This window comes from Planococcus citri, chromosome 2 (assembly GCF_950023065.1).
Source record: "Planococcus citri chromosome 2, ihPlaCitr1.1, whole genome shotgun sequence".
Classification (NCBI taxonomy): Eukaryota; Metazoa; Arthropoda; class Insecta; order Hemiptera; family Pseudococcidae; genus Planococcus; species Planococcus citri.
This window is the reverse complement of record NC_088678.1, coordinates 17,125,672-17,269,850: the sequence shown is the minus strand read 5'-3', so window position 1 is coordinate 17,269,850 and position 144,179 is coordinate 17,125,672. Positions and strand designations below refer to the sequence as shown.

Sequence of the window (144,179 nt, the reverse complement as noted above, 5' to 3'; positions counted from 1 at the left end):
ATTTTTGGGTTCACCTATTTATTTCTGCTATTCATACAATGTAAAATGATTAAAATCACGTCACTTCGAGGGGTCGTAGCGCCACCCCCCTTGAGACTAGGGGGTTGGTCGATTGCTCATTTGATAGGTATTGGAGAGGAGATGAAATGATCACTGAGCTCATTTTACTCAAAATTCAATATTTCAGGAGTTCTTGATGAAAAACTGATTTGGGGGGGGCTAGCTCGTGGGGTAGGGGCGGGGACTTTTAGTATGTTGTTCAGCATACCACCCTAGACAATATTCACCAAAAAAAACTTTTGATCCCAATTACGTTTGAGTCAAATTGCATTTTGACTGGGCTAAAGTACATACAAATGGTTTAAAAAATGTTACCAAAATTCAAAAACTTTGAAAAACCTTTCAAAATTGTACTAAAAAGCCATCTAAAATTAGTTCCAGATCCGGAATTGGTTCAGAATCAGATTGTCCCCAAATAAAAATCAGGTCAACGTCTCATGAATTGGAATGAAAAAAAGTCGATTCCAAAAATAGCCGAATGATAAATTATACAATTTATATTTTTCAATGGAAGTTACAAACCATAAAAAAATTAACTAACTTGATCCAAATTTGGCTTGACAGAGAGAGAGGAAAAAAATGTTCGGCCAAAATTGACCCACCAAGAGGGACAAATCGTTTGAAAAATTAATTTTTTAGCATTTTTGATGGTCCTTTACCTGTACTAAAAATATACGTTGTGTATTTTATCTAAGATGTGATACCTAAACATAGGTAAGGTAGGTATCATTTTATTTACAAATATAATTGCACACATTTGGGGGGAGAAGGGGGGGTCAGAATTTAGTTATTTTAAAAAAGAACTAGAAACAATGAATAAAAAAGGAAATCTAGAGGAAAAATATAGAATTATGAAGATTGATTTCAAAAATGGAAAAAGCAGCACTTTTTGGATAAATGCTGACAAACGTTAGGACTTTTTTGACAATTTATGCAACAGCTGTACTTTCACACTATTTCGTCGGGCAACAACAAGATTTTATTGACCATTTCGGCATAAAACACAATTTTCCGAAAACCTTGAGAAAACAAGCCATTAGCTATGTATTTGCTGATTGCAAGATAGTTTTTGCATTTGTGACGCGACCAGCGATACCATACCATATGTCGGCAAAATTTTTTTTCGTTTTATTGTGGTTTCTGGTAGTGTTTTTCTTCCTCTTTTCAATGGTGCAAACAGATTTTCAAAATATTAAAATCTGACAAATTTGCAAAATTTCAAAGTTGCGTATTTTTTGAAATTCAAAAACCAAAATTCTGAGAAAAACGTTTTTGTAAGTTTGGGTTATTTTTGTAACATTTTTAAAAACCAGTGAACAGTATTTTTTTTTTTTTTTGATTTTCTTCATCTTTTAATGGTTTTACATCATAATATTTTTTTTTTTTGACATTTTTTTATGAAAAGCACTTTTGTAAAACCGGTTTTTCACCACTAAAACGACGTGTTTGAGATCGGTGGGTACACCCATTCCAAAGTATAGGCTTCATAGTATATGAATCGACAAAAAATTTTTTTTTGATATTTTCTGACTTTTTCCATGAAAACGCGATTATCTCAAAAAAAAGTTTTCCGACTTATGGTATGGTATCGCTGGTCGCGTCACATTTGCTTTCATTTCATCATACTTGGTTGATGGTTGCATTGGTTGCCAAGTTTGCTTTTAAATATCAACTGGGAGCTGATTTTTCATTACTTGATTTTTTTTACATGTACCTAATTTATGTACCTAGACTCACTATTTCTATTAAAATGAAGTCAAATTTTCTCATAAATCCACTAAATAAAATCATTCCTACATGAATAAAGAAATATTAAAAATTAAATTCCAAATATCACTCCCAAATTTGATTTTGATGAACAGTACTTGCTGATTACCGTTTTATCAAAATATCTACTGTTTGTTGATTGGCTATAAACTGAAAATTTCTTAAATTTATTGTCATTTTAAAATTGCATAGAAATATCTGATGAATACAGTGCTAAAATTTCTAATCATCCCAAAAGTAAACAGCTGCTGGATGCTTTTTCAAATTTGGCGCCAAAATAATATTGTTAAGCATTTCTATAAACACTTGGTTTATCAAAAATACTATTCGCTGATTGGCTATGTGTTGATCTGAGGGAGAAAAGTGATTACAATAAGAGTTTTTTCAAAAAGCGTATTTGCCTTTGATATTTCGTAAAAAAAAAAAATACAACTTGCTGGCAATAGCAGGAGTTTTTGAAAATTTTGGCTGAAAGCAGAAGCTTTTTTTTTACAATAATTTATTTATTTTGGCAAAAAAGATTTTTTTAAATTTGTTAATGATTTGGCAAAAAAACAGGACTTTTTAGGAGAGTTTTGGCGAAAGGAAGAATTTTTGCCAATTCTGGCAACAAGATTTTTTGAACATTTTTGTCAAATAAAAAAGCAGGAGTTTTTTCTTGGCAAATTTTTACAAAAGTTGGGAGTTTTTTATAATTTTGACAAAAAAAGAACTTTTTTTACAATTTTGACATACACGAGATTTTTTGACAATTTAGGCAAAAAACGTAACAAGGACTTCTCAGGATAATTTTGGCAAAAGCAGGAATTTTCAAAATTTTGTGTTACCAACAAAGTTTTTTGGTCACTTTTGCAAACGATATGAGGAGTTTTTAGAATAACGTCAAAGAAAAGGTATTTTTCGACAATTTTGGTATAACATAGGATTTTTTTGACAATACAGACAAAAGTTGGGATTTTTTGATGATTTTTTCAAAAAAGTAATTTTGGTACAATTTTGGCAAAAATGAGACTTTATTGACAATTATTTTGACATTAAGATTTTTCAAAAATTTTTTCGGAAATTTTTACAAAAAGTTGAGATTTTTTCATTATTTTGAAAAAAATAGGAATTTTTAAAATTTTGGCCAACAACATGGTTTTTGGTCATTTCTGCAAAAAATGATGGGACTTTTTTTATTATACTCAATGTCAAAAAAACGTGCTTTTCAACAATTTTGGCCAAAAACAGGACTTTTTTTTGGCAATTTTTATAAAAGTTGGAATTTCCTAATAATTTTTTCAAAAAAGAAACTTCTGTACAGTTTTTGCAAAAATGAGACATTTTTGACAATTCTCCTGGCGATAAGATTTTTTAAGCATTTTTGGCAAAAAACTGCTGGTGCTTTTTTAGAAACTTTCACAAAGTAAGTTGAGATTTTTTGATAATTTTGGCAAAAATAGGATTTTTGATATTTTAGACAACAACAGGGTTTTTTAGATCATGTTCACAAAAAATATTCGGACTTTTTTGATGACGTCAGAAGAAAACGTATTTTTTGACAATTTTGGCATAAAACAAGATTTTTTATGACAATATCGACAAAAGTTGGGATTTTTTGATAATTTTTTCAAAAATAAACTTTGATAGGTACAATTTTGGCAAAAATGAGACTTTTTCGACAATTATTTTGGCGATAAGACTTTTCAAACATTTCGGCAAAAAACTGCTGATGCTTTTTTGGAAACTTTCACAAAAAGTTGAGATTTTTTGATAATTTTGGCAAAAATAGGAATTTTGAAGTTTTAGCCAACAACAGGGATTTTTGGTGACGTCAGAAGAAAATGTACTCGTATTTCTCGACAATTATGGCAAAAAACAGTACTTTTTGACAATTTCGACAAACATCAGGATTTTTGATAGGCCTAGAAAACGAGACTTGTTCGATTCGAAGGTTCCCTTGTAAGTATATCCGAACTAACGACGACGTTAAAAATGCTATAAAGAACACAGCTCATCTTCTCACAAATATTCGAATCGTAATCGAGTGTAAATTCACTCATTCGACACCTGGTATTCGAATCCTCCTCGCTGAACCCGACGTCCGAAATATTTCGCCACAGCACCCGGCAATGATCGAGTGATACGCTTCAAAGCTTTTTTACACTTTTTTCAAACTAATCGACAGTCGTTGATTAGTAACGGACCAACTAGCGATAATTACCACGAAGGACAATCGTACATAGAATAGATACAATTACCAATCAAACCTTTTAAAAACGTTTGAATATGAAACATTGTTAACTGAGAGATAGGAGCATATCAAATGTTCCAGAATCATAGGCTTATAACCAGTTCATATGTGCACACGTTCGATTACCTGTATATTTACACGACGAGTCCATCATTGATGAGCCAGGTAAGCTTTCGATCATGTATTTATCAATTACACCGCAATTACGTACGTTTCATCTTTAAATCACATAATTTGTTTTACACAAGCAGATGAAACTTTAAGACTCGAACATGCGAGAAATATTCCGGCTGCTTTTCCTGCAACTAATCTCATCGTTCGTATCAAACCGCCATTTCGTACTCTGCGAACGATGGCAAACCTCGGCATCATTTTCCAAGCACAATTCGTTCGATAAAAACACGAAAATGTACAACAAACCATCACCTCCTGTGGCACCTCTACCTTTCCAAAACGCTTACGCAAATTACGACGACTCGGAGAAAAGAATGCGAAACTATTTCGAACCCGATCAACAACCTTACAATCCGTACCCAGATTACTTCTATCCACCGGTCAACATTCCTCACCATCCGGCCAACGACGTCTTGGTCATCGTATTAGAACAGAATATGAAATGTGGTAATGAAACCGAACAAAAACAGCCTCCTCAGTCGACCCCTAGAGTGTTTCCACCACCGTCACGGTGCATTTGGGCTATAGTAGCGTGCTGTGCCCCAACCAGCGTCACTTTTCGATACAGTTGCTTCAATTTTTTGGGATGTTCCGGAACGTTTTGGCAAATTAACCCTTGCCAACTGCCTATAATAATGTTGGCGGCGAACGAAGCGTCCGAATATTACAAACAATTCGAACCTCAGCCAACAGCCAGTCCTCCGGCACCGACTGAAACTCCTGCTAATGCCAATACCACCGAAGTGCCTACGCCAGAGACTACGACTGCTGCAGCCAGTACTGCTGCCACCAATGTTGAGACTACTACTGTCAATGCTACATAGCGAATGTCTCTCGATCAAGATATAGGTACGTCTAGTCGTTAACGTATGTATAAATGGAGGTAATAGATGTTTTAAATAATACCCAATGCAAATAAATGCGATAATTTGATGCGAGAACTGTTTCTTAGCTTGAATATAAGGCAAATCCGTGTACGTCGATGAAAAAAATTAAGGATCTATTTAACCCCCCCCCCCCCTTCGATCCACCGGAACTACTTTCTTCTTCAAGGGGGAGAGGGGAGTCCTAAAGAACATTTCTAGCCCTTGTCCTCAAAAAAAAGTGGCCCTGCTTACAAAATGGCGGCCATTTTTATTGACAGGTTAGCTGAAATCGCAGATTTTGCGTTCCAAAAATTCATCACCCGTCAAAATTTCAAGTGGGTGCCTTTTTCGATTTTCGGTGAATTTTTGAAAATCAAAATAATTTAGGCCAAAAATGAGAGAAAAAAACAAAATTTTACCAAATTGACCAAGAAAGCTGAAATTTAGGATATACCCTATTTTTGATCTGTCAAATCGATTAGAAACTGTTTCAGACCATTTTGAGCAGTTCTGGAGCCTCCAGCAGATTTTTGAAACACGAAATTCCCACTGAATTTCATCAAATGAAGATGGAAAGCCGAAATTTATTCCTCAAACTAATTTCAATACGCTACGAGAAGTCGACTGCAAGTGAATTTCAAGTTGTATTAAAGCCTCCAGCAACTTTTTAAAAGGTTGTATGGCGTTTTTTTGGAAAATTGGAATTTCCACAAAGTAGCTGGAAGCTTCAAAACCATTTGAGACCATCATCGTATTGAAATTAGTTTGCGAAGTAAAATTCAGCTTGCTAACTCCATTTGATGAAATGTTGCGAGAATTTCAAGTTTCAAAAATCTGCTGAAGACTTCAGTAATTTTCAAAAAGTCGCTGAAGGCTCCACAATGACTTGAATCCACCTGAAGTCGCCTTCAGAGGGTGTTAAAATTAGAGTGCTGAGTAAATTTTGGCTTTCCATTTCCGTTTGATAAAATTTTGACGAAATTTCAATTTTCAAAAATCTACTGGAGGCTCCAGTAATTTTTAAAAAGTCACTGGAGTGTCTCCAAAACAACTTAAGTCCACCTGCAAGTTGACTTCGTAGCTCATTGAAATTAGTTTGCAAAGTGAATATCGGCTTTCCATTTTCATTTGATGAAATTTAGTGGGAATTTCGAATTTCAAAAATCTGCTGGAGGCTCCAGAACTTCTCAAAACGGTTTGAAGCAGTTTCCAATCGATTTGGCAGTTCGAAAATAGGCTATCTCCCAAATTTCAGCTTTTTTGGTCAATTTGGTAAAGTTTTTTATTTTTTGCCAACTCCATTTGGTAAAATTTTTTGGGAATTTCAAGTTTCAAAAAGTCGCTGGAAGCTCCAAAATGACTTAAACCCACCTAAAGTCGTCTTCAGAGGGTGTTAAAATTGTAGTGTAGAGTGAATTTCGGCTTACCATCTCCATTTCTGATGAAGTTTTGTAAAAATTCAAAAATTAAAAATCCTAGCTGCTGGAGAGGCTTCAGTAATTTTCAAAAAATCGTTGGAGGCTCCAAAACGACTTGAAATCCCCCTTCAGTTGACTTCGTAGCGTATTGAAATTAGTTTGCAGAATAAATTTCAGATTTTCAACTCCAATTTTGAGTTTTAAAAAATCTGCTGGCGGCTCCAGTAATTTTCAAAAAGTCGCTGGAAGCTCCAAAATGACTTAAACCCACCTGAAGTCGTCTTCAGAGGGTGTTAAAATTGTAGTGTAGAGTGAATTTCGGCTTACCATCTCCATTTCTGATGAAGTTTTGTAAAAATTCAAAAATTAAAAATCCTAGCTGCTGGAGAGGCTTCAGTAATTTTCAAAAAATCGTTGGAGGCTCCAAAACGACTTGAAATCCCCCTTCAGTTGACTTCGTAGCGTATTGAAATTAGTTTGCAGAATAAATTTCAGATTTTCAACTCCAATTTTGAGTTTTAAAAAATCTGCTGGAGGCTGCAGTAATTTTCAAAAAGTCGCTGGAGGCTCCAAAACAACTTGAAATTTTTTACCTGCAGTACTTCATAGCGCATTGAAATTAGTTTGCAGAATAAATTTCAGCTTTCCAACTCTATTTTCGAGCTTCAAAAAATCTGCTGGAGGCTCCAGTAATTTTCAAAGCGTCGTTGGAGGCTCCAAAACGACTTGAAATCCCCCTTCAGTTGACTTCGTAGCGTATTGAAATTAGTTTGCAGAATAAATTTCGGTTATCCAACTCCATTTGATGAAATTTTGTGGGAATTCCGAGTTCTAAAAATCTTCTGGAGACTCCAGAACTGCTCAAAACGGGTTGAAACAGTTTCCAATCGATTTGGCAAAATTTTGATTTTTTCCCTCATTTTTGGCCTGAATTTGATTTTCAAAAATTCGCCAAAAATCGAAAAACGCACTTGAGCACTTAAAATTTTGACAGGTGATAAATTGTTGCTTGATCTTTTGATATACCTTTGTCCGGTTTGAAAAATTTCTCGCAAGTTCTATGTTGGAACGCAAAATCTGCGATTATTCGACCAACCTGTCAATCAAGATGGTCACCATTTTGTGTATAAGGCCACTTTTTTTTGAGCACACGGGCCAGAAATGGTCCTTAAGATCCACCCCCCCTTTGTGGAAAAATTTGTCTAGGAGGTTTGACGGGGTGGGGTGGGGGGCAATGCATCCTTGGGCAGACCCTCCGACTACTGTTCATCGAATTTAAAAGTTTCAAGTTCCACCTGCTCAACCACAGAATTTGATCAACTGATGGCAAAGTAAATTGCTTCACTTAATTTGGGCCAACAATAAAATTTTATATCCATAAAAAATGAAAATAAATTCCAAAAAAATCAAAAATGTGGTCATTTTATTATTTTAAGCAAGCCAGAATTCTAAATATGTCAAGATCATAGGGGGGTGTCAGAACTTCATAAATGACACTGCCAAAAATCGAACAAGTGAGCTTTTTTCAACTTTTCGAGTTTTACTTGAGGCTCAAGAATTCTCAAAAATCTCACCGTTGACATTTTTGGAATGTAATCCTGATTCTGTAATGAGAATAGTGTGGACAGATTTTATGGTATATTTTTTTAGAAACATGGAACTTATAAAAAGTCATTGGAGGCTACTAAAACGACTTGAACAACCTCAAGCTGACTCAGCAACACAAAACTACGCCGTAGTGTTCATTTCCGCGTTCCAAAAATTTGTTTAGGTAAGGCTTTATTCTTGTTAAAATTTTGATTTTTTCCCTCATTTTTGGCCCAGGTATTTTTTTGAATTTATATGTATGTTTTGGTATACTAAAAATCGAAAAATGCACTTTAGCACTTGCCAGTGTGGTAGGTGATACATTTTTGTGTGCTGTTTCGATCTAGGTTTGTTCGGTTCAGCTTTGGTATACTCGCCTTTTCAGAACCCTTTCTTCATTTTCAAAGTAAAACACATCAAACAATTAGTAACTCATTTTGATGGTAAACACAAACTTGAAAAATGTTGATTCCTCTTCGCGTTTTCTTGGATTTCATTTGAGTTTTGCATCACTATCCTCTTGGGACTTTTCTTAATTTTGCTATTAGAGAAAACGTCATAGAATCAGAGTAAATTATTTGTATGCATGATAATGTCAAGTTTTACTTCTCTCCTCGATGGAACTTTTTTTTTAAAGAGTACAATAATCTTGTTTAGACTTTTGTCTGCTCAATTTCGAAATCAGGAATATATAAACTACAATTTTCGATACACTTTCACACATACAAAGAGTCCATCATCTATACATATAACGACGTTTCCTATAACGAGAAGTAAATCAAATAAGTTGGCACGTAGACCGACCTTTACCTATAAAATACGCCACAATTCAACCTCAACCTCGTTTTCTCGTATTTTGGCCAAAAATTCACCCAATTTGTATTATGAATCAGTTAACGATGGACACGATAGAAGGAGCTTGAATGCATTTCCCGTTTCACATCAACAATAGATTCAGACCGGATTCGAGTAATTACGAACAAGCGTCAAATTCGGCGATAATTAAACGTAAATAAATTTACGAATTACGTCCTTCAAAAGATCGTTATGTATTGTGTATTGAAAAATAAATATAATTTCAAGAATTTACCATCGTTCATTATTTTGCCGAGCGGTTCATCGCAATATGTGTTATGTTCGAATCGTATTTTTTGTCTTCGGATGGCTTTCGACCAGTGTGAGTATTCAATGGTTATTTATTATTATCTTTTTTTACGTATTTCCGGGTGTTTAGAAATTAGAAACACGATTGACCCACCAAAGTTTTCTATTTTTTGAACGGTTTTTTCTCATTTGATTTGCAATATGTGCCTACTGAATAACATTATGTTTGAAAAGCACCATTTTGAAAGCACGCTTTTTCAAATTCATCTGTTTGAGTTTTTAGTTGATTGGTTTGTTTGGTTTGTTTTTTCAGCAAAAAAATATATACTTTTTGAAACGATTTTTGTAAAATACCTGCTGTAATGTTGCAGGTGTGCCAAATGGCGCCATTTGGAATTGAAAGTCTTTTATTTGGAGGGCTCGGAGCTTTTCCGCCGCCGCCGCAACCCGCCAGATTTCCTCTAGGTTTAGGTGGTTTATTCGGGGTAATGAATTAGTACGTTAATCATCACATTCATACCTAATTAGTAATTACCTACCTAAGTACATACTTGTGTTTTTGTCTTGAAAAAAAAAATTATTCGTGGTAAAATAATAGCTAAAATTTTACTGATGAATTATATTAAAATACACGCCTGCGATTAAACCACTAGGTACCTTGATTGGTTGAATACCTACACGAAGGGGGGGGGGAATAATTTTTCAATTAAAATTCAATTTCAGTTGGTAGCCTGCTTTGGAAAAATAAGTTGGTTGAATCAATCTAAGATCTAAGTCAATTTTTTCAAATTATTCTACAGCCTCTTAGATAAGTATTTCTTGCGGAGAAAGATTTTCTTGGAGCTCATACACCAATCTCTCAACCCTTAGGTCCGGGGGGGGGGGAGAGGGAGTTACTTCAAACATTGAATTTCCACACTTTCAACTCCATGTGAGCATTTTTTGATCTAGAAAAATCTACGAAATTCTACATTCAAGTGAAGGTTCTAATCACAAATTTCCCATTTTTCAATTCAAATTTAGCATTCTTTTGAAATTTTGGTAATGAACTCCACATCACCAGTTATACATTCACAAAACTTCTACAGGCATTGTTTCGCAAGAATCTCCAAATAATAGATTACTCGTACAAACACACCCACACTTTCATTCCAATTTTCAGAACTTTTACAGCGATGAAATCTATTACATGTTTAAATTATTGAAAACATATGTTTCGGTAGCGATTTTAGCCTCAAGGACAACTTTATTCAGTCGATTGTTTTTTTTCCATTCTCATACTCGAATTCAGGGAATCAGATTACTCCGATTTTCAGTCTTTTTTCAATAATTTAGAAAAATTCAAGTATCTCTTTTTTCATCCTAGAATCCGCAATTTTTCAGAGAAAATCGGTTTAAGAAATCGAATTTTGAAAAATCAACTTTTCCACTCAGAAAGTCGACCTGTAAATTTCGAATTCGTATTTAACGAACTAAACTCTACTAAAATACAATTTCAATTATTCAATTATTTAGCACAATTTTTCAAAATTCAATTTTTCACTATTTTTTTCTGGAACATTGCAGCTTTTAAAACGGGGGAGGGGGGAATTTAAAAGTCTAGCTACAAATTATCGCGAAAAGACTGAAAATTGGGGTAATCTGACTCACAGCTCCGCCAAAAAAATGAAAAAAAAAACAAAAAAGTGACAAGAAATGAGCAAAAAAATTTCAATGCAGAAAAAAATTTCAGAAAAAATCAAAACTATTTGTTTTTAGAAAAAAAGCAAAATTTGTTTCGAAAAATTCAGACCCACCATTATATGTTCTGATAAGGAATTGTTTTGGTTTTTAATTTTGAAAAGCTCAACTATTTTGTGAAAGAATTTGATAGAAAATTGAGACTTCGACGAACAGCAAATACAAACTGCTCTTTGGGAAAAAGTGAGCCTTTTCGAAAATTATCAAGTGCATAGAAAAGGACAATTTTTAGCAATTTTGTTAAAAAGCAATAATTTTTGAAAAAAGCAGACCATTTTGGCAATTACTGGCATAAACGTGATACTTTTTGGCAATTCCTGGTAAAAAAAGGGAGACTTTTAAGCAACTATTTAAAAAAAAAATTAAAGACTCTTCGCAATTTTGCTTAACAGTTAGTCGGGGAGCCCACTTAAGGATAAATTGCAACCCCCCGTCGATCCTCCGGGACAACTTTTTTCTTAAAGGGAGAGTCCTAAGGAACATTTCTAGCCCTTGTACTCAAAAAAAAAAAGTGGCCCTACTTACAAAATGGCGGCAATTTTGATTGACAGGTCAGCTGAAATCGCAGATTTTGCGTTTCAACATAGGACTTGCACAACATTTTTCAAACTGTACAAAGGTAGGTCGAAAGATCAAGCAGAAATGGATCACCTGTCAAAATTTCAAGTGCTAAAGTGCTTTTTTCGATCATTTGGTGAATTTTTGAAAATCAAATTTAGGCTTAAAATGAGGGAAAAAATCAAAATGTTACCAAATTGACCAAGAAAGCTGAAATTTGGGATACACCCAATTTTCGACATGCCAAATCGATTGGAAACTGTTTCAAACCGTTTTGAGCAGTTCTGGAGCCTCCAGCAGATTTTTGAAAATTACTGGAGTCTCTAGTAGATTTTTGAAACTTGAAATTCCTGGAACATTTTACCAAATGGAGTTGGCAAGCTGAAATTTACTTCGCAAACTAATTTCAATTCGATATGAAGCCGACTACATGGTGGTTTCAAATGGTTTCAAATGGTTTTGAAGCTTCCAGCTGCTTCTTGGAAATTTCAATTTTCCAAAAAACACCATACGACCTCTCAAAAAGTGCCTGGAGGCTCCAAAACAACTTGAAATCCCAGCAGACGACTTCGTAGCGTATTAAAATTAGCTTGCAGAATGAATTTTGACTTTTCATCTCCGTTAGATGAAATTTTGTGAAAATTTAAAGGTTCAAAAATCCATTGGAGGCTCCAGTAATTTTCAAAAAATCGCTGGATGCTCCAAAACAACTTGAAATTCCCCTGCAGTTGACTTCGTAGCGTATTGAAATTAGTTTGCAGAATAAACTTCAGCTTTCCAACTCCATTTTGATGAAATTTTGTGGGAATTTCGAATTTCAAAAATCTGCTGGAGGCTCCAGAACTGCTCAAAACGGTTTGAAACAGTTTCCAATCGATTTGGCATGTCTTGGTTTGATGAAATTTTGGGGAAATTTCAAGTTTCAAAAATGTACTGGAGGCTCCAGTAATTTTCAAAAAAGTCGTTGGAGGCTCTAAAATGACTTGAAACCCACCAGAAGTCGTTTTCAGAGGGTGTTAAAATTGGAGTGTAGAGTAAATTTCAGCTTTCCATCTCCATTTGATGAAATTTTGTGAAAATTTAAAGTTTCAAAAATCTGCTGGAGGCATCAGGAATTTTTAAAAAGTCGCTGGAGGCTTCAAAACGACTTGAAATTCACCTGCAGTACTTCGTAGCGTATTGAAATTAGTTTTTAGAATAAATTTTAGCTTTACAGCTTCAATTTGATGGAATTTTATGGGAATTTCGAGTTTCAAAAATCTGCTGGAGGCTCCAGAACTGCTCTAAACGGGTTGAAACCGTTTCCAATCGATTTGGCATGTCGAAAATAGGGTATATCCCAAATTTCAACTTTCTTGGTCAATTTGGTAACATTTTGATTTTTTCCCTCATTTTTGGCCTAAATTCGATTTTCAAAAATTCACCAAAAATCGAAAAACGCACTTCAGCACTTGAAATTTTGACAGGTGATAAATTTTTGCATGATCTTTCGATCTACCTTTGTAAAGTTTGAAAAAGTTCGTGCAAGTCTGTGTTAAAACGCAAAATCTGCGAATTCGGCTGACCTGTCAATCAAAATGGCCGCCGTTTTGTAAGTAGGGCCACTTTTTTTTTTGAGTACAAGGGCTAGAAATGTTCCTTAGGACTCCCCCTTTAAGAAAAAAGTTGTCCAGGAGGATCGACGGGGGGGGGGTGCAATTTATCCTTAAGTGGGCTCCCCGACTAAGTGGAAATTTTTGCAAAAAGACAAAACTTCAACAATTCATAGCAGAAAGCAGGACCATCTTTTGGAAATTATGGGCTGGAACAATACTCATTTTTTTTCAGTTTTTGTAGAAAAAGGGAGACTTTTGAATACTTATTTCAAAATTCAATTTTTTTTCTACTAATATTGTCTGAAAAATCGCTGTTTTTAAAACGGGGGAGGGGGAATTTAAAAGTCTAGCTACGTACAAATTATCGTGAAAACACTGAAAATTTGGGGCGATCTGACTCACAGAATAATTATGGTAATACGATGAAAAAAAAAGAGGAGAACTTTGAAGCCCTACAGCTCCGCCAAAAAAAAAAACAAAAAATTGCCCGGTTTCCGTCATTTGTCATCGTTTGATGAATTCAACACACGTAGAAGAGCTCCTGAGAAAATCGAAGACACACACAATGACGTGTTTTGGTAAGGAACTGTTTTGGTTTTCAATTTTGAAAGAATTTGATAGAAAATTGAGACTACGACGAACATCAAATAGAAACTGCTCTTTGGACATTTCTAGCGAAAACTTTAAAGTGAGACTTTCGTACAATTTTTGGAAAAAAGTGAGTCTTTTCGAAAATTGTTGAAGCATAAAAAGCACAATTTTTAGCAATTATGTTAAAAAGCAAGAATTACTGAAAATTCTTGAATTTTTGACAAAAAGCAGACCATTTTGACAACTATTGGCATAAACGTGATACTTTTTGGCAATTTCTGGTATACAAAAGGGACTTTCAGGCGATTTTTTTTTTTCAAGCAAGACTTTTCGCAATTTATTTTAACAGTGGAAATTTTGGCAAAAAGGCAAAACTTCTACAATCCTAATGAAAAGCAATTTTACTTCGTATAAACTACCAAGGACTTTTTGATTATAAAGTAAGTAGGTATTAACAAGTAATGATACTTTTTCAATTTTTGACGAACAAATTACGTTTTTTGACAGTTTTTTGGAAAATGTATAAGTAAGACCTTTGGACAATTTTTGAAAAAAAGTGAGAATATTTGCAATTTCTAGTAAACAAAAAAAAAACAATTCACGAAGAAGAGGGGATTTCTGCAATTATTTTTTGTCAAAAAGCAACATTGACAATTTTAGCAAAAAGTACAACTTTTTGGGAGCTATTGAAAAAAACAACACTTTTTGGCAATTTCAGGCAAAAAACCCATGCTTTTGCGTAATTCTTGTGGAAAAAGTAAGATTGTCGCGATAAAAAGTGAGACTCCGTCAATTTCAGCAAAAATCTGAACTTTTCGACTCTTAGGTAGGTACTAGGGTAAAAAAATGATACTTTTTCGCAATATTTGTCGATAAAACGAGGCTCGAACAACTTTTGTTTGAAAATTTTGTCAACATCTACCCTATGTTGTTGAGATATAGGTAAACGAAATTTCCTTTTCTACCTCCACTCAACGTGTAGTTGACCAATCAGGGTAGCTGTGGTACGGTTTTCTGTCGTAAATTCTCAAGATACACAAAGATCTATAACTTCGTTCGAATTTTTCTTCGTACCTACATACTTGGCATAATTATCGAGATAGGGATGAATTCGATTTGTAGGCTCACCCCCCCCCCACTTCTGACCCAAGGAGGGAAGGGCGACCACATGGAGTTTTGTTATTCCCTGGCGATCCTACAAAACCCATGTGTCAAATTCCCAATCAACCCGTACTATGTGCCGGGCTAATTCGTAATTAGGCAACCTTTCTCACACGAATGTTTGATAAGTAATTTCGATTTATTTAGTTCCTTGTTTTTCAAAGTGCTCCATCGCGTCGTAGAATAAGAGTATGTACGATTACGACGTATTGTTTTTATTTTAGCAAGGACAATTTGCTCCAGGCGTGATCGGAATGCCTCCAGGCATGGGAGGTTATCCGATGGGTGGTCCGCTTCCATTTCCTTTATTTCCGCCACCATGTGACATGGGCTGTAACCAGAACCAGGGTGGTTTGTTTTTCGCTAATATCAACGTGAATCAAGGAGGATCAAGTATGCCAATGCCTGGAGGAATGCCAGGTGGTGGAATGCCTGGTATGCCGGGTATGCCTCCACCGGGAGGAATGCCCGGTGGTGGTATGCCAACAACTACTCGCCCTCCAACTGCCTCTCCAACAAGACCACCAACAGGATTGCCACCGACAACTAGTAATTGAAAAATGCATACAAAAGCCAATTCTATAATAACTCATTACACCATTATTAATTCCTCGTGTGATTTTCATTTGATTGGCAGTGCCTCCAAGACCTCAGCAGCAACCTAATATGAATGCTCAGTTCTTATACTTCGTACCGAATTGGTAAGGTTATCATTAACAATTTATCGCTTCTAATCTCGCTTCCTTCGATTTTTTCTTCCACGTTTGAAGATTTTTGGAACAAGATTCTTACTTTAGAAAAAAAAACTACCTAATTGAATCATTTCATGATTTTCTTGAAAAAATTATTGTTTTTTTTTACAGGTCTCCTTATCAGTCTATGTCTTCTTGGCCTTCTTTATCTATGCCTTTTTACGGTTGAAGTCTTCTTTAAGGGTAGGTTAATCACCTTAATTTCACACGTACAAAGACACACACACAAAAAGTGCTCTGTTCATACTCTTAAATCATTCACCGAATCTATCTGCTTGTTACAAAAATACAGACAATTTACTTCATGATCTACTTACTAATTTCAAAGTTGAAGTAATCGATCAATGTAAAAAAAAAAGCTATGAAATGAAACTATTGTTCCAAAGATTTTCTATTTTGTCGTATTTTTTCACATTTAGATTTCAATTCTAAATGAACCTTATACTACATATTAACAAACTGTTTTTGTGACTCAACTCGATATTTTTCATTTTTTATGTTTCGATACAGGTGCAGCGGATGGTGTCGATTCCTTTACCGACCTCGGCCATTTTTTCCTCCACCTCCGCCTCCGCCGCCACCTCCTCCCATTTTGCCGATGCCATTACCGCGACCAGGCTTTTTAATATTTTCTTGGTTAGGACTTTGAAAAGGATCAAATGTACCATGTCTATTGCCTGTTATACGAGTGAAAATATGCTGCAACGACGTTACGAGTGAACCATGCATGATGAGAAATGCATGTTAAAAATTGGGTATTTATTGCTAGCTTAAAAAGTAACATGTTTTATAAATGTCATAACATGTGTAATTTTTTTACAAATAAATTTCAATTTCTATAAAATAAATACCCAGTTAATTGATTGATTGGCGAATACTTGACCAATCTTCTTCATTCGTTCAAAACTTTGTAAACACACATCATACCTATGATCCACTTCAAAATTGGTCTTTTTTGAGAGAAGCAGGGGCGAAGCGAAGGGGGGGCTAAGGGGGACAGCCTGCCCCCCCAGTGTTCCGCGAAAGTTGGGAAAAGTTGGGAAATTGTGAGAAATACAAGAAAGTTGGGAAAATACAGAAATTGCGACAGCAAGTATTTCAGTTTTGGAGTTTTCAAATGTTAAAATTTCTTACAATCATCAAAGTTAAAAACTTTCCCAACTTTTGAAACCAAACCAGCTTCTAAATCTATGATTTTCCCAACTAAAATTCACATTTTTTTCAAAAATTTCTGCCCTCGCTTTGCTCGGGCAAAACTGTTGTGCCTTTTCGCATCAACATTTCAACTGTTTTGCTTCTTGAAATTACAAGTAAAATTAGTTGGGAATCTTAGGATCTTTGCCCCCCCAGCAAAACCACTTCGCTACGTCCCTGGAGAGAAGAGGCCCTCTTCAAATTGACAAGGAAAAATTACATGTTGGTAATTCGCTGGTTTGGTCTGGAGTAAGTATTTTTTTTTCATTTTTGATGGTTATTTCTGATTTCTTAATTCGAGGTCGTAGCGCGAGTGTGACCCGGACATCCGTTGAGGGCACTGGTCGCTCCTATGTACAGAAAATTTATTTTATTGCTAAGAAATTGTGAACATTTATCGGAAAAATTCAGCTATTCCTAATTTAGTGCACGATGCCCTCGAATTAGGCCAGAAAAGGTCATGAAAAATGGATTCTCGACGACATTTTAGGGCTCGGCTGTGAGCTCAAAAATTGACCTTTATGCTGGTTCAAATAAAAGTGGGAACTGAAATACAGAAAGAAGTAACGTTTTTTTAGGAGTTTTTTTTAGGTAAAAGCAGATTTTTTAACACTGGCGAGCTGCATCCTGTGGACTGAGCTCCAGAGGACCAACGATTTCAACCTGTGAAGAATACACAAAAATTTTGTAATTCCATCTTATTAAAATAATATGTACATACAAAAATCTGCAAATCTTAGGTAAGTTTTACAAATTTGTAAATTTAATCTTTAGTATCACGTGAGTATGATGGACAATAGGGTGGTCCATAAATACCTACACCAAAAAAAAAATGGCAATAGCTTCTGCTCCCAGCTCTTAAAGCGGTGACCTCTGGCGAGAAAATAATTCCCTATTTTTTATTTTTTCTATTTTCAAAAAACTCTGACTGCAATGGGCCTTTCAATTTTCAAAAAATTTGAAAAAATCCAACTTTGAAGCAAAATTTTAAAAATTTAAAAATTTCACGTTTCAACACTTTTAATAAGTCTCTTTTGAGTAAAATGAACTCTCATTAGGATATTAACCCCATCCTTAGAAAACCAAGTCAATCCCCTAGAATAGCTGAAATTCGTATTTTACATTAAATTTCAGCTATTTAAGTGGGTCAGCTTGGTTTTCAATGGAGGGGACTATAATCGTCATGAGAGTTTATTTTACTCAAAAAAAAAAATTTAGAGATAACAGAAATTGTAATTTTGAAATTCCAAAATTTTACAGCGAATTTGTACTTTACAAAATTTTTGAAAATTGAGGGACCCACTACAGCCTGAGGTTTCCGAAAACGAAAAATAGGGAATTATTTTTCTCACTAGAGGTCACCACTACAAAGGTTGGGAGGAAGAAAAATACCAACTTCGAAAAAAAGGACCACCCTAAAGGACAATCAACAAACACTGTCCATAATTCAATATGAAAGAAGAGTTTCCGATCCTTCGGAGTCAATATAATGTGAATTTGGAATTTCACCGTGGTAGCTAAAATTTCAATGGAGTGGTACTTGGGCCAAGGGCCACCACACTGAAACCACTTTCCATCCAAATCCCTCAGGGACACTTTCATGAGGTTTGCTAGTTAAATGCCAAGAATAGTAGGTAGGTACTTTAACTTTGAAAACAAAATTGAATTTCCACCAGTTTTGTGGTCATAAAAAGCTCATTTTTTCCCCATAATTTCATAAGCTGTTTGCAGTGTTCCTTTTAAAATTTTTTTCTGAATAAGTCTTAAGTTAAATTTTCAGCATTTTTTCCTCTGTCCAACGATATAAAAACCATAATTTTTGATATATAAGTAAGTATTTTTCGTTGATGATCCGCACAAATCAATGAATAAATTTCTAAAATCTGAATTAATACATAAGTCAAGTATTCTAAAATAAAATGAAAATAAATATCTGTCCATGATTCAAGAATATTCAACAATTCCAGCGTGAAGTTGAGGTTAGTACTACTGTGTGATCCAGTGTATGCTCAGAATTCTTTCATGTTCACACCAGTTGGCAACCCGGCAACCTCTGCACAAGAAAGTATACAACCAATGCTCATGAGTACACAAGTAAACATGGAATAAATGGAAACGCCGGATGTTAATTTTATGAAAATACAATAACGGGGGAAAAAACTCGAGTGAGTTAATTTCCAAACAATTCAGCACCAAGTAAGCAATTTTTTTCAATGTAGAACGTCTTTTGGATGAAACAGAAAGCAGGGGAATTTGGAATGTACCTCAAGAACTACTTGAAAGAGACAAGTCATCACTTTTATCGATTAAAATGAATTTCTTGTCAAGGTATAGTCATTACAATGACGTGATGAGTTATTCAATCCGTAGCAGAGTCCAATTATTCAGGATGAAAATAGATTCGTTTCTAACCTCCGCGAGTCTATTCGTAAAGTATCTCTGACTCCTGTTAAATGGAAGGACTCTAGGAAAATTTTCGTCCATCCTGACCTAGATACCTGTGAGAAAGTTTACATTCGTCTCGATCGAGTAAAACTCCCCCTGGAGGCACCCTATGAAGGTTCATTTAAGGTGAAGAAGAGGAAGAGGAAGTATTTTGTCATTGATAGGGATGGTAAATCTGACGTCATATCCATCGATCGTTTGACGCCTGCTTATGAAATGATCAACGATGACAAGCATGGAAGAACTTCAAGCAGCTAAAACTCCCATCTTGAAGAGAAAAGTCAGTTTTTATTCGGAGTTACCAGCTGATGAAACTTTGTCTGCTGCTGAGCCTCATTCGTCAGTTTCGTTTTCAGCTCCTTCCCCTCCGTCACCTCTGGTCGTTTCTAAGCCCCTTTCGTCAACCAAGTCAAAAAAAGCCACTTTTGACTTACCTAAAACAACCTCTTCAGGTAGACAGGTTAAAAAGCCAGCAAGGTATCAGACCGCAAGCTAATTTTGATTCAAAATTTTAATCATTTTTTTTGAAGTTATTTTTGATGTATTTCAAGTGGTATTTTATTGCACTTGGTCATGCATTTCGATTTTTGAAATTATTTTTATTTGCATTTCTTGCCATCATCTACTTAGGTAATTCGTTTTCGATTATTTTCCGCTATTTTTTGCGATGTTTTTATTTATTTTTTACATCATTTTACTTGTGCGTATTTGATTTGTTTGAAAAAAATACGTTTTAGCATTTTTATTATGCCTACTTAGCATTTTTTATTCTATTGATTTTACATTATTATTGACAGGTTTTGCATTTTTTAAATTGTATTCTGCTGAAATTTATTCTGGTGTATGTTTTTTTTTTTAAATAATATTTTATCAACATGTATCTAGGTAAATCGTTTGCCAATTGTTCGATGTAGTATTGGAATGATAGCTCGAACCAGTAGAGAAATCCAAATCCTACATCTCTGTTATCAGCAAGCTGACATTTCCAAAGAATTGGAAGCACTGAAACTGGAATCATTAAACCAAGGCATCCCACCCATAATAGTCAATATCATTGCAAATCTGTATAAAGATACTTATGCTAGAATTATAACCAATCAAGAAGGGGAATACTTCAAAATTAATAATAATGTGAAGCAAGAGGATCCTTTGTCAACAATTTTATTTATTGTACTGCTAGAAGAAGTTTTTAGGTATCTAGGATGGGAAAATAGAGGCTTAAAAGTAGAGGGAGATTTTTTGAGTAACCTTCGCTTTGCAGATGACTTGGTCTTAGTTGCAGAAAACAGGGATGAAGCAATAAAAATGTTGGAGGAACTAAGGAAGGTCCGATGGCAGAAAAAAGACCACCAGGTACACCAAAGAAGCAACTTACCTGGAAGGGATTCGAGATTCCAAAAGTGGAAAACGTATAGTTCCACTTCGTACAGGCCTTCATTCTACTGCAGGTAAACCAAAACGTATAAAAGTCTGTGATCAGATACATTTCAATGCAATATCGTACTGCAGAGACGTGTAAAAAGAGGCTCAATCCAGTAAAGAAGCCAAAAAATTGGCCTCATCGATTACTTTTTGCAACGAAAAAGTACCCAACGATTTGCCAAGAGAAAGGCATTATGGTGGAAAAGGCCGAGGCCTTTGTCCACCCCCACAATGGTAAAGTGGAAAGAATAAATAGGTCCCTGATGGACAAGACTCCAGCATTGCTTTTTGAGGCAAAGATGCCTCACAAGTATTGGTGCTACGCGGTGGAGGCGGCCAATTACTTGCTAAATCACCTTCCAACTCGAGCGCTCGACGATAAGACTCCACATTCGATGTGGCGAAACAAGGTAACGCGGTACGATTACATACACGTCTTCGGAAGTCTGGCCAGGTTGTTTGTTCATCCCGAGCAGAGAAAGAAGCTCGACGAACGCTCTAGAAAGGCTACGTATGTAGTGATAGGGTTTACAGAAACAGGGTACAAGCTCTTGAACATTGAGGATGATTCGACTGGCAAATTCACTCATATCAAGATTGATGAGAGTACCAAGTACGGTGACTTGGTTCAATGGGTCGCTGCCAAAGATGTGTATTTAGAGGATGAGTCGAGCGTACCGAGCGAAACGGTAATGATGGCTTCTGGTGCCATGGAGATGTCGTATGAGGAGGCGGTGAATGGAGAAGACAGTGAGAAGTGGAGAATAGCTTAGCGAAGAACGAAGAGCTAGTAAATTTAGAGAGAATGGGTACCTAAGAAATTGTCGAGGAGCCAGCTGATCAGAAAGTTCTCGGTGTTTGATGGGTATACTGTAAGAAAGATGCCAATAACTTCAAGGCACGACTGGTCGTTCTTGGGTACCAGGAAGGTAAATTACTCGAGAATTTTGATGTCTTTTCGCCAGTAGTTCGAGCCGATACCATCAAGGCGCTTACTGCGTTAGCTGTGAAATATGGATGGAAAATTAGACACATCGTTGTCAAGGGGGCTTTCCTCTATGGTAAGCTGCCCTACATAGTGTATGTACGGTTACCAAAAGGTTTCTATTACCGGGGTAGGTTGAGAAATCCGGTCTGGAAACTTATCCGCGCCTTGTATGGTCTTTGTATTTCACCAGTGACCTGGTACAATGAATTGACTCGCATTTTGGCGAAGATTGGCTTGAAAGGTACCGTGTTCGATTCTACGATCTTTGTGTTCGAGGGTGATTCGTTGCGGTGTGTTTTAGCGATCTACGTAGATGATATTTTTATCACCGGTTAAAGTAATTCTAAAAATATTTTTTCTAAATTTTTATTGTAAAAATTCAACGAATAAAAAATAAATTGTCGTCGCGAACTATCTTACACCACTATTTGGATCTCCGAAAATTTAGAAAAAATTCTACCCCTCCAGCCCATCACTTAAAATTTGAAAAAAACAAAATCAACGAAAGTACACTCGACCATCGATAAATCCTTGTCGATAATTGATAATTAATTAATTATCAACGGTCGATAGGCAAGAAAAACGAAGTCTATCGACTCAATAAAAAAATCCATGACAGATAAGCCCTAAGAACAAAAGTCAAATCAACAAATAACCAAGTACCGGCAAATTCCAGCAGCCAATACGCCGGCAGATCTTCCAAGGGGCAAATTCTCGTACAGACAGTAAAATTCCAACAGTACTTCCGAAAGTGATCTAGGTAAAAAAAATTTCTTACTTCGGTGCTATCTGTCAGGCACAGCGTTGAAAAACACTTACATCAATGTAGTGCTGCTCTGGAAAGGGGGTGTAAGTGTACATATTTTGATGATGTCCCCTGAGGTCACTTTAGAATTACATGCTTCGATAATTATTGAAAAAACTAATGTAAAAATATTTTTTGTCTGCTGTATTGTTTGATCTACTTTGTCTGATGAATGATCAATGATCATGCGTTTACGTATGTACATCATGTATTCGTGTAAGATGGAAAATAAATAATTTATCTAATAAAATTATTATTCCACACTTATCACACATCACCGAACCGAAAGCTTCAATTTCGATCGTATTTGTTTCAAAAGTTAGTACATATAATAAACAAGAGCGAGAGGGTCAGCTTTGTAATCGGAACAACGGTTCCAAAACATACACAAGAAATACATTCCAATAACAATACATGCTTCGAAATAAGATTCGAAAGTTCAAACTTACCAGAATGCTGAATAATAATGTAGAAATATGAAAGTATCTAATGTCCACGAACCAATCGCACTTCATTACAGGACACCGCCAAACATAACTCAAAGTGGTGACCTCTGGTGAGAAATTAATTCCCCATTTTTTACTTTTTACCTTTTCGAAAAACTCTAGCTGCTGCGGTGCCTCTCAATTTTCAAACATTTGAAAAATCCAACTTTGAAGCAAAATTTTAAAAATTCAAAAATTTCACGTTCCAACATTTTTAAAAAGTCTATTTTGAGTAAAATGAACTATCATGAGGATATTGACCCCATCTCTAGAGAACCAAGTCGGTCCTCTAGAATAGCTGAAATTCATATTTTACATTAAATTTCCGCTATTTTAGGGGTTCAGCTTGGTTTTCAATGGAGGGGGCTAAAATCGTCATGAGAGTTTATTTTACTCAAAAAAGACTATTTAGAGATAACAAAAATTGGAATTTTGAAATTTCAAGATTTAACAGTGAATTCGTATTTTTAAAAATTTTTGAAAATTGAGGGGCCCACTGCAGCCTGAGTTTTTCGAAAATGGAAAAAATGAAAAATGGGAAATTATTTTTCTCACCAGAGGTCACCACTTTGATGGTTGGGAGGGAGGGAAAATACCAACTTTGAAAAAAAGGACCACCCTAATGGGCAATTAAACAAACGAAAGAAGAGTTTCCGGTCCTTCGGAGTCAATGGAAATAAGTACCGATATCTTTAGAATGATTCATTTCATTGCCAATTATAGGCAAATTTAATTTAATAAGTTTCATGTATGTATTGTGAAAAAGAATAATTATATTCTGTATTTTTATGTACATTGTACATAGTCAAAATGCAGAGCCAATCTCTTTTGGAACAAAACAAAGAATAGTAAGAAAAAATTTAAAAATTCTCCAAAAAATATTCAGAACGTTGCTTTGGAAAAAAGCATCAGGCGTGTAAGTGGGCCAAGGCCGTCACACTGAAACCACTCCATTCCAATCCCTCAGGGACACTTTCGTGAGGTTCCCTAAGTAAAAGTGTGTGGTTCGGTCAATTTTACTGCAGTCGTGATAAATGAAGTTCAGATTTTTATTTGCGATAAGGATCCAAACTAAATCAAACTAGCAATCTCAAGAGTTTCCAATGAAAACTTTGTACAACGAATTTGCTTTATTCTTAACAGCTAAGATAAACATAGTACCAAAAGATTTAATGGAGAATATCTGTGTGAAATACGAATTCGTAAAAGACCTAAAAAGTGAGTGAAAAGAGAAAAGCATGATTTCATGCCAACATATAAGCAAGCATTCATCAATTTATAATCATGTCATTGTCTTTCTTTTCTTGTAACTAGGCAAGTCTAAGATGGTGTACCAAGTAAAAGACAACAACCGTACGGTCATTTTCAAAACTATAGAATCATCTACGACGACGGTGGTGCCTTCGTCGTTATAATTCAAATAGAAGCAATTATTCTCTCTTCATTTCTCGATTTCGTTCGATTCCTTTTCTTACTATGTAGTTAATATTACTCGCCGCGTAATATAGACTGTTACACTTAAGGGTAAGGTGCCCGAATGTCGACCAGTACCCTAAATCCGACCACAAGCCTATCTCGCCCACTAATGCCTTGAAAATTCGGAAAAAAATATTTTTGTATGTATTTTTCACAGAAAAAACGATTAAGACCAAAATCACAACCCAAAAGCCAAAACTCGCGAAAATATAGCTAAAAAACGAAATTCAAAAAGTCAAAATTAACTTTTCCCGCAACTTCAATCGCCTGTTGCGCAAATGTGTGATTTCTCGTGAAAAAAGTTTTAATTATTTTTTAAAGTACAAAGTTCGACGAATAAAAGCTGATAATTATTTTTTGGATAAATTACAGGCAAGTTTGAAAAGTTTCCCATCAAATTTAATTTTATAGGGTGTCCTAATTCCGACCACCAATGATTTGGCTGTATACTTAAAATTTTTATTTTCCTGGATTTTCGAAAAAAACGTCAAAACGTAATAAATGGTGTGCTGATGCAATGAACAAAGCTGTAAAAGCTGTAAGAAACTGAGAATGTGGGTATCTAAAGGCGTCCAAACAATTTTCAAGTGTTTTAAATGGGGACATGAGATTTGTGATACAACGTCAGAAAAATGTAAAAAAAATTGAATATTTGTTCCCCTTTTGCTTAAATAATTAATTTCCTTTCTATTGGTGTCATTTTAATTCATAATCAACGATGTTGAGGTATTATTTACCTTCTTTTTTTCAATTTTTTTGGGGTGGTCGGAATTAGGACACCATTTTTGCAATTTTCAATTTTCTCACTTTTTGGAAAAAACGCCATGAAAAATCAGCGGGGGGGTTTTAGGTTTAGTGACTTTAGGGCATTAAACTAGAGGCATGTGGCTATCATTTGAGCCATTGTGCGCGAACCTAGGTCAATTACAGGTCTTTTTATTCCAAAAATAAACTAGGTGGTCGACATTCGGGCACCTTACCCTTACCTTTGGGATCCACTTCTCAGTCAGGTAGCTTTTCAGTAAACTGAAAGGTATTATGAAGATAGGAAAAGTGATATACCTATTTATAAGTGAAGCAAGTTAATTGTGCTTGTTGAAGCAATGTTTGGATATAAGACCAAAATAAATCCTATTTGGAGTATTGATATTTCGAGAATAACTGTAAGTACCTTCTCATTAATACCCATTCTACGTAATTGAAAAAATTAGTGTACAGTCTTTTATATTTGCTGTATTTTTTCATGGTACAAAATGTCTGATGAAAGATGAGTTTATAACTCGTGAAAGACATTTTGTATCATTCATTCGTTTCACCAGTATTTCTAGACCAAAACTAACTAAGCAAGTATATTTTGTTCTTTATTGATATTCTTAAGATTTAAGTTAATTTTAATGGTTAATGATCAAACAAATGTTAAAGTATTGTAATTTTTATATATAAGTACTTACAATTTCGCTACTTTGTACATATGCTACTCGATCGTGTATTGCTCGTGTACAACGCGACGACAACATCCTTGTGATAAGATTTATTTATGTGTGATATAATTTGAGTAGATCTACTTTTGAAGTATCTGAGAGGAATTTCAACATGTAGGGATGAATTTCATCCGGTCCTGGGGACGAGTCTTTAATGTTATGATTTAGGCAGTGATTGAGTTCTTCTAGTGAAAACAGAGCATGTTCAAAATTTTCTGATGAGAAATCTAATGGGATAGATTCTGTTTGTGTTTTTACTACTTGAAAAGCTGGACTGTACGAATTAGTTGCAGAAGTTCTGGCAAAAGACAAGAGCTATGGCATTTGATATGTCATGAGCTGAAGATAATTTGGTATTTCCATCAATTAGATAGGAAATTTCGGTTGGAATATAATTTCCTTTGAGTAGGTATTCTCATTTTTTTCCACATTTTCTTAACAGAAGTACTTTGGGTAATATTCAACATGAATTTATTCCAACTTTCTCTCTGTTTATTCAAGTTGATTTGGCGAGCAAAGGCACGTTATTTTTAAGCAAATGAGGTTTTCAAGTGAAGGATTTTTCTTCAACATTTTTAGTGCTTTTTTTTTCGTTCTTGGATTGCTGTTTTTAGTTCTTCACACCACCAGGAAACAGTTTTTTTTTTTTTTTTGAGGATTTTGGAATGCTTTTTTTGTAGCTGCTTGTATGATAGAATTTGTGAAAAATTCAACAATAGTATCAAGATCATCAGATGTAAAATCAATAGGGAGTACTTCACCGTTGAAATAGGATCAATTTGCTCTGTTTAAAATCCATTTAGGACATTTTTCGTGGGTAGGTTTTTGAATATGAGTGCAGAGACTGATGTTAATTGGGAAATGACCTTGATCACTAAAATGTAGGTCATCATGGGGATTCCATTTTAATAAATGAGAAATATTTGAGGAAGTATTGTAATTATTCTTTAATATCTTGTGAATTCATTCAAAATTTTTGCCTGAATTTATTATTATATATAAGTAGGTAATATTAACAATCTGTGATAACCAACTATGGTCGGTTATTTGCCGCGGCCTACGTTTCAAGTTCAATAATTTCGATTTTGATACCATTTTTAATTTTCAATTGAAGGGGCAAAGTTGATTTAAAATTTCTAAAAGAATGCTACAAATTTTGATGATTTTAAATTTTCAAATTGTGTTTGCTGCGCCTTCAATTTTGAAGATGAGCAATTCGTCACAGTAACATTTTTTGTTCGCCCATTCGAGCACTATGGGTTATTAAAGTCATTTTAATGAAGCAAACGTTTTCTTACCATCTGTAAATCGAAGAAGTTACATAATTTTTGGGAAAAAATATACCAATTTTGAAAAATTCGTCGATGATGAGAACATGTTTGGATCGTTTGAGTGACTTCACCAACTCATGGTATTCCAGTGGACGAACAAAAAAATAGGTTATTCATGACAAATTGCCTATCTTCAAAATTAGAAAGACAAAAGCAATTTGAAAAATCAAAATTTATAAAATATGGGGCACCTGGTGTACTTGCTGTACCCCAAATCCGTCATATGCCATGCCCCCCCCCCGGCGAGAAGGCAAATATATTTTAATGGATTATTATTTCATTTTTTCTTATTTAAAAAGAGCGAATTTGAAGTGCGAAATATACCTACAGTTGGATTACGAAGGTATTCGGAAATTTAAGATTTGTCAGTCGAAAGACGTTAAATTCAAAATTTTCAATCTCTCTTAGGTCTTCTTTCGCTATTATGGCAGCTCAGATGAACAAAACGACGACAACTGAAGTGACGGCGACAGATGTTACCGAGTCACGAACGTTCGGGAAAGGTAAGTATGTCAGGAAAATCGACAGGTGCATTCCCAAGAAGCCAAATATACAAGAGAAATATAAGTACCTACCTTAAAAATTACAGATATTTATACACATATTTTATAATGTAGAATAGGAAAAAATGAACCAAGATGCCTGCAAAAAGATGAGTTCATAGTCCAACAAAATGACATCTAGGTTCATATAAAATTCCAAATATTGAGCTTTGGAAAGCACTCAGTTCCCAGTATTTTTTTTTGGCAAACTGGCGAAATAAGTGCTCCACATTTCAAAATAATTTAGCATTTTTGAAAAGCCGAAACGAGAATTAAAAATCTCCAACTTTTAAAAGTGACCAAAAGTAATTTGTCTAAATAAATTTCGAAATAATTTAAATAAAACTCGAAACTGTTTTAAAACTAAAACCCACTAAGCGACATGTGATTTCCAAATTTCATGTCACTATAAAAACATCTCTGTAGATGCGATGCATGATTTATCAGAAGGAGTCTGCCAATACGACTTACCCGAAGATCATGTTGTTGAAGATCTAGACCGTAGTTGCGATTTGGATGACGAAGACGACGAGGAAAACTACGACGATGATGAGGGGGCCGAGAGGTCAGGTGACGAAACACCGATCAAAATTTAACCCATTCCTGGCATCTCCGAATCCGACCATGCACGCAGACATCACACGGACAACGTCGAAATTAGTCAATAAATTAAGTAGGTAATTTCTGTTTTCTTTTCAATTTGAATAAATTTCATTATGAATAAAGTCAATTTTGCAAGCGATTAATTATGTTTATTAAATTAATTTTTTTGAATATGTAAATTGAATAAAATAAGTGAGTTTATGTTGGAAGTGACTGCGGTCTTTTGAGAACATGGAAGCAACGTATGACAGCTAGATTCCAGGCTAGCTTCAAATACTAGAAAACATGTTAATTTTACATAAATCCGAAGTTTCCTACTTAAAAAAAAAAAGATTCAAACTGAAGGCTCTAGCAAAAATTGACTTTAAGTTCTGAAAAAATTTCAAAATCACACCTTCTTTTTTACGAAAAATTCGTCAAAATTTCCTGTACCTACCTATTGCAAAAAAATACTCCTCGTCCCCTCCAAAATCGACTGAATCCATTTTCAAACCCATCTGCAGTCAGCAGCATGCAAATTTGAAAAAAAAAAATACGAAAGTTTCACCACCTCTCTTCTACACGCAAAATCATTTGAATTATACGTCGATGCAATATTACTAGGGGGATCCCTATATCTATCTCAAATCGATAAAACTCTTCAGCTTCAACACTATCTTATCAGGCAGATCCGCTATACCTACTGGTCGAAAAACCATAGCACAACACCAATAAAATTTTTGCAGCCAGTTTTGTGTTTAGCTCCCACAGTAAAACTTTGAATTTCAAAATTTTCAAAAATCGCTACTCCGGCCCTCTCGTTTTTCCCACGATGTTGTCGAGGGAAAATCCCGACCCACGCGCTCTACCGAGGGACTTCTTTAGACTAAATTTTTCATATTACATCTTCAAAGGATTATTCGAATTTTTATCGAAAATAAAAAATCTGACCAATCTTGAAAAAATATTATGAAAAATTTAGAAGAATGGGAAATTGTTGTAATAAGTTCCTTGGTCAATCGTGTGGGTCAAAATTTTCTCATGAAAACGCCGTGCGAGAAACCTGAGCGTCAGGATATACATAGAGGTCTTGAAAATTCAAAATTTTACTGTGGGAGCTAAACTCAAAACCGGCAGCTAAAATTTCAATGGCGTGGTACACTTGAGCCAAGGGTTACCACTGATGGTGAGATCTTTTTCCATCCAAATCTTGGCATAATGGGAGTTCCTTCTCGGAAAAAAAGAGTTGGACTCGGGACTCCCTTCAAATCAATAGAGATAACCAAAAAGAAAATGACATTATACTATCATAATCGAAATCACGAATGTAAATACAAAGCTACGGAGCAGAGGGTGATAAAGCGATCAAACTAATTCGTCATCATTAAGGATGAGATTTTTTTAAAAAAGAAAACTTGTGGAAATATACAATATGTCATGCACTTAACATTCTTACAATACGAGTACCATAAGAGCTCAATTATTACATATACCAACGATTAACCGTCGAATAACCTTCCTTTTATGAAAATGTTTCATTTCAAATTCTTAAATTTTTGAATTTTTCGAGTGGGGTGTCAAAATTTACATATGTTTGCCTTCCAAATTCGTTTTCAACATCATTTTTTATCCTAGCCCCAAATTAAGCCCTCAAAGAGAGATGCTGAGTGGTATATATTTGAATTTTTCGAGTGGGGTGTCAAAAATATACCTATTTTTTGATGATTTAGACTGTATTACGTAAAATCTAAAATGTGTTTTTAATTTTCAGCAACCAAAATCCAACAGAGGAATTAGAAGCTATAAGTATTTCTAGACCAAAACTAACTAAGCAAGTAAATTTTGTTCTTTATTGATATTCTCAAGATTTAAGTTAATTTTAATGGTTAATGATCAAACAAATGTTAAAGTATTGTAATTTTTATATTTAAGTACTTACAATTTCGCTACTTTGTACATATGCTACTCGATCGTGTATTGCTCGTGTACAACGCGACGACAACATCCTTGTGATAAGATTTATTTATGTGTGATATAATTTGAGTAGATCTACTTTTGAAGTATCTGAGAGGAATTTCAACATGTAGGGATGAATTTCATCCGGTCCTGGGGACGAGTCTTTAATGTTATGATTTAGGCAGTGATTGAGTTCTCTAGTGAAAATAGAGCATGTTCTAAATTTTCTGATGAGAAATCTAATGGGATAGATTCTGTTTGTGTTTTTACTACTTGAAAAGCTGGACTCTGTATGAACTAGTTGCAGGAGTTCTGGCAAAAGACAGAGCTATGGCATTTGATATGTCATGAGCTGAAGATAATTTGGTATTTCCATCAATTAGATAGGGAATTTCAGTTGGAACATAATTTCGTTTGAGTAGGTATTCTCATTTTTTTCCACATTTCCTTCAATAGAGATAACCAAAAAGAAAATGACATTATACTATCATAATTGAAATCACGAATGTAAATACAAAGCTACGGAGCAGAGGGTGATAAAGCGATCAAACTAATTCGTCATCATTAAGGATGAGATTTTTTTTAAAAAGAAAACTATGTGGAAATATGCAATATTATGTCATGCACTTAACATTCTTACAATATGAGTACCATAAGAGCTCAATTATTACATTTATACCAACGATTAACCGTCGAATAACCTTCCTTTTATGAAAATGTTTCATTTCAAATTCTTAAATTTTTGAATTTTTCGAGTGGGGTGTCAAAATTTACATATGTTTGCCTTCCAAATTCGTTTTCAACATCATTTTTTATCCTAGCCCCAAATTAAGCCCTCAAAGAGAGATGCTGAGTGGTATATATTTGAATTTTTCGAGTGGGGTGTCAAAAATATACCTATTTTTTGATGATTTAGACTGTATTACGTAAAATCTAAAATGTGTTTTTAATTTTCAGCAACCAAAATCCAACGGAGGAATTAGAAGCTATAACTGCATTTCAATTTTTACCCATACTGATGAATGAAGCAATAGGTATACCATGCAGCTTTCGGCATTCTGTGCCATGATTTAAGGGAAATTGCGGTAAAGGCCAGGCAACAAATATTATCAAATGAAGAGTGATATTCCAAAACTCGCTTTGTCCATTTTCACAACTTTTCAGGAGAGAGGAAAAACAGTTTCCCTTTAAACGGGTAAATTGGCTTTTTAGGCGAGTTTAGCACTTTATTTGGGTGGATTTATGATGTAGGAGTGTAGGTATACATTTCATCCACTAAATACTGCTGAAAAAAATTTCAATAAAAATGGACAAAACGCGTTTTGGAACGTTATTTTTTTTGAAATTTTTAGTGAATTGGCTATTTAGGTGAGTTTAACACCTCATTTTGGTAGGTTGATGATGTAGGAATGTGAGTTGATACTTCATCTACCAGGTACCAATGAAAACCCAACTTTGATAAAAATGGACAAAGCGAGTTTTGGAATATCACTCTTCAAATATAGGTAAGCATATTCAACGATACTTCCACATTTTTATTTGCCTTTCGGCTCTTACGAAATAATTTTTTTTCTATTGTTTAGTGGCGGAACATTCCCTTTTAAGAGAAGCTGAAGAATTTTCACGACTAGAGGCGAGCAGTAAACTCGTGAAGGAGTTTATGCAGAAAACGATGATTGGCAGAGCGTCCATTCGGACCGGTAAGTGAAAAGTCGGTTATCTCACGTTTCTTTCACTTTTTTTTAACCTACTAAAAATATGTTTTATTTTTATTTTAGAGTCAACAGTTGCATCGAATGGTGGGACGACGGACGAGCTATCACAAGTGGAAATGGGGACTCTGGTCATAAACGAAATGACTCAAAAAGAAGAACTACACAATAAGGTAGGTTGGTAAGGAAAAATGATTGATTTTTTTTTTTTAATCTCAATAAATTTTATTATTATTAAAGTTGATCATATACTCGTAGGTACCTAATAAAGTAAGTATGTATATTAGGTCAATTTGAATTTGATAAATTTCCGATCGCGAGGCTACTTTAAAAACGCTGTGCTGATTTACGACTTACGCCGGTGCAAAGGCTCCGAGTGAGTGGATCTCTCAAGGATTTGAAACAAAAAGAATTTAAACAAATTTAAATCAGCGCTTCATTGCCTATGAACCACAATCTACGCGGAACATGGTGGATCGCTAAAAAAAATATTAAAAGGATTTGATCAAATTCACTGGAGACATTCGTATCGAGTTCGAAGTCACTCGGAATTTTTTTCAGCTCAAGAAGTGCCCCTGGAAAAGGATTTGGATCCGAAAAAAGGAGCCATTTCCGAAAAAATTGTGTTTTTTCGCTTCAGCTTCTACTCAAACTGTTTTAGATAAAATGGCCCCATTCCAAAAGATGGCATTTGAGATTCTGCATCGACCTAGGCTATTATTGCAATCAAAATTCAAGGCCACATTCCGCGAGTTCCACACAGCAGTTACCAATTTGCAAATCGTTCATTTTGGGGTAAATTCGTCATTTTAAAATATTTTCTTCTCAAATATTTCGCATCATTAATGCCGAAACATTAATAAATATCGTTTTTGAAACTGAGTTAATTTTTTTGGAACGCAGTGGTTATCAATTTTTCGGCCATTATTTCCAATTTCAAAAAAAAAAAAAATCGAGAAAAATGGTTAAAAACGTATTAAAAATTCTCCATGTTTTCTTGAAATTAGTAATAATGACCAGAAAATTGACACCACAGTATTCCGAAATATTTTTCAAAATTCAGGAATGACAATCTTCCGACGTGTTTGGCATAATCAATGGTACGTAATATTCGAGAAGAAAATATTTTCAAAACACCAATATACCCAAGAACCCAAAAGTAGTTTTGGATTTTGATGGCCAGGCCCCAGATTGACGTAGAATTTCGAATACGACTTTTTGAAACTGGACCATTTTCCTCCAAAATCAGGTCAGATAGGACCAGAGATGAAAAAATCGCGATTTTTTCAAAAATGCGCCTCCTTAATGATTCATATTTCCCCTCCCAAAATTACCTCTGAAGTTTAAATTTATTCTGAGAGGTGCATGCAACTCGAAATAAAGATTTCCACTGAGTTTGGTCAAAATCCTTTGACATTTTTTTTTTTTTTTGCGACCCACCCTAGTTAGCAATTACTTACGACGAATTCCTCAGATTTATCAGATTATGCGTACTCATGGGAAATATTGAATTGGAATATAATGAAGGGCATGTTGGTTACTAGTAAGTACGTCCAGTATAATTCGCAAAAGACCAAAATGATTAATGGAATTCTTCTACGAAAATGTTACATTCGAACCAGCTTAGAAGACCCTTGGACTGCCCAATACTCCCCTGAAATGCGTTCATATTAATGAAATATGATATATCGAAAGTAGTCGACCCTTTGGTGAACAGTTTAAGAAAAGTAAGTAAATCCGGGAAACTTCGTTCTATTTCAAGTGAGTACTCGTATTTGATAAAATCAGAGTTTTGAAAAATTTCAGTTTCAGCCGAAAAGTACGAGAAATAGACCAGAACAGACAGGTCTTCTTCAGTTGATCGACAGTCGAAAAAGTTGATCAAAAGTTCGATTTAGAGACGCGGAAAAATAATGTCTGGCTGTCCGTGAGTTTAGCAACATCTTCCTAGCTGTCCGTGACCCTAGCACTCGCAATGGAGTTAAACAGAGACGAAAAACGGCGCATTTGATTTCAATTATTTAGAATCACTCGCGAAACAGTTAGGGTAAGTGGTTTGCTATTAGGGTGGTGCTTATTTTCAAAGTTGGTACTTTCCTCCCTATCAAACCCCAAAGTGGTGACGACCTCTGGTGAGAAAATAATTCCCCATTTTCGAAAAACTAGCGCTGCGGCGGGCCCCTCAGTTTTCAAAAATTCAAATACTTTAAAATGTCAAAATTTCAAGTTCTATTATCTCTAAAAAGTCTCTTTTGAGTAAAATAAACTCTCATGACGATTTCAGCCCCCTCCATTGAAAACCAAGCTGACCCCCTAAGGTGACTGAAATTTAATGTAAAATACGAATTTCAGCTATTGTAGGCGACAGACTTTCTTTTCTAGGGATGGGGTTAAAATATCCAGGCGAGAAGACATTTTACTCAAAAGAGACTTTTTCAAAGTATTGGAACTTGAAATTTTTCAATTTTGAAAATTTTGCTTTGAAGTTGGTATTTTCTCAAATTTTTAAAAATTGAAAGGCCCACCGAACCCCACTTTATTAAAAATGGGAAAAAATGAAAAATAGGGAATAATTTTCTCACCAGAGGTCACCACTTTGAGGGTTAGGAGGGAGGAAAATACCAACTTTGAAAATAAGGACCACCCTAAATGAGCAATTCAACAAACACCGTCCATAATTCAATATGAAAGAAGAGTTTTCGGTCCTTCGGAGTCAACATAATGTGAATTCAAAATTTCAATGGTGTGGTACTTTGGGCGAAGGTCCACCACACTGAAAAATTTTCAATGTTTTTTTCCATCAAAAAAATAATTTCATTTTGTTTCCGATTGGTAGCCAATAATAAATGAAATCGAAAACTTTACAGGAAAACAATCGAAATGAAAACACTGAGATAGACAAGAAGATTGACATCTTACCTACTAAAGACATCGAGGATAATTTTGGAGCGTTAGTAGGACGTTTGAATAGTAAAATGAGTGAAATAATAAAAATGAGCCCATAGTAGTATTCAGTGATCTTGAAAACATACACTATTCGACGTATTACACGTTTTTTGGTGACTTTACAAAATTTCATCCTATTTAGGGGGCGTAAGGAGATTATAAGGAATCGTAAGTAGAGCAGGAAAAAAATGCATATTCCAGTTCAGTGTTTCAAAAACATACAAATCGATATATATATCACTCGACTTTTCACGATTTTTCAAAATTTTGACCCTCATTTTGGGGCACAGATGGGGGCTTTGAGGGGCTGTATGCAAACAATAAAGTTCATATTCGTACTCAGCGATTTCGAAAACATACCATTCAATATGTCACTCGACTTTTCACATTTTTTCAAAATTTTGGCCTTTTTTGGGGTAGTTGAGAGCTGTGCGGGGTTGGGCCGAAAAAATAAGGCCATATTTGTGGTCAGCGACTTTGAATACATACAATTCGATATATCACTCGACCTTTCACGATGCGACCTCGAAAACGTACTATTCGATATATCACTCGACTTTTCACGATTTTTCAAAATTTTGACCCCCATTTTGGGGCACAGGGGTGCTTTGAGGGGTTGTAGGCAAAAAAAGTTCATATTCGTACTCAGCAATTTCGAAAACATACCGTTCAATATGTCACTCAACTTTTCACATTTTTTCAAAATTTTGGCCTTTTTTGGTGCAGTTGAGAGCTGTGCGGGGTTGGGCCCAAAAAATAAGGCCATATTCGTGCTCAGCGACTTTGAACACATACAATTCGATATATCACTCGACCTTTCACGAGTTTTCAAAATTTTCACCCTCATTTTGGGGCACAGAGGGACATTGGGGGTGGGACCCAAAAAAATAAGTTCATATTCGCACTCGGCGTCCTCGAAAACGTACTATTCGATATATCACTCGACTTTTCACGATTTTTCAAAATTTAAACCCACCTTCATGGGGCACAGAGGGGCTTTGAAGGGTTGTATGCAAAAAATAAGTTCATATGTTCGTATTCAGCGACCTCGAAAACATACTATTCGATATATCGCACGTCCAGATTTGTTTATCAAATATTTATGATTCAGTAGTGTGTTACTTGAAAAATCAAGCAACCCCTACGAACCCCCGAGGAGAGTTGAAGACAACCAATGGTAGTTTGATTAGTAGTTGAGTGAGTAGACTTTGCAAAAAAAATTTGAGCGAAAACGAACGATTTCAAGTGGTAATTTTGATTAATTTATTGGACTGACCTTTTTGGAAACACCTACTCTTTCCACCCCTTTTTTTGGACACCCCCCTTGAGCAATGGGTATCGAGCGTAGTATCAAATTGTCCAGAATTTGAAGGGGAACATTTTTTGTCATGGTAGTTTTTCTCAAAAACCTAATATTTACGGAGTAAAACGCAAAAAACGTGAATCGGAACCGGTTTCAGCCCCCTAAAAAATTTTTCTCCAGGGGTAGGAGAGTCGGTTTTTTTTTGGTGGTTCGGAGGGTCAATCCGAACACATTCCCGAAGAAAAAATTGATGTGCTAATTTTTTCCCTTTTGCCTCTGCTTTTTTATGTTATTTTCCCGCTCTATTGAGTAAAATCTAAAATCCATTTTCAATGGCAGTAGGGACCTTAGTAGATTCTCGTGGATTTTAAATTTGCCAAAATTCAGATTCTCAAAATCAAAAATCTGTGAACCCAAAATCCGTGTAAATTGTAAAAAGAACACATCTACTATCTATCCTCTTTTTGGTGTAATCTCTTTCAGTTTATAGATGTTGGGTAGAGGGTACTTGTGGTGGCCCCGAAGGAGTTGGTTTATTTAGAATAGAAAGTACCTACTTGCTGCGGGTGGTCTGACGGTTGATGCTGACAGTGAGTAAGCTCGTAAGAACTAAGATGTTTTGTATCTTGATTTCTCTTGTGCCGGCATCGGTTCTTGTGTGGTCGCTCTTTTGAATGGCGGTCATGGCTGTTAGTGGAGGGAGAACTGGTTAATGTGAAGGGACCGCCTGTTGTACGTTTTACAGCGTTTCGATGCTACAACTCGGCGCTGTTTTTAGTTGGGTATTCGAACGTTGCTCTTGTGTCTTGTTCGAGGTTACAGTGTTCGTGGTTTGTGGACCGGTGTGTTGTTGGAATCGCGACTGCGAGAATCGAGATTCGCGTTGGCGTTTTTCTTCGCTGGTCGTCGCTTTCGTATTTACGATTTGTTATTGTTTGTAAACATTACACTGTGAAGTTCGCGATACTATTTGCGCAAAGTGAAGTGCGATAATATTATATTTTTCGGTGTTCTAAATGCGGCAAAATACAATTAATAGTGATGCGGTGGCGATATGGTGTTGGATCTTCATCAAACCGACCTCTATGTGAGACCTAGTTGGCTTGATGCGGCCGTTGCTCTTCGTGAGATCAAAAAGGTTTGTTCAAAATGTTATCAGTTATCACTACGTTGTTAGTTTTGACCCTTGGATGATGATAAGAGGGCAGTGGATGGGGCCCAATCACAAATCTGACGTCATATTCGTGTTCAGCGTCACCAAAAACATATTATTCCATGTGTCACACGAACAAAACGCTTTTTTGAACTTTTACCCCCTTTGAAGAGGTGCTGGGGGCCGTGGATGGGGCCCTATCAAAAATCTGATGTCATATTCGTGTTCAGCGTCGCCGAAAACATACAATTCGATATATCACATGCCCCAGATTTCCTTTTGAAATTTTCACCCAAAATTGGGGTTGGGGGTGCTCCCCCTCCGTCAACGAGTGCCATCTCGAAACCTAAATATTTCGAAAAAGTATCAAAATGTACATCTATGAAAATTTTTTCAAAATTTCAAATGGTAGCTCCCACTACAGCACCATTTTGAAATTTGAACTTTCAAATTGAAAGTTCAACTTTAAACTTTTGAAAATTTCAAAATACTTAAAAAGTTCAAAATTCAATGCCCTTTCGAACTGTGAAATCAGTTTTGATCAAAGTATCATAGTTTTGGAGGAATGGACTGCTAAAGTTGAGTACCTCGAGACAATTTGAAAATAATGGAAGCCCCCCACCCGTCCCTGAGGGGGCTGGGACCAAACTGATTGCGGCTTTCTTACTTACTGGGTGGGTATGATATTGTAAAAAAAAATTGAGCAAAATCGAAGGTCATGACCCAAAAACGTTGGTTGAGTTGACATGGAATGACCCAGCAGTAACCTACACTTTATGAGGAATTTGCTCGTTTTCAAGCAGGGGAGACATATGATGAATCCCACAGGAGGAGTCTGGTGAGGGAGAACATTTTGGGTGAGTTTCGTTAAAATTGATTAGGTTCATCGAGATGATTCGCATCGTAAGCACGCCGAAAACAGCGCGAATATTTAGTTCGAACGAGCCATGTGATAATAGTAAACTTACGCGAATGGTTTCTAAACACACTCGTTGATGATAACCGAACGCTGAACTTGTTTGACTGCCAACGAATTTTTTCTACCGTTTGTATTCTCACTTCATGAAACATTACATAATAACCGGAATAGAATACTCGATGTAAGTTCATTTTTTTGGTGTTCAATAACATCAGAGTCGGAGTACTTGCTATTCGAATGCTTTCCTATCGTTGACCTGCACAGTGGGACCTGAGCAGAATTTAGGAGGAAAAAAGTCCCTTTGAATGTAGTAATTTTGGAATATGTCTGGGGGGGAGGGGAGAAATCATAAAAATGGGCTTAAAAACCAATATGGGTATCCTCATGTATGTTTTTTGAGGCGCTGAATCCGAATTCGATGGTAGTTCTTATCTATGGTCATCAAGGAGTGGGGGAGCGGGGGAGGGAGGGGGTAAAATCATGAAAATAGGCTTTAAAACCAATATGGGTATTCTCATGTACGTTTTTTGAGGCGCTGAAACCGAATTCGATGGTAGTTTTTATCTATGGTCATCAGGGGATGGGGGAGGGAGAGGGTAAAATCATGAAAATAAGCTTAAAAACCAATATGGGTATTCTCATATATGTTTTTTGAGGCGCTGAATCCGAATCCAATATTAGTTTTTTGTCTATGGTCATCTGAGGGTGGGAAAGAAAGAGGGGGAGGAAAGGGGTAAAATCATAAAATGGGTTCATAAACCAATACGGGTATCCTCATATACGTTTTTTGAGGCGCTGAATCCGAATCCATTATTAGGTTTTGTCCATAGTAATCGTATGTCCAATGGTTTTATAATTTTTTTTTTTAATTTTGGCTGAAGAAGGGGCAAGGGAGGAGGTGGGACGGATAGAGAAGCCCAGATCGAAAAACTGAGCCCATATTTGGATTCATCGTCCCCAAAAACATAACAAACGATACGTCACATGGTATTATTTTTTTTAAATTTTGGATCATAAAAGGTGGGGGGAGGGGGTGGAAAGGGTAGAGAAGACCAGATCGAAAAACTAAGCGCATATTCGGACTCAGCGTCCCCAAAAACATAACAAACGCTACGTCACATGGTATTTAAATTTTTTTCGATTTTGGATCATGAAGGGTGGGGGGGGGGAGGGAGGAGGTGGCGGTTCACCACCTTAGGAGTACGATGTTTCAAATCGGACATGAAATTTGCATTCACGACATTGAATTGAGTGAAACTTCCCAAGTATGAAACAGGTGCTAACAATTTGGTCAAATTCTTATGTTCTATAGAAAATATGTATGTATTTTAGCTTTCTTATGTATTTTCAGTTGGAGAAAATCTGTATTATATTGATTGGATTGTGTCCATTCTTCACTTATTGTGAAGAGTAAGGTCGCATGTTGGTGCAGGCATGAAATTTGGTCACTTAAAAAGTGACTTAGCCACTATTTCACTTGCAAGTCACTTTTTGTCACTATTTGGACGAAAATGACCGAAAAAAAGTGACTGGTAACTTTTCTTAGAAAAATTGTCGTGTAAAAAAGAAAAAGTGCAAAATTTTAGGTAATTTTATGAAAATCCTTCAGAATCATTACTTTGTAAAAAATTAAAAATCAAAGGTTCAACATTAAAAATGTAACACGATGTGATTTGATAGAGCCGATATTTTCTAAACTGTACAAAGGTAGATCAAAAGATCAGGAAAAAATTCATCAGTTCATCACCTGTCAGAATTTCAAGTGCATTAAAAAGCTATTTTCGATTTTTGGTGAATTTTTGAAAATCAAATTTAGGCCTAAGATGAGGGAAAAAAATCAAAATTTCACCAAATTGACCTTGAAAGTTGAAATTTGAGACGTATCCTATTTTCGACCTACCAAATCGATTGGAAACTGTTTCAACTCGTTTTGAGCAGTTCTGAAGCCTCCAGCAGAGTTTTGAAACTCGAAATTTCCCAAAATTTCATCAAATGGAGATGGAAAGCCGAAATGAATTCTGCGAACTAATCTCAATACGATATGAAGTCGGCTGTAGGTAGATTTCAAGTCGTTTTGGAGCCTCCAGCGCCTTTATGAAAATTACTGGAGTCACAAGATTTTTAAAACTTGAAATTCCCACAACATTTTATCAACTGGAATTAGCAAGCTAAGATTTACTTCGCAAACTAATAATTTCAATACGAGATGAAAGCTTCTTGTTGGGAATTTCAATTTCCCAAAAAACGCCATACAACATTTCAAAAAGGTCGCTGGAGGCTCCAAAACGACTTTAAACCCACCAGCAGTCGACTTCGTAGCGTATTGAAATTAGTTTGCAGAATAAATTTCGGCTTTCCATCTCCATTTGATAAAATGTTGGGAAATTTCGAGTTTCAAAATCTACTGGAGGCTCCAGTAATTTTCAAAAAGTCGCTGGAGGCTCCAAAACAACTTTAAATCCACCTGCAGTCGACTTCGTAGCGTATTGAAATTAGTTTGCAGAATGAATTTTGGCTTTCCATCTTCATTTGATAACTCCAGTAATTTTCAAAAAGTCGCTGGAGGCTCCAAAACGACTTGAAACCCACCAGCAGTCGACTTCGTAGCGTATTGAAATTAGTTTGCAGAATAAATTTCGGCTTTCCATCTCCATTTGATAAAATGTTGGGAAATTTCGAGTTTAAAAAATCTACTGGAGGCTCCAGTAATTTTCAAAAAGTCGCTGGATGCTCCAACACCACTTGAAATCCACCTGCAGTCGACTTCGTAGCGTATTGAAATTAGTTTGCAGAATGAATTTTGGCTTTCCATCTCCCATTTGATAAAATGTTGGGAAATTTCGAGTTTCAAAAATCTGCTGGACGCTCCAGAACTGCTCAAAACGGGTTGAAACAGTTCCCGATCGATTTGGCCTGTTGAAAATAGGGCATATCCCAAATTTCAGCTTTCTTGGTCAATTTGGTAAAATTTTGATTTTTCCCCTCATTTTTGTCCTTTTGATTTTCAAAAATTCACCAAAAATCGAAAAAGGAATTTTAGCTCTTGAAATTTTGACAGGTGTTGAATTTTTGCCTGATCTTTCGATCTACCTTTGTACGGTATAAAAAATTTCGTGCAAGCCCTATGTTGGAACGCAAAATCTGCGATTTTGGCTGACTCGTCAATCAAAATGGCTGCCATTTTGAGAGTAGGGCCACTTTTTTTGAAGACAAGGGCTAGAAATGTTCCTTAGGACTTCGCCCTTGAGAAAAAAGTTGTCCTGGAGGATCGACCGGGAGGGGGGTGCAATAGATCCTTTTGAGGGCTCGCTGACTAACAGAATATATACTTTGCTCTCATTTCTCAAAATTTTGGTCACTTTTTCTTAAATTTTTGGTCACTTTTTGGCTATTTTTCAGTCACTGAAGTCACTAAAAAAAATTAAATAGTGAATTTCATGCCTGTTTGTGTGAAATTAACGGTGAATCATATATCATAGCGTATTGCTCTCCACTCTTGTAATGCGACCATGCAATAGGCATCGAGAGTAGGTATCTCTATCTAAGTTACATAGTACAATATACAGTTCGTTAATTTGAACACAAAATAAAAACGCAAAAAGACACGTGAAAAATAACTAGGTTTACCTCTTTACATCACAATCGCCCAAGAGTCTAACTTAACGTCTCGTCTAACGTAAAACGTATCATTGGTTTACGTAGACGGATGCAGCCTACGTAGAGAAGACGATATGTGGCAACGAAGCTTCTATTTCAACGGCATTGGTTCGTAGTAGACCACCCGCGCAGTTACGTATCTGGACGAGGGGGTAAGAGGAAAGCGCATGTGTCGCGACCGCCGGTTGGCAACCTATTCTATTCTTTTTCACCGTCTCTCTCTATGTATGTAATGTACCATTACCATGTTCTCTTCTCTATTTCTCCTCTTTCGCCGCACCACACCTTCATCTCACTCTGTTTCATTCTTTCCTCATCACTAGATCAGCTATTTCTCTCAGTGTGCGTTCCTCTCCACGCTCGCATCCTGCTCTCCGCATCCTAATCTAATGTCTTAATCATCTGCCTGCCGCCTTTTTCCATACCTTGGCTACGCGCTTCGCTCTTCATCTCCGTGCTGTTTATGTTTGGCGCGAGGTTCGCGGGGAGGTGTTGGTGAATGCGATTGATGGTACCGCTTCCGCCGTTAGTAAAAAATGCATTTTTTTCTTCTCTCTATCATCTCGTGCTAACCAGAATTTTCATCAGTTTGAAAAATTTGTCTTGAAATTATATACAAAATATGGCGTTTTGCGCGACCGCGAATCCTATCACAGATGGAATCCTGGAATGTGTGATGTGTGCTAAGTCGACTAGAACAGAATTTAGATTTGCAACCGAAATATATTGTAACACCTGCTCACGTAGGTACCTCTTACGTAGGTGCGTTAATTTAGAATAGGGAAAAATTCAGGCGATGGATGAAAGGTATTGAAGATGAGATGAATCGTGGAACCCCAAGGAAGAAGTAAAACATCTAACGATAAGATGTGTAGATCTAGTATCTGGACTCTTCATTGAGGGTAAACAATGATTGGATTTGGGCAGGTCTGAACAGATCTAATCCGATATGTAGAGATCATAATTGCATCCGGGGAGTATCCTTTTGCTCAGGTCTGATCAGATGCAATCAGGTCTTCAAGCTCCACTATTGGATCAGATCAGGTCTGCTAATCCAATCAAAATTTTGATTCGACCAGTTCAGGTTAAATTAGATCCATCGAATTTCAGATTTGATCGGACTTGATTGAATCCAATCATTTTCCCTTGAAAACTAAGAAATCAAGAGGGAAGCCAAAGTAATTGAAACCAGATACCAATAAATAATATGTAACACTGTAACAGTATCAATAGGTAATAACTGAAATTTTGAAAACAACAGTCTTCAGTGAAAACACAGGCGAAAATTATTAGATCCACAGATCTGGTCTAGTCAAAGGTTTGATCGGAGTATATTTTTTTGAAAATCCTCACAAGGAGCGTTAGGAGCTGATCAGATCTAACACAGATGACCTGATCGGATTAAACCAGTTTTGATTTGAACAGATCTGATCTGACCTGATTGGCTTGGCCAGGCTAGATCAGGCCCATTAAGGGAGACCTAAATGAATTTCATCAAATGTAACCTGAACCGGGTATTTCCTGTACACAAATATTTGACCTGTATGAATAATGGATCAAACATACTGATACATAGGTTACATTTGCTGGAAGTTTCTGCAAAAAATTTTCACAAAATGAGTTTACTTAATTAAGGTAAAGTACCAGTTGCGGATCCCGTACCCAATTATGGATCTTCCTTTTGATGGCGTTCCAAATTGTGAAAAATGAAAATACAAAGTGATATCTTTTTCTTTGACATCCGTACAGCACAAAAAGAATAAGTTCAACAAAAAAATTATTTAGGCGTGGAAAAAATAATAAATGGTAAAATGCTGCGGGAATTTCAAGTTTCAAAAATCTGCTGGAGGCTCCAGTAATTTTCAAAAAGTCGATGGAGGCTCCAAAATGATTTGAACCCACCTGAAGTCGTATTCAGAGGGTGTTAAAATTGGAGTGTAGAGTAAATTTCAGCTTTCCATCTCCATTTGATGAAATTTTGTAAAAATTTAATGTTTCAAAAATCTGATGGAGGCTCCAGTAATTTTCAAAAAGTCGATGGATGCTCCAAAACGACTTGAAATCCCTCTGATGTTGACTTAATCTGCTGGAGGCTCCAGTAATTTTCAAAAAGTCGATGGAGTCTCCAAAACGACTTGAAATCCACCAGCAGACGATTTCGTGGCGTATTAAAATTAGTTTGCAGAATGAATTTTGACTTTCCATCTCTGTTTGATGAAATTTTTAGGAAATTTAAGTGTCAAAAATCTACTGGAGGCTCCAGTAATTTTCAAAAAGTCGATGGAGTCTCCAAAACGACTTGAAATCCCCCTGATGTTGACTTCGTAGCGTATTGAAATTAGGGTGCAGAATTATTTGCGGCTTTCCAACTCCATTTGATGAAATTTTTATGTGGGAATTTCGAGTTTCAAAAATCTGCTGGAGGCTCCAGAACTGCTCAAAATGGTTTGAAACAGTTTCCAATCGATTTGGCATGTCGAAAATAGGGTATATCTCAAATTTCAGCTTTCTTGGTCAATTTGGTAAAATTTTGATTTTTTCCCTCATTTTTGGCCTGAATTTGATTTTCAAAAATTCACCAAAAATCGAAAAACGCACTTTAGCACTTGAAATTTTGACAGGGAGGTGATGAATGTTTGTTTGATCTTTCGATCTACCTTTGTACAGTTTGAAAAATGTTGTGTAAGTCCTATGTTGGAACGCAAAATCTGCGATTTTTGCTGACCTGTCAATCAAAATGACCGCCATTTTGTAAGTAGGGCCACTTTTTTTTGAGTACAAGGGCTAGAAATGTTCCTTAGGACTCCCCCTTTGAGAAAAAAGTTGTCCCGGAGGATCGACGGGGGGTGCGATTTATCCCTAAGTGGGCTCCCCGACTTATCCGATCAACTTAAAAAAAAAAAACAAGCCATCAGCTATTCGCTGATTGCAAAAGGGTTTTTGCTTTTTGTTAGGTGCTTTTTTTTAGTTTTTTTTCTTTTCGTAAGTTTTATTACAGCCAAAAGCAAGATAGCAAGAAGAAATATTTACAGAGTAATGAATTTGCAAAAAAAAATCAAAGAAAACTGAATAAATAAAGGTTCTGGTTTTGGCAAGCTTTCAAGTTACTTTAGCTTTCAACCCCCCCCCCCCACTTCCTCAGTCCTCAGCTTTCAGCTCTCAGCTAGGGCTAGCTTTCTGCTTTCCTGCTTTCCATCCCTATTCCCTATTATGTACACTCAGTCATTCAGTGATAATTAGCGTAATTAATTAGCATAGCAAGCCAATAAAGAACATCACACATTTTCCCATTTTCCGTTTTCGTCAAAACGTCGCCTATACGCGGCGATGACGTCACCCAGACTCTGTGCACTCTCCTATCCAAACCACAGAATGAGTCTCTCCGAAATACTGTTCACTGATTGGCTACAAACTAAATTGAAAATTATCAATTGCAATAGGCGACTTTTCATTAATTTATCAAATGGAGTTGGCAAGCTGGAATTTACTTCGCAGACTAAATAAAGTCGTTGGAGGCTCTAAAATGGCTTGAAATCCACCAGAAGTCGTTTTCAGAGGTTGTTAAAATTGGAGTGTAGAGTAAATTTCAGCTTTCCATCTCCATTTGATGAAATTTTGTGAAAATTCAAAGTTTCAAAAATCTGCAGGAGGCTTCAGGAATTTTCAAAAAGTCGCTGGAGGATCCAAAACGACTTGAAATTCATCTGCAGTACTTCGTAGCGTATTGAAATTGGTTTTTAGAATAAATTTTAGCTTTACAACTCCAATTTGATGGAATTTTGTGGGAATTTCGAGTTTCAAAAATCTGCTGGAGGCTCCAGAACTGCTCAAAACGGTTTAAAACAGTTTCCAATCGATTTGGCATGTCGAAAATAGGGTATATCTCAAATTTCAGCTTTCTTGGTCAATTTGGTAAAATTTTAATTTTTTCCCTCATTTTTGACCTGAATTTGATTTTCAAAAATTCACCAAAAATCGAAAAACGCACTTTAGCACTTGAAATTTTGACAGGTGAAGAATGTTTGTTTGATCTTTCGATCTACCTTTGTGCAGTTTGAAAAATGTTATGCAAGTCCTATGTTGGAACGCAAAATCTGCGATTTCGGCTGACCTGTCAATCAAAATGGCCGCCATTTAGTCAGTAGGGCCACTTTTTTTTTGAGTACAAGGGCTAGAAATGTTCCTTAGGACTCCCCCTTTGAGAAAAAAGTTGTCCCGGAGGATCGACGGGGGGGGGGTGCAATTTATCCTTAAGCGGGCTCCCCGACTATATTGGTATTATTGTAGAAGAAATGCGTGTTCATTTCAAAAGGTTTTTATTTCACGTAGGTACCTCTACCTACTTGACAAAGATATTTTTCACTTTTTTTTCTCACTCTCATTCTCAGTACTTTTATCACGTTCGTTAACAAATTAACAGAAATAATACTCGTTTTACACATCGTGTACTTCATTATAATGTATCTACTTATACTGCGCCAACACCGTTGAGTATTATAGAGGTTGTGTGGTGTTTTTTTTTTTTTTTCGTGAAGCTTGGTTCTATCAAGAGAGGTGTTTCGTGTACTGATTTATTGTCTACGTATTCGATGACATGTTTGAAATTACTCCTACGGTTGAAAGATTCAGTTGTATTTGTAGTATTTAGTGTAGTAGTTGTAAGAATATGGTCCAATACTGGAAGCTCGACTCGTCGAGTATCATATGTGCAACTCATTTGACCAATTTTTCAACTCTTGTTGCAGGGTAACGCGGAAGGAGAAAGATCAGCATTATGGTTTCGTAAACGAGTGCAGAAAAAGTTATTCGACTGGGGCTGCTATGTACATCAGAACGCCGGAATAGTGCTGTTTGTAGCTATATTAGCCTTAGCTTGCTTATGCGTTGGTCTGAAATCAGCAATCATCCATTCAAAAGTGGATCAATTGTGGATCGAAGGTATGTAAGCTTACCATGTATTGGTGGATTTACATCAACTTATCACTTACATTGCGAAAAATATGATAGCGGAAAACTATAAGTATATACGAGCCCTTTAACGTTATAAAAATTTCGAAAACCTAAGCACATGCAGGTAGATCTCTGCATTGAGACGTACCTATGGTAGGTAAACAAGACGAATAAGACGCATCAAACTTTAATTGTCCGATTGTTTACATAATATATAAATAAAGAAGGACGGGTAGTTTAGATAAAAGGTATATAGAAGAGAGAGAAAAAAAAAACAGATGAAGTTATAATATAACAACGTGAATGCCTGCAAGAAAAGCAGAACCCCGTCAGAAGTCCGCCAATGCTCGAGGACCACCCAGAACGTATACGGACTAGGTGGTCCACCATTTTTCAAGTATTCTGACCATCGCCATATCCATCTTCTCCCTCGCTCCTCCATCTCACCCCGGTGTGTGCCTGTGTTACCTACACTCGGACACCGGTTATTTGTAAATTACCAACAATACGAATCAACGACCAGAAAGCCTCACAACCCAACAGTTCTATACGATCCTCGATTCGATAGTCGATGAAGGAAAAAAAAATCTTCTTCAACGGATAAAAATAAAATGTATAAAAAACCATTCACCATTATCTGCTATTGAAAAACGGTAATTTTCTATGTGTTGCGGGTGCGACCACGTACCTACCTACGTTTCAATCTTAATATAAACTTACCTATCTGTGATTTGGTATTATGTATCGGATTGGTAAGAGCATCGGCAATAAATCGCGGCGAATATTTTCTCAAAGAGTCTTATCTTTGAAGAATTTTGTGTATTTGCCCTCTTCGCGTCTCAACACCAACTGTATCATAGTCTTCGTTTGTATATTTTCAATATTCAAGTGTAGGAATATAAAATAGAAATGTTTACGATTTAAATGTCTTCTTCTCCTATATAAGTAACAAGGGGAAAATACCCGTCCTTCGGACGGGTGGAGTGGAAAGATGGAACTGCATTTTTTTTATTCATTTATGAGAAAATAAACAATTTTTTGGTAATGGTCGTCGTATTTTACCTAATGTGGGTAATGACACTAATGCCCCTCCAAAAAAAAGACCTTTCTGTAATTTAAACTTTTGACCCTCTCCACTTCAGGGGTCAGAACAGTTTCCAGACTGAAAAATAGAAAATTCAAGTATGTACCTATAACCTATACCTACATAAAGTTTGACACGTCGTGAATCCCATTCCTCAAGTTTTATTTCTGAACGTCTGAATTATTAGAACAGTTTCCAGGCTGAAAAATTGAAAATTCACTATATAATCTACCTCCAAAATTTGACACGTTGTGAATCATCTAGTTAGTTTGAGCTCAAAAACTTGCGAAATATCAAAAATTTTACTCCCCCGGCCTTTTTTCCAAAGTCGGCACTCCCGGAATAGACATAATTTATGAACAAAAAATTCCTAAAAACGATAAAATTGGTCAAATATCCGTTTTTAATTCTTTTTTTCATTATTTGAAGGGTTCCTTTCCAAGTCGGCCTAAGTCCATTTTTTTCGTTTCGAGAAAAACACAAATAAGTGTTTTTCTCGCCCTTCCGCTTCAATAATAAATGATGTGATTATATGGTTGTGAAGCTTGATCTTTCTGCTTTAAAGTACCGTATTGGTATTTTTTTAATTTTGCGTATTTTCAGCTCCAGAGCGCGTCAAACAGTCAGAAAAAGTGGACTTAGGCCCATTTGGAATTATCTGATGTTAAAAATTTTGAAAAAGAGCTGAAAAACGCGTTTTTTCAAAAAAAAATTCACGAATCATTAATTTAATACATTTTTGAAACAATTTCATTCGAAGCACCTTCAAATTTCGTCTCTCGAAAATCGTTGAAAAACTTGAAAAAAAACCGGCACAACCGCACTTGTATACAAATTCTTAAAAAATGTATGATTTAGGCCACTTTGGAATAATCAGCTGTTTTTTCGAGCCGGCAAAACAGCGCTCCTGAGCGAAAAAAGTAACGCCAGGTGTTGGTAAAGTTCTAGATTAGGGAAGTATACGCATACGCCATTTTGGTTCGACACAACGGATGTAAACAACATTAGAACGTATGTACGCATACAATCTTACGTGTAAAAAATGCAATTTTTTCGATTGTTCGCGGGTTCGGGTGAATTTTTAAGTAGTTTCCAGCTAAAGACAATGAAATTTCCTATCGATTGATGTTAAATTTTTGTTATTTCGCGCAAAATTGACGATTTTCTGAATACTTATATTATCCGATTTTTTCATACTATATGTGTCAACTTTAAACTAAAAATACTCGAAATCTTCAGTGAACACACAGGTATTTTAATGTAGCAAAATGTTCGTAATTTCTTCGTCTTTAAAATGAGTGTTTATCGAAAGCTCTACATGCAACCGTTCAAAAGTTGTAGAAGTTTAAAGTTGCGAAAACAATGCAAAAACCAACCGCGGATGGTAAGTATTGAACTTTGAACTAGAATTACTCAAAATTTTCAACGAACACATAGGTATATTAATACAGCAAAACGTTCGTTATTTTATCCTTTTTAAAATGGGTCTTTACCGAAAGCTCTACCTTCTACCGTTCAAAAATTCTTGAAGATCAAAGTTGCGGAAAGTGTTCAAATTGTGTTATCACTGTTATCAGTCACTTAGTGTTGATTGTAGAACATTTTCCGCAACTCTGATCTTCAAGAATTTTTGAACGGTAGAAGGTAGAGCTTTCGGTAAAGACCCATTTTAAAAAGGATAAAATAACGAACGTTTTGCTGTATTAATATACCTATGTGTTCGTTGAAAATTTTGAGTAATTCTAGTTCAAAGTTCAATACTTACCATCCGCGGTTGGTTTTTGCATTGTTTTCGCAACTTTAAACTTCTACAACTTTTGAACGGTTGCATGTAGAGCTTTCGATAAACACTCATTTTAAAGACGAAGAAATTACGAACATTTTGCTACATTAAAATACCTGTGTGTTCACTGAAGATTTCGAGTATTTTTAGTTTAAAGTTGACACATATAGTATGAAAAAATCGGATAATATAAGTATTCAGAAAATCGTCAATTTTGCGCGAAATAACAAAAATTTAACATCAATCGATAGGAAATTTCATTGTCTTTAGCTGGAAACTACTTAAAAATTCACCCGAACCCGCGAACAATCGAAAAAATTGCATTTTTTACACGTAAGATTGTATGCGTACATACGTTCTAATGTTGTTTACATCCGTTGTGTCGAACCAAAATGGCGTATGCGTATACTTCCCTAATCTAGAACTTTAGGTGTTGGGACAAGGTGATAAAGGTGTTAACCGACCTGTACCACCAGATGGCGCTGCTAACTCAAAAATGATAAAAATGGACTTAGGCCGACTTGGAAGGAACCCTTCATTTTCATTCTTCGAAGTTTGAAATTTTTATTGAAGAGATCTAGAGCAGTTTTTGTTTATTTACATATGAATGAATAAAAAATTGTTTGGTAATTGTCTTATTCCACATTCCACCTAATGTAGGTAATGCCAGTAATGCCCCTCCAAAAAAAAATTACCTTTCTGTAATTTTCAACTTGAACTCTCCCCACTCCAGGTGTCAACTCTAGTTCCTGAAAGTTCCCCATTCCTCATAGTTTTATCTCCAAACATCGGTGAACCATTAGAACAGTTTCTAAACTGAAAAATTGAAAACTTGAGTACGTGCATAAAATCTGACATTGTGAATCATCTATGTAGGTAGTAGGTACCTAGTTAGTTTTTGGCAGGGATGAAAAGCCTTAAAATGAAACTTCAGCTTTTGGCTTTAGCTTTCGGCTATCTCAATTTTTAAGGCTTGCTTTAGCCAAACTTTCAGCTTCCAATGGCTTTCCCTATATTATCAATTTAACAGCTTTCAGCTATATTTCATTAAGCTTTTAGCTTTAAACTTTTGGCTTTAAACTTTTAGCTGATATGCCATCAATTTACAAAAAAAAAAGAATTGAAAATTAGATCAGGTACATTGATTTCATAATTAGTGATAGTGGAGAATATTTATTGCTTGAATTATTTTCCTTTTTTTTCATTTCACTAAGTCGCATTAAAATAAAATTGATTGACATTTTTTTCATTTCTTTGTTTTTTCTGAATTTAGAGAATTCAATTCTGCAAAAAAGCCTTTGAAAAAAGCCAAAAAAATGAAACTTTTGGCTAGCTTTTGGCTTATTGCTAAAATCTGCCTGGCTTTCAGCTTTCGGCTTTAATGCTTTCGGCTAGCTTTTCAACCCTGGTTTTTGGCTACAAATGACAAAATTGATGAATTAGGTACTCTTTTTATTTTATTTTTTTCATTTTCATTATCAGTGATTTTTGGATAGTGGCATTTTTTAGACACAGGCCAAATTATTGTTCTTTGAAGTTCGAAATTTTCACCCCCCCCCCCCAATCGCAGTCACATAAGGTACAAAAAGTCAAAAATGGTCACATAAGATCACAACCGGCTCGAAAAATGCGGTCATAATCTTGATGGTCTAATATGATTCTTTTTTCTGGTGCATTGGGTTCACTGCTGTTTTTGATTTTTTTAAAAATCGAATTCAAAATTTAGTGGATTTACTTAAGTACGTAAAATGTTATACCTGAGGAATAAAATATACCACTCCAAAAAAATGACCCTTCTGTTATTTCAACCTTTGACGAATTGACCATCCCCACTTCAGTAGTTCATAAAAGTACTACATTCCTCAAGTTTCATCTCTGAATGTGTGAACTATTAGAACAGTTTACAGACTGAAAAATTGAAAATTCAAGTATGTACCTATAACCTACACCTACATAAACTTTGACACGTCGTGAATCATTTAGTTAGTTTGAGCCCGATTAGGAATAAAATTAAAGGTTTTAAAATGTCCTATCGAAGTACTCAGCTGTTTTTTGAAGTAACGCTTATGAATTTTGTATGAATCAATTTAGAATTGAGTATTTTATCCGATTTTGTAGCAGTGATTTACTGAGGGTTGCTTTGTAGCTTTTTTCGTTCAAGTTATTCAAGTTCAAAGTTGTATCCCCAAGTAGAGAGGATAAAATGCAGAATGTTTTAGTAAAAAACTGAGGTGCTCACTGAAAATTTCATTTTTATTACTCCTTGCGTTTTTACAACTTTGAACCTGAACTTAATAACTTTCCAACAATAAAAAAAAAATGAAAATTGTAAAAAAGTTTGAAAATCAACATTTTCATTTCTTTCATTTTGTTTTTTTGAAGTATTTTTGAGTGGTTTCAAATGCTTTCTAGAAATTGAACTTTGATTTTGAAATTACCAAAAATTTTCAGTGCGCACTCCAGTGTTATTTAGTTTTAAAGTACTTATTTTGCACATCTTATCCATTTTTCCTCGGAGTTTATAGTTGGAAGCTATCACTGCTTTCAAGTACCTATTCAAAGTCCAGAGTTTCGATCCCTGTTCAGTTTAATGTGCCGCAGTCTTCAACATGGGATGTAGTGTTACCACTTTAGACCATATAGCCAAGAAAAAAAAAGGACTGATATTTCACAACCTGATACTCCTATGCTTGGATTGAACCACCCCACTTCCAGCACCTACCCTCAATGCAACGTAATACACTCGCTTTGCAACGAAATTTTACCTCCTCTTTCCGCAAACTGGTTTCACCTCCGCAAAGTCCAAAAAAGTCGTCATTTTTTTCAACTTTGAAGCTTTATAACAATTGTCCTTTTAAACTTTTTGAAATTTTTTTTTGCCATAAACACTCTCCAGCTTACAGGCGTTCGTATGCATAAAAATTCAGAATTTTTGGTTCGGCAAGTTTCGAGTTTACCGGCAACAAAAAAAGGGGACTTTCCTTTATAGTATTATAGATATAGATAGATAAGTATCTCTTGTTGTATATGCTGAACGCAGATGGTACATTGCATACCAATGCCATAGCCATAGACATGGAACCAATTATTTTCACCATTTTTTTATTGTACTATTTTGGTCAACTTGTCGCTCACTCCGCGGTGTTTATGACCTTTTTATTGCCGTGAAAAATTTTATGTAACTTGATATCCGAATTTGTGATCTCTATGTTGTGTGGACGTAGAGTACGTAGAACTTTCTTTAGTACCAACCTATGTTTTCTTATATTGTGCTTGAAAATCTCTTCTAGTTTGGTTGTCTAATTTAAAGATGGAGGCAATTTCATTCTATTTTATTAATTTTTGGAATTTTTGTAAAACAGGAAAAACGTTAAATTATTATGAATAGGCTATGGTTCTGGCTCTTTTACTTTTTGTGAACAGTATTACAATCCCATTTAGGTAAGCAAAAAAAAAAAAAAATTGACAAAATTGGAGCTAATCCAAAGTCACAGACTGCTAAAAAGTCAATGTTCTCTTCTTAAAAGTGTCGATGTCAAAAAATCACTACAGATTTCGTCTCACAGGGGAAATAAGTGGATCTGATCAGGTCTGAACAGATTCAATCCAATCAAAATTCTGATCTGATTAGATCTGCCAGATTCAATATTAGATCCAAGGAATGGTCAGATCGATCAAGTCAAATTCAATCAAATCTTCTCTGCAAGATCTGATCCTAATCCTGATCAGGTCAAATTATAAATTCATGGAATGTCCGAATCTGTCTGATCAAATTCAATCATTTTCTGCAGGGTTTTGAAAAAGTTCGTTTGCTGTTTTTTTTAAATCGATTTCTTAGCTGCTGAGGTTGATAGCTGAGACTTGAGAGTGACTAAAGAAATTTTTTTTGAAAAAATTATGCCAAACTTGAAATCTAAAAGCCTACTTTAATGTTTTTGAAAATGTCAAATAATCACTTTTTGGCAAATTTTCAAGAGTTCAACATACTGCTGACAATTTTATCAATTTTTCAAAAGTTATTGAATTACTTATGTACCTTGATTTTTAATTCACCGCTAGTGGTAATTTTGAAAGCGGATGGAAGGGTTTGTCTTTGTGTGGACTACAAAATCAGAGTAAACAAAGTCCTGAAAGATGCACATTTTCCAATCAACAAAATTGAAGAAACTCTACACAAGTTGCGCAACGCGAGGTATTTCTGTAATTTAGACCTCTTCAAGGCTTATCTACATCTCATGGTAGATGACAAATCGAGTGAAATTCAAACGATAACAACGCCATTTGGTACATTCAAAGTAAATCGACTATCGTTTGGTATCAAAACAGCTCCAGCAGAATTCAATCGGTTTCTACATTGAATATTAAAGAAACTATGCAATGTTATCTAGTATTTTGATGACATTGTTGTATACTGAGCTACATTAGAAGAATGTCAAGCCGCACTTATCGAAGTCCTGAAAGAGCTACAAAAATTCAATCTACATCTGCGCCAGTAAATGTGTATTTTTCGCCGAAAGTATCTAATATTTAGGACACATCGTTGAGCTTAATAAAATCAAGAAATCGCCTTCGAAAATCACAGCGATTACCCATATGCCTATTCTAAATGGTGAAGAAGTCTGTAGATTTATTGGTATGGTGACTCATTATTCTCTGCCTGCAACATTCTTTTCTTTTTCTTGGCCATCATTAGATATACATATTATGGCTATTTTAGATTTATATCAGAGGTGTTTTTTGGAATTTGGGTATTAACCCTTGGGAGGTTCTCTAGTTTTCCATGGTGGGAACACAAATAGCGTTGAAGAGTGTAATAGAGTACTCTGTCCTACTGACCAAATCACACAAAAGTTGAGCTTTCAAAGAAAACTCATTTTGGAGGATAAAGTTTTGAAAAAGAAATGCCTTTGAAAAAACAAAACAAAAATCTAGACTGCAAAGAGACAGAGAGGATTTTTTATCAAGTTGTAAAATCTTGCTGGAAGTCAGGCCAAAATATGACACAAAATTTGGCAAAATTGTGAGCTTTGTAGTGGGGGGTAACAAATGATAAAAACAATTTGGAGAGTAAAACTGGGGAGTTTTGAGATACTGTATTTCCAGTGGGGTTTTAGGGAGGTTTAGAGACTTTCTTAAATTGGTATGATCTTGACAAGTGAGCAGGATGTGGGAAATAGTGAGTTGGACTTTACATGTAGAGTATATTGGAGCCTGGAGGGGATTCTTTTTTGAAGAGATAAGAGTGGGTGAGGAGGGTATGACCTATGCATTCATGGCATAAGGTAATAGTCTGCTTTCTTGGCAAATCTTGAAGGTTGGAGATGTGACTTTGGCTGGGAATCAAGTATTTACAGAGAATGTAGGGCTTCCATCACATCACACACAGGGACAGGTGTTTCTCGTACAGGTGAAATCTTTAGTGACTGATTTGCTGCTAAGTCTGCTGTTTTCTTTCTCAGAATTCCTGAGTGGGCTGGAATCCCGTCTATCGTAACATTCATAGAGCTCTGGGACCAAAACAATCCCAAAACTGGAACCAATTAAATCCCGATTCAAATCCAATCCCAAAACCAACATTGTTATTTTTCTTGATCCCAAAACTGAAAAAATCCCCAAACCAATATAATTTTGAACCCGGAACAAAATCGTTTTAGTTTTGGGATTTCAATTTTTGCCATTTTTCTGCGATTTTATTTTGATAATTAATGGTCATTTTACATCATTTATCGTCAATCATTCAGATTAAAATAAAAATTACTCCCTGGATTGAGCAAAATATCAGGGCTTGTAAACTGAAACCAAAACCAAAACCGAAACCCCCAAAAACCGATTAAAATAAAATTGCTCAAAACCAAAACTAGGAGCATTATTTTCCCACAACTGAAGACAAAACCAAAACTGGGAGCGTTATTTTCTCATATTCAAAACTGATTACTCCATTAGTCAATTTGAGCTTAAAATTGGTTGAAATGGAAATCCCAAAACCAAAGCCGATTCAGTCCAGAACCAAAACAATTTTTTCAATCCCAAAACAAATCATGAAACTGAAATGAAAATTCAGAAGAACGAATCCCAAAACAAATCCAATCCCAAAATGAAAAAATTTCAAACTCAAAATCAAAATCCAATCCCAAAATTGTTTCTGTCTCACAGCTCTGAACATTCATGTCACATTGGAGAGATGAGATTTCTGAGGCAATTGGATGTTGCTTGAATATTTACATCTTAGTTGAGAGATGGATTTTAGTGAATCTGTGAACATCACAACCTCATCAAGTCTGCTCTCAATTACCTATACCTGCCATGTTTAAAGACATAGGTAATAGGTATAGCATATAGTTCACAGGAAGGAATACTGAACAAGCCCTGTCAAAGCTGTGAGTCTGAAATGATTCCAATACTGGAACCAATTAAATCCAGATTCAAATCCAATCCCAAAACCTATTCCAAAACCAAAATCATCATTTTTCTTGATCCCAAAACCGAAAAAAATCCCTGAACTGATATAATTTTAAACCCAAAACAATCCTGGAACTGAAACAAAAATTGTTTTGGTTTCGGGATTTCAACTTTTGACTTTTCCCCCAATTTTATTTCGATAAATTGTCGTTTTACATCATTTATCATCATTCATTCAGACTACATATAGAGAGATTACTCGACAAATTGAGCAAAATATTATATATTTAAAACATTGAATTGATTACACCATCAGATTCCCCATATCAAAACCTTCCATATTTTTTAGACCTTGCAGGGTTCATTAGTCAATTTGGACTTAAAATTGGTTGAAATGAAAATCCTGAAACCAGAACCGATTCATCCCAGAACCGAAACAATTTTTTCAATCCCGAAACCAAAATGAAAATTTGGAAGAACAAAACTACAACAAAATCCAATCCCAAAATTGCTTCGGACCCACAGCTCTGAGCACCAGAGCAGACATCGCAAAACCTTGCTATCACAAACGACCAAACAACTGCAATAATCCACACAATTTGACTAGTCAGTGTACTTGAAACAAAATGAAATCATTATACTGAGCAATAAAGTCATTGATGACTTCAGTGTCAAGTTCAGACAAATGAGAGATGTTTTTCGCTTTGTAACATAGAATTTTCTTTCATCTTGTAAAAAAAGAAGTATTTTACCACCTAGGCAGATGTTGGAAAATGAAGATAAACATAAAGGGTCCAGCCGGTACACATTGGTGATTGGTCCCAAAAAATTCTAGTGTGTCAAAACTCTGAAATTTGATACAGGGGTTTTCGAATTTTGACAACATTTAAATTCCAGACTCCAATCCAACCCTTAGGGGAGAGGAGAGGAGGGAGGGGCAAAACTCAAAATTTCATGTAGGGTATCAAAACACATTTTTTTAAGGTCCCGAAGTCCATTTTTTGCATAAATTTTCAATTTTGCAACATTAATCTTCTCTTGTATTTTTAGATCGTCTTCAAAATGAAATTTTAAATTCAAATTTTATTTATTTTACTTCAAATATCGATAACTTCTCTTATTTTCAAAAATGAAATATTTTGACATGGAACCTTTTTTTATTTGTATTCAAAAGTTGAATCTAAGTATATCTTGCCCCCTCAATTAAATACCATCGGTTATTTTGCACTTCAAAGTAAACCACCTCCACCAAATTTCATTAAAATCTTCTATCCCAACAAACAATTTTAAACAAGTTCTCGCCCACACCCTGCAGTTTCTTCGTACGATATCTTATTAATAATAATTATAATCCCATTACATTTTGTGAAGAGACGTCGAAAACCTATAAACTCAACATTGTATTTTTGTCGGTTTTCAGAGGGCGGTCGTTTAGAGCGTGAAAGGAAATACATCGAAAACGCTCTAGGAGAATCAGCCACCAATACGCATCAGCTAGTCATTCAAACGCCAAAGGATCCTCCGGCATCTTTGTTACATTCGGGAGCTTTATTAGCTCATTTGAAAGTAATCAAAGCCGCGTCATCGGTCACAGTTTACTTGTTCAATGAGTAAGTACCTCTCTCTCTCTCTTTGGTGCAGTTGTTACTTAATTGAAAGCGCCGCCGAACTACGTCTTCAGGTAGTTCTTTTTCTGTAGGCCGACACTCATAATTTACGCTGACTCGGCTAAATTGTTTTTTTTTTCGAATTCAAGAGATAACCAACTACTTATACCTGAGGTGGGTTGGATTTGAAAGATGGCGGAGTATTTTTTTCAATATCGATTTTGTAATTCGAATGCAATTTTATTTTTGGCATACCTATTTACCTACTTACCTATTCAATACATGAAAAAATGCAGTTTTGAGTCTTGGGGGGAGGAGGAGAGGGGAGCTTAGATTCATTATATTGATTCAAAATCCCGCATATGTTTTAGTTTTTTGTAAAGAAGGAAAAATACGTATCCAGACCAAAACTAAGCTCATTTCAATGAAGAGAAAATGTATTTTTTTCTCATTCTTCAACGAGAAAAAAATCTGAAAATCATAATTATCGCACGTTTCAAGTCGTTTTTTTCTCTCAAAAAGAAGACATTGTTCGTGGTACATATTATTGTCCGGCAAGTATTTATGTTCGGTCGAGCATTACCTGTTTGAAATAAAAGAGGACGATTTCATCAATTTGTCACACTTTTATGTGTATTGTGCGTGTCCGGCGGCGGCTTATATATTGTTGTTGTTGCTTTCATGTTGAATAATTGTTCTATTTTTGGTTTCCTTTACACAGACAATGGCGACTGAAAGATATTTGTAGCTCACCGAGTTTTTCCAGCTTCGACATGTATCATATCGATCAGGTATTTAACATTTCATGTACCATATTTAAATTACATATACGTGTGTAAGGGTAGGATAGAGGGAGAAGAGTGGAAGACGCGTTGAAAGAAACCCGCCATCGTTGCCGCGTGTGTAGGAAGAAAAGTACCAGGATGTAAGGTGTGCCTAGACTATATAAAAACCAACAACGTATTCATTTGCATTTTAATGTTTTAATTGTATAAGTAAGATATGGTAAACAATATTGCAGCAGATCGTAAATTATTGATCTTTATTGGGGATGTTGGTGGACGTTATTTTGGGTGGATCGGATGAAATTGTCGTCGTGGTTGAAAGGTTGTTTTTTTTTGCTTTTTTTTGGTAGGTTATCTATAGTGTAGTCGCACCTGATGTGGTTTATTTCTTCCCTGCATTGTGTGTAGATAATATGTATTACACATATTCTTTTTTTTTTTATTTTTTTTTTGTATGCAGGAACGTTACATACCTAGCTTTTTTTTCTGTTTAGATTTTTCGAAATATTATACCATGTTCGATTATCACTCCTTTGGATTGTTTTTGGGAAGGATCGAAGTTATTGGGACCAGATGATCCGGTTTTTGTTCCGTAAGTATTCTATCAACTTGCTCCCTTCATTGTAGTAGGCCTCATCAGTCATAGTCATCACATTCAGAAAAATTTTTAATATAATTTTGCTCACCAATTGAACTAAAAATATCAAAAAAAAAGTTTTTAATCGTCGTTTATTTGTCTGCAATATAATGGATTCAATCTAGTCCGGCATATGACAATAGGAGTAATTGCACCCCCCCCCCCGCCGATCCTTTTTTTCTTAAAGGGAACATCCTAAGGAACATTTTAAAGCAACCCTGCCCAAAAAAAGTTGGCCTTACTTACAAAATGACAGCCATTTTGATTGACAGGTCAGCCGAAATCGCAGATTTTGCGTTTCAACATAGGACTTGCACGAAATTTTTCAAACTTTACAAAGGTATGTAAAAATGAAGTTTCTAAAAATTAGGCTGGACAATATGTTGAATGCTAGAGAGAAAATACGAATCGCCGTCTAAGTCAGGAAATAGCCAATATAGCGAATACAACTATGTATTAAATAATCAATATAAATATTGTCAGGAAAATATAAGCTAGCAATAATCGTCGTAAATATCTAATCAATAAAACTATCATCAAATAATCAATCAATTGAGGTTGTCAGGTCCGGAGTTCTGGCTTGGCTGGAACTTGGATGGAGTGATAATCGATCTGTAATTAAAAATAATCGCTTTTGAGTACACACATGTACTACTCATCGATCAGGCAAACTCGTACATAATCGTACATAAACAACTCGTAAATATTCTCGTAATTACTCGTAAATAATACGTGATCAATAACTCGTAGATAACTCGTGAATAACGTAAACAATACATAATCAACTCGTGAGTACTCGTAGATATCTCAATCACTTCTAATAGACAATAAAGACCTCCGTCTCAGGTCTCGCCACCTTGGCGATGACCAACTATGGGGATGCTTCGGACCCGAGTACTATACTACCCGTGGTTCACCCATCAGTGCCAGCTTAACGGAATGATCCGGCTCCAACCGAGATTTATCCGAGAGGCCACATCGTCGCCTGTATGGCTCGTCACACATACTGCCTAGTGGTACCTCTATGAGTCCCCCGCGGGGTCATGACTCACTGACAAGACATACAATGCGCGTAATAAAATCTAACACTGATCTGATCAATATTCACTTCCTCAATAAATAATATCTGGGTGCTTAAGGCACCATAAATCATGCAAACACATAAAAACAGCCAATAATAAACAAGCATTCATGTATCGTAGTACTCAGTAAGATAAACTTACGTATTCACGTATTAATCGCAATATTCGACTCGTAATATATCCGTATCAGACTCGGACTCGTAACTGGACTCGTATTCGTATTCGTAGGTACTCGTATTCGTCAATATAACAGAACTGGAGCAGGTATATCCTCAGCGACGTGGTCCGGAGACAGCAACAGGCACAGGCACTTCACCACAGCACAAACTTTAACAGACTGAGATCTCTACACTCAGCCAAGCTCTTTGCTGGGTACAATTTTACTCACAAACGTGAGAACTTCTGCCTGTCTCCCACGGTCGCAAAGATAACCCCTCGAATACGCATTTTGATGCACTTGCATCGTAAAAGTAAATTGCAACCACCTGGTCACTAGCTCACGGATGCGACAACATCCCATCAAGGTGTCAACACCTCCAAACGCGTCAAGATAACGCACCAAACCTTACGAGTACGAGAAATAAAATAAATATCTACTCGAACATACTCGTCGCTAAAAGCGACTTCTTACAGGTAGATCGAAAGATTATGCAAAAATTCATCACCTGTCCAAATTTCAAGTGCTAAACTGCGTTTTTCGATTTTTGGTGAATTTTTGAAAATCCAATTTAGGCCAAAAATGAGGGGAAAAAATCAAAATTTTGCCAAATTGACCAAGAAAGCTGAAATTTGGGATATACCCTATTTTCGACATGCCGAATCGATTGAAAACGGTTTCAACCCGTTTTGAGCAGTTCTGGAGCCTCCAGCAGATTTTTGAAATTCGAAATTCCCACAAAATTCCATCAAATGAGAGTTGTAAAGCTGAAATTTATTCTAAAAACTAATTTCAATACGCTACGAGTCGTTTTGGAGCCTCCAGTAGATTTTTGAAACTTGGTGAGATGGAGAGTCGAAATTTATTGTGCCACTAATTTTAACACCCTCTGAAGACGATTTCAGGTGGGTTCAAGTCATTTTAGAGCCTCCAGCGACTTTTTTGAAAATTACTGGACCCTACAGTAGAATTTTGAAACATGAAATTTCCCCAAAATTTCATCAAACTGAGATGGAGAGTCGAAATTCACTCAGCAAACTAATTTCAATACGCTACGAAGTTGACTGCTAGTGGATTTCAAATCGTTTTGGAGCCTCCAGCGCGACTTTTTGAAAGGTTATATGGCGTTTTTTTGGAAAATTAAAATTTCTTAAATGTAGCTGGAAGCTTCAAAACCATTTGAAACCACGATGTAGTCTGCGAAGTAAATTTCAGCTTGCCAACTTCATTTGATAAATTGAAGTTGGGGAAATTTCAAGTTTCGAAAATCTACTGCAGGCTCCAGTAATTTTCAAAAAAGTCGGTGGAGGCTCTAAAATGACTTGAACACACCTGAAGTCGTCTTCAGAGTGTGTTAAAATTAGTTTTCAGAATAAATTTCGACTCCATATCTCAGTTTTTCAAGTTTCAAAAATCTACTGGAGGCTCCAGAAATTTTCAAAAAAGTCGCTGGAGGCTCCAAACTGACTTGAAATTCACCTGCAGTACTTCGTAGCGTATTGAAATTAGTTTTTAGAATAAATTTCATCTTTACAACTCTAATTTGATGGAATTTTGCGGGAATTTCGAGTTTCAAAAATCTGCTGGAGGCTCCAGAACTGCTCAAAACGGGTTGAAACCGTTTTCAATCGATTCGGCATGTCGAAAATAGGGTATATCCCAAATTTCAGCTTTCTTGGTCAATTTGGCAAAATTTTGATTTTTTCCCCTCATTTTTGGCCTAAATTGGATTTTCAAAAATTCACCAAAAATCGAAAAACGCACTTTAGCACTTGAAATTTTGACAGGTGATGAATTTTTGCATGATCTTTCGATCTACCTTTGTAAATGGCCGCCATTTTATAAGTAAGGCCAACTTTTTTTTGGGAAAGTTTGCTTTAAAATGTTCCTTAGGATGTTCCCTTCAAGAAAAAAGTTGTCCCTGAGGATCGGCGGGGGGGGGGGGGGGGTGCAATTAGTCCTATTGTCATATGCCGCGCCGGACTAATCGTACGAAATTTTATCAAGACGTATACTATACTCGTATGGTACCTTATTCATTTTTTAACCGTTGAGAATGGAACGAGAGTTATTTATAAATATCAGAACTTTCTATCATCAGAATATCTCTTTTTAACATTTCTATTACATATTTCGGCTCGTTTCACGTCTAGAAGGTGATATCAAGTAGAAGAATGGAAATACTCTTTGATAACTAAGCGCCTTTACGCGGAATTTTGGCAGTCGCTCGTTTTTCTATATACGAGTGCGAGTAGTGTACAGTATTCGAATAATAGTAAAAGGGAAGAGAAGGGTGGCGGGGTTGGTAAAACAGCTAAACTTGAAGTAGCCAAGTTTCTACGACGACATTGAACCCATTTTCATTATTAATTTATTTCTAATATTTTCAACGAACACAGACAAGACGATACAGTCACAGTTTGCCAAAAAATACGTATGAGTATTTCTTCTATACTAATAATTTCCTTTTGGTGTTTTTTTTTTTTGCAGTGATATTCCGTTCAAGTTGAAATGGACGAATTTAAATCCTCGACATCTTTTACAATACGTCAAATCAGCCGGTGGCACGAATTTCCCGTTAAAAACGTTGGAAGAGATTATGAAAAGGGTAAGTAAGTTTAATTTTTTGTTTCAACATTGAAATTAAGTAGGGGCTGTGGTAGATTTTTTTGATGTGGAGGAGAGCGCTGGAAATCTTTTTGAAATTGAGAATACCAAGTACAATTTTTTTTCATCGTTGGTTCCTATTTTGGCTCATTGACGTTACAAAAAAGTAGTTCGGCTCATTAACGTTCCAAAAAAAATATTTGTTTTTTTGGGACAATTGAGCATAGATTATGACATTACCAAAATTTGTGACGTTAGTAACGTCATTTTCCCTTGAAAATATGTGACCTGTTCTGATAAAAGGTACCATAAGTTGGAAAACGTTTTTTTACAGTAAGTAGAGGCAAAAATGTAAAAATAAGTCAAAATTTTGAAAAATTGTTTTTTCGCGGATTTTGGTTGTTTGACATTTGAACTGTCACGTGACACAGCCACAACACGTGATTTGGCCGAAAAATGTGTTGAAAGCACATTTTGAAGTTAGTATGTCAATCGAAAATTTGAGCGCTCAAAATTTTTAAAGCTATCTGGAGGCGGAACAAAGCGTTTTACGGAAAAATTACGTCGAGGAAAATTGTAGAGAATTTAATTTCCAATAGACTTAATGTCATTAGTTTTTTTCTAGGAGGCTTAGTTTTGGATATATTTGCAAAAGAAAGTAAAAATAAAAAAAAATTCAATTTAAAAAAAAAATTTCTCATTTTATCTCATTTTTTTACGTTTTTATAATTTTCTTTAAATGCGTTTTTCTCAAAATTTTGTTTTTCAATCCTTCAACTTCAAGAGATGAAAAAATGAGCTAGGAGGCTGGGATTGGTCTCATTCGACTCGATATGATGTCTAGTTTTCAAAATAGCCAAAAAATTGAAAATGAAAAATCCGACTTATGTCCCCTATTGTCAGAACAGGTCACATTATGCTTCTTGAAGAGACTATTTTTCAGTTATAGCAAATTTTGGTAACAATTTGTCAAATTTGATTTTTTTTTTTAAACCACTCGATGTTGAATTGTTGAATTTTATTTTCAATTTTTGGTGAATTTTTTAAAATTCCAATCCATTTTCAACTTTATGGGTCGATTGGTGGTGATTTCGAGTTTTTCTAGAGAGGCGTCAATGGATTTTTGGATTTTTCATGTTTAGGTAAAATTCCCATGAAAAGTGCCAATATGAAATTCAGTGCCTACAAACTCGGATTAACGTCTTTGTAACCTTTTTCACGAATTTATGGCCACATTTTAAAAAATTGTTTCCGTCTTTAAAAAGAGAAAAATCATTATTGTTTCGATATTATTTTTATTTTAAACCGAGTTTAAAAATTTGCTAGAGGCTCCAACTTTACTTGAAACCACCTCCAATCGATTTTGGTAGTCAGAAATGAAGTGCTAACCGCATATTCAGCTGTTTAAAACCACTTTTATAAACGAAGAATTTTTTTTTTTTCAAAAATATCTGAGTGCTGGAGGAAATTTTGAATTTGAACCGAACAGAAACAGATTTTGAAAATTTATGCATAAATCGATCGATAAGTTTACCCAGACAGTAAATCCGAAGTCATAGGTGCTAAATTCTATTTTTACTTGTTTTTATGATTTTTTTTTTACTGAATTAGAAAATATAAAAATTTTATGGAGTCTTCAAAAAAGTTTGAAATCGCGATTAATCAATTCGAAAGGTTGAAAATGAGATATTAACCAAATTTCAGCGTTCTACCTCAATTTGATCAAATTTTGATGTTTTTTTCTCATGGAAAATGGTTCAAATTTGAATTTTTGAAGTTCACTAAAAATTGAAAAATGAAATTCCAGTTTTAAAATTTTGTTTGTTTGGTATGCTTTTTCATTTTCTATTTCTTGTCCAAAAATTCTCTGCTCGTCAAGATACGTTGAAAGATATTTGAAAATTTTAAATTTGTTTTTATAAAAAATCAATTTTAAATAATTAATTTAATATAACCTATACTTACTTTTTCTGAGCCATAATTTAATTTTTGATCTGAACTGTCGAATTCGATCAAAAATTACAAATATTTTTTTGAAACAATACTGGCAAAAAATTCATTGAACTGAAAAATATATAAAGTCGAATTTAGAAGTGAAAAAAAAACTAAAATTGGAATTGATTGTGAAACTAGATTGAGATTTCAGTTCTTCTCAATGTCATTGTATTCCCTTCCTTCCAGCTTCTCCTTCACCCTATTAGAATCTGAATTCAAAAAAGTATACTGAATTTGCCTAAATATGTACCTACTGATAAAAACATTATACTTTACAGGCCGGAATAACTACAGGTTATCAAGAAAAACCATGTTTAAATCCAAGAGATCCAGAATGCCCGGATACAGCACCGAATAAAAATTCCTCACGAGTGAGTACTTCTTCGTCTATGTATCTATCTACGCTACCCCTCTTTTGTCCTTTCGCTCATTCTTCATTCCTCAATAGTCGAAGAATGATCGATTAAGAAAGATTCTCGCTTTAAAGAAGCTGCAAAAGTAGTACACTATGCTCCATATATCGGTACTAATATCGCACACAGGCGCATTTATGGTGGTTACGAAGAGGAGGTCGCGATGACGGCGGGTAGGTAATTTAATTCGCGAACAAAAAGTCTACGCTGTAAAGTGAAATGAGATGACACCGCGCGGTATAAAGATGACAGCAGTTCACCTCATCGCGAGGGGTAAAAAGTCAAAAGTGAAGAGATCAAATATCTTCTTAGCGGGAGAATTTTTGTTTAGAGGTTGGTTTTTCTTTCAAAAGATTATTCGATAAAGGTGTTATATAAGAGAAGAACGAGCAGAGCAGACTCGGCTCGGGCTCGCATTCGCGGACCCATCAGGACCAAATATCATGGTGGCATCTTAATGGTGTTGTGGGTGTTTGAACGACACACAATTGGAATCTTTTCTTATAGGTATATTTGTGCGTGGTTCTGTGTAGAAGGAAGACGCGGTGCGGGAGATCTTTTGTTAATTTTTTTCCTCCGATGGCTTAGATACGTGACGTATTCATTTAGTATATATACCTTAAATGCGTCTATGTCTCTCTTTCACTGGTCTGTAGCAATGGCCTGACCAACCATAATAGGCTATACCAAACCAGTGTGGTATTTTCTTGGAAAATTCCTCGAAAAACGCCAAGCCGGCTAAACGTCGTTTAAATTCAGGAAAAAAATCTACCACCCTATGGTTTGTTAACCTGCGAGTTGAGATATCGCATTCACCTCCGCCTCACACCTTGCTACAGGTTTTGCTACTACTACTACTACTACTACTAGTGTTATTATTATTGAGAATTTTTATTCACCTATAAAGAAAGCGCCAAGACAATAAGAAAACAAAAAGTAAAACTGGACCCGTTACGTGACCTTGAAATGTAAACTAAATTATTACGTTTTTTTTTTTTGTTTTCTATAGAGACTGGATATAGGCGCTCAGCTTACTGGCGGATGTTACGGATTCGCTACTAAGTATATGCATTGGCCTGAAGATTTAATTATCGGAGCGGCCAAGAAAAATAAGACTGGACATATTACCAAGTAATTATGATTTCCTATATAGCCTACTCACTCGTACGATCACCGTTTGTCTCCGGTGACTGCAGTAGACTGATTAGATGAGGCGATGACTAAATTAGTATTTTCTTTATTCCGCTCTAATTACAATACTATCGTTTGTTTTTGCAGAGCTCACGGTTTACAAACTGTGATACAATTGATGAGCGAAAAAGAACTCTATGATTATTTTTCCGACGATTATAAAGTTCAAAAGATCGATTGGACGCCTCAAAAAGCTGCCCTAGTTTTAGAAACTTGGCAACGTAAATTTTCAGATGTAAGTACATATATTATGGAAGTGTTGTTATTTTATTTTGTAATTTGTCATGCAGAAATATCGATGGAAGGATGTGTAGGGCTGTAGAGGGGGGGGGGGTCCCGGTGCGATTCTTGAACTAAAATTACGTATTTTCACTTGCTAAAATTTGCCAAAAATATCAACTGTGATATCATCGTAATGCTGATCACCAAAACAGAAGAGCAAAAGGTACCTTTGAATTCGATTTGAGCTTTTTTGAGATTTTGAGCTTTCAAAAATGCATTCGTCCGTCTAATGTTAGTATGAGATTGTAATGTACATTTTTGTGAAATTTCAAGATAAACCTGCACAATTTATCAAAATCGATTCAGCAGTTGTCGAGATCTCACTGTGAACCTATTAATGTTGAGGTTTGGGCCTATTTTGATTTCTCAGTTGAGCTTTTTTGAATTTTGAGTGCAAATTTAAACCTGCACATCTACACGTTAATCCATCTCTATCGAGATGTCGTTCATCGAAATCGGTTCAGCCATTAGAAAAAAAACGACTTTTAAAACGTTTTTTTGAGTTTTTTTTTAGTTTTCAGTTGAGCTTTTTTGAAATTTCGGAGAAAATTTTCAGATTTTGTTTGGTGATTTTCCTTTTCATTGAGATGTCGTTCATCGGAATCGGTTCAGTCATTCGAAAAAAACGACTTATAAAACGACTCTTTTGAGATTTTTTGAGCTTTCAGTTAAGTTTTTTTGAACTTTTTGAACTTTCAGAGAAAATTTTTTTCAAAATTTGTTTTTACCAAGAATTGTCTTTTTGCGAAGCTATTTCAAGGTACAAAATATTAGGGAAAAAACGACTTTTATAACGACTTTTTGAGTTTTTTTGAGCTTTCAGTTGAGCTTTTTTGAAATTTCAGAGAAAATTTTCAAATTTTGTTTGGTGATTTTTCTTTTAATCGAGATGTTGTTCATCGGAATCGGTTCAGTCATTCGAAAAAAACGACTTTTAAAACGACACTTTTGAGATTTTTTGAGCTTTCAGTTGAGTTTTTTTTGAACTTTTTGAACTTTCAGAGAAAATTTTCAAAATTTGTATTTACCGAGAATTGTCTCTTTGAGAAGCTATTTCAAAGTACAAAATATTAGGGAAAAACGATTTTTATAACGACTTTTTGAGTTTTTTAGAGCTTTCAATTGAGCTTTTTTGAAAGTTCAGAGAAAATGTTCATCGAAATTGGTTCAGCCATTCGAAAAAACGACTTTTAAAACGACTATTTTGAGCTTTTTTGTGCTTTCAGTTGAGCTATCTTGAACTTTATGAACTTTCGGAGAAAATTTTCAAAATTTGTTTTTACCAAGAATTGTCTTTTTGTAAAGCTATTTCAAGGTTCAAAATGTTGCGGAAAAAACGACTTTTTGAGTTTTTTTGAGCTTTCAATTCAGCTTTTTTGAAATTTCAGAGAAAATGTTCAAAATTTGTTTTCACCAAGAATTGTCTTTTTGTGAAGCTATTTCAAGGTACAAAATAATAGGGAAAAAACGACTTTTAAAACGACTTTTTGAGTTTTTTGAGCTTTCAGTTGAGCTTTTTTGAAATTTCAGAGAAAATGTTCAAACTTTGTTTGGTGATTTTCCTTTTTATCGAGATGTTGTTCATCGAAATTGGTTCAGTCATTCGAAATAAACGTTTTTTAAAACGATTATTTTGAGCTTTTTTGAGCTTTCAGTTGAGCTTTTTTGAGCTTTTTGAACTTTCGGAGAAAATTTTCAAAATATGTTTTTACCAAGAATTGTCTTTTTGTGAAGCTATTTCATGGTACGAAATATTAGGGAAAAAACGACTTTTTGAGTTTTTTTGAGCTTTCAGTTGAGCTTTTTTGAAATTTCAGAGAAAATGTTCAAACTGTGTTTGGTGATTTTCCTTTCTATCGAGATATTGTTCATCGAAATTGGTTCAGCCGCCATTCGAAAAAAAACGACTTTTAAAACGACTTTTCTGAGCTTTTTTTGAGCTTTCAGTTGAGCTTTTTTGAACTTTATGAACTTTCAGAGAAAATTTTCAAAATTTGTTTTTTCCAAGAATTGTTGTTTTGTGAAGCTATTTCAAGGTACAATATATGTACTTCGTTGTACGTTGCATATTATCAAGTTTTGAGCTTTTGCAGAGCTTTTACCTTCAAATTTAGAAACTTTTTTCCGGCAAAAATTGTTTTTTCAAAGAGATCTTTCAAGGTACAATGTAGGCACTTTTGTGTACCCATTTGACATGGCATAATCAATTTTGAGCTTTTCATCATGTTTGGAGCTTTTGGTGAGCTTTTACCATCAAAAATTTTGAAATTTTTTTTGGTCAAAAGTTGTTTTTTTCAGGGAGATCTTGCAAGGTACAATGTAGGCACTTTTGTGTACCCATCAAACGTTGCATAATCAATTTTGAGCTTTTTTGAGCTTTCAGTGCAATTTTTTGAACTTTCAACAAAAACCTGCACATCTACATACACTTTAGCCTCTTTCTATCAAGATGTCGTTCATCAAAATCGGTTCAGCCGTTGCCGAGATCTCGCTGTCACAAAAAAACCGACTCAATTTCAGTATATAAGAAAATTTATCTTTGTCCTTCAAATTGATGGAAAGGAAATATAGGTGGAAATTGTGAAGTGGAGATTGTAAAATGATATCTTTGTTATTTACTTGAGAAAAAAAAAGGAAAAAAATTGTGTCAAAAGTGGACGACTTCATTTTATAATTACTACATATTTTTCATTATGTTGATTAGTGCAGATTTGTCCATTTTATTTATCTTTTTGGCATATTACATGCTGAATCAGCAGTTTTTTATATGTATCTTGTCAAAATTAAATTTAAAAAATGTTTCGAGGGGATGAGAGGAAAGGGGTTAATGTACGTAAATTTGAAAATTTTGAATCGTTTTAATTTAACCTGCTTTGGAGCCTTCTGCAAATTTTTGGGAATTACATTACTCCCCCTCCACTTCCTTCTAAAAAAACTTTGAGAATCCAACTACCTAATTGAACTTGAGCACAAATCAACAAGAAAGAAGCATTTTTCCAAAATCAATTTTGTATTTAAAAAAATTGAAAAATTCATTGAAACATTTTTCTCTAACTGAAATTTTTAAAAAAATGGTACCTACTGGACTTTCCAAGAAAATTCGAAACAGCTTCTAATCGATTTGCAGGGTTCAAAGTGTGGAATATTTTTTAAAATTTCAGCTTTCTGATTTAGGTACCTAATTGGGTAGCATTTTTTTCTAAAAATGTGTTTTCTAAACATTTTCTGAATACTCCAGAATGGCTGAAAACGAATTTGAATCGCTTCTAATCAATTTTGACGGATGAGAGAATAATTATAAATAAGGTACTCGCCAAATGTCGTCAGCTTTCTTACTCAATTAGGTAAAATTCCAATTTTTTTTTCTCATTTTGATTTTCAAAAATTTACAGTCAAAAATCTGGAAAATAGACTTTTGAAATATAGATCGTGGAGTTTTTTACTTGTTTTTTCAATCTACATACGTTTGATTGCAGCCTAAATTTTCTACTGGTTCGATTCCTCCTTCATCGGTAAAATCGCGTTTTGACATTTTTTAAAATAATATTCTCACACAATACACTAAAAAATTCTCCCCCGTCATCCTCCCTTCCCTTGTTAGGCATTTTATCGACTTGTGTATAATATAATTTTTTCAATACTCATGATAACTGAATATTAATTAATAAAATTTGCTGAATTCTAATAAGTTTCTTTTTTTTCCCAACAGGAAGTCAAAAGGCAATTGAAACAATTTCCTAATGAAACTGCTCAGTATAATATATTTTCCTTTTCCACTGCTACACTTAACGATATTCTAAGTCATTTTTCAAAAATAGATTTAAAAAAAATTTTTATTGGTTACCTCGTTATGGTAAGTCGATTTCGAATACCTCTTTCTTACCTACTTACCTAATGCCGATTTTGCATCGATTAATGATTTTAATTTCATTTTGCACAGTTAATTTTCGTAGCGTTTTCATTACTGAAATGGAATCATCCTGTCTCATCACAAACAGCAGTAGGAATCGCTGGTGTATTATTAGTAACCATTACAAATGCAGCTGCGTTAGGATTCTGTGCTTTGTGTGGTATTGCATTCAATGCTTCAACTACTCAAGTAAGTTTTAGACATCTTGACTCACCGTAAGGAATTGACATTTCTCCGAACATTATTAATGGGTGATTTTCATTTTCACAGATTCTACCTTATCTTGGATTAGGTTTTGGTGTTGTAGATGTGTTCCTTTTAACGAGCGTTTATGCCGAACAATTGCCTTCGAAAGATGATAATGCAGAAGTAAGTTTGTTGATCAAAAAAGTGTAGTAATTTTCCGAGTAGAATATTTTTTCTAATCGAGATGACTTTTTGATTGTACAGAAACAGACCGGAGCTGTATTAAGAAAAGGTGGTCTGAGCGTTTTACTTACTTCGATTAGCAATTGTGGCGCATTTTTTGCAGCGGCGCTTATTCCTGTTCCGGCTTTGCGAGTATTTTCAATGCAAGCTGGCATTCTAGTTTTTTTCAATCTAGTCACTACTTTAACAGTATTTCCAGCCATTATTAGTATCGATTTAAATAGAAGGAGGTAAGAGTTTTGAGAAATATTCCGTCTATTGACTTGATTATACAGTATGACACAGAAGTAGTGCCCGGTGGCCTTTATTTCTATAAGTTTAGTGGAAAGAGCTAGAGAGATGAATGAAGCGGCGTTGAGTAGGGAAAAATAAGGGCTTTCAAAAGCAACCTTGAAAATTTCACGCCCATGTACAGGGTGTTCACAAATTGAAAATACGGTTTGGTCAACAAATTCAGACTGGTCTTTATTGGCGCATTGTATTCTACACACTAAGGCGACAAAAACGTGGTATGAATTTTTGAAACCGGTTCACTAATTTGCAACCGGTTAACAAAAAATACCCAAAAATTGTAGATAGAGAAAAAAGGTTGAAACAAAAGTTGCAGAGCTTGAAAAATTACCAATTCTGTCTAATCACATCACATTTTGAAACTGGTTCATTGGTTCACATTTAGCAACCGGTTTTTGACAATCACCTAAAAATTGAAGATGGAGAAAAATACTTGAAACAAAAGTTATAGAGCGTGAAAAATTGAACCATTTTTGCTGATCGGATTTTGAAACCGGTTCATCAATTCACAACCAGTTAACAAAACATACCTAAAAATTGGAGATCGAGAAAAAGGTTGAAACAAAAGTTGTAGAGCGTGAAAAATTACCAATTCTGTCTAATCACATCACATTTTGAAACTGGTTCATTGGTTCGCATTTTGCAACCGGTTTTTGACAATCACCTAAAAATTGAAGATAGAGAAAAATACTTTAAACAAAAGTTGTAGAACGTGAAAAATTGAATCATTTTTGCTGATCAGATTTTGAAACCGATTTATTCATTTGCAACCATGTTCCATGTTATCAAAAATCACCTAAAAATTGAAGATCGAGAAAAAAGCTTGAAACAAAAGTTGTAGAGCGTGAAAAATTACACAATTCTGTCAAATCACATTTTGAAACTGGTTTATTGGTTCGCATTTAGCAACCGGTTTTTGACAATAATCATCTAAAAATTGAAGATAGAGATAAATACTTGAAACAGAAGTTGTAGAGCGTGAAAAATTGAACCATTTTTGCCGATTGAATTTTGAAACCGGTTCATTAAATTGCAACCATGTTATCAAAAATCACCTAAAAATTGAAGATCGAGAAAAAAGCTTGAAACAAAGGTTGTAGAGCGTGAAAAATTGCACATTTCTGTCAAATCACATTTTGAAACTGGTTCATTGGTTCGCATTTTTAGCAACCAGTTTTTGACAATCACCTAAAAATTGAAGATAGAGAAAAAAGCTTGGAACAAAAGTTGTAGAGCGTAAAAGATTGAACTATTTTTGTTTGATCGGATTTTGAAACCGGTTCAGTCATTTGCAACCAGTTATCAAAATTACCTAAAAATTGGAGATCGAGAGAAAAGCTTGAAACAAAAGTTGTGGGGCATGAAAAATTACAAAATTCTGTTCAATAACATTTTTAAACCGGTTCATTGGTTTGCAACCGGTTGATAAAAATTACTTAAGAATTGGAGACACAGAAAAAAGCTTGGAACAAAAGTTGTACGGCGTGAAACATTGAACCATTTTCATTGATCAGATTTTGAAACCGGTTCTCATTATTTTGCAACCAGTTGATATATCATTTTGAAACAGGTTCATCGGTTTGCATTTTGCAACCAGTTTTTGACAATCACCGAAAAATTGGAGATCGAGAGAAAAGCTTGAAACAAAAGTTGTGGGGCATGAAAAATTACACAATTCTGTTTAATCACATTTTTAAACCGGTTCATTGGTTTGCAACCAGTTGATAAAAGTTACCTAAAAATTGGAGATACAAAAAAATGCTTGGAACAAAAGTTGTGGGGCGTGAAAAATTGAACCATTTTCGCTGATCAGATTTTGAAACCGGTTCTCATCATTTTGCAACCAGTTGATGAAAATTACCTAAAAATTGAAGGTACAGAAAAAAGCTTGAGACAAAAGTTGTGTCTATGGCATGAAAAATTACACAATTCTGTTCAATATCATTTTTAAACTGGTTCATTGGTTCGCATTTAGCAACCAGTCTTTGACAATCACCTAAAAATTGAAGATACAGAAAAATGCTTGGAACAAAAGTTGTAGAGCGTGAAAAATTGAACCATTTTTGCTGATCAGATATTGAAACCGGTTCATTAAATCGCAGCAAACCATCGAAAGTTATCTGATTGTACCTAAGTTAATTAGCCATTTTCAAAATCCGGTCAGCAGAAATGGTTCAATTTTTCACGCTCCACAACTTTTTTTTCAGGCATTTTTCTCTATCTTCAATTTTTAGGTGATTGTCAAAAACTGGTTGCCAAATGCGAACCAATGAACCAGTTTCAAAATGTGATTAGACAAAATTGTGTAATTTTTCACGCTCTACAACTTTTGTTTCAAGCTTTTTTCTCGATCTCTAATTTTTAGGTATTTTTTGTTAACTGGTTGTGAATTGATGAACCGGTTTCAAAATCCGATCAGCAAAAAATGGTTCAACTTTTCACGCTCTTCAACTTTTGTTTCAAGTATTTTTCTCCATCTTCAATTTTTAGGTGATTGTCAAAAACCGGTTGCTGAATGCAAACCAATAAACCGGTTTCAAAATGTGATTAGACATAATTGGTAATTTTTCAAGCTCTGCAACTTTTGTTTCAAACTTTTTTCTCTATCTGCAATTTTTGGATATTTTTTGTTAACCGGTTGCAAATTAACGAACCGGTTTCAATTGAATTTTTTGACCGAACCGGTTTTTCACTTTGTGAACACCCTGTACATGGGCGTGAAATTTTCAAGGTTGCTTTTGAAAGACCTTATTTTTCCCTACTCAACGCCGCTTCATTCATCTTTCTAGCTCTTTCCACTTAGAAATAAAAGCTACCAGACACTACTTCTGGGTCATACTGTAGTACAGTTTTGATACGCAATGGTAATTTTTTTCTTCACTATGATACCTAATGGAACGAAAACAATTTGGTTTACAGCTCCAAAAGAGCAGATATTCTATGTTGTTACAAGCTTGAGGAGGATAACTGGCCATATGTGAAGAGTGTTTCGCCACCTGTGCCAAGAAGATCTAGAAACAAGTCGAGGGAAAAGCAAGCGGATGGCCAACAGACCGTTACGGTTTTAGCATCTTCGAATTCATTAGTAGTACGTTTTCCATAATTATGGTGTTTTAGACTAAAATCGAAACTGAACGCGAAATATTAATAGTGATTTTTTTTTACAGGATGAAAATAATGAAAATCCTCACGTATCACAAAGTTTACTGTCGACCAATAATAATAACGACACGGAATCCAATGGTGGAGATTTCTTAGACAAAAGTGAATATTGGTCGTGGGATAATTTACTCGAAAGATACGCTAAATTTTTGTGTAAAAAATCAGTCAAAGTTTTCACCGTGGTGGCATTCTTGTTAGCATTACTTATAAGCGTGTGGTACGTGACCAAAGTAGTAGATGGATTGGAGTTGAGCGATATTGTTCCTCAAAGTACCAACGAACACGGGTTCTTGGCCGCTCAAGAGAAATATTTCGGGTTTTACGATATGTACGTCATTACTGAGGGAGATTTCGAGTATCCGACCAATCAGAAGTTGTTATACGAGTACCATGACGCTTTTACCAGAGTTCCTAATATTATCAAAAATGATAACGGAGGGTTGCCTCAGTTTTGGCTGAGTTTGTTCAGAGATTGGCTGCTAGGTGAGTTGATATCATGCAAGCATATATTCACGTTTTATCGATGTTTTATTTATAATATCTTTTTCTTCTCTGTTTTTTCTATAGGCATTCAGAAAGCATTCGATCGCGACTGGGCGAACGGTTCTATAAACCAAGAAGGCTGGCTCAATAACGCCACCGACGAAGGCATCCTAGGCTACAAACTTCTCGTACAAACCGGCGACCTCGAGAACCCGATCGACAAATCACTGATGACGCAATCACGTCTCGTTAACCATCAAGGAATCATCAGCCCGGACCCATTTTACAATTACCTATCTGCCTGGGTCTGCCACGATGCCTTAGCCTACAGCGCATCTCAAGCTAATCTGAAACCCGAACCGAAATCCTGGTGTAATGTGCCCAACGACTACGACCTCAAAATACCCAAATCATCTCCGCTAACCTATACGCAGATTCCATTCTATCTGCAAGGATTAGGAAATACATTCCATATAACTAAGCTAATATCGCAAGTTCGAGACTTGTGTCAGAAATTCGAAGCCAAAGGAGTACCCAGTTTCCCATCCGGTATTCCGTTCCTATTCTGGGAACAGTATCAAGATCTAAGATGGTACCTCGCCATCGCCATATTGTGCTCGTTGAGCGTGGTATTTTGTACCGTGTTCTTACTATTGTTCAACGTTTGGGCTGCAGCGGTGGTCGTATTTGGAGGAGCTGCTATGGTGCTACAGTTACTAGGATCGTTTGGTATTCTTGGCATCAAGTTGAGCGCTGTGCCGGCCGTTTTGTTGATTGTGGCCGTCGGTGTCAATGTGCATTTCATCATTCATACGACTTTTGTAAGTATTTGGTGCTTGAAATAGGTACTCAATTTTGATTACAGATATACTAATTGGACGTTGGACGTGATTTTCGTTTTGATGTATTTTCAGGGATTTATTACCGCTATCGGAAATCGTGAAAGAAGACTGCAATTAGCTATTAAACATATGTTTCCTGTTATATTACGTGTTGCTTTTACCATTTTGTTGGCTGTTAGTATGCTGGCGTTCAATGATTTCAACTTTATCGTTAGGTGAGTACAAAAGTTCGGTTTTAGATACAGTGGAACCTCGATAACTTGAAACTCTTTAACTCGAAAACCTCTATAAGCCGAACCAACCTCCCTTCCCCTTGAAATCTCTGTAACACTCAATGTTAACTTTACTCGGATAAGTCGAAGTTGACTACACAAACCAGTCGTAACTCGAAGCTAAAATTTTGCCGAAATAGCGAGAAAGCCTCTATAAGTCGTACGTTGTCGGGTGTTTACCTCTATAACTCGAATATTTCAATTCATAATTCTACCTTTTATGCACTTACATATCTCTGTCATACCTCGAAGCCAAACTTTTGCCAAAAATAGTGAGAAAGCCTCTATTAGTCGTACGTTGTCTGGCGTTTACCTCTATAACTCGAATATTTCAATTCATACTTCTATTGTTTTTATGCACTTGCATATCTCTCGATTCATTCATTTCGTAAAACCTCTATAACTCGAACTTCTCAAAATCTTACCTGCATAACTCAAAACTGATTATCTCGAAAACCTCTATAAGCCGAATGCATGACCATTCCCCTTGGATTTCGAGTTATCGAGGTTCCACTGTACCTAATTTTGAAAATTTTAAGGGAAGCAGGAGCGTTTTGGCGTATTTTCAGTTGTTACCCCAGTTCCAGAAATCTTTGGTGTAGTACAAGTTGACCATGCTTGAAAAAAATCAAATTAATCAAAATTGGTGTAGGAAAATTAGCCTAAATTTATTCACTAAAGAGGTGTGCCCAAAAATCTTGACAGCAACAGTTGAACTAGCGATGATGGTTTCCCTGGTTTATAGAATTAGACTTTTGTCAGATGTAAATGAACACTTTTTCTCCGCAAAAACGCCATATTCACAGTAGGAAAACAAAAACCATACTTATTTTAAAAAAATGTTTTTATATATTTCCGACAGTTGTAAATGTACCTTTTCCTATTATGCTTTTTGTTAAAAGCTCAATTGTGAATTACTAACTTACAATGCAAGTAAAAACTAAGCTCGGCTCGATATAATTATGCAAGTACCAGGATGGAATGCAAATGTATTGCTGATTGCATCAGAAATTTGACAGCACAGGTTGATAATATTACTGGTAGAAAAGAAACTACTGGTGATTTTGAGATGAAATTTTCTGGGGAAAAAGAGGACAGAATACTCTATAAAATCCTTCAAAGAAGGGCAAAATTGGATGAACAGTTGCAGAGAAAAAGGAACATGAAGTTTGAAAAAATGAATTTCCAGAAAACTCAATTGAATTTATCCATTTGGAAAACTGTAGAAGGAAAAAGCACATGTGTTAGCTTATCCCATATCTAATAATTTTACATATTAACAAATGAATCAAGATGATAAAAACTAAAGAAACGCACATTCGTTAGTAGGTAATTGAATTGATACATTCGAAAATATAATTATTGATACAAACTAAAAAAAAAACATCGAAAATATTGTGCAACAACCTATACTGCAAATTCATACCCAGAAATCATTATCCAAAAATATTCTATTTCGACACCCAATTTCTTCAAATCAGGAATAACCAAAAAAATTAGACAAAATATTTGGTAGGAAACTCATTATAAACTTCATGAGAGATGAAACAGAATGGAAAATGCAGACGAAAAATTCACAAAATTCAGACCCAACACATATTAGAGAAATTGTCACATTCTTCAAAAATTGGGATAATCAGAATCTTTCATTTGCAATTCCTGTAGGTAGGTAATCAATAATCATACAGCCATTTTTGAAAAGAAAAAAAACTCATAAATTTGCACATCACGCTATCCTACTAAACCTAATCATCATTAGGTACCCTCATTTACCAAACCAACATATTTTTGATCACCAGAGTGTTCATAATTCGGAGTAATCAATGTGACACATTGACAATTTCAATAGGTTTCGAATTTTACTGCGTTGACCTTCGCACAAAAAGTTCAAAAATCTCCAATTTGATCAATCCTACCACGTTTACTCTTTCTTGAGCTTGATTATCCAACAAAAAATTCACAATATGTCAAAATCTTCAAAAATTGGGACAATTAGAATCTCATTTTTGCAACTTCCATAGGAAATTCACGTCATTGTGATTTTTTGAAAAAAAAAGTTCAATGACTTGTGTATCAAGAGACCCTACCAAAAATAATCATCATTGACCTTCTTTACCCAATGAACATTTTTTTGATCACCAGAGTGTTCATAATTTGGAGTAAGCAATGTGGCACATTGACACTTTCAATAGGTTTCAAATTTTATTGCGTTGACTTTTATACAAGAAGTTCAAAAATTTCTAATTTGGTCAATCCTACCATGTTTACTCTCTCTTGAGCTTGTTTACCCAACAAAAATTTCACAATGTGCCAAAATCTTCAAAAATTGGGATAATTAGAATCTCATTTTTGTAACTTCTATAGGAAATCAACCTCATAGTGATTTTTTGAAGAAAAAAAAGCTCAATGACTTGTGTATCAAGAGACCCTACTGAACATAATCATCATTGGCCTCCTTTATCGAACCAAATTTTTTTTGATGATCTGTATGTTCGTGATTTTGAGTAATCTAATCAATATCACACGTTGACAATTATTTTAGTAGGTTTCAAATTTTATATCTTTGACCTCTGTAAGTACAAAAAGTTCAAAAAATTCACATTCCGTCAGTCCTAAGAAGTACAATGTTCACACACTCTCGAGCTTTTTTACCCCACTGAAATTTGTAAAATTCCCAAAATCTTCAAAAATTACGATAGTCAGAATCAGTCATTGGCAGTTCCCATAGGATGATAACCACACTCCTTCGTCAACAAATACCAATGCTGAATAATGGATAACTCACCAACTTTTTTCTTGAAATCGTTCAGCTCAAAATCCTACCATGATTTCACATATGTACTCAAATCTCTTCATTCAAGATTTCACTTCGCCTTTTGTTATTCCATGAAAATGTGTTTGGAAATTTAGTAGGATCTGCTCTCTATTTCGCTCTTTTTTAATCCAGACTTTGTGAAAAGAAATCATAGGTCCGTTATCCTATTGTGTTTCTTTATGTTCCAGCTGTATTATTCTGCAGTGTTGTAGTGGTAAGTATAGCTTTATTTTAAAATTTAGAGATAACCAAAATTGTAACTCTGTGTGTTTAGTAGGAATTGAGCTGTGCTAAATTTTTTAAAATCATTATCCATTTTTTCTCCTTCAATTGTATTTTCCTACCACATTTTTGTTGTTTTCCACATTTTTCGATTACGCTGACGTTAGTAAGACTTGCCTCTGTCAATTTCAAGGATAATTGAAAATACGATTTTTTTGACCCAAAAACGCTCCTGCTCCCCTAAAAAATCGATCAAGATAACAATTTGCAAATCGTATTTTACAGGTATTTCTTCTACGTGTTATTGATACTAATCGGAATAGGATTCTTAAACGGATTATTATTCTTTCCGATGGTTTTACTGCTGATGGGACCTCCAGCCGAAGTATATATATTTTTATTCCCTAATATCTCTGCTGATGGAAAATTTCATCTTATCAAACAACTGTACTAATTTATGGATCATTTTTTCGCAGGTAAAACCTAAAACGTTTCCGGATAGGATTTGTACTCCTATTTCTACGCCGAAAGATGAACAGCGAAAGATCAAAACTTCGTGTAGGCAGGCTCCAGCACCTTCGCGTCGTCAAAGAGATGATTATTCTATAAGTCTAACCACAATATCAGAAGAACCAGGTTCGTGGCATTCGACCAATCACGAAATAGTGGTCGAGCCAGAGCTCGTCGTCGAAGCTACGTCCTACTTACAACCTGCTCCTTCTGCACCTCCGCCACCAAACGTAAGTAACGTTCATCTTACAGAACTTCATACTCCATCAGTAGTGCCTTATTGCCAATCTTAACTAATCAGAATATTTTTTTCAAATTCCAGGGGTCACCATCGGGTAACCATAGTGGTAATGAAAATGAAAGTTCCTGTAATTCTTCGCCAGCCAGTGTACATAGAGCTACTCCGTCCTCAACTACCTCATCAACCCCGTCCAGTCATGTTACCACTAAAGTAACGGCCACCGCTAAATTTAAAGTAGAAATACATACCCCTATTCATAGGTCATTCAATCATAATCATCATAGGCATAGTAGACGAAGAGATTCGACTAGTTCTACGTCTACCACGTCTACTGAATGTTCGTCCAGACATTCGTAGGCTTATCCCATTCCCCTCCTCATTTTTTTTTTCATGTGTGCACCACTTTGTTGTTCGTTACCAGTTAGACAATTTTTTATGATTATTTATTTTGATATTGTGTAGTATTTGATTAATATCCCGCCGTTTTTTTTACGTGTATGTTCGTTTTATTTATTTTTTTAAGGATACATTTTTTATATGAGTTTTTTTTTAAATTATTATTTTTTATACATATTTTCATTGTGTGTAATTCCCAGTGTATACGTTTTTGTTTTGTTGTCGCTAAAAAAAAATTTTCAAGCCAAAAAATACGAAATTAATGTCATTTTATTTTAGTTACAAAATAAACGTTTTACAATGAATGATGGGTTTTCATTCAGCGTTAAGATTACATTTTTGAGCTGAAAAAAAGTCAAAATGAGTCAATTTTTTGGGGAAAATGTCACAAAGAGTCAATGTTTGGGGAAAATTGTTAAAAAGAGTCAATTTTTGGGGGAAAATGCTAGGAGTCAATTTTAGGAAAAAATGTCAAGAGTCAATTTTTGGAAACAATGTCAAAAAGAGTCAACTTTTCGGGAGAACCGTCAATATGAGTTTATTTTAGAGGGAAAAAATGTCAAAGAGTCAATTTTTGAGAAAATGTCAAAAAGAGTCAATTTTTGAGAAAACGTCAAAAGGAACTGATTTTTGGAACAAATGTCAAAAGAGCAATTTTGAAAAAAATGTCAAGAGTCAATTTTTGGGAAAAAAGTCAGAAAGAGCCAATTTTTTGAAAAAAAATGTCAAAAGGAACAGACTCTTTGAAAAAATGTCAAAAAGAGTAGACTTTTTGAAAAAATGTCAAAAAGAGTCAATTTTTTGGGGAAATTGTCACAAAGAGTTGATGTTTGGGGGAAAATGTTAGGAGTCAATTTTTTGGAAGAAATGTCAATATGAGTTTATTTTACAGAAAAAAAATGTCAAAAAGAGTCAATTTTTGCAAAAATGTCAAAAGAAACTGATTTTTTGGAACAAATGTCAAAAGAGCAATTTTGAATAAAATTGAAAAAAAATGTCAAGAGTCAATTTTTGGGGAAAAAAGTCAGGAGGAGTCAATTTTTGGGAAAAATTTCAAACAGTCAATTTTTGGAAGAAATGTCAAAGGAGTCAATTTTTGGAAACAATGTCAAAAAGAGACTAACTTTTTGGGAGAAATGTCAAAAAAGTCAGGAGGAGTCAATTTTTGGGAAAAATTTCAAACAGTCAATTATTGGGGAAAAAAGTCAGAAAGAATCAATTTTTTGGAAAAAAATGTCAAAAGGAACAGACTCTTTGAAAAAATGTCAAAAAGAGTCAATTTTTTGGGGAAATTGTCACAAAGAGTTGATGTTTGGGAGAAAATGTCAGAAGGAGCCAATTTTTGAAAAAAAAAAGTCAAAAGAGTCAATTTTTGGAAACAATGTCAAAAAACGTCCATTTTTTGGAGAAAATGTCAAAAATGATCCAATTCTTGGGGATATTGTCAAAAAGAGTCGATTTTTAGAGAAAATGTCAGGAGCCAATTTGAATTCTATCGTATTCATTTATTATTTTGGAAAATTCTTCGGCTCATTACCAATTCAGTACAAACCATCGAGGCAAAGGAGCTGATTTTATTACAAAGGTAGGTGAACAAATATCAATAAGAACTCAAGGTTGAAGAGGTAACTGAGCAGTTTCAATTTACAAGATAGCTCACAAAATATAGTCCGTCTCTATACGTCTAAATTGTTACAAGGGAACTTTTACAACTCAGTACCAAATTTTCAGCTGCCAAAGCTGATTTTTCGATTTTTGGCGAATTTTCGAAAATGGCAAAAATAGCCTATTGCATATCAATTTCTTACAAAAAGAGCAAATCTGAATTAAAAAATCTGAAACTTACAATTTGAGCCTCCGAATCGATTTTCACCATTTTCCAGCCAATCGCTGGAGCCTCCAGCAAAAGTTTATTTTTCTCCAGCATAATTTTGAATCGCTCCAGAAGACGTTGTAATCAACTTTGGCTACTGAAAATTTAATCCTATCATAAATTTGGTTGGTGAATCACAAATTCCGAGAAAACGAGTTAGAAAGTGTATTTCTGTACAATTTGAAAACTCTCAAATTTGAGACAAAAAAAAAATTCAAAATTATAAATCTTTGCATCGATTAATTCAAAACTTCATTTAACCCCTCAAATCGATATCCACCATTTTCGGAGCGATCCACGGAGCCTCCAGCAATTTCAAATTGCTCCAGGAGGCGTTTTTAATTAACTTTGGCAGCTGAAAGCTTGATCCTAATAAGGGACGGTGAATCACAAATCTGACCGAGGTGACTAAGTAGTTGAAAAGTATAGGTAGAAGGTAGATATTTTCACATGATGGAAAATCTCAAATTTTTGCTGGCCTATTGGCCTAATAAAAAATGTTTCAGATCCAGGTAAATTCCAAGGAAGCAAATTAGGCACATTGCTTTCCTTAGCACAATTCATAATCGAATCATGGACATTCTACGTCGTTACAAAATACCTATTGGAATCAGCGATGAACAATTCATTCTACATAGATGATTAGAAAATAATAAATACCTACTTGCAGATGAAAAAATTGGAAAAAAATATAGTATTAAAATTTGATTTTAGCCATAATTTTTAAAAATTTTCTAAGTACTTTCTAGCTGCTTTAATCAAGAAATAGGCACACCTCAAGGCGGAGTTGCTAGCCCTCCTGCATTTATAGTCGCACTAAACGATATCCAGCAGCAAATCAAAAGACCAGTGGACTACTCATTGTTTGCAGATGATCTCTGTATGTACCTTAGAGGTTCCTCCATAAATCAAATTGAGATCATACTCCAGAATACCATAAACTGTCTTCAAAAGTGGATCACTAGCAAAGGTCTCCGTTTCTCTGCTGATAAAACAGTGGTCATAAATTTCCATCATAAAAGAGGAACATTCCCTAATGTACGATAAATCTACAGCTATATGGGACTCAAATCAAAAATGTTCAGCACCATAAATTCCTTGGCTTAAATTTTGACAAAAAATTGAATTGGAAACTACACCTCAACACTATTAAGCAGAGATCAAACAACGCCATAAACATACTTAAAAAACTCAGCCATACTACTTGGAGAGCAGATAGAAAATCTTTGTTAAAAATCTATGTCAGCCACCTACAATCAATAATGGACTATGGATCCATTGTTTACAACACTGCTTCAAAAACTGACCTAATGAAATTAACTCCAATCACCAACCATGCATTAAGGTTATCACTAGGAGCGTTCCGAACCAGCCCAATAATAAGACTTACTGAGGATTCTGGAATTATGTACTTCTCTACAGGAAAGAAGAAACTATTTAGCTCTAAAACAGTATGTCAAAATCGCCAAAAATACTAGTCATATAAATCATTTCAAGACATTCCACTCTCATCTTCAACATAAATATGGCGCATACAAACCATTTGGATACACAACAAAGGAGCTTATAGTTTCATTGGGACTTGATCCACTCAACATACCCCAGATTGAAAGCTATTATAAGCAGTATCAATTTATTATACCAAAGAAAAATACTTCCTACAGATCAAATAGAAGAGAAGAGGTGATTCTGGCCAGAATTCGAATTGGACATACTACATTGACACACAGATCACTTTTTACTGAAAAATCCCTCAAAAAATGTGACGCTTGTAATGTGAATGTGACAATCTAACACATCTTAGAATCATGTAAAGTATATGAGAAAATTAGAAACAAAACACTTGGGGTAAATTTTAAATACATACAAAAGCTTGAAGATAAAGAAGAAATGTGTGTAAAGTTGTTCCTGTTCCTAATTCGTGCAGGGATTTATGACTTGTTATTGCTTATTCGTTTTAATTTGTTGAATTTTGTTGATCTTTGTTAAATCATGTTATTATTTTTGTTGAATTTTCATTATAATATATTTATGAATTTTGCTATATTATTGTTGAAACTATTTTGCTGTTATATTTCCATTATTTGTTTTCTGTTGTTGAAGGCCAAGATGCCGGACGTCATAAAATGAAACTTTTTGATGATGATGATGAAATCAAAAAGAATGAAAAAAAATCATTTTTTTTGCCAAAAATCACCAAAATGTTTTTTTCTTTTATAAAACTATGTTAGGCGTGGATGAAAGTGTGGTTTCAAGGTCTATAAATGTGGTTTTGAGGAGCTTCAAGAAGAACATACCTACTTCCAGACAACTTTGGGATGAAAGCGAATACCAATACCAGGAAAACACTGATGTCCAATTCCTCTGAGATGGCGAGAAGTCTTCATGATCTTGAAAATAGAGTAGCCCTGATATGTGATGGAACCTATTTGAGGCATGGCAAGAGCTCGAATAATTCATACTAGCGTGATTCGTATTCTGGCCAAAAGAAAACTCCACTTTGTAAACCTTTCACCATATGTAGGACAAATGGGTATATAGTAGATATTTGTGGGCCCTACAAAGCAAAGTGGAATGACGCGAAAATTCTGAGACGTATTCTTGATGCTCCGAAATGCTGTATTTTATTACGTTCTATGAGTGCTGTATTTTATTACGTTCTATGAGTCCAATTTATAATCATGCTGTCACTGCAATTGCCATGACTTCGAAGGATGATTTAAAAATTGAATCAGTGAAGGCAAATTTACATACTTACAGCCTCTCACTGAATGATAAGCCTGAAAAAGTTGAGAAAACTAATGACACAGTGATGTTTGTCGAGTCAAATAATTCATCTCCTCAGCAATTTCAAAACAATTATGGAAACAACAATCAATTTCAAAAGTATCGACCAATCAGAGGTGGACCTGGTAGAAAATTTCGAGGCAGATGTGGAAAATCATTCAATGGTGGAAATTCATTCTATGGTGGAAATTCGTTCAATGTTGGAAATTCATTCAGAGGAGGTCGAGGTCAAGGTCGCCATCCCAATTTTTTCAAACCAAGAGGATTGAATCGTGGTTTACGGAACTTCTCGTCATTCAATGTTTTGTACCTGCTGCAAAAAATTGGGTCATGTGGAAAGAGAATGCGGATATCGTTCAAATGTTCCAAAATCAAATTCTACATCAGGTGGAAAGCAGCCAACTAATAATTCCCCAACCGGTCATGCAAATCTGGTGACTGATGATTTTGGCTTTGTAGGAATGGTTTCAGGTAAATACATAGAATTTATAGTAGATTCAGGTAGCACAGAGCATATAATTAATCAAAATAATTTATTGATCAATGCAACAAAATTAAATCCACCCAAAAATCTTGGTTTGGCAAGTAAAAATTCAGCAGGTATGTTAGCTACTCAAATAGGTAACCTAGTAATCACAAATGAATATGGCCTAAATTGTACTTTGAATAATGTTTTATATGTACCTGAGGCACAAATGAATTTATTATCTATTAAATGCCTCAAAGAAACAGGATTGAAAGTACTTTTTGATGGTGATGAAGTGTGTTTCTATAAAAATGACGAGTTGTTGCTTTAGGTGAAAATATGAATAATTCGTTATATAAAATCAGTTTCTCAGTAGGTGATAATTCTCCTCATGTGATGAATAATGTGAACTCATCCTGTACTGATGAATTTAAAAAATTAATTTTCTGGCACAAAAGAATGGGTCATTTATCCTATTCCTACTTAAGTAAACTTTTTACTGAAAAAATGATAACCAGTACAGAAGCTACCATCATTACTCCAAGCTCAATTTGTGAAACTTGTGCATACAGTAAACAATGTAGAAATCCTTTATCAAAGTATAAAGAAAAGTCAATTGGCCCATTAGATGTTGTACATTCAGATGTGTGTGGACCTTTCAGTCCTACTCGTAATGGTGAAAAATATTTCGTAACTTTTATTGAAGGATATACTCATTTTACCTATGTGTACCTTTTGAAAAATAAATCTGACGTTTTTAATGTCTATAAACAATTCGAAGCTAGAATCATATTAATGCTAAATGGCAAAGGTATAAAATACCTATACTGTGATAATGGAGGCGAGTATATATCTCCCATGAATTTAAAACTTACTGCTTGTCTAAAGGTATACAGAACTGCATTATACTATTCGAAACACACCAGCATTAAATGGTACGTATTTCAGACCGAATGAATCGGACTTTGGTAGAAAAAATGAGAGCTTTACTCATAGAATCTGGTTTAACACCAAGTTTTTGGGGCCATGCATTATTAAGGGCTACCTATCTAATTAATAGAAGTCCAACTCCTGCATTATGTACAAATAAAACTCCCTATGAAATGCTAAATAATAAAAAACCTAATCTCTCGTATTTAAAAATTTTTGGTTGTGTAGCCTATGCTCAAAAAGTGTTTCCTGGAAAATTAGATGTGAGATCTGATAAATGTGTTCTAATAGGGTATACACACAATGGCTATAAATTATATAATGTTATAACAAAAAGGGACATTATTGCTAGAGACGTAATTTTTGACAAAACACTTGTGTATAAAGATACACTTGAAAAATAATGAATCTGATATATTAACGAAACCATTACCAAAAGAAAGATTCAACTGTATACTAGAAAAATTACATTTAACAAAATTGTAATTAATTTGTACTTTTTATGTTATGTTTGTTTAGATTCGGCTTTTAAATCAGAGTCATTGGATTACCAACTTACCAAGTGTGGGGGAGTGAAGAAATATTGATATTATTATACTTTAAATGCACATACCTATTTGTTAAGATTACATGAATATTTGTACACTTGGTACCCGCCTACACAGAGCCACTCCTCCAGGCACATATGTCAAACATGAGGACTATATTCATATACTAAAATAAAGTTAGTACTCCAGTGATCATCTACGTGTAATCACCCATGTGCTTTTTATAATCTGTTAAATTTAGATGCCAAAACCAGAAATTAGTGAAAGCTGGGGATGGTGGAGAATAGTACATACTATCAAAATCCAGAAATGGACCAAACTACAAAATGGGAGGTTATGCACCAACAATAATAACACTATACAGCTTAAGCGTCATTAAAGAGTACCGGAAATCAAAAAATCCGAAAGATAGCTCATCAAAATGCCATCTTGACTCATCTAAAATCCAAACTATTGAGCGTTGGAGAATACTCTTTTCCCAGTAATTTTTTGGATAAACTGGTGATCAGGCCAGGTAATAATCATCTGGATTACAACACTGGTTCAATATCTGACTTATGCTATTATTTGGTTACTCATAGAGGTGTATACAGGAGCTATACTGTGGCGACTTCGTAATCTATGGTCCTAACAAGAACGCAGTAACTGAAGAACGGCAGCGTCGAGGATACCACCAGAATTGTAGTATTGTTATCATTGCGTTACGTGATGAAATAATTATCTACTCGTATCCCTAAAACACAGATTACAATGAATTTTGTACATTATGACTTATATGACCCAGTAGACACCCCCCCCTTGCAGAACTAGATCGAAGGCTAGACTTCCTGGATTAAGTAATCGATGATTATCCCATGGATGACAGACACTAAGGACTTCTATTCTTGCTGTCTACTGACTCCTCATGAAGGGTCCACAGGGGTTTGGATCATAAGTGGTCTCAGATTGTAGCCCTTGGCCCAAATACCACACCAATAAAAATTCGGCCGTCTGCTCTGTGTTCAACTCCCACAGTGAAACTTGGAATTTCAAAATTTTCAAAAATCACTACTCCGACGCTCATGTTTTCCCCCACGATGTGGTCGTGGAAAAATCCCGACCCACACGCTCTATCGAGGGACTTCTTTCATTTTCTCATTCGACTAAATTTTTCGTATTACATCTTTCGAGAATTTTTCAAATTTTCATTGAAAATAAAAAAAATTGACCGATTTTGAAAAAATATCATGAAAAATTTAGTTGAATGGGAAATTGTGAGAAGTTCCTTGGCCAAGCGTGCGGGTCAAAATTTTCTCACGACAACGTCGTGGGGAAAACCTGAGCATCGGGATATAGAGGTTTTGGAAATTTGAAAATGTAAAATTTTACTGTGTCAGCTAAACTATGATATGCTGGAATCGATTCATCATGTTTACCACCAAATTCGAGATGTTTTAGTTAAAAGAAATGAAATACATCAGATGGACGACATTGAAGAAGCAGATTTGAGGAAATTGGTGGATTTCCTCAAAATATTCAAAGATGCGACGTCAACATTGGAGGGTTCCAATGACGCAACTATTCATATGTTGGTGTTGTGTTTACATGATTTGACAGATTTTTTGCTGCAAGAAGAGGACGACTGCGAATTCAGATACATATGTAGCTGAAAAGTGCTTTCAAGAGCTCAATAGAAAAATTACGCTTCACGATCTTCACAGGACTGCCACAGTTTTCTGTGGCCTGGATATCAGGAATTATCATTTTTAAAGAAAGCTGATGTCAAAGCTACAAAATCTGTGGTAGAAGCTGAGCTGAAAAGAGTATATGTGAACGAGCCAGGAGGAGAAGAACAAGGAGAAGAAGTCTCTATTGGCACGCCATTATCTGCGGAACTAGTGAGTGCTAAAGTTTCAGTAAATCAATCCTTTGCTAAATATCGTAACACATCACCGAAAAAAGGCGATAGCAGAATCGCTTCCGAAATGAGATCATACAAGGAGAAAATCGCGCCAGTAAACGTGAATGTGACATTTTTCTTAAAGGGGAAATCCTAAGGAACATTTTAAAGCAAACTTGCCAAAAAAAAAAGTTAAATTCATCACTTGTCAAAATTTCAAGTGCGAAAGTGCGTTTTTCGATTTTTGGCGAATTTTTGAAAATCAAATTTAGACCAAAAATGAGGGGAAAAATCAAAATTTTACCAAATTGACCAACAAAGCTGAAATTCGGGATATAACCTATTTTTGACATGCCAAATCGATTAGAAACTGTTTCAAACTGTTTTGAGCAGTTCTGGAGCCTCCAGCAGATTTTTGAAACTCGAAATTCCCACAATTTCAAATGGTTTTAAAGCTTCCAGCTACTTTTAGGAAATTTAAATTTTATAAAAAAAAAAGGCCATACAACCGTTCAAAAAGTCGCTGGAGGCTCCAAAACGACTTGAAATTCCCCAGCAGTCAACTTTGTAGCGTATTGAAATTAGTTTGCAGAATGAATTTCGACTCTCCATCTTAGTTTGATGAAATTTTGGGGAAATTTCAAGTTTCAAAAATCTACTGGAGGCTCCAGTAATTTTCAAAAAAGTCACCGGAGGCCCTAAAATGACTTGAACCCAGCTGAAGTCGTCTTCAGAGGGTGTTAAAATTGGAGTGTAAATTTCAGCTTTCCATCTCCATTTGATGAAATTTTGTGAACATTTAAAGTTTCAAAAATCTGCTGGAGGCTTCAAGAATTTTCAAAAAGTCGCTGGAGGATCCAAAACGACTTGAGATTCATCTGCAGTACTTCGTAGCGTATTGAAATTAGTTTTTAGAATAAATTTTAGCTTTACAACTCCAATTTGATGGAATTTTGTGGAAATTTCGAGTTTCAAAAATCTGCTGGAGGCTTCAGAACTGCTCAAAACAGTTTGAAACCGTTTCCAATCGATTTGGCATGTCGAAAATAGGTTATATCCCAAATTTCAGCTTTGTTGGTCAATTTGGTAAAATTTTGATTTTTTTCCCTCATTTTTGGCCTAAATTCGATTTTCAAAAATTCACCAAAAATCGAAAAACGCACTTTATCACTTAAAATTTTGACAGGTGATAAATTTTTGCATGATCTTTCGATCTACATTTGTAAAGTTTGAAAAAGTTCGTGCAGGTTCTATGTTAAAACGCAAAATCTGTGATTTTGGCTGTCCTGTCAATCAAAATGGCCGCCATTTTGTTAGTAAGGCCATCTTTTTTTTTGGCAAGTTTGTTTGAAAATGTTCCTTAGGATGTCCCCTTGAAGAAAAAAGTTGTCCCGGAAGATCGGCGGGGGGGGGATGCAATTATTCCTATGTCGTCAGCCAGTGAACGGTGCTTCAGTATCGCTGGAAGATTTTTAGAAGAACGGAGAAATCGGCTGTCTCCAGAGAGCTTGGACCCTCTATTATTCCTTCATTCGGCACATAAGTCGAATATGTTTTAGTTATTTTTATTTTATGTACTTACTCGTTTTTCCTGTGTTTTTAACCAAAGAATTTTCATTATTTTTACATGTATGCTTTGCGCTGTTGCAGGATGTGCGAATGGTTTGAGGGGAGGGGTTAGGAACATTCAGAGAGAAGTATGTTAGTAGAATGATTTATATATGAAACCCCTTAATATTGAAAATACACGTGCATCGTGTCAAAATATCTTTTATTATTCGTCATGTCTTGAACAATAATTCAAGTTTAATACAATTTTTAAGGTATAATAGGTAATGGTACAGGTGGTAATACTTGAACTCGACGTTTAAATAATTTTCGATTAGCCCATCTTAATCGAACAACTGGAAAGAGTTTCTTGATAACGTTATCGAAAATCAACGTTATTCCAACCGAAACTCTTTTAAGCGACGCATTTCTGTCATCTGAAATCTTGTCATTATAAAAGATCGCATTGAACGTCTGATATGCCAATCTTTCTATTATGGGTACCATTGCTATGGCTATAACTACCAGTAATATTGGCAGCAGGATCATTTTAACTAGATTAGAAATCGAATTTTCTGGTACCTGTTGCATTAGCGCATCTCGTCGATCGCGACCAAAATTTATGAAATAATCTCTGATGCTTCTCAGGTTTTGCATCAACGACCCGATAAAACGTCTTGTATTTGAAAGATGAACAGATGGATTCGATACATTTTCAGGCTGAGGTGGAAAATTAGCTCGTTTGTCTTTTCTTGCTGTTCGTAGTCTTTTGTGCGATTGGCTTCTGGTGACTGTGGCGCATTCAAAAAATTTACATTCTTCGGGTGGTAAATCCATTCGAAATGTCACGAAATTGAATCGTTAGGAATCGTGTAAGTTTGTGAGATATAATTGGTGGTAATAAATTAAAATAAAACTGAGGTACGCAATCGCAATCGAGTACATTTATTTGTTTCAAAAAATAAATACCTAGCAAAACGAAAATCCTCGTCTCTTTCTTTCCAATTTCCAAATTTCACAACGTTAATTACAACCACAAACAATGAAAACATTGTCGAATACTCTGTAGCAACAACAAAAATTGATCCTGAATTATTTTACACCAAACATATTAAGTAAAAGGCCAAATGAATGCGGTTCGATTAAGGTAATCAAATTCTCGACATTGTAGATATGGATGTGATTGGACCAATCCAACAAATTGGTATCAATGATGAAAAATATGCGTCAATGATGAAAAATATGCGTTAATGATTCTGGATGATTATTCTCATTACGCGATGTGTTATCAGTTAGCAAGTAAAGACCAAGTTTTCAAGCGTTTAAAATGTTCGAAGCTAAAGTGACTGTGAAATTCGGTGAGAAAATTTATATTATTCGTTGTGATAACGGTGGTGAATTCATATCCGGTGAGTTCAAAGAATTTTGTAATCAGAAGGGAATCAAAATTGATTACATACACAATTCCCTACACACCAGAGTTGAACGGAAAGGCAGAAAGACTCAACCGATCATTAATTGAGAAAACTCGCGCTCTTTTAATTGATTCGAAATTACCGAAGTTTTTGTGGCCGGAAGCAATCAAAACAGCGGCATATTTACTTAATCGTTGTGCTACTGAAACGTTATCAAACTTGATTCCTGCGGAAGCGTGGTATGATAAGAAACCAGATGTCTCAAACCTATGTGTTTATGGTAGTAAAACATTCGTTCATATTTCTAAAGAGAAACATAAAAAGCTGGATGAGAAATCCAAAATTGATTATATGGTTGGTTATGTAAATAATGGTTATCGAATTTGGTACCCTAATGAGATGAATATTGTGTCAGCTCGAGATGTTGAATTCGATGAAACTGTATTATACGATGGTGAATTGACTGATCCAGAAGTGGACCCTTACGATAGTCTTGAAAATGTTATATGTGATTCGATCGAGAATATTATCATTCCTGAGGAAGTTGGTACAGTTTTATTGTCGAATGTGAAAAGTGACGAAGAATTAGAATGATGGAAAGTGGCTGAACGTCGAGAATTAGAATCAATGAACAAGAATGGTGTTTGGACTTTGGTTGACAGACCAACTGACCAGCCTGTAATCAGCTGTAAGTGGGACCTACGAACGTTGCTATCAGTTGCAAATCATTCAAATTTGAATGTTGAACAGATGGATGTATGTACTGCGTTTTTGAATGCGCCAATAAAGGATCACATCTTTATGGAACAACCACCTGGTTTTGAAGGAAAAAATAATAAGGTATGTCGTTTAAATCAGGCGATTTATGGCTTATGCTTAGCCACAAAACGGTGGAATGAGTGTTTTCATGATTTCTTAATTAAGTTAGGTTTTACTCAATCGAAAAACGATCCGTGTTTATACTAGGTATAAAATTCTTCCTAATGGTGAACAAATTTATATCTTAGTTTATGTAGATGATCTTTTAATCGTTTCGAAATTTGCAAGTGATATTAACGATCTTAAACAAAAATTACAAAATCGTTTCGATATGACTGATATTTGCGAGGCTAAGTGCTTTTTGGGTATTGAAATTAAACGTAATCGTAAGGATAGAAAACTGCATTTATACTAGACTAGATATATATTGAAGATGTTTTTAATAAGTTCTGTCAAAATGATGGTAAAGTTGAAACTACTCCTATGGAACCGAATTTGCAATTAGAGAAAAGTTCATGTGATGTAAAATTACCTTATCCTGAATTAATTGGTTGTGTAATGTATATCTCGAATGGTACTAGACCTTGACAGGAGGCAGATTGGCACCACTGCCGAAGGTAGTGCTTATATTATGAACCCCTTATATTGAAAATATTGGTAACGTCTGAAATACTTTAGAAATAGGCTAAGTACAAATATAGTTGCGATGTGCTCGCGCATATAGGGCTGCGCACCCTTCTTAGTTAAAAGTAGTGATGTTGATATTTAGAAAAATTTCATATCGATATATCACGATATTTTTCCAACAGATATCGATATACCGACGATATATCGATATCTTCAATATAGCCTTAAAAGTACCTATTTTTCCCATTTGTATACTCGAGGAGGTTGGTTACAAAGTTAGACAAACGCCACTTCTACAAAAATTGAGTTAGATATTGATTCTTATAGGATTTTTAACGCTCTTTTCATTGCCAAGGTCTGTTATTTTCAATATAGTACGTAAAAGGGTAAAAAACGTGCTCAAAGTTTTGCCTTAGTTTCAAAAACAGACATGTGCAAATTGTCTTAGTTTCAAAAACAGACATATCCAGGATATGTCTGTTTTTGAAACTAAGATGATAGGATATGTCTCATTTTGAAACTAAGATAATGTTCACATGTCCGTGTTTGAAACTAAGGCGTAACTTTGATCGCGTTTTTTGACCTTTTATGTACTATTTTGAAACTAAGGGACCTCAGAAATGGAAAGAGGGTTAAAAATCCTATACGTATCAAAACCTAACTGATCTAGACAGCTTCAGTTAAAAGGGTTCGAGGCACCTTTGACATTTATGGCCCAAGATGGGGATTTTGGGCATAAATAAGGAAAGTCACATAAATTCTACAATTTATGTGTAAAAGAATGTACTTAGCAAGTGCGTGATTGGTCCACCACATTTGGGGGTGGGAGATTGACCATTTACACTGCCTGATCTTCGTGCTCAAAACTTACTTGGGTTCGGATATTCGCGATAGTCTGTTCTTAAATCAGTGTTAATAAAATAATACCATGGACGCGCTCCCTCATAGGGAAGGCCGTGGTACCATTCTTTTTCATTTAACACCATCTCGCGCATGGTTAATACTACTGAATAATTTTAGATTAATCGATCTTCCATCGATTAATAACCAGTGTACCTTTTTGGTGTTGGGGAATGCACCCAGGCATATCCTCATTACGCAAAGTGCTACAAGTGCCTCTTTTGGTTAAGTTCCATCGACGCGACGCCCTTAAGTAAGTATTAGGTGGGCTTTAGAAGAGATGGAAAACGTGTACAGTTCAAGTAAGTGGTGCTTGCACCTACTTTGTTTAATTTAAGCTTTTTTCTCATAGAAGTACAGACCATGGTGTGGAGCTCTATGATGACAAAATCATGTGCTTTTCGCGTAAATATTTCATTTATGTGTTTATTCTCGTGTATATATTACCATGTGCCTATTTTCGCCTATCCTATCTGTTGTGTCTTTTAGGGTAAAATCTTATATGTAATTAGGATTATTGTCTCTTTCATAATGACCCACATCTCGTAAATATGTTAAGGTCATTCTTATGTTTAAATTCATCCGGTTACTTACTCTCTGTCAAAATTATAGATTATTGACTTTCGATGAATTTATGTATAAAAATGTAAATATACTTAGTAAGCATCAAAGTGTTTTGTTTATTACGTATATTTCTTTAAATGATGTATAGGGCAGATTGAACAAACTACCGCCCATCTGAGCTATCTAGGTATTGGCAAATATTCCCCGCCTAAGGAATATTTCTAAATTTAATCCCCAATGGTATTCATTATCACCATATCATTATTAGGTAGTGCATTTGATCCCCCCTATATCAACCTGATGTAAGTTTTCGTTATAGTATTACTCATTTTGGTTAAGCTAAACGTATCTTGAACTATTTGTATTCGACTAAGGACCTTATGTTAGTATTTGGCGAAGGTAACAATTCCGAATCAGTCACTGATAAAAATTCTGATCTTTCACTTTACATTGATGCTAATTTTGGAGGTGAAAGGTATGATCGGAAATCAACTAGTGGCGTTTTGTTCTCGTTATTTGTTGGGTTACTAGGAAACAACCGCTAGTTACCTTGTCTTCAACGGAGTCTGAATATGTGGCCTTATGTGAGACGATTCGCAAATTAATCTGGTAAAGAAATCTGGTTAGTGACTTCGGAATTGACACCTCGTCAGAGTTACTGTTTTCGAAGATAACGAAAATACTATTAAGATGGTCTAAAGTGAAAATTTGACTAAAAGATCGTTGCATGTCGATATTCGATATCATTTTGTCCGTGATTATTATAAAAATGGTTTCATCAATTTGAAACATTTGAGAACTAATCTGCAGAAAGCGGATATTTTGACTAAAAGTCTACAGAAGAAAAGATTTGTTGAATTATGTAGCTTACTCAATCTAAGAGCTTGAATTATGCCTACTTAGTATTAAGGAATCGATATTATGTATCTTGTTTAAGTTTAGATACTTCATTATTTGTTTAGTTTTATTTCAGGAATCTTTCCTTTTATTTTGAGTTTGGAAAATTGAAGGGAAGTGTTGTGAGATTTGCGTATTACGCTATCTTTTGGGCAATTTTCAAACTCTTGTTTTATCATGGTTTTATCATTCTCCAGTATTTCCTTATTTTTTCTAGATTTATTCATCTCGATCTTTAGCTAACTTTCTTACATTTTTCTACAATCGTCTACTATGTTATAAATACTTTGTACCATTTTATATTTGTTCAGTTGTTGTTTAATAAATGTGTAAGCAAATATGTTGTGTTCTCTGTGAGTTTAATTACAAGACAAACGAGTCGTGTTATTGTTGAAACATTGTTTCAGAGCCTAAAAGAATATCAAACATTGTCGTATCAGAGTAGATGGACGTTTGTATTCTGTTGGCAGTAAGTATGTGTAGTGTTTAGCTATGTGGCAACACCGCATCGTATATCTACATGTAAATATGTTGTGTATCTTTATCAATATTATACAACATGCAAGCATAATTATGTGAAGTTTAATTATTCATTTTTAATAGCGATCTTAAACAGTACAGTAAGTATGCAGTTCGAAAGTTTAGTGGACTTGATCCGTTACTAAGTATGAAAAACATCCTCTGTTCAAGAAAATCAAATTGTGGTATCCCCTTAACGAAACCGTCCTGCAACGAAATTTTCAGGTAAAACCGATACTATTCGTAAATACTATTCTGAAAATCGGAGCGAATAAGTATACCTGATCGTTTTATTTTTTCTTGTATGTGTGTATCTACCATGAAAACAGATTATTTTACCGATATGGTTTTTAGTGCGTTGTATCACGTTTAGTATTCGAAATTGACCTAGTTTTTGTTCGTTGTTCCAAATTTCACGATTAGTCTTCTTATTTGAGGTTCCGTTCGACTAATGCGATCGTATCGCTAATTAGTAATTTCCAAAGACTATAATTATAGTCCAGGAAAAATAAAATTCCATTGGGAAAAGTGAGGTAGAAAGCTGAATTTTGGTATACTGGTCCATTTTTTTGTGCTGAACACGAATCCGATGAGTCCCCGGTCGTCCCTGGTGAGCGTTCTCCCCTATTGTGGATCTAAGCCCCCCAAAACCAGTTTTTTGCAATTTTCTCCCCCGCATTGCATTTTAGCGAAAAATGAGGTTAGATACAAGAATCTACGTCAAATTTCCGATCTAGTGATATATACAACTTTCCTTCTACCCCCAAGGGGGGTGGAACCACAACCATTCAAAAAAGGGGGGTTCCCTGAAAAATACATAACGGCTATAGGCGCCTAAGAGGGGTGAAATGGTGAAATGGTCCCTGAAAGCGTTCGAGTTGATATTAGCATGAAAGGTGGGTACCATAGAGAAACCTCCGCGCAAAAAATTTCAGATCCACACCCCCTCCCCATTTTGCGGAACCACCCTTTTTTGAAATTCCAGTAACGTTTTTCTCAGCCCCATTTCAACCGATTTTGAAAATTTTTCTGGAAGTTATGTATATCCTTGATAGGTATCCCCACAAAAATTTTCAACTCCCTCCCCTCATATTTACCCCTCAAAATGGCGTTTTTTTCATTTTTTTATGCCTATTAACAATCAAAATTGCGAGGTACAATTTTGTAAACACGTTTTCTGGATGTATTTTTGGCCCCCAAACATCATATACTATATTAGAAATTTTTGCTTTGGTGCGCCGTGGTGAAAACTTTGAATAATGTATCGTAGGGGGGTGGAGGGTGAAATGGGAATTTTGAAAAAAATAACTATCAATGAGTAGGGTATCGTTTTCATATGATTCGATACCGCTGAGCACGAATATGACCTAAGATTTTCTGCTACACTCACCTACCCCTCTCCAGAGCCCCTCAGCCCCCTCAATTTTCACGATTTTCAAAATATAGTTATTTTGATGATGTTGGTGTCGTTTTCATATGATTCGATACCGCTGAGCACGAATATGACCTCAGATTTTCTGCTACAACCTCCTAGTCCTCTCCAGAGCCCCTCAGCCTCCCACAATTTTCACGCATTTTTGAAATATAGTTATTTTGATGATGTTGGTGTCGTTTTCATATGATTCGATACCGCTGACCACGAATATGACCTCAGATTTTGTGCTACACTCACCTACCCCTCTCCAGAGCACCTCAGCCCCCCACAATTTCCACAAATTTTCGAAATAAGGTTATTTTGATGATGTTGGTGTTGTTTTCATATGATTCGATACTGCTGAGCACGAATATGACCTCAGATTTTCTGCTACAATCACCAATGAACTTATGTAATTTTCCCATAGCAATGAAACCAACATCATGAAAATAACTTTATTTCGAAAATCGTGAAAATTGAGGGGGGCTGAGTGGCTCTGGAGAGGGGTAAGTGATTGTAGCAGAAAATCAGAGGTCATATTCGTGCTCAGCGGTATCGAATCATATGAAAACGACACTAACATTATCAAAATATAACTATATTTTGAAAATCGTTAAAAGTGAGGGGGGCTGAGGGGCTCTGGAGAGGGGTAAGTGATTGTAGCAGAAAATCAGAGGTCATATTCGTGCTCAGCGGTATCGAATCATATGAAAACGATACCCTACTCATTGATAGTTATTTTTTTCAAAATTCCCATTTCACCCCCCACCCCCCTACGATACATTATTCCAAGTTTTCACCACGGCGCACCAAAGCAAAAATTTCTAATATAGTATATGATGTTTGGGGGCCAAAAATACATCCAGAAAACGTGTTTACAGAATTGTACCTCGCAATTTTGATTGTTAATAGGCATAAAAAAATGAGGAATCGGCCTTCAAAGTGACCTAACTGCAAAAAATTGATTTCGAGATAAATGAGAAAAACGTGTCCTAGGAAAATGAAGTCACATTTTCGAAATTTGTTTTCGGTAATCGAAAGGGTCAACCCTCACTCACTTAATCACCTTTTCGTTTCTGAAAAATATGAACATGGGTTCGCTACAGGGTGCAACAAAAATGAAAAATGCTGCAGTTAGGTCACTTTGCAGGCCGCACATACGTTTTTTTTTTGTTTTTTTAGTGATATGTACGCAATTTTCTCCAGTTTTTCATTGCGTATGTTATTTTTTATGAAAGCAAAGATTTATTCATTCATTTAAGATTTTTTTATGTACAGGAAGCTGGGTAGCTAAAACTGGAGTTGTGATTTATTCTCAACTTACGATTTTAACATTTCGAATCACTCTGGAGCCTCCAGTTCGATTTTCGATGTCTCCAAAATTTTTGAATTTCCTCAGAAGGGGTTAAAATTAATTTTGATTTCAACAAACAGTACCCTATGAAACACATTTTCGGAAAATCGTAAAAATAAGGTCACTTTGCTGGCCATGCGCATGCTTTTAATTTTATCATTTTTAAGGGAGGGGGAAGGGGTGTTACGAGTGAAACTGGATGAAAGTGATATATTCCTTTTGTAGGGCATGTCCTGAACTATCAGATAGCGTTGATATCTCAAAAATCATTTTTTTGCAGTTAGGTCACTTTGCAGGCCGGCTCCTCAAATGAAAAAAACGCCATTTTGAGGGGTAAACATGAGGGGAGGAAGTTGAAAATTTTTGTGGGGATACCTATCAAGGATATACATAACTTTCAGAAAAATTTTCAAAATCGGTTGAAATGGGGCTGATAAAAATGTTACTGAAATTTCAAAAAAGGGGGGTTCCGCAAAATGGGGAGGGGGTGTGGATCTGAAATTTTTTGCGCGGAGGTTTCTCTATGGTACCTACCTTTCATGCTAATATCACCTCGAACGCTTTCAGGGACCATTTCACCCCTCTTAGGCGCCTATAGCCGTTATGTATTTTTCAGGGAACCCCCCTTTTTTGAATGGTTGTGATTCCACCCCCCTTAGGGGTAGAAGGAAAGTTGATATATCACTAGATCGGAAATTTGACGTAGATTCTTGTATCTAACCTCATTTTTCGCTAAAATGCAATGCGGGGGAGAAAATTGCAAAAATCTGGTTTTGGGGGGCTTAGATCCACAATAGGAGAGAACGCTCACCAGGGACGACCGGGGACTCATCGGATTCGTGTTCAGCACAAAAAAATGGACCAGTAAACCAAAATTCAGCTTTCTACCTCACTTTTCCCAAAGACCCCTTTTTTTCATCTAATTTTCCTGGACTAATAATCAAAATACAATGACGAAAGAAAAACTAGAAAAATTTATTTACATTTATTGTGACCTCAGATTCATCACCTTTGAAAAAAGAAAGTGCTCGCATTAAAAATTATTATTACTTATAATAATTTAAAGTAACGATAAAACTAAGTAAATCATATTTAAAGTACTCTATGAAAAAATAACATGATTACCTACTAAGCGCGATATCGAGATATTTTTCGATTCACGACGGCATGAATAAGTAAGCCAAGTTGGAAGACTTCAAATTGGGAGTCGGTGGCGGTGGCGGCGGCGTCGATGGATTAGAAACGCTTTCGTGAGCGCAGGGTCTCTGAACATTTTTGTCATTCGCGTCGACAATTCTCACGTACGGATAATTCGGAAAAGCGGCGGGCAGTAGTTGGCAATGCTCGCAGATCGGTTTCTGAGGCTTGTTGTTGTTGATTACTTGAAGTGGCGGCGACGATGACGATGACGCTGCCGCTGCGGTCGACGGTGAAATTTCCCAACGTTCCGATACGGCACGTTGAACGTTTCTGTACAAGAAGGGCGCTATTAGCGGCGACTTGAGGAACGGATACGGAACGTATTGAATATCGGCTGCCGGCGGCGGCAGCGGCGGCGCGTAGTACACTTGAGGCGTAAACGTGAAATTGGTCGGCACCGTGTACAACGGATTGGAACCCAACAATTTTATCGGACGGTTTTGTAAATTCAGTTTGGCCGCCGAGTCGGATAAGGGTGGCGAAGCGTATTGCTGTTGCCCTGCTGGAGTTACAATCGACGACGCGGCGGTTGTCGACGACTCGCCGCTATCGGCCGCCGTTGACGCTACTTTACCATTCAATACGACGTTTTCACCAATTTTTTCCACGGCCGTGTCGTCTTTGTAGTTCAACTCGACTTGAACGGTTTTGGTTTTCTCAGGAACCGGAGGAGTAGTCGCGAACGATGCGATATTTTGTTGTACCGGTTGCACTTTAGCGCCAGCGCCGTCTCTGTAGTAAAAATAGGGTAAATTTTGCGCCGGAAAAGCCACGTAGCTGATGGGCGTTGGTGGAACGACCGAAGGTATCGAATGTACGACCACCGCGTCGAGAAGATTCCAAGGTTTGTCGTATTTGGCTGGCGCTGGCGCCGGCGCCGAAATTCCAGTTCGTTGATTGTTGAAGGCGGCGATGATGTCTTTATCCGTCGGTGCGCCGCTAGACGCGTGCGGTGGTGTCGTTACAACCACCGCCACCGGTCTGACGTTCGGTTTACCCGTGTCCTTCTTCGATTCGAATCCAGGGTTCACCCCCGCCGCAACAGCAGTAGCAGCGTCGTTGTTTGCGTAACTCTGATATCTGTACTGACCGACCTGTTCCGAGTTGAAATTTCCCCAATTAACTTGACTGTAAGTATCGTGCGCGTAGGTATTAGGGTGCTCCTTATTTTGAAAAGTTGGAATTTTGTAGCTCCCACTCCCCAAAAACATGACCTCAAAAGGGAACCTCTTGAGGTGTCTGCCTCCGTTTTGAACGGGACCGCGATTTTTGAAAAGAGCATGTTCTGAAACCCCAAAATCCAAATTTTCAGCTGCCCCAAGTTCATTTTTCGATTTTTGGCGAATTTTTGAAAATCCACAAGTGACTATTTTGGTGATTTATGTTTTTTTTAAAAAAGTACGTACTTGATCAGTAAAAATGTTCAAAATAAGTCCTAAAACTGATATTGACCCCCCCCCATCCAAATTTCGCCATTTCCAGCCATTCTGGAGCCTCCAGCGCTATTTTTCAATTTCTCCAGAATTTTGAATTTGCTCCAGAAGGCGTGAATATGAAGTTGGGCTGCTAAAAATCGAGTTGTATGTTATTCTCGATCTGTTCAACGAGTTTATCCACGTTTTGAGTCGGTTTTGGGAAGGACACCTCAAGATTGGTTTTTTGACCAGCTTTTTTCATAATGAGAAATCAAAAAAAAAACAAAATTGTACCGTTTGTGAGGGAATTTTTGAAATTTGCGCGAATCGCTGTATTACGTCTACAACAAACCCCCAGAGTCCGAGTTCCGCCATTTCCGGCCATACTGGAGGCTCCGGCGCGATTTTTTCATTTCTCCAGAATTTTTAATTCGCTCCAGAAGGCGTGGATTCTAACTTGGGCAGCTAAAAATCGAGTTGTGTGTAATTCTCGGCCTGTTTAACGAATTTATCCACATTTGAGCGGATTCTGGAGGGGACACCTCAAGAGTGGGTTTTTGACCAGTTTTTTTTCAAAATAAAAATATTAAAAAATCAAAAATTTCCCGTTTGCGATAAAATTTTTTGAAATTTGCGCGAATTTCAGTATTTTGTCACGAACTAATCCCACGAGGGTGAATTTCGTCATTTCCAGCCTTTCTGGGGCCTCCCTTCAATTTTTGGATATTTTTATTATGAAAAAGTCTGATCAAAAAACCACTCTTTAGGTGTCCCCTCCAGAATCCGCTCAAATGTGGATAAATTCGTAAAACAGGCCGAGAATTACACACAACTCGATTTTTAGCTGCCCAAGTTAGAATCCACGCTTTCTGGAGCGAATTAAAAATTCTGGAGAAATGAAAAAATCGCGCTGGAGCCTCCAAAATGGCTGGAAATGGCGAAATCGCTGTCGTGGGGTTAATTAATGACAAAATACATCGATTCTCGAATATTTCGAAAATTTTCTCGTAAACGGGAAATTTTTGATATTTGAATATTTTTATTTATTAAAAAAGCTGGTCAAAAAACCACTCTTGAGGTGTCCCCTCCAGAATCGGCTCAAATGTGGATAAATTCGTTAAACAGGTCGAGTATAACACACAACTCGATTTTCAGCTGCCCAACTTCATATTCACGCCTTCTGGAGCAAATTGAAAATTCTGGAGGTATTGAAAAATCGCGTTGGCGCCTCCAGAATGGCCGGAAATGGCGAAATTTGGATTTGGAAAATTAATATCAGTTTTATAGGATTCATTTTGATTATTTTTACTTATCATGTACGTACTTTTTCGAAAAAGTATAAATCATCAAAAACAGTCAATTTTGAATTTTCAAACGTTAGCTAAATATCGAGATATGAAGTTAGGCAGCTGAAAATTTGGTTTTGGGGGTTTTAGACCATGCTCTTTCAAAAAATCGCGGTCCCGTTCAAACCGGAGGCGGACACCTCAAGAGGTTCCCTTGTCAGGTGAGATAATAATTCTCTTTTTTCTGTAAAAAAAAAAGTGGTGCTGGTAGCCCCTTTATATTAAGTGGGGAAAAAATCCAAAAAACTCAAAAAAAAGTTCTATTCATGAAAATTTTTTGTTTCTGCGCCAGAATGTTTCTAATTAATCCCCAAAATTTCCCCGGCCCTTCAAACCATATTGGTTCCCTAGTAAGGAGCTCCAAGTTGGAAAAAATCACAAAAAATGATAATAAATCAAAGTTATGGGAAATTTTATGAAAATATCTCATTTCCACATTAGAATTGTTCTACATAACCCCTTTTTCAAGAAAAAACCATTGCTGGACCCCCAAATGATTTTGACTCTCTTGCATGGAGCCCCTCAAATTTGGGAAAAATAAAAAAAAAATTATAAATTGATGTCTGTAGAAATTTTCTGAAAATTTTTTATTCATGTGCAGAATCTTTCTGAATAAGCACTTTTTCAAGAAAAATCTTCCCCACGGTCTCCCAAATCATGTTGGTTACCTTTAAAGCCCCTCAAAGTTGAAAAAAATCAACAAAAAAATGAAAAATTCATATCTATACAAATTTTTTGATAATGTTTCATTTCTGAGCAGACTACATACTTTTTGATAACCACTTTTTCAAGAAATGTACCCTTTTGTCCTCCAAATGATGTTGGTCCATTTTTATGAAACCCCCAAAATTGAAGAATATTGAGAAAGATGAAAATTGATGCCTATGGATACACCTACCTACTCATAATTAAGTGACAATTTTTCATCTCTGTGCCGAATGCTTCTAGATAATTCTTTTTTCCAGAAAACCTTTTTCTTAGTCCCCTCGACAATGCTCACCACCTACATAGATGATAGAGATCCACAAAGTTGAATTTTTTTTTTGGAATGAAGGTGAAATCTCCTCTGCAAAGATAGTTTCAAGTCATGGATAAGGATATATTTTTTTTTTGCTTCAAACTTGAAAATTAAATCTCATTGATAGGGATTCTCGACGATTTTATCCAAGTTTTCAAGTCTTACATTACAAAACATCAGAACGACAATAAGTCTTCTGTGAAAATTTGACATGAGTTAATTTTATTACAAAACGTCCACTTCAATGTTTCTCAAAATCAAAATTCAGAAATTTGACTTTATTTTTTACAAGTTTTTAAAAGTCTGACATATACTTAGGTAGTGCTTTTCTGATGAAGATCGACCAAATCCAAGGATTAGAATATGGAAGAAAAAAATGTAATAATATTCATCTTTTTTTATTTTCTGGGGAAGGAGACATAGACAAGATCCACCTTTTCATCATGTAGACAGGTCATAAAATATTTAACAGTATTTCTAATGAAAATTGACCAAATCCAAGGATTATGATGTGAAAAAAAAAGTAAAAATTTCAATTTTTCTGATTTCTTTCATATTTTGAGATTGGTGAGGGGGGAGAGGCATGCTCCCTAGCACATGAGCTCTCGCCTCTAATCCACTGGTTAGTCTTGGGTGGAGATAGGGAGCTAAAATTGGTATATAGGTTGGTTTTACGTAAGTGGGGACTTGACTGAGGTGTTAGAACTAGAAAGTTCACAATTTTAAAAATTTTGCCTGATGCTTCGATTTTTTCATATGTATATGGGAAAATTGGGGGGCCCACCGGCACGACTTTTTTTTCACCTTGGTGGCTGAAATTTTCAGGGTATTATTTTCTCACCTGAGGTCATGTTTGGAGGGGGGGGGGGTGGGAGCGAAAGAAATCGAAAAAAAAATTTTCACCATACAAATAAGGAACACCCTAGTAGATCTGCATAGTGTGTACTTCTACTTACCGACGATAGCAAATTCCGCTCCGTCGTACTTCGCAGCCATCCGCTAAACATGAACCCATCGCATCGACGAATGAATAAAATCAACGTTACCTGAAACAAATCGACATTTTCGATTCAACATAGTAATTTTAAAAATGGCAATTACCGTCATAAGGCGGTACCTTAATACCCCTTATTATCACAGCGATAAATAAAAATCGAACATTGATTAACATAACAGCAATTAAAAACATTTTAGGTAAAATGCACTTCGCAGAAACAAACGTAGGTATTCAATTATGCCTATTTGCAATCAGACGAGTAAATCACGAACATAAATGTACCTAACTTTGAAATGATTTGGTTCTTTTTTTCATTTTCATCCAAGGATGAATTAAAAATGTTGTACTTTTGGGAAGTGCTATAATAATTATTGGTACAATGGTACATATTTCATTTGGGGTGAAAACTCGCAAGTAGGTACTTTTGGTTCTAGTTGATTGAATACTGATTTGAGAAAAATTATGTAATAAAAAAAAAAGGTTCCCAATCGAATGAAATTGCAAAATTAAAATTACACTAATAATCGAAGTGAATTTACAGGGTAAATTGATAATGAATTTTCTAAACGATAAAACGAATTACCTGGAACGTTAGGCGAATGAAGAGCCGCATTTTGAAAAGCACAGTCGTCACGAGCACTTTTTACGAATTACTGTAAACATTTTTATGTAGACAAGGCTTCGTAGAAAACGCTAGCTTTGGTCCTTTCTCGGTACCGCCTTCCTTTTTTTTTTTTTTTTTTTTTTTTCAAATCACCGATATTACGGAAATATTTCCAGCAAAGACCATTAATCTGGTAAACTGGTTCGAGACCGGGTTCATCCGTGACGTGTACATCGTTTATGGTAGAGTCTAAGGTAGTGTAACCACCCTAGACAAGGTTTTGTCGAATGTGTGTTTTTTTTAATACCCTCAAAGGGGGAAGATTTATAATTTAACGTGCGAGTTTGTGTTCATGTGTGCATGCGGTTAAGCGTGTATGTGTATGGATATAGAATAGACGTACTTGAATAAAAATATCTTCCTTATACCGGTTTCCGTTCTCGATGCATTCTCAACCTGTTTGCTTTACCGTTAATTTTTCTTATCTTCGATCTGTACACTTCCTCAATTTCTTTGATGCGCTCATTTAGGCTGGTTCGTTTTTCATTTTTTTAAATTCGTGTTTTTTGTTTATTATTACCTATATTATAGTGAATTGTATTAGGTCTCTTACTCGTGTCATAATAAACCATTAATATGTGTAAACTCGATGTAAAATGAGTTGTGAGATGAAAATGAAACTTACCTATTAGTCCGGCATATGACAATAGGAGTAATTGCACCCCCCCCCCATTCCTCCGGGACAACTTTTTTCTTAAAGGGGACATCCTAAGGAACATTTTAAAGCAAAGTTGCCAAAAAAAAAGTTGGCCTTACTTACAAAATGGCGGCCATTTTGATTGACACGTCAGCCGAAATCGCAGATTTTGCGTTTTAACATAGGAACGAACTTTTTCAAACTTTACAAAGGTAAATCGAAAGATCATGCAAAAATTTACCACCTGTCCAAATTTCAAGTGCAAAAGTGCGTTTTTCGATTTTTGGTGAATTTTTGAAAATCGAATTTAGGCTAAAAATGAGGGAAAAAATCAAAACTTTACCAAATTGACCAAGAAAGTCGAAATTTGGGATATACCCTATTTTCGACATGCCAAATCGAGTGGAAACGGTTTCAACCCGTTTTGAGCAGTTCTGGAGCCTCCAGCAGATTTTTGAAACTCGAAATTCCCGCAAAATTCCATCAAATTGGAGTTGTAAAGCTAAAATTTATTCTAAAAACTAATTTCAATACGCTACGAAGTACTGCAGGTAAATTTTCAAATCGTTTTGGAGCCTCCAGCGACTTTTTTTGAAAATTACTGGAGCCTCCAGCAGTTTTTAGGAACTTTAAATTTTCACAAAATTTCATCAAATGGAGATGGAAAGCTGAAACTTACTCTACACTCCCATTTTAACACCCTCTGAAGACGACTTCAGGTGGGTTCAAGTAATTTTAGGGCCTCCAGCGACTTTTTTGAAAATTACTGGAGCCTCCAGCAGATTTTTGAAACTTGAAATTTCCCCAACATAATTATTTATCAAATGGAGTTGGAAAGCTGAAGTTTACTTCGCAGACTACACGGTGGTTTCAAATGGTTTCGAATGATTCCAGCTACTTTTAGGAAATTACAATTTTCCAAAAAAACGTCATACAACCTTTCAAAAAGTTGCTGGATGCTCCAAAACGACTTGAAATTCACCAGCAGTCAACTTCGTAGCGTATTGAAATTAGTTTGCAGAATGAATTTCGACTCTCCATCTTGGTTCGATAACATTTTGGGGAAATTTCAAGTTTCAAAAATCTACTGGAGGCTCCAGTTATTTTCAAAAAAGTCGCTGGAGGCCCTAAAATGACTTGAACCCACCTGAAGTCGTCTTCAGAGGGTGTTAAAATTGGAGTGTAGAGTAACTTTCAGCTTTCCATCTCCATTTGATGAAATATTGTGAAAATTTAAAAGTTTCAAAAATCTGCTGGAAGTTTCAGGAATTTTCAAAAAGTCGCTGGAGGCTCCAAAACGACTTGCAAATTCACCTGCAGTACTTCGTAGCGTATTGAAATTAGTTTTTAGAATAAATTTTAGCTTTACAACTCCAATTTGATGGAATTTTGCGGGAATTTCGTGTTTCAAAAATCTGCTGGAGGCTCCAGAACTGCTCAAAACGGGTTGAAACCGTTTCCACTCGATTTGGCATGTCGAAAATAGGGTATATCCCAAATTTCAGCTTTCTTGGTCAATTTGGTAAAATTTTGATTTTTTCCCTCATTTTTGGCCTAAATTCGATTTTCAAAAATTCACCAAAAATCGAAAAACGCACTTTAGCACTTGAAATTTGGACAGGTGGTAAATTTTTGCATGATCTTTCGATCTACCTATGTAAAGTTTGAAAAAGTTCGTGCAAGTCCTATGTTAAAACGCAAAATCTGCGATTTCGGCTGACGTGTCAATCAAAATGGCCGCCATTTTGTAAGGCCAACTTTTTTTTTGGCAACTTTGCTTCAAAATGTTCCTTAGGATGTCCCCTTTAAGAAAGAAGTTGTCCCGGAGGATCGGCGGGGGGGGTGCAATTACTCCTATTGTCATATGCCGGACTATATAGTCTGTTTCACGTAAGAAGCACAACGCTCTAACTGAAAAGTTTCTATTTTGTAGCCAAATAATTCTGGCTTTTTTTGAAAACTTAAGGTGCTTCACCATCTTGCGAATAAAAATGTAAAACAGATTTCTAAATCATTTTTTATTTTTAAAGCTATTAGATGAATTGGGAAGTGTAGGAGAAAGGAAAAAATGAAACAATATGCAAGATTATGAAAGGTTTCTGCCTAAATGAACGTAAATAAATCAAAAAATTGTTTCAAATTTTCATCTCGACTATTGATGCACCCAAAGTTGACAAATAAATATGAAATTATTTGGCTACAAAACAGAAACTTTTCAGTTATAGAGCGTTGTGCTTCTTACACCACGGTCTCAATTCAGAATCTTATAAATTGTATTGCACATTTGGTCATTATATACAATGTTTCTTTATTTGAATTTTCTTATTTTCTTACTTCATAGAAATTTATTCATTGATAGGTAGTATTGTTTGTTTTGACGAGGTACCAAACACTTGTGAAATAAATTACCTACTGATTTTGAATGCTACATCATAATACGTGCAATATGAACGTTGTTTCATAATTCCAATATAAAACTCGATCAATTTGTATAGGTACAGGTAGATAATTGAAATGAGTCGAAGGTCAGGTTTTTCTTAGGCACTGGTATACCTATATAGTCTACAGTCCAAGTGCGAAAAAGTGTCATTTGAGTGGGCCGTTTTTGGGGACAAAAAAAAGAGTAGGCTTCTTGTTAGTATCTCATTAGCATTCAAGAAAATGGACATTTCGGATTTTTTGGTCAGCACAATAGGGAGCTGGAGCCTCAAAACCCCCATTTTTCGAAGTTGACCGGGGACAAAATTTTTTTTTCTAATTTGGTAGAGGACACTCTCCCGAGTATGGATATATATTGTTTTTGAGTGGGCACCAGCATAGTTGCCTTCCACAGCTGTATAAAGGCAATTTTTTGCCAATTTGGAGGCTTCAGGAATTTTCAAAAAGTCGCTGGAGGATCCAAAACGACTTGAAATTCACCAGCAGTCAACTTCGTAGCGTATTGAAATTAGTTTGCAAAATGAATTTCGACTCTCCATCTCAGTTTGATGATATTTTGGGGAAATTTCAAGTTTCAAAAATCTACTGGAGGCTCCAGTAATTATCAAAAAAGTCGCTGGAGGCCCTAAAATGACTTGAACCCACTTGAAGTCGTCTTCAGAGGGTGTTAAAATTGGAGTGTAGAGTAAAGGCTATAGGTGGATAAGTATGGTGAATTTGCCCCCGAGAGCTTCAGGGTTGATATTTGCATGGAAGGTTGGTACCCTTGAGCACCTTCCGTCACGAAAGTTTCAGACCCCCAGACCCCCCCCCCCCCGTTTTTGAGAAACCCCCCCTTTTCTAAAATTACAATAAAAAATTTTTTCTCAGCCCCATGTGAACCGATTTTTTTAGTTTTTTGGTATGTTGTAAACATCCATAAGAGGCATCCTCACAAAAAATTTCAACCCCCTCCCCCCATATTTTCCCCTCGAAATGGCGTTTTTTAGTTTTGTTTGCCCGTTTTAGCAATGATCATGATTCGACACAAAAATGCGAATAGCATTTTTAAATGTATTTTCGAATCCTACAAAACATATATTTTTTTCAAAAAAAAATTTTTGGTGGGCCGTGTTCAAAAATTGAAAAAACCAACAGAGGGGGTTAAAAATGGATTCTGGTGTAAATCATTGTTTTTGGTAAACAAGGTGTCGTTTCCATATGAATCGAACCCCCCGAACACGAATATGACGCCCAATCTTATGCTACCCTCATCCACACCCCTCCAGTGCCTCTGCCCCCAACTCAATTTTCACTATATTGAAAGTTCAGATATTTTCATAATGTTGGTGTCGGTTCTATATGAGTCGAACACCCCGAACACGAATATGAAGTCCAATTTTATCCTACTCTCATCCACACCCCTCGAGTGCCTCTGCCCCAACTCAATTTTCACTATATATTGAAAGTTCAGGTATTTTCAAAATGTTGGTGTCGTTTCCATATGAATCTAACACCCCGAATACGAATATGAAGTACAATTTTACGCTAACCTCAACCACAACCCTATACAGTGCCTCCGCCACCACCTAAACCATAAATGTTTTCACCAACTCTGATCAATCTTCTACAAATAATTACTCGGGTTGTTATTACTTTTAAAAGTATGTTTCGCGAAAGTTGAAAACTCGTAAACCAATGACCATCGCAAAGTTCAAACTTTAACATTCAAGTTCCGAGGTTTCCATACATGCCAAAATGATACCCAGCGTTATGAAAATAGGTTTAGCATTTCAAATAATAAAAATTGTCGAGCTGGCTGTAGCCTGAAAGGCGATGGATGAGAGTAGAGCTAAATTGGACTTCATATTCGTGTTCGGGGTGTTCGACTCATATAGAACCGACACCAACATGATGAAAATATCTGAACTTTCAATATAGTGAAAATTGAGTTGGGGGCAGACGCACTGGGGAGGGGTGTGGATGAGCGTAGCAAAAAATTGGAATTCATATTCGTGTTCGGAGGATTCGATTCATATGGAAACGATACCAACATTATGAAAATAGCTCAATATTTAATATAGTAGGAATTGAGGTGGGGGCTAAGGTACTGGAGGGTTGTGGATGAGGGTAGCGTAAAATTGGACGTCATATTCGTGTTCGGGGGGTTCGATCCATATGGAAACAATACCAACATTACGATGATAGCTCAACTTTTAATACTCGTATAGTAAAAATTGAGAAGGGGCAGAGGCGCTGGAGGGGTGTGGATGAGGGTAGCATAAAATTGGCCGTCATATTCGTGTTCAGGGGGTTCGATTCATTTCGCTGGAGGGGTGTGGATGAGGGTAGCATAAAATTGGCCGTCATATTCGTGTTCAGAGGGTTCGATTCATTTCGCTGGAGGGGTGTGGATGAGGGTAGCATAAAATTGGCCGTCATATTCGTGTTCAGGGGGTTCGATTCATTTGGAAACGACACCAATATTACGAAAATAGCTAAACTTTTGATATAGTAAAAAATGAGAAGGGGGCAGAGGCGCTGGAGGGGTGTGGATGAGGGTAGCATAAGATTGGGCGTCATATTCGTGTTCGGGGGGTTCGATTCATATGGAAACGACACCTTGTTTACCAAAAACAATGATTTACACCAGAATCCATTTTTAACCCCCTCTGTTGGTTTTTTCAATTTTTGACCACGGCCCACCAAAAATTTTTTTTTGAAAAAAATATGTTTTGTAGGAGTCAAAAATACATTTAAAAATGCTATTCGCATTTTTGTGCCGAATCATGATCATTGCTAAAACGGGCAAACAAAACTAAAAAACGTCATTTTGAGGGGAAAATATGGGGGGAGGGGGTTGAAATTTTTTGTGGGGATGCCTCTTATGGATGTTTACAACATACCAAAAAATTAAAAAAATCGGTTCACATGGGGCTGAGAAAAAATTTTTTATTGTAATTTTAGAAAAGGGGGAGTTTCTAAAAAACGGGGGGGTCTGGGGGTCTGAAACTTTCGTGACGGAAGGTGCTCAAGGGTACCAACCTTCCATGCAAATATCAACCCTGAAGCTCTCGGGGGCAAATTCACCATACTTATCCACCTATAGCCTTTCAGATTTCCATCTTCATTTGATGAAATTTTGTAAAAATTTTAAGTTTCAAAAATCTGCTGGAGGCTTCAGGAATTTTCAAAAAGTCGCTGGAGGATCCAAAACGACTTGAAATTTACCTGCAGTACTTCGTAGCGTATTGAAATTAGTGTTTAGAATAAATTTTAGCTTTACAACTTCAATTTGATGGAATTTTGTGGGAATTTCGAGTTTCAAAAATCTGCTGGAGGCTCCAAAACTGCTCAAAACGAGTTGAAACCGTTTCCAATCGATTTGGCATGTCGAAAATAGGGTATATCCCAAATTTTAGCTTTCTTGGTCAATTTGGTAAAATTTTGATTTTTTTCCTCATTTTAGGCCTAAATTCGATTTTCAAAAATTCGCCAAAAATCGAAAAACGCACTTTAGCACTTGAAATTTTGGCAGGTGATGAATTTTTGTACGATCTTTCGATCTACCTCTGTAAAGTTTGAAAAAGTTCGTGCAAGTCCTATAATGAGACGCAAAATCTGCGATTTCGGCTGACCTGTCAATCAAAATGGCCACCATTTTGTAAGTAAGGCCAACTTTTTTTTTGGCAAGTTTGCTTTAAAATGTTCCTTAGGATGTCCCGTTGTCCCCTTTAAGAAAAATATTGTCCCGGGGGATCGGCGGGCGGGGGGGGGTGCAATACTCCTATCGTCATATGCCAGACTATGTAGACTAATATTAAAATACCTTCGATGAAATTGGCGTTGAAATTTGGGCACTATAGCCCGCGTAATTTGAAGATCAATTATAAATCTTTGTCACACGAAATCAAACTCATTTCAGTCGAGTTTATTTAAAAGTGGTAGGTACTAGTCGAGTCTCGATGATCCCCGACAGCTCGTGCTCGATCCTTTAAACGTACCTATTCCTAATACATATCTCGTGATGGCATAATTCATCTTTGAAAGTAAATGTTGATATCGTTCGTCGTTCATTCTAAACATTACACCTAGCTAGATGCGAGACCGATTCTCAGCATCGGCTACAGCCTACAGGATCGCTGAACGAGGGCTGACCAACGGTATTTTAATGCCGAGTAGATTGCCTGATGCGAGATTTTAAAAACGCGATAATCGAACCGCCCTGAATTTTAATATTCATTAAGTAGTATATTGCTGGTCGCTTCGATATATAGGTGAAATAAAGTATAGAATATCGGTACCTACTCGTAGTTATACATTTTATTTTTTCGTCGAACCTCCATCATTTATTTGTCTACGCTCAACGCACTGATATCTCTCGAGACTCGATGCTCTGTTTCTCAGTCTGTCTAGTGTCTACCCCCCTCTGTTGTTGTAATGAACAGAAAATGGTAGATCTGAGCCATGACAGACTCGAAAAAGAAAACTTGTTTAGTGAGAATGAATTCTAATTCGTGTCAAGAGGGTGAGCGATTGCGGATTGTAGTGTTAATCGCTTTAAACGCGTACCCATGTAGATGGCCAACTTGAACTTTCCAATCTCCTTGGTCTACCGTAATAAAATGCGATTATTTATTCCTGTGTGTAAAAATTTCTGTTCCATTATTTACATTAAAAAAATTATCCAATAACTGAGAACTTATGTGATGGTACCCTAAATAATCTGTAATCAGTACCTCTACCTACTGGTGTGTTCTTTTACGAATAATTTATGTAAATTTTTTATGTTCTGCTTCTCTAGGGCTTTGACGATGATACGGAATAATCAGGAACTCCAGGGTACATGGATCCATCGTGCTTTATCTCCAAGGTATGAATTCGACTGAAATATCTCTTACGCTTTACAGTTATCCACGCACGGACGTCAATCTGCTCTTTTAATGCGTACCTAGTACCTACCTACTACCTATAGGTACTTGAAGAAGTTGAAAAGAATAAATATGTATCTAAATAAAAAATTGTTATTGGAAAAGTGATGGTCAGAAACAGGATTTCTAAATTCCAACAGTTCTTCTTACTCTGTTATTCCTATTCCTGCTATCCTGCTATTGTAATAGGTACTTATGTACTTATTTTTAAAAATTCCCGATAAAACTAAGTTCATGTTTTTTGTTGCCAAAACATTGAAAAACTGATGATTTTTGTTTCAAGTAAGTAATAACCAATACATTGTGGCGATCTTCTTATCGCCTTTCCACTTATCCGGATGGTAAAAAAAGCTCTTGAGGAAGAAAATCTGCGTCTGAAGGAAAGAATAAAATAATTACTGGCCGACCAAAACATGGATCTGAAAAAGGACTCGTCGACCTCGAGAGACAACAGATGCTAGCCCTTGCCGAGAAACAACGATGTCCATTGATAATTAACAATTTAAAAAACCAGGTAGACAGTTTGCGAATTGTAGAAAATCGTCTACTTTAATGCTTGTTGTCAAATTGACACAGGCCATGAGACTCATTTTCTTCGTTTTTTCTCTAATTAGAATGGATCAAGTTCCACTAATGAATCTCTATCATCCGCCGAGTGAGAATTGGCAGGTCCTGCCACTACCACCCACCCACAATTTATATATCCAGCATTACACGTCCGACCTTTCTACGATGGAGACAATTGCTGGTTTATATTTTTGCCATTACGATGTGACAATACCAATAATTTTTTTATGGAATTTTTTATATAAATAATTTTTTTTTTTAATTTTTGATGTTTTTTTTTCCTGTTTTACTTAATTAAGTAAGTATATTATTTTTAATTTTTAGATTAAATTTATTTAGTTTCAGAAGAACTGAGGGAATATTTTCGCCAAAATTGCACACATCATCTGACATCTCCGAGTTATCAATCTCAGTCAAATGGGCAAAGTGCTATTAAGTAGTACTCGGCGGATTATTTATCTTCACGAAGTTGAGACCATCATATTTGTATATTACTGATAAGGCTGGTTACGCTACGTCATATCGATTATTAACCAATCAAGAGCGAGTATTATTTTTTATATTTTATTCAATTTTTTCTATAAATTCAATTTTTCATCTCTACGAGATTTGATATTACTTAGAAGAATTTTGTTATATTATTTCTATTATTTCTAGTCATTTGTTTATTATTTACAACGAGTATAATTTTTTCAGTTGATCCTGACTTATTATTTTGTTAATTCTATTAATTCTATTCAATTTTGAAAAAATGGGTGATCTGTGGGAAAATATTTATTCGTACATATTTCAAGCTGCAAATGAGCAAATTAACATTTGGTATCAGAATTCTATTCTAGCACTTTGGAATGCGAGCTTTATTCATTCTCATTGCAAAAATTCAGAAAAATTATCTCTACCTAGATTTGACTTGGGAATTTACGATATTAATTCAAATCAATTTACTCAAACACCTCGATACAGCAATTACAAATACGCCTGCGATTGAGTTAATTTAATTAAATTCTCAGATATTGATTCACATTTGTTCGGAATTAATTCAAATAAATTGGTAGGAAAACCGTCATTGATCCAGTCAAAATAATATCCAGTGAGGTATTGATCCAATGTATTTAAAAAATATCAAAAATACGAAAACCATCTATCCATTTCGATATTGATCCAATCTGTATTCATCCAGTCTTTAAAAAAAAATCAAAAAGTAGAGCAGTTATTCATCCAATTGACAATTGATCCAATCCGACATTGATCCAGTCCAATATTTATCCAGAGGGTAAAATCACGAAAACGAATCCCTCAATGTTTAAACTAGAACAACTAGAAACTTTACTAGAAACGAAAGGAACCCAGTGCATGCCGTGCTACCAATCATTAAATACCTACTCCTAGCATTCTGAGTTGAGTTTGTTTTTTATTTTAACCTCAACCAATAATTCATGTAAACAATTATAGTCCAGGAAAAATAACATTCCATAGGGAAAATTGAGGTAGCAAGCTGAATTTTGGTATACTGGTTCATTTTTGTGTGCTGAACACGAATCCGATGAGTCCCCGCGCGTCCCTGGTGAGCGTTCTCCCCTATTGTGGATCTAAGCCCCCCAAAATCAGTTTTTTGCAATTTTCTCCGCCGCATTGCATTTTAGCGAAAATATGTCAACAGGTAAAATAATCTACGTCAAATTCCCGATCTAGTGATATATCAACTTTCCTTCTACCCCCAAGGGGGGTGGAGCTAGGACCGTTCAAATGAGAGGGGGTTTCTAAAATGCTATTGACGCTGGGGAGGGGTGAAATTTCCCCCGACAGCGTTCGGGTTGATACTAGCATGGAAGGTGGGTACCATTGAGAAACTTCCACTTGAAAAATTTCAGATCCCCACCCCTCCCCTTTTTTGGGGGACCCCCCTTTTTCTGAAATTTCAATAACACTTTTCTCAGCTCCATTTCAACCGATTTTAAAAATTTTTCTGGAAGTTATGTATAACCTTAGTAGGTATCCCCAAAAAAATTTTTAACCCCCTCCCCCATATTTACCCCTCAAAATGACTTTTTTTCATTTTTAATGCCTATTAACAGTCAAGATTACGAGGTACAATTTTGGAAACACGTTTTTGGATGTATTTTCGGCCCCCAAACATCATATACTTTTTTTTAGAAATTTTTGCTTTGATGCGCCGTGGTGAAAAATTGGAAGAATGTGTTTTGGGGGGTAGGGGGTGAAATGGGAATTTTGAGAAAAATAACTATTAATGAGTAGGGTATCGTTTTCATATGATTCGATACCGCTGAGCACGAATATGACCTCAGATTTTCTGCTACACTCACCTACCCCTCTCCAGAGACCCTCAGCCCCCCTCAATTTTCACAATTTTCGAAATATAGTTATTTTGATGACATTGGTGTCGTTTTCATATGATTCGATACCGCTGATCACGAATATGACCTCAGATTTTCTGCTACACTCACCTACCCCTCTCCAGAGCCCCTCAGCCCCCCTCAATTTTCACGATTTTCGAAATAAAAGTTATTTTGATGATGTTGGTTTCATTGCTATGGGAAAATTACATAAGTTCATTGTTATGGTACATAAAATTTCTCGTAGAATAAGCTACAGCACATGGCTCCCCCTTGAGGGGGGTGGACCCTTGATTTTTTTTTCCACGCAGAAAACGTAACAAATCTGTATGTGTACTTGACTGTATAGGTATGCTGAGCATATGTGACATAATAATTATTCATGATAACTGTAACTTGAGTATGTATGAGTATGTATTTTATAATTCAATGACTACCTACATAAAAAATCACAAGAAAAAAATATGGTAACGAATTACTTATAAAAAAAAGTAAAGAATGTTAATTTGTGATTCACTTAATCGTCATGATCACTAATGTCATCATCTGTGGTATAACTTTCGTCGCTGGAATAGTTGTAATCGTCATTTTCGAGGTCATAATCGCTATCATCTTCGTCGTCATCGCTATCATTTATATCGTTGTCATCACATTTTTCGTCATTATTGTCTTTTGCATCGTCGTCTCGTTCATCGTCGTCTTTTCCATCGTCATCGTCAACTTTTTCTTCTACTAGGTCCACTTCTTTTGGATCATCAGGATCCTCGTCATCGAATATTGTGGTATTTTTATTTGTGCAAGACACCCCTTCGCTGTGTGATATTAATGTTCCTGTATCCATTCCAACACGTTCTGTGAAATAGATACGCCACATATGCTCCTCATACCTACACAGTATCTATACACATAGAGATTTGTTACGATTTCTGCATAGAAAAAATTCAAGGGTCCACCCCCCCCCCCCGAGGGGGAGCCATGTGCTGTAGCTCATTCTACGAGAAATTTTATATACAATGACGATGAACTTATGTAATTGTACCATAGCAATAAAACTGAATGAGATATGACAGATATGACTAAAAAATCATTCAGGGGGCAAGGATCCACCAAAGGGGGAGGATAATGGTCGAGTGTGTTAATCTGTAATAGTCATAATACAAATTTATTTCATAACACATACGATCGCCCTTTTTTCACTCGTGTACCTAATGAAAATAATGATTTTATGAAGGGGGAGGGGGGAGGGGGTGAACCCCAAATCAACTCATCACTGGAGAGGGGTAGGTGAATGTAGCAGAAAATCTGAGGTCATATTCGTGATCAGCGGTATCGAATCATATGAAAACGACACCAATGTCATCAAAATAACTATATTTCGAAAATTGTGAAAATTGAGGGGGGCTGAGGGTCTCTGGAGAGGGGTAGGTGAGTGTAGCAGAAAATCTGAGGTCATATTCGTGCTCAGCGGTATCGAATCATATGAAAACGATACCCTACTCATTAATAGTTATTTTTCTCAAAATTCCCATTTCACCCCCTACCCCCCAAAACACATTCTTCCAATTTTTCACCACGGCGCATCAAAGCAAAAATTTCTAAAAAAAAGTATATGATGTTTGGGGGCCGAAAATACATCCAAAAACGTGTTTCCAAAATTGTACCTCGTAATCTTGACTGTTAATAGGCATTAAAAATGAAAAAAAGTCATTTTGAGGGGTAAATATGGGGGAGGGGGTTAAAAATTTTTTTGGGGATACCTACTAAGGTTATACATAACTTCCAGAAAAATTTTTAAAATCGGTTGAAATGGAGCTGAGAAAAGTGTTATTGAAATTTCAGAAAAAGGGGGGTCCCCCAAAAAAGGGGAGGGGTGGGGATCTGAAATTTTTCAAGTGGAAGTTTCTCAATGGTACCCACCTTCCATGCTAGTATCAACCCGAACGCTGTCGGGGGAAATTTCACCCCTCCCCAGCGTCAATAGCATTTTAGAAACCCCCTCTCATTTGAACGGTCCTAGCTCCACCCCCCTTGGGGGTAGAAGGAAAGTTGATATATCACTAGATCGGGAATTTGACGTAGATTATTTTACCTGTTGACATATTTTCGCTAAAATGCAATGCGGCGGAGAAAATTGCAAAAAACTGATTTTGGGGGGCTTAGATCCACAATAGGGGAGAACGCTCACCAGGGACGCGCGGGGACTCATCGGATTCGTGTTCAGCACACAAAAATGAACCAGTATACCAAAATTCAGCTTGCTACCTCAATTTTCCCTATGACCCCTTTTTTTGGTCTAATTTTCCTGGACTATTAGGCCTACATTAAATGTGAAATTTTGAAATTTTTCACCATCACATGATATGCCGTACAACTTTTATTATCATCATTTTTATTCATTTTACGATTAAACAACGATCCCTTCTCTTAAAATAGAGAAAAGAACGAATTTTGAAAAAATCGAAATTCGCTGATTTTGTGTAAAATATCGTGAGAAAATTGAATTGTGACAAGTTTCCACTAATTTGAGACAGCTGAATTCAAGTTTGGATTGTATTACTTCTCAAAAATCAACTCAGCACTCCTATCATGAAATTCACTCCGAAATTCACCTCCTCCTACTAAAATCTGATTGTTTTGAAAAAACTGTTCACAGGCGCATCAATAATCCTTGGGTGCATCCATGTATCAAATTTCAGCTTGTTCTGATTATTTGAGCCTAAAATACACCCCAAAAACATATTTTTCGTAAACTTTTCGCCTAAGCGAGAAATACCAAGGTATATACCTACTAAGTATAATAGTGTATGAATGTACGGGCTTCACTTCGCGAATTAAAACTCTTTTCCAAATTAAAAAAATCAATGTCTTGGGTTGAGACTTGAGAGGGGAGGATTTTAAAGTGATCTTCGATGATGGAGGTGCTGGGTTGATTTTTGAGAAGTAATAGAATCCAAATTTGAATTTAGAGGTCTCAAATTAGGGATAAATTCATCCTTGTGAAATATATCGGGGAATTTTGTTCGGAATATCAAGTACTGGTGGCATTCAAGAGTTTCAATGGATAAGTACCTACAAATACTTTGTTTATCCTACTCAAATTCAGAAAAAAAAAATAGAAAAAAAGACACACGAACACTCAAAAACCCTTAATTCCACTAGTACGTACTTGGAATGCCGAACAACTTTTGTCCTTCTCATTAGCGTCATTACCATTTTTCTGATTGAACCAGTTTGGTTGAAATGATGCAAAAAACTGATTTTGAAAAAATTCAAGATCTGTCAAGTTTGGGCTAATCATAATACCTTAGGATGATTAAAACCTGATGAGTTCTTCTCCAATTTGACTAATTTGAGGTCGCTGAAATCGAAATTAGGTTTATATTTTAGCACAAAAGTACGAAAACCAGCACCACCATCAAACAGTTCTTCTCAAAATTCATTACTTTCTTTTTTTTTGAAAATATTGTGCACGCACAGATGCTTTACGATACTTACGATGCTCTACAATAATTGAATCGGCGAGAACAGAAAGGGGCTAAGTCGCATTTTTACATTTTCCAGGAATAAAAAAAAACTGATCTATTCGAAAATTAAAAAATTTTGGTAAACATGCTCGAGGTCATTGAAAGAGGACCCCAAAACACGATTTTTAGCGCAGTTTTGAAAAAAAATATTCACGTGCGCCGGCGCTGTTTGCTGCCTAAAGAAATGGGACTTGAACCCTTTCTGCACTCAATCACCCAAATTTCTCTTGAAATCACTCGGGCGTGAATGGGGCTTGATTCTACATCTAAGTACATGAGTATATCACTTAGACTGCTATCTTGTGCCCTTTTCTGCACTTAATATATCACTTTCCCGGCAGTTTTGCGGAAATCTGACATCACCAGTCAATCCGCCGTACATCAAAACCTCCCATATCCGTGGAAAAAAAATTTGCAAAAATGTGACTTAGTCAGTCCCATTCTGTTCTCACCGATTCAATTTATTTATACTTAATTTATAACATTCTCATGCATCTGTGTGTGTACAAAATTTCAGCCTGTTCTCTTGGCTTGAATATTTCCAAGGTATTTCTCAATTTAGATAAGATCTCATAAGACGTTTTCAAAATATCCTAAAAATCATAATCAAACAGGCTCAAAAATCAAAATTCCTCAAAAATGCTCAAGAAGTTTGAATATTGCACGCAATTTTTATGTATAGTTTTCAAAAATCCAAACAATGATGACCCCGTTACAACAATGCATTCGAAATCGATAGACAAGGCTACAAAAAATTCTACACTGAATCTAAATTAAAATAAAAATCTTAATCACACTTCTAAAAGTTCTAAACATTCATTTCAGAGCAAAAAATCTATTCGGAATATCCTAGAAAAATTCATTCAATATTAGCTACTACAACCAAATAAAAATTTTGAAATCACTACCAAAAAAAAATATTAAAAAAATTCTACATCACGAGAAAAATTATTCAAAAAATTGAAATTTAGGGGAAAAATCCATCGGAAAATAAATTATTATGATAACACTCATTTGTGATCACCTGATCAGATCAAATCCAATCCCCTTCCTTCAACCAAAAAACAATAATGCCACTCCATTCTAAGAAATTTGTTTAAAATCAACACAAAAAGATTCATCAGCCGCCAAGTCTGTTCAAAGTCATTCTTCACTAATCGAGAATGAAATTCTAAATCATCACCGCCAAAATTGTAATCAATTTTGATAGATTGCAATCTACATACAAAATATCTACGAGTATGTACATTATTTCAAAAATTCCAAAAATCATGACTCAATTTTGCCGTCTTAAAATTGGCCAAAAATGCTCAAATTCGTTGAAATATTTCAATCATTGTCGATAGATTGTATGTATGTGACGTTTAAACATTCTGTATTCTAAAAATCATAATCCAATTTCAGGGTCAAAATTTGAAAAAAAAATAAATAAAAAAACATTTCTATCTGAAATTTGGAATTTCTCGCGAAAATTGTAACCCTTTTATACTCTGTAAATTCCAAAAATCATGCCGAATCTTGGGCTCGAAATCAAAAATGCTCCAAAAACTTTTACGTAGAAATACTCGAATTTCTCCTGAAATTTTAAACTATTTAAACAGATCGCATAATGCTTCTTCAAAGAATCTAAAAATTATTCAAAAATGATCAAATAAACACTAGTGTCAAAATATTCCTGAATTACCTAGGTAACCTTACTTGCGAAATTTTAACTCTTGTACAATGTCAAAAAGTACTTCTTCAAAAACTCTCCAAATTTTTTCGTCATAAAAGATTTTAAAAAAATAGAAATTCGTAATTTTAATAAAAAATACCACTCAAAGCATGTCAAGTTAAGGCCTCCCCCTTTCATTTGAGCTCACTGGTCCAAATGTGAATATCTAGCACCCACACCACAGTAGGTAGGTAGGTAGGTACTCGTATACTTTCTCATAATTGATGAATTTTGATTTTAAAAAAAATTATTCAATTCTTTATTTATTTCGAGCCTACAGTAAGCTCTTTTAGGCATAATACATAATTTATTCAAGTTGATAGGTGGTGTTCATCAGTGTTATAAGAAGATACATTTTTTACCTCATCACCCATGAAGAATATTACTGTTGTAATTTTTTTCCAATACGTTTTTAGCGCCAAATAGCACATGGTTACGATCATACGATGTTGTCTGTATTGTAACAATAACCTGTTCTAAATACTGAGCAGTCGTCTGTTTCATTCATTCCTGGTACCTCTACCTACCTACCTACCTACCACTAATGTAAGATGGTACAACACATTTTGGTGGAGGGTGTAAGGGGTGAATGAAGTTGCATAGTACCAATACTAGGCATTATGCACTCTATGCAGCACTTCAAGGTGAAATAGTTTACACACACAAAAAAAAAGATTGTTTCCTGGCCTCCTGGGTACTATCCTGTGGATGTTGAATAATAAAGAGAAAGAGGCAATACCCACAAAACGAATACCATACCTACTTCACCAGTGTGTGTCAAGCCAGATTTCAAAACAAAAAACGAGTTTCATTTTAAAAGGGATTTTTAAAAAAAGTATGAGTAGAGAGCACAAACTGGCTGAAGACCTTTCCCTCCTGGTTACATAACATAGCTAAGCAAAGAATATATTTCCGTGAAATCTCTCAACTATGTGGGACTGGATGAAAATCAGTCTGGATGAATAACGGATAGGATGAATGTAGGATTGGATCAATGCCTTTTTACAATATTAGATTTTATAATTCAGTGGATCATTACCTGAATGGAAGAAATTGAAACTGGATCAATAACTTTTCACAATATTTAAAAAAATAAATAAATTGGATGAATAACAGACTGGATCAATACAGAACTGGATCAGTAACAAGTTACCGAATGGGTATTTCCGCGATCTTATGACATAATATCCAACCAATCATAGCCCAGAAACGCGCGCATCCGCTGCCTCTGCTGCTTGGTCCAGACTCATTTTTACCCTAAGCTCATAGTTGCTAGTTCCACTGAACAGTCAGTATCCAATGTACTGCTGATCTGCCTGGTCAGCTCTCAAGACTATTCGGACCAGACACTCGCATAGGGGCGCTAGTGAGCTGGCTCTAGAATGTTTACATTTTTCAGACGGGGCTTTCTTATCAGCGTTTATGAAAGCAATAATTTCAACGGTTAAAACTGAAAAATTAATTCGATGTACATTATTTTTACGATTATTATTGCATATTAATCATGACCGAATCATATTTTCATTTTTAACTCGTAAATTCAACGTTTTCGTAAAATACGACTGATAAGAAAGGGTTAAGAAAAAAAGCCCCGTCTGAACTCTAGAACAATGGGCACACTAGCGCCCTTATGTGAGTGTCCGGTCCGAATGATGCTTGGGAGCTCCCATGGTGGATTCGGGGGTCAGAATATTCATTCTCATTAATTCAATTCGTTCTATTAGTGTGGGTGGATGAAACTAGCCAAGTACGTGGAGCTCAGGGGTCACTATTTACGGAAGTGATGCTCTTTATTTTCGAGTCCAATTTAATTGGATAGGGAATCTTTTCACACTGACTTGTGATACTCCCTATAATATTAATTCTATTAATTAAGTCAGAGCAAGTGGAACTTCCGGAAGTGTCAAATCAATCAACAAGCAATTTTTAATTAATTTCTCGATTGATTGGAATTAATTATATTGTCTTCCCAACTCAACACAGTCCCAGGTATTTATCCTTTTATTTACTAATTTTTTATCCAAAAATACCTTTCTGAGAATAGGCTACGAATTAGTAGTAATTCTCATCCTCCCTTTCCTTCTCCAATAATTACTCTCAAGAGATATCAACTTATGTTGTTCTTTTCTCATCATTTGAGATAATTAGATGTACTTGAAGAAGATCTGTGTTATTATTTACTTATACATTATTTGTTTCCCAACTCTCAAATTTCATCCTATGATAATATTGGTTACTTGGTCACTCACCCAGAAGAGATAATAAGGAGTAAATCCCAATTTACGAGTTTTTATTAATCCTGGCTCAAATCTCAACTGATATTTAGGGTTGGACCCCCATGAGGTTCTCGGTCTGAACCAAAGGTACTCAGCGGGTCCTGGTAATGTGGACAGATTCGTTACTTTTGCCAATCCTTACTTAGAAACTAGGGATCGAAGTAATCAATGCTCAGATATGCATAATCTCCCCCTACAACGATTTGTGCAAATTGTTAAAAAATGATTAAAATGCACCCAAAATGGTCCCTTTTTCAAACGTCTACAAGCGGTCCTACGTTCATATCGCCGTGCACCTTTGTCCAATGGAAAATCGCCTTTCGAATTGATGTTTGGGCAAAAAATGTGAACTGTCAAACCGATTTCCAAAATTGAGCAAAATTCTCAACTGTCGAAAAGCGAATTTTGTGAAGGTGAAAAAGTTAAAGGGTACCCCCCGATAAGATAGGCAAAATGCCCTTAACCTCAGATTTCGATGAAACTCACAGGGTATGTTTAGTACCCCCAAAAAATTATTTTGGGCCCATAGCCCGCTCCCCACCCCACCCCCCTCAGCCAGGGGGGCCAAAAAACGCGTTTTTCAGGGGAAAAATTCTGTATCAGCGCGTAATTAAGATAAATTGATTCTGTAAACGAATATAGTTAGAAGATACATGGGCGTACCTCCCTGAATTTTTTCAGAATTTTTCATCACACGGGGAGAGAAGGGGGGACAAAAGAAAACTTTAAATCGACATTACTCCGGAACGAAAAAACATACCAAAACGATTTTTTCGTCAAATATGTATCTTTAGGTCTACTTTCTATAGAAGTCATTACCCGGCCATTTGGAGTGGTGGGTCAAGCTCAAAAGCTCAAAAAACTCTCAAAAAACCACGTTTTTTGCGTTTTTCTCCAAAAATATGGACAAATGGCGGAAATCTAAGAGAACCAAGTTGTTCAGCGTAAAATTTTACCTCAGAATTGTGTAATTGAAAATTCATTTACACCGCATGATCGTAAAACTACATGCGCAGAAGTATTTGTGCTTACATCAAGATAGCTGAAAGGGTATTCCTGGGTAAAATAGGTGAAATGTCCCTGTCCTCGGATTTCTAAAATTTTGATGAAACATAGTTGGGTACCATTAAAAAAAATGTCGGAGGCAAAAAATCCCCCCCACCTCCCCTTGCTCATAATAGCGAAAAAAGGGCCTTTTTCGGGGAGAAAAAATCCATGCTTCAACGAGTTTTGACAAAAAAATCTGTATTCACTCAAAATATATGGAGGAGACAGTATAATAAAAGTACCTACATAGGTATTTGAGATTCTGCGCCAATCCATGCTATTGCCATCAAAATCCAAGGCCACTTTTGGGGTTCTACTGAGAAAATTGAAAAGTAAATCTTTTTTTTTTTTTGGAGAGGGGGTATTAGTAGTTGGTGTTTTGAAAATATTTTCTTCGCAAAAGTTTCGCTATAATGACGAAAAAATATTGAAAGATAATATATTTCTGAAACTGAGGAAATATTTTGGAACGCAGTGATGACAATATTTTAGGTTTCAAAAAATTGATAAAGATTGGCAAAAATTCTAGGAATTTTTGTTGATTTTTCAAAATTGACAAAAACAATTTAAAATAATAGCACAGAATGGACGCAGAATCTAAGATATATTCATTTAGGACTGGGTCGATCGTCATTTTTCTCAAAACAAATTGGGTACAGGGGCTACAGTGAAAAAACCGTGTTTTTTCGAAAATACTCCCACTTTAAGGGCACATGTTTTCCCTTTAGGGGCACTTCTGGAGCCAGAATTTTTCTGTACAACTTTCAACTCAAAATAACAGTTTTTGCTAAAATTGGTAAAAATCCAGTTTTTTTTCTTTTTTTGGTGATTTACCCAATCTACTACATAGTACGTAGGTAGGTAATACCTATGTTTTCAATGTACTTGGTAACTCACATAAAAATTTAATCATCGACACCAAAAAGAAACCTTTCTGATAGTTTTGAGTTAGATACCATGTACTTGAAAAGTAGGCTACTTGTAATTCAAGAAAACCTTGATTAAGAAGTTGCATGGCGTAAATAGCGCTATAATGAAGCATTTTTCACAAAAACTCTAATTTTTGGGCAACCCCTCTCCCCAATGTGGTCGTTGGGAAGGGTCCAACTGCAAATCAAACTTCATATTCATGTTCAGCGAGTTCGGTTCATATGATAATGATACCCATATTGTCTGTCTACTTTCGCCCTAAAATTTGGAGAGGGGGTGCCTATGGCCAAAAAATTGGAGTTTAAGGGTATACTCTGCGGAGAGCATTCTAATTTGACAACCGGTCGAAATATGAAACCGATTTGTTCGTTATTTTCATCATTCGTTCGTAAGACTGTATGTAATCGATTGAACGAATTTAGTCGTGCTTATGTCCCGCGACCCGCTCCCATCTAAACTTCAGACGGGGATTTCTCCGTGAATTTTCAAAATTCTTCCAATTTTTTTTCACCAATACTGATTCATCTATGAAATCGAGGGTATGTAGCCATATTTTCTAATTTTGCTTTTACAACAGGGATGTGAGCGTCTAAAGTACCTCCATCCAATTCCCTATTATAGCCATCAAATGTCCTGAATCAAAAATATCTCGACATACCCTCGCTTTTGAAAGCAAACCCTAGAAAAATCCGTTCTATAGTTTTGGCACAATCCCCGCCCAAAGTTGACCATTTTTCATCAAAAAATTAGAATAGCCTTAAAGAAGTTAGTTGGTTTTCTTATTGTTTTTGGAGGCCAGCATCCAAAATTATGGATCGCTTTTTTTGGTGGTGCTGTGACAAAAAAACACAATTTTGAGTGTTTTTTGAGTTTTTGAAGATGGCCTACCTGGAGGGAAAATTTGAAAAAAAAATACCAATTATAGTGCTCATGCAGATACATTTTTGAAAAAAAAATTTCATGTACTTAAATTAGGTTCGGAGATACGGCGGTTTCAAATTTTCTTTTGTCAATATATCTCCCCTGGGGGGCCCACAATTTTTGAAGAAAATTCAAGTTGCTAGAATCATATCTCCTTCAAGTATTTTGAGTGAATACAGATTTTTTTGTCAAAACTCGTTGAAGCATGGATTTTTTCTCCCCGAAAAAGGCCCTTTTTTCGCTATTATGAACAAGGGGAGGTGGGGGGGGGGATTTTTTGCCTCCGACATTTTTTTTAATGGTACCCAACTATGTTTCATCAAAATTTCAGAAATCCGAAGACAGGGACATTTCACCTATTTTACCCAGGAATACCCTTTCAGCTATCTTGATGTAAGCACAAATACTTCTGCGCATGTAGTTTTACGATCATGCGGTGTAAATGAATTTTCAATTACACAATTCTGAGGTAAAATTTTACGCTGAACAACTTGGTTCTCTTAGATTTCCGCCATTTGTCCATATTTTTGGAGAAAAACGCAAAAAACGTGGTTTTTTGAGAGTTTTTTGAGCTTTTGAGCTTGACCCACCACTCCAAATGGCCGGGTAATGACTTCTATAGAAAGTAGACCTAAAGATACATATTTGACGAAAAAATCGTTTTGGTATGTTTTTTCGTTCCGGAGTAATGTCGATTTAAAGTTTTCTTTTGTCCCCCCTTCTCTCCCCATGTGATGAAAAATTCTGAAAAAATTCAGGGAGGTACGCCCATGTATCTTCTAACTATATTCGTTTACAGAATCAATTTATCTTAATTACGCGCTGATACAGAATTTTTCCCCTGAAAAACGCGTTTTTTGACCCCCCTGGCGGAGGGGGGTGGGGTGGGGAGCGGGCTATGGGCCCAAAATAATTTTTTGGGGGTACTAAACATACCCTGTGAGTTTCATCGAAATCTGAGGTTAAGGGCATTTTGCCTATCTTATCGGGGGGTACCCTTTCGCCTATTTCGTGGTCTTAAAAAATGGGAAGTTGGATCCATTTCTGGTAAACTGGGGAATGTAGTTTACCTCGTGTTAAATCTGGCGACAAAACTCATCGCCGTCATATTAATCATCTTTGCTGAACCTATTTGGATGAATTCAATCCTGCAATTTTGATCGATGATCCTGCGCCTGATTCTGCACCAATCATACCTGATCAAGCTGAGCCCGAATTGTCCATTCAGCCTCAGCCTGCAGTTCGTCGATCATCACGTATTCGTCGACAGCCCCAGTGGTTTCAGCCTTCTTAGAGGGGAAGAGTTGTTATGTCGTCAGCATATTCTTATATTTAGATAGTATAGCTTATAGCTACTACATTACTCATGCTGTATGGCGTATCTTACAAGGGAACTACCTGAACCGGCAGAAACAAAAATGAACGAATCAAAGCTAGATCGAAAGGGGACCACCTCAGGACCCCAAATCCAAAATTTCAAGTGCTGAAGTTGATTTCTCGATTTTTGGTGAATTTTTGAAAATTGAAAAATCCAAAAAATTATCAATTAATACCAAAAATAGAAAATATTGATGAAAATTGACATTTTCTCGGGAAGTGGTTCAGATGGCATCCCGAACTCATTTACAACTATCGAAATTCGTAAAACCTCAATTCCAGTCATTCTGGAGCCTCCAGTGATTTTTTATCGTTTCTCCAGAAACTTGAAATCGCTGTGGAACGGCTAAAATTCAACTTCAGCACAAATAACTTTAATTGGAGCCTATGTGGGTTGCCTTTAACCAATTTTTGCGGTTGTCGCGAAAATCGGCGTCTGCCGGTTCAGATGTGTATTTTTGCCCACTGGAAAAAATGCCAAAATTTGAAAATGTTAAATATTCCATCTTTTGCGATGCTACCTATCCGAAATCGAGCTCCGACCTATTTTCGACGTTCCGAATTGGTAAAACCCCCATTTCGACCATTCTGCAGCCTCCAGCGATTTTTTATCATTTCTCCAGAAACTTGAAATTGCTCTGGAACGCCTAAAAATCAACTTCAGCACAAATCACATTATTTGGGGCCTATGTGGGTTGTCTTTAACCATTTTTTGCGGTTGTCGCGAAAATCGGCGTCTGCCGGTTCAGATGTGTATTTTTGCCCACTGGAAAAAATGCCAAAATTTGAACATGTTAAATATTCCATCTTTTGCGATGCTACCTATCCGAAATCGAGCTACAACCTATTTCTGACGTTCCGAATGGGTAAAACTTCAATTCCAGGTAGCATCGCAAAAGATGGAATACTTGACATGTTCAAATTTTGGCATTTTTTCCAGTGGGCAAAAATACACATCTGAACCGGCAGACGCCGATTTTCGCGACAACCGCAAAAAATGGTTAAAGACAACCCACATAGGCCCCAAATAATGTGATTTGTGCTGAAGTTGATTTTTAGGCGTTCCAGAGCAATTTCAAGTTTCTGGAGAAATGATAAAAAATCGCTGGAGGCTGCAGAATGGTCGAAATGGGGGTTTTACCAATTCGGAACGTCGAAAATAGGTCGGAGCTCGATTTCGGATAGGCAGCATCGCAAAAGATAGAATATTCAACATTTTCAAATTTTGGCATTTTTTCCAGTGGGCAAAAATACACATCTGAACCGGCAGACGCCGATTTTCGCGACAACCGCAAAAATTGGTTAAAGGCAACCCACATAGGCTCCAATTAAAGTTATTTGTGCTGAAGTTGATTTTTAGCCGTTCCACAGCGATTTCAAGTTTCTGGAGAAACGATAAAAAATCACTGGAGGCTCCAGAATGACTGGAATTGAGGTTTTACGAATTTCGATAGTTGTAAATGAGTTCGGGATGCCATCTGAACCACTTCCCGAGAAAATGTCAATTTTCATCAATATTTTCTATTTTTGGTATTAATTGATAATTTTTTGGATTTTTCAATTTTCAAAAATTCACCAAAAATCGAGAAATCAACTTCAGCACTTGAAATTTTGGATTTGGGGTCCTGAGGTGGTCCCCTTTCGATCTAGCTTTGATTCGTTCATTTTTGTTTCTGCCGGTTCAGGTAGTTCCCTTGTTAGTTTTAAAATATTGAATCAGTATTGTACTGTGCTTGCTTAATAAAACATCTCAGATGTGGTTCGTTCTGTTCGTTCTCTTCGAGTATGTTTTAGTTGATTCCGCCAAGAATTGTAATATAGATGGGAAATCACAAATTTGATCAAAGAAACCCGTAAAAGAGCCTGTTTTAACATCAAACAGCTCGTTTCCTACCTACTAAGCCATGCCAAGGACCCGGGGATATTTCAATTCTATAGAATATTTCCTCCCCAATGCTATCCGATCATACCTGCAAAAATAAATACCATAGATGGCTTCGAAATGAGCTCCTAAAACTTGACCCACACATCATAGACTTCGGCTAGTCATTCGAGTAGGTAATTGATCAAGCAGATCCATGTTACAGAGATTCCACCGAAAATTACTATTGTAATTCATCAATTCATCCAGAAATAGCTTTCAGAGTTGTAAAACATACTGAAGCTTTTAATCCGTTCCATCAGGTTCCAGAAAATCGGAATCTCAAAAATTGAATTTTTTTATGTTTCTTTGAATTTTAATAAATTTTATTATGATTAAATTATTTGATCATATAGGTGGGCTGTGTTAAGTGTGTGGTTAAGAAAATTAGAACGTGCAAGTTGAAATAAAATTCGTTTAAAACGTCCAGATTAAAAAGAAATGTAAGTACCTTGTGAATTAATACCATTTATACATGTACAATGTACATATTATATTTAATGCAAACTAGAGAAAACGAATCAAGATGCCTGCAAAAAGAGGAGCTCATAGCTCAACAAAATGGAATCTTCATTTTTCTAGGATAGGCAAAATTTCCAACTTTGGAAAACTCTTTTCTGCCTATTATTGCTACGAAGAGGCAGATTAGAAAATGATTACCTAATTCAACTACAAAATGTATATACCTGGGAGATGGAATTTGTTATGGAATTACTCGAAACGCTACTAACTATGATAAAGATGCATCAAGAGCATTGGGACGAAATCCATTTTTAAATGCACAGATGACATCAGAAAAGACGTCGGAAAAAGAAAAAGTGATGAATTATAGTATGTACTTCGCACCTACCCAGTTTTGGGATCAAACTGTACTTTTTGGAGGAAGCATACAGCACAGTCATCCAAAGTAATATTGAGAAGCAGTACGTTTGGAAGCCAGAAGAGATTTTTACCTGAGCTCCAGCGAGGAGTCTTGAGATATATTATTCTGAAGATCAGACCAACTGGGAGTCAGATTGTTCTCACGTGACAGACACCTGGTACGAATTGAAAACAGCACACAGCAGCCAGGAATCAGAGAAGCGTGAAACGGAAGAAAAGGAACCGTTTAACGACACAATATTTTGGTATTGAATGAATGGCTGAAGTGCTCAAACTACGATTTGATTTCAATCAGAGATTACGTAAACTAAATCTTCAAATAACTCCGCGCCTCTCCGTCTTTTGGATTTCGCTTGTGCCCGCCATCCTAACGCGTTTCATTAAAATAATAAAGATGGAAATTAATAAGGTGTTTGGCAAATATGGAATTGGGTGAAAATCGGTGATGTGTCCAATCTGTCATTTGAAGGAAGAGAAAGAACGAGAAACTACCTATTACCTCCTACATGTATGTATGCAACCACATAGCGAAATTGGAATTTAAGAATCTGACCTCGATTCCAACACTTCTGGACCTCTACGCTCCAACAAGATACGAAATGGAGGAGGGAGAAATTGTTGATCTTGAAGAAACAGAGACGAGTAAAAAAGTACCTGAACTCGGTTTAAAAATTGAAACTGTTAGATCTTTGTGCAGTGAAGTAAAAAAAGAGCCTACTCCAGAAAAGTCAACAGTTGCACCATGACTCAGATTCTTCAACCTCAGCGGATCTGTCACGACACGAAAAACTGCAGATGTGTCCATAGAATCAGAGAGATTTGAAGTGTTCGAAGATAAGCCACTCAGAGATGACGAAAAAGCATTCAAAAAGAAAATGGACCTGGCAAAACGAGATATTTCTAAAAAACTGAGAAAAAGCCGACCTCCTAACATCGGTCCTGACTCCTGATGAGACGATATGGTTTACTCGGAGATTAAAGTTAAGGCTGCGCTATGGCGCTCCTCAACATCGTGTATCACTCCACCCATGTAACACGGCCCTGCCGCTGTTCAAGCTACGTTCTACCGTGTAAGACTTTGCCGCACTTGCTTTAAGTTGTTTAATGCATACGGATGTATTGTTTAATTAAAATATCAATATTAATTATCTCGTTGTTCGTTTGTTCTCGTTATACTCGAAGTTCTCACAACGTGAAATCTCACTGTTCACAATGAGTTGAATAATTGCGTCCAGCTCACTAACAAAGTAGACGACTGGTTTCTAATCATACGATTGATATATATGCTCACTTTGACGTCCAAAGAATTCCACAATTGGATGAGAAGCAATAAAAAAACTATTTCATTTTCAGTCATAACTTATCAAAAGTCGTTTCGCGCAGAGCGAACACTGAAGAATGTTTAAAATTTTATATTGGCCACAACAACACTACAACACATATGTTCAAATCCAAAGAGAAGCAACATCAAAGAAGAGTCTCAGTTTATCGAAGATGTTGTCAAAAATTTATTATCCGAACCAATTGATGGCAAATCTACCAATCCGACTATTTATTGTGCGTCTGCGTACAGGGCTTATTTTTCCCAAATGATAATTATAATTGAAAAAGTAGATGGAATGACATAAGAAGTGATTGACCAGGGGCGATCTACGAACGATGCGTATGTGGTTATCGCCAAAAATCTTATCAAACTCCTGGAAATTATATCCTTCTTTGATATAATAGAATTTTGGAATACCATCGAAGGAATGTACAGTCATATTCAACAGAAGATGCCGAGAAAGTGGACCGAATATTTCCATTACTAAGAGATCAAGCTATCAACAATACCGCCAACTCTACGTCCGGATCACGTATATCGTCCCAAAGCGATCCAGCCAGGACCCTGAAGAGCTCAATTTCAAAATGCATTAGTAATACGCGAAAATCTTTTTTGGGCAAATACGTCGACCAACTGCAGGGTTTCTCTGGGCGGCCGAACAATGAAATGGAAAAGAAACGTTTGTTATAATTTTTGTCCAAGTTTAAGACAATTCGCGAAGTTCATGCCATAATCAATTTCCTAAAGAATGGTAGTGATGAATGTATTGAACACGAAGATGAAAATAATGCAAGAATCTACATACCTAAGTAAGAACTACAGAGTTACTCCGGTGCAATACTTGTACAAGGCTTTTCTGGATAAGCAAGTAGATCCAGAGTGGGTGAACCATCATCCTGACCAATTGTGATACTTTCGGCCGAATTGGTAAACGAAACCACGATGGCTTCCTACGTGACGGCGCACAGTGGGCCAGGAAAGCGAAAAAAGCGCGCATTGGGCAAAAAAAAAACAATTCAGCTGGCGACAAACTGTCTGGCTAATCGGTTTCCAGACACATTTGAGGTGTTAAAACACTACCTGTAGGGTTGTTATACCCCCACACCTGATCTGTATGCACGCTGAATGTCACACTGGTTTGCCTGCCTATTGATAAATTTTTTTGGGCTGAAAACTGCTATTAATTGAGTTATAGTGGTGATATTAAGTTGAAGTAAATGATCATGTCAGAGCAAAAAAGTATGTACTTTTTAAATTTTCAAACCGTTTTCATCACTCATTCCCTGGAATGTCATATAGCTTGATTACAAAAATACGTCGCATTCTTTCCACATGTTTGATGATTTTTTTCCTAACCCACGGATTACCCGATGAATTTGAATTCAACTTTTTGTGACATGATGAGATGATCATTAAAAATTCAAATTTGAGCCAAAAATGAGAGAAATCAAAATTTTACCAAATTGACGTATAAAATTGAAATTGGGTTAGTGTTGATCAGTATGTGCGGGGATATTCCGCAGAGCAAACTTTTCTGGAATTTCAAACCTTTTCAAGTAGTTTTGGAGCCTCCAGCAAATTTTTGAAACTTGAAATCCCTGCAAAATTTCATCAAATGGAGTTGGGAAAGCCAAACTTCATTCTGCAAACTAATTTCAATACGCAACAAAGTCGACTGCAGGAGGATTTCAAGTCGTTTGGAGTCTCCAGCGACTTTTCGAAAATTCCTGGAGTCTCCATCAGATTTTTGAAACATTAAAATGTTCACCAAAACATCAAGTTTAGATGATTAATATGACAAATCGAAGTTGTGAAAACGTGAAAGTTTCCCAAGTGCAGAAATTCAAAAACAGAAAAACAATCGTGATGAAAATAATTTGAATGATTCATTCTGCTATTCAAAAATTTTTTGTGACAAATGCCCTAAAAAATTGTGAAAAATAAGAAAAATAGTTATTTTTAAAAAATTAAAAATTTTTGAAGAGTTGACAAAAAAAAGAACAAAACATCATTCTCGATTCGGCTTAAATTTTTTTCATGTTTCTCACAAAATCCAAATCCTTGCATAAAACTGATCACCACTCACAAAAACCGTTTTGAGGAGCCAAAGAAAATCATCAAACTCCAAAAATCTTGTGCAAGTTCCCCTCGCTCGTACTTCTGTACCTAATATACACATCACAAATCAAATTATTGAAAATTTTGCGCATTTCTTATCAATTTTTAAAAAATGAAGTTTTTCAAAATTGTAAACTCAAGAATTTGATTTGTGATATGTATGAATATAGTAGCACGAGCGAGGGGGAACTTGCGCCAGATTTTTCAAGTTTGAGTATTGTCTTTGGCTCTTCAATTTGGTTTTTGTGAATGGTGGTCAGTTTTACCCAAGGATTCAGGTTTTGTGAAAAATATGAAAAAAATTTAAGCCGAATCGAGAATGAAGTAGGTAGCCTGTTGTTCTTTTTCTTTTTTTGTAGACTGTTCAAAATTTTTCAATTTTTTTAACTCGGAAAGACAAGCGGATCAACACGATGAAGGATGTGATGAATCGATTTCTAGTTTTTTCAGATCCGTTGATCCGCAGTCTCATGGAACCTGCTCCATTCCACAAAAAAAAAAAAAAAAAAAAAAAAATACCAGATGAAGTTCTTCGAATGCGAAAAGAAAAACAGAAAAAACGATGATGTTACAAACAAAGAGGAAACTGAAGAAGAGAATGAGGAAGAAAATGAAAAAAGGAAAATGAAGAGGAAAGTGAAGAGGAAAGCTAAGAGGACCGTAAATAAAATGAAGAATATTGTGGTGTTTAAACAGTAAGCACATGTTCAAAATTTCGAAAAAATATATATGATCAACCTACATCGTACATACCTACTTGAATTATGTTCATATTAATATTGTCTTCCAGTTTTCAGGCAAACAAAATAGACTGTATTGTATAACCCAATCAAAAATTTTAATTCAATACCACTGCTATTAATGGATAAAAATGAAAAAATTACTGCATTTCCGAGTTTTTCTGACCAAAAAAACTAAATTTTGATACTCCACTCGAAAATTCCCGTTTTTTCAAAATATTAATGCAGTACCCTCCCCCTGTGGGTCGAAAGTTTTTCAGCTCAAAAACTTATGCTTTTGATACTCCACTCCAATTATATTGATTATTTTCAAAATTGCAATGTAGTACTTTCACCCTAAGGGTCAAAATTGAAAAATGGTTCTATTTTTGAATTTTTCAGGTCAAAAACCCAAGATTTCGATACCCCACTCGAAAATTTCCGATTTTTTCAAAGTATCAATGCGCTACCCCCTCCCCTAGGGGTCAAAATGAAAAAATGGTTCCATTTTTGGTTTTTTCAGCTCAAAACCCCAAGATTTCGATACCTCACTCGAAAATTTACGATTTTTTTCAAAGTATCAATGCGCTACCCCCTCCCCTGGGGGTCAAAATGAAAAAATGGTTCCATTTATGGTTTATTCAGCTCAAAAGCCCAAGATTTCGATACATCACTCGAAATTTTCAGATTTTTTTCAAAATCTCAATGGAGTACTCCCTCCACTGTGGTTCTTGGGAAAAAAATGACCAAAAATTTGAATTCTGCGTTGAAAAATGCTTCGAAATAGTAATTTTTAGACTTCAGGAGCCTCATTATATCATTGAAACAGGTCATGCGCGCTTTTTTTGCTCCCCTGGCCCACTGTGCGGCGTCGGGAGATTTGTCGACAACAGATTATGCCTCATTTAACAATGGTTTACTTGCAGCAGACGGCCCACTTAGCTAAACTCCGTCTAGCACTTTTAGAAAGCTCGTTTAATCGCGAATGCATCGCTGCCGAACGCTTAGGTGAAAACCGTCGACCGTATATAATGGACGAATAATTCAAATCGCAGGAAATGACGGCTAGATTTTGGATGCAGAATCCAGGAAACCTTCTGCTCATGCGCCAAACATGACGCTTACGGTGCTGGTGGAGAGAGAGACGGTTCACTCGTTCAACCCACGTTCAACCAGTAAACCGTCTCTCTCTCCACCAGCACCGTAAGCGTCATGTTTGACGCATGAGCAGAAGGTTTCCTGGATTCTGCATCCAAAATCTAGCCGTCACATTTTGTCTTTTTTTCACCGTTGAATTATTCGTCCATTATATACGGTCGACGGTGAAAACTTACAATACTTGATGCCGTTCGTCCCAGAGTATGTCCTTCTGTCAATTGGGGAACATGAAATTGCTTCCGGGGGTGACCATCTGGACACAATACAGAAAAACTTTTGAACTCAAAATTCATTACCTTTCAATAAACGAAATTGATAGGGAATGAAAAACTTTGTTGGAACCACAAAGTTAAAACAAAATCATTTCATACAAAATGACGAAAAATATCAATTCCTCCCCCTCCCTCTTTTTGTTTTGATTTCTCTTAGATGCCGAAAACAAACAACGGAAACGCTGGCACTCGGGGATGGTGGAAAGTGGAAATCCGCCGGCCATACCCAAGTGGTCATTCAACCCGACTGACAGGAAAAATGCCGACGAAGTTGTTTGCGCTCCTCGTTTTGGCCTACTGGGGCTATGATCTTATCAAAACTAAGGTACTAACAGATGGAGCAGCTAAGGGAAAAGAAAAGGCAGAATAATATTCCATACTACGAAATCTATATTACATATTAGTATTGTATTTTTATTTTTATTTATTTTTTTCTATTATTCAACCTCCGACTGATACATGTAATTTCTCCTTTTACCTCCCAATAATAGGTTCCTTTTAGACACGGAGAAATAAACCTGCAAAAATATTGCAGCGACCTACAATATGTTTGAGAAACATATCAGAACAAGGTAAAAAACATGTACAAGTAAATGGACAACATATGCAGTGGATATAGTCCGTCAACTTGTCAACAAAACAGGTAAGATTATTTTTTTATTTTTCAAGTACGTATTTATAACTTACAATATCGATTAAATCATCTTCGAAAATCAACGTAAAGATCGAGATCGAAAAATTGAATACTTCAATAAAAGTACCATAAACCTGTGCGACTGAAAAACAACGACCTAGTCTTCGTCAAAAATCGAGTTATTTCCTCGAAGGAGAAAGGCATCTCCCCTAAACTTGCCAATCAGTAGAAAGACCCGTATTAAATAATCAGCGAAAAGTTCATCAATGTATACGAACTCGAAGATGTTAATCAACCTGGCCATATAATTAGAGAAGATATACGTCACTTGAAAAAATACGATAAAGTGACTGATGAGCCTGAAAACGTCTCCTTAAATAGAATAGGGTCTTGCCTAGTCTCGTCTTTGTCTTCTCTCTTCATCTCAATTAATTTTAATTTTAATTCAATATTAATTATATAGATTATATCTCGTCAACGGCCTCAATAATCTAACTCCTTTCAATGTATTGTATTATTTGTTCACAGAATAAAGCTTTCTTTGCCGTCTGCAAGCATATCCATGTTCACCCAATTCGATCACATATCTTCAATCAGATCAATACCAATCAACGTGGAATAAGGTAGATCGCTAAAAAAAAAAATTGAAAGGATTTCGACACAAATTAATTGGAGACCTTCGTATTGAATCCTCAAAAAGGAGCCATTTCCAAAAAAAAAGTCGTGGTTTTTTCGCTCGAGGTCGTGCTCAAACTGTTTCGGAAAAAATGGACCCATTCCAAAAGATAACATTTGTGATTCTGCGTCGACTTAGGCTATTGCTATCAACATTCAAGGCCCCATTCGATGTTCCACACAACAGTTGTCAATTCACAAATCTTCCCAAGTGCATTTCGCATCATTAATGCCGAAACATCGAAAGATATCGTTTTTGAAACCGAGTTGATATTTTAGAAAGCAGGTGTGTCAATTTTTTGGCCATTATTTTCAATTTCAAAAAAAAATTGAGAAAAATGGTTTAAAAAATGTACCACCGAAACTTATTACACGGTACGCCGTGTTCCATAATGGGCCCATATATTGGGAAATCGCGGCAAAACTTACGGTAATTACCTACAAGCGTATGCATACCGATTACACGAAGTGCCCCAGCGTGTCAGAGGCCCATACTTATTAAAAATTCTTCATGTATTCTTGAAATCAGCAATAATGACAGAAAAATCGACACCACAGAATTCCAAAATATTTCCCAAAATTCAGGAATGACATCTTCCGACGTGTTTGGCATAATCAATGCGTAATATTCGAGAAGAAAATATTTCCAAAACACCAATTTACTCGAGAACCCAAAAAAGGTTTTGGATTTTGATGGACAATGCCCAGATTGACGTAGAATTTCAAATACCACATTTTGAAACCGGACTATTTTACCCAAAACAAGTTAGATACGATCAGAAATGAAAAGAAAAACGTTTTTTTTTTCCTTCAAAAATGCTCTCTTTTGAATGACTTATATTTCCCCTCCCAAAATTACCTCTGAAATTGTAATTCATTCTGAGAGGTATGCAACTCGAAATGAACCTTTCCACTGAATTTGGTCAAAATCTTTCGACTTTTTTTTTTTTCGCGATCCACCCTTGTGTAATACGACCTTGTGTTGACAGGTTGACCCGTCGAATATCCTCGTCGAGCTAGGACGCTTGATTTACTGCTTCGTGAAATTACTTATTGAATAAAATGTCATTAGTATCGCAAGTTAAGATGTCCATGGATTCTAATATCTACGCTAAACCGCTTTCTTCGTAAGTACAAGTGTATTTTCCAATTCTTCTTAGGTAAATTAAGTTGGCTAAGGATTTCGAACATTCTCAACGAACACCCTTTACTTTTCTTTAGCAAAGACGGAGATCATTTCAAAAGAAATGCTCGAAAGATTCTCTACGAAATATGAGCTCGTGAAAGATATGAAAAGTGAGTGAAAGGATGAAAGTAGGAGTTCGTGATAACAGTTACTCAGTAAATTATAACCATATTTTTGTCTGTTTTTCTGTAACTAGGCAAATCTGAAATGATTTATCAAATCAGAAATGGGTATCGTACGATTATATTCAGAATCGAAAATGTAGTATCGCCTACATACTAATATATACGATGACGGTGGTGCCTTCTTCGTAGCTGTAGATTCGAATTAGCTGTTTTTCGTTCTCCAATTTCGTTTCAATTTTCTTTGTATCATATCGCTAAAACTATTCCTTGCGTATAAAATTGTTACCTTTGCCTTTGAGATCTATTTCACAGTCAGGTAGCTTTTCAGTAAGTTGAAAAACTACAAACTCAGTGAATGACGGTGTCATTCCTGAGTAACTGGCTGGGAGGTATTTCTCAAAGGTAAAGAAGTATTAATTACTTTAATTAATATTTCAAAAAGGTAAACTCATACACGAACGGGCGTGTCACTGAGTAATGAAAATTGATCGAACAAAAAATGATCTACGTGATGGTTGGTGACCTCACGTAGATCTCAAACAAAGGAAGCTACTTCATGACCGTATAGCAACCTTCCCAAAAATACTTTTCTTTTCTATTTTTTTTCAACTTCGAAACAAATTGAAATTTTTTTTGAAAAATCAAAATTTCTAGATCAACAAAGGACTGACTGAAAATAAAATAACTCGAACACCTAAATTTTCCATCTTTTCAGTTTCAGTCAACCGTTTTCATTTTTTGGCTTCGTGATCTAGAAATAAAAATCTTAGAAAATTGATTTTGCTCAAAAACTTGCATCGATCCAAAATGCAACAAATTCTTGGCACTTTGGCATAAAATTTTACAATCCAAATTTGATCGATGTCAAGCGCACTATACAAAACTAAATTTTTTTTTTTTGATTTTTTTTTGTAATTTTTTCTTCCAAATTCCCGCTAGTAAGTAGAAAAAATGTATTGCGCCGCGTATCTTTTCCTTTCTTGTATTTTTTCTCGAAATTTTTAATTTTTTTTTCTAACGATGGTGTCGTCAGAAATAAATTGTATTCTTTTTTCTTAAAAACCCACTCCAACAGCGCGTTGAGAGCAGGGACGGAACCTAGGATTGTATAATTTTCACAAAATTCGATGGTGTCGAACTTTAAATTATTCACTATGTAACTAACTCGATTTTTTTTTTGCAATAGTTAATTTCTTCATAATCCCAGAAACAATAGATTTTTTTTTCAACACCTACAATAGCCCAATTTGCTTTTGTCATCCTCAATTATAATTTCAGTTTATTCTTTATTCACCAATCGCACCAATACCAATCTACGTGGAATATGGTGGATCGCTAAAAAAAAAAATTGAAAGGATTTTGATCAAGTTCACTGTAGACCTTCGTATTGAGTTCGAAATCAATCGGAATTCTGTTTAGCTCAAGAGGTACCACTGGAGAGGGAATTCGAATCGGATCCTCAAAAATGAGTGATTTCCGAAAAAATCATGGTTTTTTCGCTCTAGCTTGTACTGAAACTGTTTTGTAAGAAATTGTCCTGTTCCAAAAGATGACATTTGAGATTCTGCATCGACCTAGGCTACTATTGCAATTAAAATTCAAGGTCATACTCAGAGTTCCACACAGCAGTTGTCAGTCAATTCGCGAATCGTTCATCTTGGGGTAAATTCATCTATTAAAAAACTTTTCTTGCCAAATATTTCGCATCATTTATGCTGGAACATCAGAAGATATCGTTTTTGAAACAGAGTTAATATTTTGAAATGCAATGCGGTCAATTTTTTGGCCATTAAAAAAAATCTAGAAAAATGGTCAAAAACGTATTGAAAATTCTTCATGTTTACTTGAAAACAGCAATAATTACAGAAAAATCGACACCACAGTATTCCAAAATATTTCCCAAAATTCAGGAATGACATCTTCTGACGTGGTTGGCATAATCAATACCTAATATTCAAGAAGAAAATTAATTTTTTGGAACGCAGTGGTGTCAATTGACTGGCCATTATTGCCAATTTCAAAAAAAAACAAAAAAAAAACAAGAAAAAACAAGAAAAATCGGTAGTTAAAAACATGTAAAATTCTTAATGTTTTTTTGAAATTCGCAATACTGACTGAAAAATCTATACCGTAGTATTCCAAAATATTTCCTAAAATTCAGGAATGAAATCTTCCGACGTAGTTGGCATAATCGATACGTAATATTTGAGAAGAAAATATTTTCAAAACACCAATTCACCCAAGACCCAAAAAGTGGTTTTAGATTTTGATGGTAAGGGCTGGGTTGACGTAGAATACCGAATATCACATTTTGAAACTGGACCATTTTTCCCAAAACAAGTTAAATAGGACTAGAGATGAAAAAAATTGCGATTTTTTCAGAAATGCTCCCTCTTCAATGACTCATATTTCCCTTCCTAGGGTTACCTCTGAAATTTTCAGAGAGGCGTTCAACTCGAAATGAGGGTTTCCACTGAATTTGGTCAAAATCCTTCGGCATATCTTTTTTTTCGCGATCCACCCTAATCAAGATAATTAAAATGGGTTTTCAATATCATTTTTACTTATGGATTGCAAAAATCAACGTAAAGATCGAGATCGAAAAATTGAATACTTCAATAAGTACCATAAACCTGTGCGACTGAAAAAGAACGACTTAGTTTTTGTCAAAAATTGAGTTATTTCCTTAAAGGAGAAAGGCATAATCAGCGAAAAGTTCATCAATGTATACGCACTCGAAGATGTTAATCAACTGGGCCATATAATTAGAGAAAATAAACGTCACTTGAACAAATAGGATAAAGTGACTGATGAGCCTGAAAACGCCTCCTTAAATAGAATAGGGTCTTGCCTAGTCTCGACTTTGTCTTCTCTCTTCGTCTCAATTAATTTTAATTTTATTTAAATATTAATTATATAGACTGTGGTCCGCGTATTATTCATATATGTTTACAGAGTACCTGCAGTTAAAAAAGAAAAATGCAGATTCCGAAATAAATCCGCTGAAAGAAAGGACAAAAGGGACTTATTCACAACCCGGGGTTGAAGGATCAATTATGATCATTATATGTATCATTTTTTTTTTTTTTTTTGGATAAATTGAATAAAATTTGTGAGTTCATATTGAAAGTGGCTGTGGACGATGATTCGTTGCTGAACAGCGCACACCTCTCAATTGTGGCTTTAATTTTCAGCGAATAACGCCGAGTCCTTTAGGTACCACATTCGTAAGTAGTATTCGATCTTTCAAGCCCTAAATACTTAATATTATTCATTCTGACGATGAATTCGCGAAAACATTAATTTATAGGAGTAACGAGTAACAGATTCCCAGTTACTATACTTGGAATACAATTTCCTTCATATCCTTTTTGTTCCAAGTTCAAATTGTAAAGGCTTTCCACCAGTAAAAAAAGGCTTGCTGGGTTTTGTGACAATTACTGGATGTTTTCAGTTTGTCATTGTCGACATTTGTTCAGCTTCACTGAAATTTTATCAATTTTTCTGTTATGTTTAGTGATTTTTCAAACATCTCGTGTAATTTTCGCTAAATCTCATTCGATGTCAGCAGTTTTTTAATCAATTTTTGAGTATCTTGAACACATCCCCCCCCCCCATTTTAAGGCATTTATTTCGGAATATTCTCGATTTTCCCCTATTTTTCAAGTTTTTGGACAAATCAGTAAGCAATTCAGGCGAAATTCTGTTCGAATTCGCTGTTTTTCTATGCAATTTGTTTTTCATTTCTCAAAATCCGACTTTCCAAACCTATAAATTTTCCATACAGAATAGCAAGTTTCAGAATGAAAACATTCTCAGATCGATAAATCACTGCAAGTAGGTGCGATCCTTCGGAGCGCCCCTATAGATCCTACAGCACACTACTCGTCTCTCCGAGGATCGAGACTCCGTTCAGAGGTTCTGTATTATTTTTAAGCAGCAACAAGCATGTGCTTGAATATGCTGATAACTCATTTAGTGACCCTAGAAAAATTTAAAAAATTCATTTTCGGAAATTCAAAATTGAAAAAATTAAAAAATGAAATTTTTTGCAAAAAATGCATCTTCGGCAGTGCAAAACGTCACTGATCCGAAACGATCACGGCCAATCAAAAGCTTGAACTTCGCGCACCCCCAATAGAACCAGTTTCGCAAAAACAAAACTGATAAACTTTTTTATCAAAACACACTTCTAAATTTCGTCAGTTGCGAATTATTTTGTGTTTTTAATACGATTTTTTGCGAATAACGTGAAGTGTTCGAGTATTTCTTTCTGTAAAATAATCAAGTTATTTGAAAGATGTCTCTAGTATCAAAGATTAAAACATCAATTAATTTAGAAGCGTATGCTGAAAAATTTATCCGTAAGTAACAACCTCTTATAAAAGTAAAGTAGAAAAATCATCAATCAAGAGTTTCTATAGAAATTTGATGCATTGAATGTGCTTTATTTTCAACAGCGAAAATAAGTATAATACCGAAAGAGACAATGGAAGAGATGAATATAAAATACGAATTTGAAAAAGACCTTAAAAGTGAGTGAAAAGCTGAAAGCAGGATTTAGTGACGAGAGCAAATAACCATCAGCCTATAATCATATCTTTGTCTTTCTGCAATTAGGTAAAGCGAAGATAGTTTGTCAGATCAAACACAACCAACATATCGTAGTTTTCAGAAGTGTAGTGCAAAGTACCACACGATGATGGTAGTGCCGGCATCGTATAATACAGCGTGAAAATCTAAACTAGATACTATTCCATTTCTATTTTATCGTAACATCGTTCATTTTCTCTTTTTTCAT

General features: G+C 35.7%; 4 protein-coding genes and 2 long non-coding RNA genes across 8 annotated transcripts in view; 5 read left to right on the top strand and 1 right to left on the bottom strand.

Annotated features, from left to right (window-relative positions):
• The first annotated feature begins 3,771 nt into the window (after nucleotides 1-3,771).
• Nucleotides 3,772-5,286, top strand: hdly (hadley). The gene is made up of 2 exons (XM_065348785.1): nucleotides 3,772-4,225; nucleotides 4,312-5,286. The coding sequence occupies exon 2, from the start codon at nucleotides 4,333-4,335 to the stop codon at nucleotides 5,056-5,058; it is 726 nt and encodes a 241-aa protein (XP_065204857.1). The 5' UTR covers nucleotides 3,772-4,225; nucleotides 4,312-4,332; the 3' UTR covers nucleotides 5,059-5,286.
• Nucleotides 5,287-9,139: 3,853 nt separating this feature from the next.
• On the top strand, nucleotides 9,140-16,414 carry LOC135834818 (basic proline-rich protein-like). Its single transcript, XM_065348784.1, has 4 exons — nucleotides 9,140-9,282; nucleotides 15,079-15,403; nucleotides 15,492-15,555; nucleotides 16,117-16,414. The coding sequence occupies exons 1-4, from the start codon at nucleotides 9,232-9,234 to the stop codon at nucleotides 16,253-16,255; spliced, it is 579 nt and encodes a 192-aa protein (XP_065204856.1). The 5' UTR covers nucleotides 9,140-9,231; the 3' UTR covers nucleotides 16,256-16,414.
• A 20,629-nt stretch (nucleotides 16,415-37,043) lies between these two features.
• On the top strand, nucleotides 37,044-80,867 carry LOC135834820 (protein patched-like). Its single transcript, XM_065348786.1, has 20 exons — nucleotides 37,044-37,412; nucleotides 46,749-46,941; nucleotides 57,640-57,829; nucleotides 58,548-58,617; nucleotides 59,106-59,203; nucleotides 62,978-63,095; nucleotides 65,368-65,460; nucleotides 66,512-66,633; nucleotides 66,781-66,928; nucleotides 70,685-70,828; nucleotides 70,916-71,074; nucleotides 71,156-71,254; nucleotides 71,336-71,544; nucleotides 74,525-74,693; nucleotides 74,773-75,250; nucleotides 75,335-76,071; nucleotides 76,165-76,307; nucleotides 79,687-79,786; nucleotides 79,878-80,141; nucleotides 80,234-80,867. The coding sequence occupies exons 1-20, from the start codon at nucleotides 37,329-37,331 to the stop codon at nucleotides 80,507-80,509; spliced, it is 3,894 nt and encodes a 1,297-aa protein (XP_065204858.1). The 5' UTR covers nucleotides 37,044-37,328; the 3' UTR covers nucleotides 80,510-80,867.
• Nucleotides 80,868-96,258: 15,391 nt separating this feature from the next.
• Nucleotides 96,259-114,915, top strand: LOC135834817 (uncharacterized). 2 transcript variants are annotated; one of them, XR_010556775.1, is made up of 3 exons: nucleotides 96,259-96,485; nucleotides 113,528-113,596; nucleotides 113,938-114,915. It is a non-coding gene; the product is annotated as an uncharacterized LOC135834817 (long non-coding RNA). The 2 variants fall into 2 exon arrangements; XR_010556774.1 differs by having other exon boundaries at nucleotides 113,528-114,168; nucleotides 114,269-114,915.
• LOC135834816 (uncharacterized) lies at nucleotides 99,984-106,330 on the bottom strand. The gene is made up of 3 exons (XM_065348783.1): nucleotides 105,588-106,330; nucleotides 104,964-105,053; nucleotides 99,984-101,322 (listed from the first exon to the last, which is right to left on the bottom strand). The coding sequence occupies exons 1-3, from the start codon at nucleotides 105,615-105,617 to the stop codon at nucleotides 100,186-100,188; spliced, it is 1,257 nt and encodes a 418-aa protein (XP_065204855.1). The 5' UTR covers nucleotides 105,618-106,330; the 3' UTR covers nucleotides 99,984-100,185.
• A 28,615-nt stretch (nucleotides 114,916-143,530) lies between the features above and the next one.
• LOC135834815 (uncharacterized) overlaps nucleotides 143,531-144,179 on the top strand; it is a 4,865-nt gene continuing 4,216 nt past the window's right edge. For both annotated transcript variants that reach the window (XR_010556773.1, XR_010556772.1), the window contains exons 1-2: nucleotides 143,531-143,913; nucleotides 143,999-144,179. The exon at nucleotides 143,999-144,179 is cut by the window's right edge and continues 2,277 nt beyond it. This is a non-coding gene — a long non-coding RNA (uncharacterized LOC135834815). The remainder of the gene's footprint in view (nucleotides 143,914-143,998) is intronic.

What these genes read in the sequence shown, in the direction of transcription:
- hdly (XM_065348785.1), top strand. Translation starts at nt 4,333, where the DNA reads ATGCGAGAAATATTCCGGCTGCTTTTCCTGCAACTAATCTCATCGTTC.
- LOC135834818 (XM_065348784.1), top strand. Translation starts at nt 9,232, where the DNA reads ATGTGTTATGTTCGAATCGTATTTTTTGTCTTCGGATGGCTTTCGACC. An exon ending in TCGGATGGCTTTCGACCAGT is followed by an intron (nt 9,283 to 15,078) that starts GTGAGTATTCAA and finishes TTTTTATTTTAG; the next exon opens with CAAGGACAATTTGCTCCAGG. An exon ending in TTATACTTCGTACCGAATTG is followed by an intron (nt 15,556 to 16,116) that starts GTAAGGTTATCA and finishes GTTTCGATACAG; the next exon opens with GTGCAGCGGATGGTGTCGAT.
- LOC135834820 (XM_065348786.1), top strand. Translation starts at nt 37,329, where the DNA reads ATGGTGTTGGATCTTCATCAAACCGACCTCTATGTGAGACCTAGTTGG. An exon ending in GGATCAATTGTGGATCGAAG is followed by an intron (nt 46,942 to 57,639) that starts GTATGTAAGCTT and finishes GTCGGTTTTCAG; the next exon opens with AGGGCGGTCGTTTAGAGCGT. An exon ending in GATTTCAACTTTATCGTTAG is followed by an intron (nt 76,308 to 79,686) that starts GTGAGTACAAAA and finishes CGTATTTTACAG; the next exon opens with GTATTTCTTCTACGTGTTAT.
- LOC135834816 (XM_065348783.1), bottom strand. Translation starts at nt 105,617, where the DNA reads ATGCGGCTCTTCATTCGCCTAACGTTCCAG. An exon ending in TCATTCGCCTAACGTTCCAG is followed by an intron (nt 105,054 to 105,587) that starts GTAATTCGTTTT and finishes GATTTGTTTCAG; the next exon opens with GTAACGTTGATTTTATTCAT. An exon ending in AGCGGAATTTGCTATCGTCG is followed by an intron (nt 101,323 to 104,963) that starts GTAAGTAGAAGT and finishes AACTCGGAACAG; the next exon opens with GTCGGTCAGTACAGATATCA.